Here is a 144,179-nt window from a genome sequence, read left to right as displayed (position 1 = left end):
CTTCTGTTCCAGTACCAGTGACTACAGCCAAATCTCAACTCAGCCTTTGTGTTCTAAACACACAGTCCATCTGTAACAAGTATGACGATTTTACTGATTTTGTTCTGCAAAAAGATCTGGACCTTGTTGCCGTTTCAGAAACATGGCTGAGACCAGACGACAACTTAACATGTCGTCAATGTACGCCTGCTGGCTACTACTTTCATCACATCCCAAGACCTCACAAGACTGGTGGAGGAGTTGCAATACTGTACAGATCTACTTTATCTGTCTCTGTGAAAAGTAATGACGTCCAGTACACAACTTTTGAATCTCTTCATGCTGAAGTTTCCGGAAACTCTAAATCTGTTCGACTTGTCATTGTATACAGACCTGAAAGGGATTCAAACGGCCAACATGTGACTTTCTCAAGTTTTCTAAGGGAGTTTGAGAATTTGATTTTGGAATATCTGCTTCATCCATCGGAAATCATTATCACCGGCGACTTTAACATTCATGTTGATGACGTCCACAACACCAATGCAAACCAGTTTAAGCATCTACTTCAAGCTTTTGGTCTTACCCAGCATATGAAGGAGCCAACTCATCGTCTCGGTCATTGCTTGGATCTTGTCATAACTCGTGAAATCTCCCCACCAATTGCCTCAAACTTTATTATTCTACCTGGATTATCTGACCATTATGCAGTCATGTGTAACTTGAGTCTGTGCAAGCCCAAAGTCCCAACCGTCACTATAAAGAGCCGACAATGGAAACATGTGAATTCTCCCGAAGTGTTCCACGACATAGGCACTCATTTAGCAAATCTAGAAGTTGATCATGACTGCTTGGATTCCTATGTCAGCCAATATGAGAGTACAGTCAGTGACATCTTGGATAAATACGCACCTTGGAAAACGAGATCAGTCAAGGTCCGAACTGAAGTCTCCTGGTTCAATGATGATATTCGTACAGCGAGAAAGATCTGTCGTCAACTGGAGCGGAAGTGGCGGAAAAATGGCAAATTGGCAACACAACGACAAGAATATCGCAACCAATGTAAAGTAGTTAGGAATTTGATCAACCAGGCAAAGATCATCCATTATTCATCTCAAGTACAAGAATCCTCAGGAGATCAAAAGAAGCTCTTCAAGATAATTGGTAAGTTGTTGCTCAAACCCAAAACCCCTGTCCTTCCATCCACCTACAATAACCAGGACTTAGCAAACGAGTTCCAGAAATTCTTTGTCACCAAGATTTCAGACATCCGCTCATCATTTTCATCAGTCCCTTACAACGTGCCGCAGACATTGCCACATCTTCAACCAGAGTGTAGACTATCTGTGTTTGAGCCTGCCACTGTTGCTGAGATTCAAAGGGTTATTATGAAATCTCCTTCAAAATCCTGTGAGCTGGATCCAGTATCAACATCCATGATAAAGCAAAACATTGATATATTTGTACCCTACATCACTAAGCTTGTAAACGAATCTCTCAGTTCCGGTTGTTTCCCAGATAGCCTCAAAGTTTCCTACATCAGGCCGCTCATCAAGAAACCAAACCTGGACAAGGAGATATTTAAAAACTACAGACCGGTTGCAAACTTAAAATATCTTGGAAAAGTCATCGAACGAGTAGTGTCATCACGTATTTCTGATCACATTCATACTTTCAACCTGTCCGACGTGTTCCAGTCAGCATACAAGCCTTTCCATGGGACCGAGGCTGCACTAGTCCGTGTGAGCAACGATATTCTCTCTTCTATGGACAATGGTAACCTTACAGCACTAGTCCTGCTAGACCTGAGTGCTGCTTTTGACACTGTTGATCATAACATCCTTCTCTCTCGGCTCCAGAATCACCTTGGCATAGAGGACACAGCCCTAGCATGGTGCAAATCGTATCTCCACAATAGAACTCAGCATGTATGTATTGGCACTGCGATATCCGACCCTGTTGTTTTGAACTACTCTGTGCCACAGGGGTCGGTACTCGGCCCGCAGTGGTTTACACTGTACACTTTACCGATTCGTGACATCATCCTCAAATTTAATCTGAATTACCATGTGTACGCAGACGACACTCAGCTATACATCACGTTTAAATCTTCTCAAGAAAACGCCAATGCATCTATTGCAAGACTTGAGAAATGCATCCAAGAGATTCGACGTTGGACACAACAAAACTTCCTGAAGTTAAATGATGATAAGACAGAGTTCCTTTTATTTGGGTCACGTCAACAGTTAACCAAGGTTTCAGTGCCATACATCTCCATCGGTGATGCTCGGATAGCTCCCTCGCTAAAAGCTCGGAACTTGGGGGTTATTTTTGATTCATCGATGACACTTCAGCCACACATCAACAATATTGTTCGTTTATCATCATATCACATCAGGAATATAGGTAAGATTCGCAAGTACTTGGATAAAAGTGCCACTGAAAAGGTCATTCACTCATTTGTTACTTCTCGTCTTGACAACGGCAATGCTCTTCTATACAGTCTACCTAACAACCAGATTTCCCGACTTCAACGGCTCCAAAATACTGCTGCCCGCATTGTGACACTGTCTAGAAAATCCTGTTCTATCACCCCCATTCTGAAACAACTACACTGGCTCCCTATCTCTCAACGAATCATCTTCAAGCTGATGCTCATTGTCCACAAAGCTCTAAATGGCAAGGCTCCCCACTATATTTCTGAACTGCTTCAAGTTTACACTCCATCAAGGAGTCTTCGATCAAGTTCCATGCTTCTCCTCATTGAACCCAAGTCTCGACACTCATGGGGTGACAGGTCTTTTTCTTCAGCCGCGCCACGCATCTGGAACTCTCTACCACTTAATCTTCGATCTTGTGTTTGTACCGCAAAATTCAAGTCTCTTCTCAAAACTTATCTTATGTCACAGGTTTTCAATGACTAATTTTGTTGTGTCTGTTTTTCTTTGTGTTTTGTTTTTGTTTTTGTTTTTGGTTTTACTGCGCCTTGAACACCCAGCAGGGTGGATATGTGCGCATTACAAGTCTTATTATTATTATTTATTATTAGGTGCGACTAGTCGAGTAGTAAAATTCACTAGTCACCCATTCGCAACATAATTAATATTGCCTTTGCGGCACATAGCGGCACAAATCTTGAGAATCTGTATTTTATCTCGACAAGTGTCCTAGTTAGGTTTGAGGTGCGACTAGTCGAGTCATGATGGGAACTTGCTTAATGAAAAAGATTCAGTGCTCTGCAGAAGCATTGAATTCTGCGCTTATGTCAAGCGAAATAGACTGCTTATAGCAGGGATTTCTTTTGTTTGTGTGCTTCCAAGCTCGCACATTATTTTCCAAGCTTGCACATCACAGCAAGCTTGCACATCACACTTCAAACATGTAAAGTCAAAAAAGATTGTTAGTACATAGGGGGAAATCTTGTGAAACTGGTCCAATTTGACTCTGCTTCACTGCGTAAGCAAAGAATTGACACATCAGAAGCGCGGACATTATCGCTTACATAAAGCATATTTCACAGCTTAGCAGGGATATTTTTGCTTGTGCGCGGGGAAACTTATCATATGTAATCTTTGCTTTGAACTAATTGCACAGATATTTCAGCGCCTGCACAGTAAGCGGAGAATGGTGGTTGTATAATAAATGGGCAGAGTTTGGTTGAAGCAGACAGAGCCATAAAACTGGGCCGTGTTCTATAGGGGAAATTATAGCTTGACATTTTTTACAGTTTTGGTCTCTGCGACGTACACACATACAAATACATAGTCAGTAACAGACATTACGGTGCAGAAATTGTGCAATTGAAATGTCTCATAAGAGCGCCCCCTATCGGCAGGAGTAGGAAAATAAAGGAGTATCCTACAAATCAATTATGTGTTTTTAAACACGTAAAATAATATCAAATGGAAGCTTTATAATTTATTTAGCCTAATTCCTATCATAAATATTAAAATTTTGTATTAATTAACCACGTGACCCTCAGTTGCATATTAATTAGGAAATCTTTGCAGCATCATATCTCAAGAACTTCACGGCCGACTTTTCAACTGTTTGTTGTTAAAGACTCCTTGGGGTTTGGAAATTAATTTAAAAAACTGTAACCTCAAGTTGACCTCTACTTCCGCGTCAACTTGAAGTGGGACAATATCTCAAGAACTATACAGCAGATTTTCAACTTCTTTTCAGTTATAAACTCCTCAAGCATAAAGAATTAACTTCGAAAAAACGTGACCTCAAATTGACCCCTACTTCCTGGTCAACCGGAAGTGGGACCATATCTCAACAACTATACAGGAGATTTTCAAACTCTTTTCAGTTATAAACTCCTTAAAAAAAAAAAAATATTAACTTTGAAAAACCGTGAAACCAAGTTGACCTCTACTTCCGGGTCAACCGGAAGTGGGACCATATCAAGAACTACACAACCGATTATCAAACTTTTCAGTCATAGACTCCTTGGGCATTCAAGATTAGTTTAAAACAACTTTGACCCAATGTTGACCTATACTTCCGGGTCAAACGGAAGTGGGCCCATATCTCAAAAAGTACAAAGCCAATGTTCAAACTTCAGTTATAGACTCTTAGGCAATAAATATTAGCTTTGCAAAACTGTGACCCCATGTTGACCTCTACTTCTTGGTCAACCGGAAGTGGGACTATATATCAAGATCTGCACAACCGATTTTTATTTTACTTTTTCAGTTATAGACTCCTTGGCATTGCAGATTAGTCTTTGGTAGCAGTGGGCCCATTTTGACCTTTACTTGCGGGTCAACCGGGAAGTGTGACCTAATATCAAGAGCTACAATACTTTTTTGAAACTTTTTTTTCAGTTATAGATTCCTTGGGCAATGAAGCAAATAATCCAAGCAAAACATCACGGAACAGCTTCGTGTTTGTTCACAAACACTTAATGTCTAGTTTTGTTTTGGTTTTTTTTTTTTTAATTTTAATTTTTTTTTATTGATACTTCTCCTTCTTCTCTACGTCCCTTGTCCGCTAACAGAAACATCTTCTCAAAGATCGTATGAACTTGATGACGCCATCCATTCTTGAGTTATGAAAATTCAAAGTTTATCATTTCAAAAAATCATAACTCTTGATCCACATGATGGACTCTTACAATCGATACACCATCGGAAAGGTCGTTAAAAGCTCAGTAAACGCCTCGCAGACATTACCCCATTTTGGTCTTGTGTTCTGGTTCAAGTCAGATTTTTTTTATATTTCCGTCAAAAATACACTTTTTGTTTTGACTACGACCATACGTTGATTACTATATGTTTTTTCTTTCTTTTCTATAAATAGCTTCGCTTAAAGCCTGTTTTCGAAAAACATTCCCCTTCCTGTTAGTTAGTCTCTTCTCCAGTCCTCATTATTCATAAGTTCCTATGTCCTCAACCACAAAAGCTATTTTGAAAATCTATACATCATGAAAGGGCTTTACGTATTTCACAAAAATGGGTATGTTGGTGACCATGTAGGCCAAAGCGATTGCTTGCTTTGATTGGTACTTTTTTTTATTGTGACTAGTAAAGTGTACATACTTGTGAAACAACCCCTTTCACACATCCGAACACTCTAAATTTCTAGTATACAAATATTGAGTTGCTCAGAGTGGAATGGGAGGAATATTATTATTGCAAGGTAAAATGTGGACTGTTCCATTTCACAAGGCGAAGCCACTCATCATTTCTTTTATAATTAGGGAATAACAGTGTCCATACCCGGTCTTCACTGCGTGGTAATGACCGGGTTGGTGGCTGGCGCCAGCCACCAACCAAGGTCATTACCACGCAGTGAAGACCGGGTACGAACACTGTTATTCCCATTAATAAATACCTTTTTTAGCGAATTAAACGGCTAAAATTTTCCAAATGTTGTGACTTTTCTCTCGGCGGTACTTCCAGACATGTTCAGGGGCCATATTTGAGCTTTTGATGGTTCCCATCTCTTTCGTGCGTTAATCACATTACTGATCTTTGAGACCAGTGACTCTTTGAAATAATGATCTGTTCAGCGCTTTCACTGGGGTCAAAGGAGGCAAATAATTGGACGATAGCTGTTCCTTGTGCATTAAAACGCGCGCATGAGCTCGGCGTCAGTGTATACGCGCACACATATTACACGTGCGCACTCAAAATTGATGCATTTTCAGCGCGCGGGCGTACGCGTAAGTGCGCGAAGTTGCAATTAAACTAACATGGATATAAATAAGCGTGCGATACAGTGCAACGCGCAAGGTTTACACAATGTATGCTGATTTAGTGGCCACTTATTACACAATGTATGCTGATTTAGTGCCCACTTATTCGCTATTTTTCAATAGCCGGTCTTTATACCACCGTTAACACTCCCACAAGTGACCGGGTTTTGACCAATCAGAGACTTGAAACCGTCCAAGGTATTAATTAATGTATTTTAAAAATATAACATTATGAAAAATCATATAGCGCCGCGTAGCGGCAACAATGCACAAATTTAATAGCAATCGGATCACAACCTTTTGCACAGGTGCTCCTTTGTTTTAGCAGCGGCGCAGCGGCGCTGTATTGCTCAAAATTATTGGGAACAAGGATGATCCTAACTGTTGAATGGGAAATGCTGTTCCCCATGGGCGAATAGGTCTTTTTGATCGCCGGTGCGGATGGGAGTAATAGTGAATGTCACGTGAAGTAAGTTCCACCAATCAAATGACAAGGATCTGTATGTCAGTTAATATATAATTTAGAATATTTTAGGGGTTTTGTGGGGGAAAAGTTTTTACATTTTCACCACTAGTCATGTGTAACGTTGCATTTATTTATATTTTGTTGGGTAAATATGATAGACTTTTCCCAAACCGACATAATTTAGCCTACAAGGTAAATGTCATTTGATATTTTATCCACTGAGGTTACATATCAAACTTGTGAAAGTTCGCTCACACACCGAAACTTTTATATTCAAAATGTGAGGTCTGTTTAATTTAAAGACAGTGGACACTATTGGTAATTGTCAAAGACTAGTCTTTACAGTTGGTGTATCTCAACATATGCATAAAATAACACAACTGTGAAAATTTGAGCTCAATCGGTCGTCGAAGTAGCGAGATAATAATGGTAGAAAAAACACCATTACCACACGAAGTTGTGTGCTTTTTTATGCTTGATTTCGAGACCTCAAATTCTAAACTTGAGGTCTCGAAATCAAATTCGTTGAAAGTAACTTCTTTCTCGAAAACTACGATACTTCAGAGGGAGCTGTTTCTCACAATGTTTTATAGTATCAACCTCTCCCATAATACTTTTAATCAAGAAAGTGTTTATGGTGATAATTATTTTGAGTAGTTACCAATAGTGTCCACTGCCTTTAAGGTTGCCGTGACGAACGTTCAATGAGTCAATAAATTCCGTCGATTAATCGATTCACCATTATTTAAAAAGTAAGGATAAATTGTTGTATTTACCCGTGATGTGTTTTATTTGATGATCACATTTAACGAGTGGTTATTAAAGGAACATTAGCATGTTTTTTTGCTAACAAAACAATTGCTGGCAGTGTAAGCACTCTATGTATTAATTATGTATTCACTAATTGTAATCCACCATACAAAAACTGACAAACCTGTAGAATTTGGAGAACGATCGGCCATCTGGGTCACGAGAAAATAGTGAAAAACCGATTACACGCATGATATCGATTAAAACATGAATTAAATGCTCAACGAGCGATAAACTCTAAACGGATTAGTTTTATTAATTTTCTCAACAATAATATCATTTCAGAAAGATTGTTTTTTTCTACTATGATCATCATTAGACCGTATAAGTTTTATGTAAAATCTGTGATCTTACGAGTTTTTTTTCTTACCAACTAATAATAATAATGTTCCTTTAAGTATGAATGTTAAACACATCACACCACGTTTGTTGTTTAGTACTATTGGCTTATTCTGAATAAACATCTTCGAATAAGTTACAAATTATATTTTGTTAATCATCAGATAGAATATCCAGTGCTGAATAACCACGAGATTATTATCTATACAGACACAATCTGTAGACATTGATTGTCGTCCTGAAAAATTTGAGAATGATAAACTCGTAATTTATATTCGTATTGTTAACTTGATTCAAGTCCCGTTCTCGTGCGAGGGGTTCCAAAGCATATCCGCCGTCCCGCGGCGCGGCATTAGGTTAGAAAGTTTTCTGTTGGCGATGGGACTGAAAATAAAAGGACTCTCATGGGACTGGGACTTAAGTCAAGTCTACCGTATTGTGTGATTGACCAACTCATGAATCGACTTATTCTTCTAGACATGTGTTTTTGGTGCATCCCAACATTAACAACTGATTAAATTTATCCTTGTAGTTTTTTAGACAACGAAGTTGTTTCCGATTGCCTTAACGGCTTCGAGAGTCTCGATGGCACTGTCCTTGATGAATCTAGCGGGAATAAGGAAGCCGTAACTACCAGTATCTCGAAGCTCTGGAGCGAAGGAGTATGGAATACCAGCTACGCCATAAGCCCAGTCAGCACTCGATCCTGCTGCCTCATCTGGAAAAACATACACAACTTTTTATTTATTCAAGTTCGTCACAAACAATGCTTAAAGTGGCTCTCGGTATGGGAGGAGGGGGGGCTACAAGAAGGAGAGCTGAATGTAGGAATTTATGTTCCTCTTAAAACAGTCTAGATTGTGGGATGGAGGGAAACATGCACCAGGCAAGGAGTTCCAAAGAGATGCAGTATTTCAGATGTTGGAATGGCTTGTTGTTGTATGTACATCTCAGCAAATATTTGTACTTCACCAGGTAATAAAATGTTTAGCTAAAGTCTGAATCTTTTTGTGGTCTCTTGTCAATTTTTGTTTATATTGAAACGACAGTTTTCTTAGGAGTGTGACTTAAAAGTGACGTAGTAACAGTTACATTGTCTAAAGGGACAACAAGTATATCATTAAAAGGAAAGGGGTGCCATTCTAGCTAGGACCTCTGGTCTTGATTGACCTGTTTCTGTATTAATCACCGGTGAGCCTGGCTTGGAAGGACTAGGGCAAGTCTACACATCAGGATCGTATAAGGCCCATTTCGAATCCACGGCTTCGTCTTTGGATTTGGCTTCATGCTCCGTTCTCTGGTCTGAAGCCCTGAACGCGTACGCAATACATGCTCAAAATGTCAAAACAGCCGCGGGGCCAAGCTAGCCTGAGCCGAATATGGAGCCGAAGCCGTGGTTTCGAAAAGGGCCTACGTTTTTTAATGTTTTCTGATACATTATCTCTTCTCTATATTAATTCGTGTTGCGGACGTTGCGATATCAGTGACTATGTTTAACACAATTAACGTATCCAATTAAGACTAGGACCCCATTATGTTCTCTACCGTCTACAATTGCATGTTAAAAGAACTTTGCAGAGTTGGTAAGAAAAAACTCTAAGATCACAGATTTACATAAAACCTTTTTACACGGTGTATTCTGATGATGATATTTATTAGAAACATCCCTTGAAATATTTCTGTCTGAAATGTCATATAAGTGGAGAAATAAATAAAACTAATTTCCCTATTTTTTTAATCGATGTCATGCAAATAGTGTAATCGGTTTTCGCTATTTTCTCGGGGCCCAGATGGCTGATCGATCTCAAGATTTTCGGGTTTGTAAGTTGTTGTATATGGTGGATTATACAAAGTGCTTACACTGCCAGCAACTGTTTTGTTAGCAGTAACCAATTTTGTAATGTCGTTACAATGGCCTCGCAGCAGTCTCTTTGTTTTCGTTTGATCAAGTTGGATAACATTACTACTTACATATAATATTAGCAATGCTGCCGGTGGTGTATTGTGTTCCATATACTGACGACAATGCTGCAACAGCCTTATCAGCAAGTGCTTTCTGCAAGACGAAAAACAAAACAATGGGAGACTTTCTGGGACGATAGAGGGCAGCAGACTTACCGGGTAAATCCATTGTTCTCAGAATTATGCGCATGTTCAGAACTACGTAAACAATGGAAATTTACCCGGTATGTCTGCTGCCACCTAGCGTTGGAAAGTCTCCTATTATCAACAAATGTCAAACGTTTATGTCTTGGGATCTTTCAACTTTTGTGGAATGTGAAAATGAACCAAGGGAGACTCCACTATGCGTGAGCAGCTTGTTTTAAGAAGTACTTGTTTTAAGTATCGATGTTTGGCATTACTTGAAAAACAGAATGATCTGCATCCTTCTCTGTGACAATTCAATGTAATTTGATGGGACATTTAGTTCCCACTGATGACATCCACAATGACAATACATACATTAGCAGCTCTATGAGTAGGCCCTGGTCTCGACAAGCGCTTCGTGCGTTGTGTAATGCTGCCGCATCTTATAAACGGGTGTCATTATTCAACAAAAAAACTTCAAAAACCTGTCTCGAAATACATGAGACGCTCTTTTAGACAAAGGTAAGTTATTATTATTGATAAAGAATGCAATAAATTTGGATATCTGTAAAAAATACGGATGTACAATTGTGTATAACAATAGTACTCTATTCTGATCAGAATGACCGTGTTCCGCCCCAATTCGACAATCGTCCAAACTGTAGTTTGGACTCGTCCCTACAACTTGAGTGTTAAAGTTGGGCGTCACAACTATAGTTGGGACGCCCCAATTTTGGTGTTAAAGTTGGGGCGTCCCAACCGTGTATGGTATATATAGCTCTTTGGACTGGTCCCAACTTTGGTGTTAAAAATTGGGTGCCCCAACTATAATTAGGACTGGTCCCAACTTGGGCGTTATAGTTGGGGCGTCCTATTAGAGTTGGAAAGTCCCAAGTATAGTTGGGATCGGTCCCAACTTGGGTATTAAAGTTGGGGCGTCCCAACTACGATTGACAAGTTGAGACGGAACGGCCGCTTATTGTGACAGATTGAGGAAATCGTATTTGGTCGATCAATCTTACCTGGTCACGGTAGTTAGCAGGAAGTCTCTTAGTGTAACCCCATGGGACCATCCAGTACTGACTGTAGCAATGGAAGTCAACAAACACCTGCACATTCCTCAATGTGAGAATGTAGTCAGTAACTGTCTTAACCTCGATCTCAGTATGTGCTGCTGTACCACAGTACGTATCGGAGCAGGGGAAGTTGCTGGCACCAGTCTCTGTAAAGTGGGGGAAACGGTTGATAATGTCAGAATTATCGGTCTGCACTGAGGCAATGTGTACATAACTTTATGTTGTTGTTATTCCCGGTGTTTAGTCAAAGCTACAGGCCCTAGGATCGAATTCACAAAGATAGTACAAACTCATTCTCAATTCAAAAATTAAGGCTTGTCCTCAGAAGCTGTCTCCTAACTCGAGATGAGACTAGCCTATGGTAACTCTTTTTGAAACCAACCCCGGACTGTGAAGGGACAACAGCGACCTCTATAGTTTTCAATGAATGAGGCTCAATATAACTGTGCCATCATGTTTCTAACAATACATGTATGGCATAAAGCCTGATCATCTGACGTCACACTTTGAGGCTCGTGAATAACGCCAGAGAGTGGATTCAGTTCCATCCGCCATGTTGAATCTTTAAACTGAAAGCCTAAAAAACATACTGATGGGGTTAAGCCACAGTTTTAAAAAAGGTTCACCTTTTATGGCCACGGTCTAGACTGTTAACTGTTGGTCTGTGAGAATCAGTGTGTTCTGTTCTGTTGGCACTTGGATTTAAAATGGCGGATGTAGCCTAAGCCACAGCCAATTTTCGTCGATTATACACCTTCGAATCTGTGGATTGATTTGTAAAGTCAAATGACTTACCGCACCAGTGGTGGTCCCAGTTTCGGTTGGGGTCAGTTCCAACACAGGCAGAGAGATATGTGGGTGATCTGGTTTTACGCCACATGCGATCCTAGGGGGAAAACATCATTATTGTCATTTAAAGACACTGGACACTATTGGTAATTGTCGAAGACCATTGTTCTCACTTGGTGTATCTGAACATATATGCACAAAATGACAAACCTGTGAAAATTTGAACTCAAATGGTCGTCGAAGTTGCGAGAATGGAAGACTTAAAAACACCCTTATCACACGAAGTTGTGTGCTTTCAGATTTCGGGACCTCAAAAAGTTCTGAGGTCTCGAAATCAAATTCTTGGAAAATTACTTCTTTCTCGAAAACTATGTTACTTCAGAGGAGCCGTTTCTCACAATGTTTTATACTATCAACAGCTCCCCATTACTTGTTTACCAAGTCAGTTTTTATGCTAACAATTATTTTGAGTTATTACCAATAGTGTAAAGTACCTTACAAAAGCTAAAAAGTAAGATGTTACATTTTCTCTGAACTTACCCCACTACATGTATAGTCGTATCCATCAAGGTCGAGCATGGGTAGGGTTAGGGTTAGGGTAGGGGTTAGGGAACGGTTAAGGGTTAGGGTTAGAGTTGGGGTAAGGGTTTGGGTTAGGATTTGGGTGAGGGTTATGATAAGGGTGACGGTTAGGGTCAGGATTTGGGTTATATTGCTCTAAACTTGCCCCACTCCATGTATACTCGTATCCATCAGTGTCGAGCATGGGTAGGGGTTATGGTTAGGTTTAGAGTTATGATAAGGGTTAGGGCTAGGATTAGGGTTAGGATTGGGGTTTAACTTCTCTGAACTTACCCCACTCCATGCGTATTCGTAACCATCAGGGTCGAGCATGGGCAAGGGTTAGGGTTAGGGTAGGGTAAGAAGTAGGGTAAGGGTTTTGGTAAGGGTTGGGGTAAGGGTTAGGGTAAGGGACCATGGATAAATTATGTCACGGGAACGACCGCGTCGCGACGCGTTCCTTTGCGTGACAAATCGAACAAAAGAAAAACTACGGAGTGGAACGCGTTCTCCTCAACCACCGGGTCTCGAGGAAGACCCACTGTATAACAAAGGAACAATGGTGTAGGCCGAAAACCACTGTGTAGTTATAATCGGCTTATCTGGGTAGATAAACCCAAGTTGTAGCCCTTTTCACACAATAAGTCAAAACACAACCGCAGATTAAAAAATAAAAAATACTACGTCTTTGCACGACCGCCATGCAAAATAATCCCCCAAAGTAAAACAAAGTCAATAGGAAAAACATCTTACAGTAAACAGTAAAACTATACTCTTTTTTGTACATCCAAGGTGTCCAAAATGTTTCATGTTTGAACAATGAAGCCAACACGTTATGAAGTTTTTCTTAAACACGCTTAATATTTCCCAAGGAACTGCTGAAAATTCACCACGTTGCCCAAGGTACCAGCGACGGCACCAATGTTGTATGAGTTTAGCTCGGGCACCAACGCTGGTTAGTATTGCAATTTTCGGACACCAGATTCTCCCGAAAGTCTTAATCTCAAGGCGGTTGAAACTAATTTCGTAAGCTGTTGCGCAATTTTTCCAACGGAGGGCGGCTCTCCCGCTATCACATTGTTTAGGAAAGCCCTCTAGCGATCAATGTTTCTTGCATTATAGTTTGTTGCACGCAAAATAACAAGACTACTAGGCCTGAATATTGAAAACACTGTGTGTGAGTGTGTAGCTAGATGGAGTGTTTGTGTACTACGATGTAATTGTGCGTTGTGTTTTGTGTGATTGCGAGCCGGTCAGCATGATTTTGCGGTACCTTTTTGAACGAATCTTGTAAGTGTAATCATCTCTGTAAACACGGGTCCTAATGTAACAATTAGATGTAGATCTAAATAAGTTGGCGATGATTTCAAATTTAAAAATAATAGTCACCACTTCAACTTGTTATGGCAGTAGCATATTGTTGTATTAGCTTTGGCAAACTTGAGGGTTGGCTGTACATGGACATCTCCAACCCATTGTCTGGTGTATACCTGAGCTAGACCGCAAACACTAATCCTTCACCCCTTCGTGGCTTACTTGCAAGCTGCCTTGTCCATGTAATCTGAACAACAAAAGGCACCAACAATAGAGTTCGATAATGAGGGACCTTAAAAATCAGTGAAGCGCTTAATCCATCTTGGGACGGGCGCGTGACAATTTTGGGACGGACTCGTTCTAGAACGAGTCTGACCGCGGGCGGCCGCGTTCTTAATTTATCCATGGTCCCTAAGGGTTAGGGTAAGGGTTAGGGTAAGGGTTAGGGTAAGGGTTAGGGTTAGGGTTAGGGTAAGGGTTAGGGTAAGGGTTAGGGTAAGGGTTAGGGTAAGGGTTAGGGTAAGGGTTAGGGTAAGGGTTAGGGTATTACCCTAACCCTTACCCTAAGGGTTCGAGTTATGATAAGGGTTAGGGTTAGGATTAGGGTGAGGGTTAGGGTTAGGATTTGGGTTATATTTCTCTGAACTTACTCCGCTCCATGTGTACTCGTAACCATCAGGGTCGAGCATGGGGAAGGGTTAGGGTAAGGGTTAGTCTTATGATAAGGGTTAGGGCTAGGATTAGGGTGAAAGTTAGGGTTAGGATTGGGGTTATATTTCTCTGAACTTACTCCGCTCCATGTGTACTCGTAACCATCAGGGTCGAGCATGGGTACGGGTTAGGGTTAGGGTAGGGTTAGGGTTAGGGTAGGGTTAGGGTAAGGGTTAGGGTTAGGGTTAGGGTTAGGGTTAGGGTTAGGGTTAGGGTTAGGGTTAGGGTTAGGATTGGGGTTATATTTCTCTGAACTTACTCCACTCCATGTGTACTCGTAACCATCAGGGTCGAGCATGGGGAAGGGTTAGGGTAAGGGTTAGTCTTATGATAAGGGTTAGGGCTATGATACGGGTGAGGGTTAGGGTTAGGATTGGGGTTATATTTCTCTGAACTTACTCCGCTCCATGTGTACTCGTAACCATCAGGGTCGAGCATGGGGAAGGGTTAGGGTTAGGGTAGGGTTAGAAGTGGGGTAAGGCTTTTGGTAAGGGTTGGGTATAAGGGTTAGGGGAAGGGTTGGAGTTATGATAAGGGTTAGGATTATATTTCTCTGAACTTACTCCGCTCCATGTGTACTCGTAACCGTCAGGGTTGAACATGGGTAGGATGTACCAATCGATCTGGTCTAAGAGGGTTGTTATGGTAGAATCACTGCCGTAACCCTGAACCATCTGCAGAAAGCATCACAAATAAAATATATCAGTCAGACTGGGTTTGAAAAGGAAAACATCATGCTCCTATTTGTTAATTAGAATTTAATATCAGCAACTGGCGTACAGACATTTCATTTGGGGGAGTGGGACAAGACCGAACTATTCATGTTGTGCACTCTGTTCAACCTCATGTGCAGGGTAGTAGGGTTTGGGCAAAGAGGAGGGGCGCTCCCATCCGCTATCCACTCTAGTTACGCCACTCTTGTACAATCTTAATGCAAACAGAGCCATTATAATAATATAATATAATAATATCGAAGTCTTATATAGCTCACGTATCTACCAAACAAGGTACTCAAGGCGCTGAGTTTATACAACTTTCAGAAAGATAGGTAATTGCAGTGATGAATTTTGAGAACCAATTATTTAGCACCTTATAAGGGTTTACAAGGTGCTACGGCGCATACAGCAGCCACAGCCAGGAACACCGGGGCGAACCCCTTCTCTTTTTCGAAAAGTGAACTGGGTTCTTTTACATGCGTTACACAACACATGGGACCAACATCTTCACGTCCCATCCGAAGGACGAAGCAATGGTTAAGTGTCTTGCTTAAGGACACAGGTGTCACGGCTGGGGATTCGAACCCACACTCTGCTGATCATTATGACCATTGTGGCTGGTGAAAGCCACTGTATGTGGATAGGCAAACAGAACCTATTTTGACATGGGAGCAATGTTGTTGGTGAACGCCATTCACAGGAGTGTGCAGACAGAACTTACCATGTTCCACTTACAGGGGTGGGCAAACAGAACTTACCATGTTGACCATGGCGAGCATTGTGGCTGGTGAAAGCCATTCACGGGAGTGCACGCCACTCTCCAACCAGATAATGGGCTTATTGAAGCCACTTTTACCGATCTACAATAATTCGGGGGAAAAAACATAAAACCACAATTTAGGAAATACTTCTAATGGAAAAGACCATGGATGATATTTTGAAAGTGTGGTGACGGTTTGCTGATTCGGATTTTTAAGAGATGCGATGTTCAGGCAAATTCACACCCTAAGAAGAACTATCTACTTAATGAGTTATACATTTCACCGAAACTGTACTCATATTCATTTCGGTCCATCCCGAGTAATATGCCTGTAATTTGTTCACAGAACTCGGGAAAGTACTGGAGTATACAGTGCTAGTAAAGCACATCGGTGTATATGGGTAAAACCATTGATCTCCATTGTCAGTATATGGAGATCAATGGGTAAAAGCAAAATAAATATGCTTCATCCCGAACCTCGCTACCATAGACCTTTTCGCAAACACCATTGCGCAAGCGCAGACTGTTGAATGAGGTGCATTGTGGGATATATATGGATCAAATTTGGATACCAGCAAGACCACAATGCACCTAATTCCAAGCTTTACGCGCGCGCCCCGGTATTTGCGAAAAGGTCTATGCCGGGCAGCGCGCTCTGCGTGCGTCTCTAACCCCTGGGAGGGAAACTGCTATCCGTGTTTTTGATTGGCTATCATAACCGCGCAAAATTTGAAACGCCGTGCGTCTTCAAAAAGCTCTATACGCCGAAACGCGTGCGTATAAAGATGTACGTATTCATCACGCAACACTGAACGCCAAGGTAAGTTTATGACTTTTATTACACACAGTGCATCCAGCCCGTGCGCGACTAACGCCCAACACAGAACAGATCAACCACAGGTAGGACTAATTGTAATATCCCATATATTTGAATATTTTGAAGTCACACTTCCATGAGTGCGTTTTGGCGACCCCAACCAGAAACATTGGTTATCGGTTGAGCGTTTTCGTGTGTTCAGTTGAGCGCGTTGACGATTATGTTCAGACCAACCGGTAACCGACTTGTTGAGTTGGTTGGGCTTTGGTTGGGGTCGCCAAAACGCACCCCAGGGGTTATGATCGAGCAAGGCATGCTGGGAAAAAATGGCGCGGGGAGATCGATCGAGGTTGACTTTATCCCATATGAAATTGTACTTGTAACACATTTAAAGACAAATTACGGTATAAATAAAATATTAAAAAAATTCTCCACGGAGAAACAAAGAAAATGTCTACATACGCTGCATGCGACGGCTAATGTCTGGCTGATGCAGACGCGTATAGCTATGAGTCACAAAGTTTGTTGTTTACACGCAATTTACTATCAATTGAATGGGAGACTTTCAGAACGCTTGGTGGCAGCAAACTTACCAGGTAAAATCCATTGTTCTAAGTAATGTGCGCACGCTCAGAACTACGTAAACAATGAAAATTTACCGGGTAAGTCTGCTGCAAACTAGCGTTTCAAAGTCTCCCATTGTGATATGTTTGCAACTGAAATGAATTTTATACTCGATCTTATAATTATCTATATTTTGAGTAATTTGACAACATTCTTGGGTGCTCCACTATACAGAAGGCCATTGTCTCCTCTCGGATCATCACCCCATCCATACACATTTATATAATATCAGACTCAACAGTGTATACCTCGGTTTGGTCTATTTGGTTTTATTACAAATATTCTGCCTTTTCATTGGTTAAGAGCGTGTCACATGATATGTCTTAGTTTTACTAGAAACGGCGGCCGTGTGATAGTACATCGATTGCCATGTGATAGTCTGACGACTATCACACGGCGTGCAGTAGTCTTTTTACCTACCTTGAGCCCAATCAGTTGTGCATCTGTGTATCTGCAACGCCCGTGCGAACGTTACGTGTACGATGATGATAAATAGTATGTTGGTGTGTTATAAAACAAATATTGACTGCTTTTACTCGTGCTATGGTTAAAACTCCGACTCCCTCGGTGATCCCCGGACCGTTCCATTGAATGACTTCTGACCTCTGTTCAATTTTCCCTCGGCTAGGCCTCGGGAAAATAGAACGCTTCGTTTCAAAGACAGACAGACAGACAGACAGACAGACAGGCAGGCAGACAGACAGACAGACAGACAGACAAACAATCAAACAAACAAACTTTTTACCTTGAGGAGCTTAATTTGTCTTCCCTCGTATGATGTCCCGAGAAGCTCTTCAGTAACAATGTTGCTGTACTGGCTGGCAATGTCGCTAACCCATTGGTTGATCTGAAATAAAACATATAAAATAAATAGTTAATGGCCTGACGTTTCGACTCAAGCAGGATCTCTCTCGAAGGCTACATGACAACACAACAAACATGAAAGGGTAACTAAGTTAAACATAAGCAGGGAAGTGTAAATACATGAACAGATGTAAAGCGGGAGAGAGAGTCAGAAAGTACAGAAAAGCAACGGGTACACAAATGAATGTAAGCAAAACCAATTGGAATTAAAGATAGACCACTGGTTCACTGACGTTCCAAATGGTCTCAATCTATAGGTTTAAGTTTTATACCATGTGTCATTGAAAACTTAAAAGAGGACAATGACCCGCATTGATCCACGCCCAGCCACGCTGGGAATCGTACCCCGTTCTCGCACAATTTTTTTTTTATTTTCTGGATGTATTTTAGTGTATGTATGTTTAAATAAGTAAGTTTATGTGCATTGCTTTGTTTTTGAATCTTTCATTGTCAACTCCGATGCATTGTTTTAACAAACCAGAAGTTATAATATTCACTTATCTACGCCCAGCCACGAAATTGAACCTCGGTTTTTGCTCAAACCGAACTTGAGTCAAATTGTTTCCTGCCCTTGGGAGGTTTCAGGTCCACGTCCTCCTTACCTCATCGTAAGTGTGATAACTGTCATAATCAAATGCAGCAGAAGTCGACACTTCTGATCTCTGCTTCTGTTCTTCGATCAGTTGCTCGACATTGTCGATGAAAACCTCAGCCTCGATACCGTGCTCACTAAGAACTGATAAAGTCTCGGTCTGGAAGTTAGGTCCAACCATGAAGTCGATTGGTTTACCGGCGTGACGTGGTTCAGCCCAAAAGTCAAGCTACAGAGATATATACCAACACACTGTTACTAAAGTTAAAGGAACATATTACCAACACACTGTTACTAAAAATACAGGAACAAAACCAACAAGTGTTCTACTATTACTATAGTTTAAGAAACATAACAAACACTTACGCTGACTTACGTATTATACTTTTTTACTAAACCTAAAGGAACAAAACCCACTCTTATACTAGTACTTAGGCTAAGGAAACATTTCACTGTCACTTAAGCTGAAGAAACATTTCCACTTTTATAAAATAAAACATGATAAAGCCTATAGACCATTATCACGGTGCAGCCACCTTGAATTTCTCCCATTGATATCAATGTTACCAAACCGAGGATGGAAGAACAAAAAAGTCTGGTTCCTAATTGCAAGATGAGATCGTACTCCCTGCGAAAGCGATCTGAACTTTGACGTCACACATGGCTGTTTTCGAACGAGTGTTCGCAAGGGTGGAGCACATTTCAACTGATGAGAATTACAAGAGTCGGTAAACATTAAGATGTGCAAGTTAAACCTTTTAAGTTCAAAAGTTTTGAAATAAGAACATTTCGTGACGTCACTGTGACGTATTTCCTACCTTGCCTTCAAGCAGAGTCTTAAGGAATCCCATGGTACGGACCTCGTCATCGTCACGTGGGTTTACACGAAACACTTTGAAGCTGTATAGGAACAAATGAAACACGTCATCGGCCGCCACTTTGTTACCATTCTATCGTAATCAATGAAAACTAAAGTGAGGCGAACATGGATATAATTGGTCTCTATATTTATATACTAAAATGTGTATTGAAGGAATTGAAGCTGTGGTACACTTATTTTGTCAGGAAACATGAACAATATCGTCCTCATCGGAAATTTCAAAATCCCAAACACTCTTAAAGTTTAGAACTTGTACCTATTATATAGAAGTTTTAGTTCAATTCTGTTCGTTATTAAGTATAGCATTACTGAATTTACTCAATTTAGACAATCTTTAAGCATACAAGTTGAGTTATTTAACCACCTTTTTTACAATTTCCAATTGAATACTCACACGGAAGCAATATTCAATGAGGTACGGTTTTGTAAGTAAGCTTTCGTTCCTATCCAACGCTAATTCAACACGAAAAGCAAAGACTAATTCAAAAATTCTAAAATAAGTCGAGCACAAATGCCCACCAGTGCCAAAATCCATTTCCCGCCCGCCCCACTGCAAACACGCAAACCTTAGCTTCATCACGTACGGCCACTACCATGCTTAAAGGAACACGTTGCATTGGATCGGTCGAGTTGGTCTTTGAAAAGCGTATGTAACCGTTTGTTATAAAATGAATATGATTAGAAAGATATTTTAAAAGTAGACTATAATGATCCACACAAGTATCACTCGAAATTGCGTGGTTTTCCTTTTACCTCGTTGACAAACACGGTCGGCCATTTATTTCTTTTATTTATTTTTGACTCCCATAAATGGCCGACCGTGTTAGTTCGCAAAGTAAAAGGAAAACCACGCACTTTCGAGGCAAATGTGTGTGGATCATTGTATTCTACTTTAAAAAAAAACTTTCTAGCCATATGCATTTTATAACAGAGGGTTACAAATGTTTTTCAAAGACCAACTCGACCGATCCAAGACAACGTGTTCCTTTAATTTGTAGCGCATTTTATCCCTTCCAGTTAAAATACGAAAATTCTTTTGTTAGCACGTAGCTAGGAGTTTTTTGTCCAGCGGTTCCTGAAGGCATAAGAGACTGTTTGGTTTGTCTGAGAGGCTAAATACTTATAGATTTGGGAGGCGGGTATAATTCTACCCACATTTCTGGAAGGTTTTTCTTTGTGTGAAATCTGATTTCGGCAAAACTTGGATATGTGGTGAATAGAAACAAACCCCGGGGGACACCGGCTTGTTTTCACAACGGGAGAGGTTGGTCGACTGACAAAAAATACTCCCCCCCCCCTTCGGCTTTTTGCTAAATGAATTGAGCTCGAATCTTACGAAGGACCGTCAACATTATAGATTATTTATTCTAGGCTTACCTCAAATGATCCTTTCCTAATCTGAACTAATAAGTGCTGCTTTTGCATTTATTTTCAGTTGTATTCACAAAAAGTATTGGGCTATGTTAACATGTTATTTTTAAATTATTGACAACTGGTACACGTTTGTTAAAGTCATCTGGAAGTGGTATTTTTTCAAAATAAAGCTTTTGTTACTAATATATGTGTTTTGATGAGTGATTTGTGAATAAACAGTTAACTAAGGTTTAAAAAAATCAGTTCTTATGTTATTTACAAATTTAAGAGTAGACCCCGACCCGAGAGGGCGCTGTTCGTGACGTCAATCGAGACAGACTTTGCAAAGTACATGTACGGACCAAGTCGTGAGTTTGTACGATTCAAAACAAAAAAAAATTGTTTTTTCCGGCAATGCCGACCAGGTGTATTGCTGCTGAATGCAGAAAAACACTTTTTGAAATGTACCTCACGACTTGGACGTACATGTACTTTGCACGTGTGGTTTCTATACGCATTGCAGGCAAAGTCTGCCTCGATTGACGTCACAAAAGGGGTAGGCGGAGTCAGCCCCCCAAACAACTTTATATATGTTTTAAACATATAAATCGTGACAAACAATTACCCAAAAAATTGTTTTATTGTTCGTAAGCATATACTCTTATGTTTGAAAGAAAAAAATTCTATTTCCAAGTGACTTTAATATTTTTAAGGAAACACTCGCCAAAATTCTCAATTAAATACACCTCTGGTAACAGTCAAAGACCAGTTATCACTTGGTGAACCCCATGCATGAAGCAACAAATCTGTGAAAAATTTGACTCAATTGGTCATCGAAGGTGTAAGAAGCATAACAAAAGATCTCAGACCTGAAGTCTGTACAAAGTAAGTCTTTATGCTAACAAATATTGTGAGTACTTACAAATAGCGCCCAGTGCCTTTAATATAATATCAATTGAAAGTTGTTTTTTAGAACAGAAAATACAGTTAAACATTAATTTGCGGATTTTTTGTTCAATGTAGGCAGATCGATAATAATGGTCTGACCCAACATTGTTCATTTTCAAAGTAAATAATCAGTTCTTTGATACTAGATCAATGACTCGTTAGCCAAGAAAACAAAAACAAAAACCAAGTCGATATCAGTAAACATTCAAAATAACTCGAGAGTGTTTTCGTCTCGCTACTTGTTCTTTGTTTTCACCAAAGTACAATCATAGAACAGGGGAAAAGCTGCAATGTAGACTTACCCATCGTAATTAATTGTCCCGAGGCAAACCCCGAGTGATGCCAGCAACACAGCCACCTTAAACAAACCCATCATTACCTCAAAATCTCACACACACACACTGCACTCCAACAACAAAACATGTTTCTTATATAACCCCAAATTAAGCGGATTACAATTAATACCAGCCTGATTTGAGAAAAAAAAACAATTGTATCTGTGATTAGAGGATTATGATTCTAATCAGAAGTATACGCTGTCAACTTTGGACTTAAATTAAATCTAATTTCATTTCATATTTCAATCACCTCACAAAGGTTTTTTTTTTCTCGCTTAAAATGATCAGTATCATCTTAAAATATGTAAATTTGTTTATAAAAAGCCCCGACAGGAATATTATTTATTTATCGACCTCGATTGAGACCCCATGGTATACACCACTCTCTTCAGTCTACCAATAAGGAGATAAAAGATCATCATTTTCGGCCATCCCTTTTGTTTTTGGACACTGCACACCATGTGGTGTATTCAAACATTATGCATAGAAAAACAAACCTGTGAAAATTTGGACTCAACTGGTCATCGAAGTCGTAAGAGAATAACGTTAGAAAATCACCCTTGTTGCACAAATGTTTGTACTTTCAAAGGCCTAATAAAAGGCATCAGGCATGAAGTCTTTTATTATTGGGTGAGCATATACCTCTTTCTCAAAAACAACGTCACGTCAGAGAGGGAGCCGTTTCTCACAATGTTTTATACTATCGACAGCTCTGCCAATGCTTGTTACCAAGTAAGGTTTTATGTTAAAAATTATTTCGAGTAATAACTAATAAGGTGCAGTGTCTTTACTTATTCTGTTGAAGACTTTTGAAGACGTTATCGATATTAGGACGCACATCCACTTCTTCTTTACTCTTGTTTTGTTTACGTATTTTCTACATACGTCACAGACTCAAACATAAGAATAAGCTGGTAATTATTCAAATCTGTTTAACGTTAAGTAACTTAGCAGATGTTAGATTCACAATGTATGATCATGGAAATTACGGCTCGTTTTTGTTTAAATAGTTATCCGACGAACTGCATTAAAGACCCTAGACACTAGTGTTAATTACTCAAAATAATTACGAGCATACAACCTTACTCGGTAACGAGAAATGGGGGAGAGGTTGATAGCATAAAACATTGTGCGAAACGGCTCCCTCTGAAGTAACGTAGTTTTCGAGAAAGAAATAATTTTCCACGAATTTGATTTGGAGACCTCAGAATTAGATTTTGGGTGTCTACAATACATTGTCTGGCACTCACTGTTTGGGTGTCTACAATACCTTGCCTGGCACTCATAGTTTGGGTGTCTACAGTACATTGTCTGGCACTCATTGTTTGGGTGTCTACAGTACATTGTCTTGCACTCATTGTTTGGGTGTCTACAGTACATTGTCTTGCACTCATTGTTTGGGTATCTACAATACCTTGTCTGGCACTCACTGCTTGGGTGTCTACAATACATTGTCTGGCACTCATTGTTTGGGTGTCTACAATACCTTGTCTGGAACTCATTGTTTGGGTGTCTACAGTACATTGTCTTGCACTCATTGTTTGGGTGTCTACAATACATTGTCTGGCACTCATTGTTTGGGTGTCTACAATACCTTGTCTGGAACTCATTGTTTGGGTGTCTACAGTACATTGTCTGGCACTCATAGTTTGGGTGTCTACAGTACATTGTCTGGCACTCATTGTTTGGGTGTCTACAATACATTGTCTGGCACTCATTGTTTGGGCGTGTACAATACATTGTCTGGCACTCATTGTTTGGGTGTCTACAATACATTGTCTGGCACTCATTGTTTGGGTGTGTACAATACATTGTCTGGCACTCATTGTTTGGGTGTCTACAATACATTGTCTGGCACTCATAGTTTGGGTGTCTACAATACATTGTCTGGCACTCATTGTTTGGGTGTCTACAATACATTGTCTGGCATTCATTGTTTGGGTGTCTACAATACCTTGTCTGGCACTCACTGTGTGGGTGTCTACAATACCTTGTCTGGCACTCATAGTTTGGGTGTCTACAGTACATTGTCTGGCACTCATTGTTTGGGTGTCTACAATACCTTGTCTGGAACTCATTGTTTGGGTGTCTACAATACATTGTCTGGCACTCATTGTTTGGGTGTCTACAATACATTGTCTGGCACTCATTGTTTGGGTGTCTACAATACATTGTCTGGCACTCATAGTTTGGGTGTCTACAATACATTGTCTGGCACTCATTGTTTGGGTGTCTACAATACATTGTCTGGCACTCATAGTTTGGGTGTCTACAATACATTGTCTGGCACTCATTGTTTGGGTGTCTACAATACATTGTCTGGCACTCATTGTTTGGGTGTCTACAATACCTTGTCTGGCAATCACTGTTTGGGTGTCTACAATACATTGTCTGGCACTCACTGTGTGGGTGTCTACAATACATTGTCTGGCACTCATTGTTTGGGTGCCTACAATGCATTGTCTTGCACTCATTGTTTGGGTATCTACAATACATTGTCTTGCACTCATTGTTTGGGTATCTACAATACATTGTCTGGCACTCACTGTTTGGGTGTCTACAATACATTGTCTGGCACTCACTGTTTGGGTGTCTACAATACATTGTCTTGCACTCATTGTTTGGGTGTCTACAATACATTGTCTTACAGTGATTGTTTGGGTGACAAAAACTCCAATAATTGGACTCAAAGAAACCATTTTACTTGTCTGATTGGTATTTCAGGATTTGATATAATTGTTTATTTGCACATAATTTAAAACTTAATTTATGTCCTAAAAATTTTAATAAGTTAAATGTAACTTTATAAATTTAATTGATTTGCGAATGACAATACTCAATATATACACACAATAACCATTTGTTTGGTTTTTTTTTAAAAGAAGAAAACAATTACACATTATTTAAAACTACAAATTTGCATATCATTGCTAACAAAGACACAGGAGAACTAAAACCAAACCATATCAACAACATAGATCTAAGTTTGCATCATAAATTGTTTAATTTCCATAGATGGATGATTGCCCAGCAGTGTTTCAAATGGTTCCTTTCAAATCGTGGTTAACAAAAAATCTCTTGATCGAACCTGTATACCCAGTGTCCTGAAATAAGGGAATAAAATAGTAGCGACTCGTTCTTTCACGGCCGTTTAGAACCGGCAGGGTCTTGCCGTGTGATAAAGGCCCGAGCCGAAGGCATTCATAAATGCCTTATTGGTTAAAAGGCGTAATAATGTAAGAAACTCTGTAAAACTCATCTGTTTCTTTTGCTTAAGGTACATGTACAACGTCTATTTCCGACAGTTTCCGGCTCCGTTCGTGCGCATGCGCGTATAGTCTTGGTGCAACACGTTCTTGTTTTCTTTTCACACACAGCGCGGCCAACTCACCGACAGTACCCGCATCGCCCGTAACAAGAAACGTCTTGCACCAAGACTAGCGTGGAGTATCCGCTCACAACCGGTTATAAACACTGGTAATAATTAAAGGTTTAAACACCCCCACGTGACGCGCTCGCCACCAAAAGGAATAGCGAAACTGTCTGAGGTATTTATGAATGCAAGATAAAGTATAAGAAAAACACGACCAACCGAATAACATGTTTTTATCAAACATTGCATAAACACTTATATGTCTGCTACTCTCACAGGGTTTGTTTTGAACTAATGTGTTTCTTCAAAATACAACGGTTTGGTTAATAATACCAGCCCCTTTAATTATTGTAGCAATCCTTTGATAGCAAACCCCGTTCTAGAATGGCAATTTAACTTTTTAACGAGGTCCATTTTATAATCTATAATCATAATATTAAACGAAGCATCTCTAATTGCACCCATACTTTGAAAGTAATCGTAAATGCATGTAAAGAGACCATTGCTGAGCCGTTTGATGCACGTATGTTTTAAAGAGAATAACAGTTCCATTCTGTGATTACACAAGGGTGTCATTAGTGTGTATTTGGAAACCAACCATTATACCATCAGAATGCACCATTTCAAACATTATCAAACCTGAAGCACATTTAAATGGATTTACAGCTTAAAGTTTGGACTCCGAGAATTCGATGGCTCGGTACAAGGCCCACTTCCAGAGAGCTGTTTAAGCACAAAACGTAGCAAGGCCCAGCAACATTATGCTTACCAAATTAAGGTTACCAGCCAAAAATACCGTGTCATATATACAATGTGTGATTGGTGTTCTGATTGTTTCTGCTAAGCAGGAAATTGTTTGGCATAATTTTCTTCTGAAGCAGCTCTATGGAACTGGGCCCTCATATTATGTTTTTTTTCTTTCTTGCATGACAATCTTTTTAATTACAGACATCGGACGGTATTTTGTTAGAACGGCCATGAGTTTGTCTGAAGTAATGACGTCACGTTTGCGTCATCAAAATCAACTGTTTTACTGATTCTTGGTTGTGTAAACTGTTATAGACTTACTTGTATAAAGCCTGTTTTCTTCTGATACTAGAATTGCGAACGTCGGTCAAAGCAATCTGTCAACAACGTTAACTAAAATAAATTAAACTTGTCTGTTTTTCTTATTCCACTTCTCGAAATCATACCATCAGTTGAAGTATTTACGATCTTACACTAGATTATGGATTATTATTATTAGTGAACGTAATTTCACCTAGCATGAATCTTAAATCAAAAATCCATATACAAATACCAGTACTATCTAGGGGTTATTTTAAATTGACATTATGGAATACATGTTGCAACCCTACTGTACTCTACTTGATGAAATGCAATAATTACTCGAGTTGTAAGCTCTCTACGTAAACCATCAGCGTAATTGCTTAAACTCCCCCGAGTTATCCCGGTGGCTTCACGAACAGCTTATGTGGACTAGGCCATTCCCAATCCAGAGGGGAATATTCAATGTGTATTATGTTAATTTCAAATGTATATCCTCTTGGTCATTATTTGTTTTCAGCAAATAGCCTGCAAAAACCTGTGTGACCGGGCCTGTGTGACCGGGCCTGTGTGACCGGGCCTTTAGACAGAGTAAGTTTTTTGTAAGTCTGTGATCTTCACGACTTTATTTCTTCTTACCAATTCGGTATAGTTCCTTTAAACATACATCGTCTGTTTTGCCTGTTCCCTTCGGACCAACATGTCTTGAGTATTTCTAATTTAGTCAATCGAAAGTGAAATAAACTTAAAACACATATCGTCAGAACTACTGTGTTAACAGCTGACTTAGATGACACTGGTATTTCTAATAAAGCCGGTAATAAAGTTCGTGATGAAGCAAAGAATAAAAAATGTCATGCGCACAGAAAGTCCTGCTGATTAATAAACAGATGACCAGCCAAAAACTACTGTAGTGTTTGTTATTTGTGACTGGTCCCCTGTCATTTGAACTAAAAAAATATTTTTAAACTGGGGCCTTTCTTGTGATGACGTTATGGGAATTATGTCGTTTACTTTACCGAGATAAATGTGTATAACGAAACAGTTGTCATAATTATTTATCATTATTATGATCATTATTTATTACCTGGTTGTCAAGGGGCATGGTCACGTTGCCTTTACTAAAAAAAATAGCAAGTTTTTCTTTGTTAGTTTACCTTTTCAATAATTTCACCATTTTTAAGTAATAGTTATTTTAATTAAACCTTTATTTTATTTGATTGTTATAATTTAAATGTTATCCATAAAATGATCTAATTAAAAACTCGATGTTAATTACTACAATTGAATTATGCAAATATCAATTGAAAGACTGCTGGAAAAGTTCACAATTTTAAATACCACAAACTAAAATTTCAGCCTCAATATATGCATAGCATTTTCCTCGGTATCTTAAGATTATGCATCCAAGTATGATTAACGATACATATTTTAAAGTTCAGCAGTAGAACTACTTTTAACATGTATCGAATACTCTAAAGGTGCTCACGTTTTCGGTCAGCAAAATTCCCAGCTATACAAAGTATTTGAATTTGAATATAAAACTAATACTCAGCATGCTGAAGCATTGATGATAGATTGACAAATGTTTGGGAACAACCTCTCTTCCCAAATATTTCACACAATACAAACGAGGACACCAAACCTGTTGTAGTAGCTGCTGACATATTATTGTTTAAGTTTATGCTTAAGTTTCAGTAAGTATTGTTTAAAGCTTTGTATGGTGTGGATTAGGAAAAAACTATAAATAAATAATAAACCTGCAAATACAACCATGTAGAAATCTCTCTTTTGTGGAAGTGTTGGCTCTGAGCCGCTTAGTGTTGGCTCTGAGCCGCTTTGGTATCGACGCTTCGAACACCATACTCTGCTTGTCTTCAAGAAAAAATGTTTATGGAAACAAGAGTTAACTTCACTTATCACTTTTCTTTAAAGTCCAAAAACAAGCGAAATGTGATGCTTACATGATACCGTCTAAAGCCACTGATTGACACATGGGCTCTGACGGTCCGTGACTACAAGGTTGGTCCGTGTTCTTCGGTGATTTGACATTCAGGTACCACCCCACGTTTAGAACTAATCTTGATTTACGTCATCATGAAACTGATTTCAACGAATGTTGACATGCAAGACGTAGGCCATGCAAGAATGCCAACACATTTGTGGCACTGGGAACCAACAGTACAAGCAATGGAGGAATATTTATGACTATAATTTCAAAATGAACACACTTGGGAGTGGTATCAGCTTGTGTAAATGGAAAACTAAACTGTGGATCCCCGAAACTGTCGATATTAATATTTCCTTGCTCGTAAAATATTAAAAGAAAGATTGTCTCTTTTGTATTGGAGCAGACTGATGAAGTAGATCTGTGGCACTGGGAACTAACAGTTAGTAAGCAATCGATAAATATTTATGGCTATAGTTTCAAAATGAACACACTTGGGAGTGATGTGCAAGTAGAAAATGAAACTATTTAGCTCTGGAAACTGACAACTTTAATGAGTAAGATCATCTCTTTTGTATTGACGTATTGGAGAAGTAGGAATAGTAAACTTGCGGGTACAACCATGTGTAAATCTCTTTTGAGTGAGTGTTGGCTCTGAAAAGAGCCGGTTTGGTCTCGACGTTTCGAACAGTATACTCTGCTCGTCTTCAGGAGAAGGTCGAGGAAGTGAATTGTGACTGCAAGACATGTTTTGGTGGCGGGTTTTTGATCATAGAATCTTGAGAATATTAACCAGCCATTTGGTCAAGACTTAAAGTCATTCATTCAGATGGAATGTAATATTACGCAGCTGTAACATGGAATGGAAGAAATGTAAGACATAGTGATTTATTTGTAATGGAATGCTTTACAACTCTAGGAAATTGTACCCATTGAGGACCATGTGTTTAGTAGGATATCCGTTCCCTTTATGTTGCCCCCCAAAAAATATTGTGTTAAGGAAACGTTACGTACAGTATCAGATAGACAGATAGTGGTAAAAACCCTGGGATAAATTTGGTACCAAATAAGGTTGACATCATTCTTTGACTACAAATTAACACAAAATTAATACCATTTACATTTTCAGCAATTTTTGACGATTCAGAATTTATCTCTAGATTTTGTGAACTAAAGATAAAAAGAATCGTTGTCAAGTTTTTTCTATCACACACAATGAAATGTCTTAAAGAAAGTAATACGATAACCAAGCATTGTTACAACATCTTCGCATCTACTGGAAGTACTGTTTGAGAATAAGATGTCAACTCAGCGAGAAGCAATAGACGTAGAGCGAGAGAACAGGGGGTAAACCTGTGTTGCTCCAATACATGTAGCAATGAATGCGCAACTCTTTGTAGAACAAAGCACAAAACGGCTTCGCGTAGGTCCTGAATACCATCAATCGAAACGTTTGTTCCAATGGTAAGCATTTAATGTTGAATCAAAGCTTTACACACGCTACACACGGACGATATGTGTTGAATTGGAATACTTCTTGCAGTGTTAACATGGACTATGTACGACCACACCATAGCTTCCTGACACCACAACTAATCACTGTGTGTATTAAACCTTCCATTGGTGTAGCCTGAACATCTGACGTCACACTTCCAGACTCGTGAATTACGCCAGAGAGTGGCCTACAGCTTAGGTAAATCCCCGTCCATCTTCACCTTTCACCAACATTCATGCAGACAACCGCAAGTGCATTTGCCAAACGTCACCTCGGACCGACCAATCAAATCACAGATATAGAAAGCTCACGTCACTGCACGTTTATCCAATGCAATGATTGTATCCATACAAAACAATGGTTCTCAAGTACCTGTATTTGTTATCCTTGCGGATAAAGACAGGTTACCAGTCTACCATTGGTGCAGCTATATAGTTTGCTGTGCTGCAGTTGTTCTATACTGAGGCTTGGCGGGAAAGTTTGACACGGTTTCCATTCGTATCCAGTAGTGTCGCTGCAATAGTTAAACAACGCTGTCAAACCTTATCGTCACATCGGCACTCACTGCCGACTTACCATCATAAATATTGTTTTTATTCCACTGTTTATTAAATATTGTAAGAATATGTAAACATCACAATAGTGTGTTCCTCTCAGAGCTGTATTCTTGGGTCGTAATCCTTAGGAAGCCCAGTGCAGTTCCTGAGTTTAAGGGCCATGGAAACTGTCTTCAAAGATAGATCAACCATCTCTTTCATCTCCTCCGTATAAGGGTCGAAGGTAGAAGGAAGTTTTGGCTTGCCCGACCTCTTGAACTTTCCCAAGGGGCTGCTCAAGACACAAAGAAGTCTTTCTTCATCAACTGGGACTTTGAGAAACTTCACAATCCTTTTTAGATTATCGTAAAGGTTTGTTTGTAAGTCTTCGTAGTAAACCACGTGAACTCTTTTGCTGTACTGGATGAAATTCACGGCAGTGTTGGCCCAAGTTCTTGATTTTCCAGTTACAAAAGCTGTCCATTCTGCGGGGTAAATGCAATAGAATATAATTGAAAAAAAATTCCTTAATTCTTAAGAATATCAATAGTTTGATATATGAGAGGATTGCGTGTGAAGGAAACAAAATGGCAGACTTATAGCGCCTAACAGTAAACACACTCGAAATTTGCGTACGCTGTTGTATAATAGACGGTCGAATTAAAAACCAATACGAAATAGAAAAAAAACATGCGACCTTTTTCGTTTTAACAGCTGGCATTCTGCGTTCAAATAGGCGACAAATATTGACCCTTTTCAAAGTGGTTGGAAATTAACACACCTAGTGCTCAAATTGTTACCTGACTGACGTATTTCACACGTAAACGTTTAACGTCATCGGAGGCGTCAAATGAGACGGGTATAAAGACCTTTGTGGATTGCACTCACACTGATAAAATCAATACCAGACTATAGAAATTGTGTTTCGTATTATATCTACTGAAAGCAATGGATGCTCAGTCTTGAGTGAAGACGTCACTGGCGTCACAAGACGTCACTGGCGTTCAGACGTTCCTTTCATTGAAAACATTTTAACAGGAAGACACAATGACATCATACATATTCATTGCCATCGATCTGCCTTTGGACCTCACCTGTTCCCTTTGTGTACTGAGCTTCCGGTGCAAAGCCAACATGGCCGCCGAACTTCCGGTTGTGTTCTGAGATAATGGCTTTGTAGGGATTCCTAATGATGAGAACGGCAGCTTCGAACTGTCTGACGTGTTTCTCATCGAAGCGATGTGTTTTCACTCCTATCGTATTCCCCTTTGTCCATTTCTCCCGCTCCCCCATGAACCCTGAAGTGCAAACAGTCACAAAAAAATATATATATATATATGCGATAAATATTGATCATTGGCTGACTTTCCAGGGGTTGGACATGAAGTTGAGCGATAGTACATGCACGAGGTTGACACAAAATCCATTTTAAATGCAGGATAAAGCAGCATTCGCGTCACGTGAAAACTTATGGAGTGACAATCATGATTCCAACAATGGTTAATGGAACACAATACCTTGGATCGGTCGAGTTGGTCTTTGAAAAGCGTTTGTAACCGTTTGTTATACAATGCATATGGTAAGAAAGATGTTTTAATAGTAGAATACAATGATCCACACAAACTTGCCTCGAAATTGCGTGGTTTTCCTTTTACATTGCGAACTAACACGGTCAATATCTTTCGCATCATATGCATTTCATAACAAACGGTTACAAACGTTTTTTTAAAGAGGCAACGTGTTCTATTAAGAACATACATGTTTTCCCCATCTCTGTCAAATGTAGAGGTTCTCTTCAATATTCAACAGTATTGCGGCCCTTGCAAACGCACTTGTTACATGTTATCTCGAATAACCAACATTAGTTATGAAAATAACAAGAACATGTTCTTCAAATACATACAGAATATCATAATAATTCTGAACAACTTCTGAAAATCTCTGATAATGTTAAATGAATTCGTTTCTTCATTTTATTATACAGCGAAACTTCACTCAGCACAACGTCTTGGTTAGTTTCAAACACCTTCGTCATTCTCATTTCCTTTGATGATTATCAAATCCAACTTTGAAAGATAATGAGGGGAGACACAAATAGTATCCGGTGAATCATGACGTTCACACAAGCACCATTTGTCGACTAGTGACTGATATTAACTGGTACTCATGCCAATTTAAGTACCACGCAATAGCGACACTTTAGTCTACTTGGTCCTTGTGCGAACTAAGCCATGTCGAGAGTCAATACCCACCTTGTTTAAATAGAACACCGTCATTATAAAAGCTACCCGTGTAGATACCAGTTGCCCTCTCTATAAGATAACGCACCCAAGTATTACCGGAACCAGGGAAACTTGATACTGCTACCAATGGCATGGTACCCTCAGGTTTCAGAGTAATAGTGCCATTGCAACGTGTATCTGGAATGAGAAAAGAGATTGGGACCAGTGCCAATTAATATCTAATAGCATCATGGTACCATCGTAATTCAGAGTGAGACTACAGTATTGAAAGTGATACTACAGTATTGAAAATGAGGCTACAGTATTGAAAGTGAGGCTACAGTATTGAAAGTGAGACTACAGTATTGAAAGTGAGGCTACAGTATTGAAAGTGAGGTTACAGTATTGAAAGTGAGGCTACAGTATTGAAAGTGAGGCTACAGTATTGACAGTGAGACCACAGTATTGAAAGTGAGGCTACAGTATTGAAAGTGAGGCTACAGTATTGAAAGTGAGGCTACAGTATTGAAAGTGAGGCTACAGTATTGAAAGTGAGACTACAGCATTGAAAGTGAGGCTACAGTATTGAAAGTGAGACTACAGTATTGAAAGTGAGGCTACAGTATTGAAAGTGAGGCTACAGTATTGAAAGTGAGACTACAGTATTGAAAGTGAGGCTACAGTATTGAAAGTGAGGCTACAGTATTGAAAGTGAGGCTACAGTATTGAAAGTGAGACTACAGTATTGAAAGTGAGGCTACAGTATTGAAAGTGAGACTACAGTAGTGAAAGTGAGGCTATAGTATTGAAAGTGAGGCTACAGTATTGAAAGTGAGACTACAGTATTGAAAGTGAGGCTACAGTATTGAAAGTGAGACTACAGTATTGAAAGTGAGGCTACAGTATTGAAAGTGATGCTACAGTATTGAAAGTGAGGCTACAGTATTGAAAGTGAGACTACAGTATTGATACGGTATCCAGCTTGGTAGCATTTTCGATAAAGTATCGGTAAGTGTCAATTTAAGGTAATATTGCTTACTTCAGACGTAAACATAATTATGTACCGAATATGCCAATTAAAACCCTTAAGTGCGTGGCAAGCAAAACTATCAAAACTATTCAAATTGTTAATATTTCCAACCACACCAACCAACGTTTAACTAAAACAGGTGGTGACTTTTTTACAAGCACAGGTCTCGATCTGCTTGAGTCCTTTAATTATCCAGTAATTGATTTATTTCCCTAATCAGCTAAGGTCTTAAAGGCGCGTGGCGCGGGAACACTCAATGACCTTATCCCGACGAGCAAAAGAGTTGACATTAAACCACACCTTCATCACATTTCTTTTTTAAAGTCACCTGGAAATATAATTTTTTTTCTTTCAAACATAAGAGTATATGCTTACGAACAATAAAACCATTTTTTTAGTAATTGTTTGTCACGATTTATATGTTTAAAAAATATATAAAGTTGTTTGGGGGGCTGACTCAGCCTACCCTTTTTGTGACGTCAATCGAGGCAGACTTTGCCTGCAATGCGTATAGTAAACACACGTGCAAAGTACATGTACGTCCAAGTCGTGAGTTAGTACGTTTCAAAAAGTGTTTTTCTGCATTCAGCAGCAATTTACCTAGTCGGCATTGCCGGAAAAAACGTATTACAGGCAAAGTCTGCCTCGATTGACGTCACGAACAGCGCCCACTCGGGTCGGGGTCTACTCTTAAATTTGTAAATAACATAAGAACTGATTTTTTTAAACCTTAGTTAACTGTTTATTCACATTCCACTCATCAAAACACATATATTAGTGGCAAAAGCTTTATTTTGAGAATACCACTTCCAGGTGACTTTAAGATCCTGTACAAAAGAAACCTCTGATCTGAACCCACAACCCTATTAGATTATGTGGAATGGACCATTATAGGATATCAATGAATTTGAAATTACTTAATCAGTGATTATGTGGTAGGATATATTGCACCTTCGGCCAGGTACAAGGTATTAAACGACTGCTTAAACGTCACCGAACGTTTTGTTTGAAGCTTTGCATGGTGTGGATAATTAGGAAGAAACTATAAATAAACAGTAAACTTGCGGGTACAACCATGTGTAAATCTCTTAGGGTGAGTTTTGGCTGAGAAAAGAGCCGATGGGGTCTCGACGCTTCGAACAGTATTCTCCGCTCGTCTACTCTTTCTCATGACTCTTTCTCATGTATACTCTTTCCACTGAAGACGAGCAGTGTATACTGTTAGAATCGTCGAGACCAGACCGGCTCTTTTCAGAGCCAACACTCCTACTAGGAGATGTACACATGGTTGTATAGTACCCGCAAGTTTACTATTTATTTAGTTTCTTCCTAAATGTTAAAATAAGTTGTCTATTTTGCATTACCTTCTGCCGCTGTTTGGTACAATGACATCGCACCGTCTCCTCCGCAATAATACTTGACATCACCTCTACATGGAGTGTTACAATCACCCAATGGTAGCACTTTCTGCATACGGTATTCAGGACTGAAGGCTCCACAGTGACACTCTGTTCCTGATCCTAACGCGGCCAGAGGAAACTTCTAGGAGAGACAAAGAAGAAGAAGAAGAAGAAGATTCGGATAAAGGGGATCGCATTGTCTAGTAACATCCAACCTTTCAATATCAACTTTAGCACAAAACACAATTATAGGCCTACGCGTTTATATGAGTTCGGGAATAAAGGGCAGAGAGCATGGTGGGGCGCCCTAAAGCTAGCAGCTAGCCTGCACACTGTTGAATAGACCTTCTCGCAAAAAAAAAAAACACCAAACAAACAAACAAACAAACAAAAAACATTGCGCAAGCGCCAACTGTTGAATGGGGTGCATGCTGGTCTAGCTAGCAATCAAACTTATCCCTAATTAGACCAGCATGCACCTCAGTCAAAGCAAAACGCGCGCACCCGAGTATTTCCGATAAGGCCTCTGGACGCTTTTAAAGCCATTGGACCCTTTCGGTTCAGAAAAAAAAAAAAAGTTCACAGATTTACAAATAACTTACAGGGTTTACAGAAGGCAATGGTGAAAGACTTCTCTTGAAATATTATTTCATGAAATGCTTTACTTTTTGAGAAAACAGCAAAACAATAATTCTCGTTAACGAGAATTACGGATTTATTTTAAACACATGTCATGACACGGCGAAACGCGCGGAAACAAGGGTGGGTTTTTCCGTTGTTTTCTCCCGACTCCGATGACCGATTGAGCCTAAATTTTCACAGGTTTGTTATTTGATATAGAAGTTGTGGTACACAAAGTGTGGGCCTTGGACAGCACTGTTTACTGAAAGGGTCCAATGGCTTTAAGGCACACCATCATACACCATGCCATTCATCAACTAAGACCTAAATCAGTCCCGTTATGGCGGTTTCAACTTTCCGCCGTGTTCAGTTTTCCGAATTACCAAATACGGTTACATAATACGTCATGCGACGCCTGCGCACAGCAAGCGAAAGAAGTCAATTGTTATATGCTTTACTGAGTCCCGGAGAACTGAACACGGCAGCACCGGGGGGGGGGGGGGGGGCGTACAACCTTATATAAAATGCCCCAGTAGTACGAGAATGAATTTCAAGAGGATGTCAGGGACGAGCCAGACGTATCGGACCACTGCATTCAGCGTCTGGAACTAAAAGCAAACTAGCCTATTTCATTTCAACACTCCATACTGGAGAGTTGTTGTAAACGCGTTTAGAATAAGGCTACAAATTTATTATATTTAATTGATATCTGGAAAGTGGAATGAATACAATAATAGTCAAGCATAATTAATACATTGTAATGCAACGATCATTGTAAATAAAGCCATTTTGTTAATTCATTTTTTTTACCAGCTGTGTGCCTGACCTCTTATCACCTTTTCCACTCGTGTTTTTGGTCTTTAAAAATGATACCATTTCTCTTTATAAGAGTATCGTGTTTTCCAGAGAGTAACCCTCTGCACTCCCCCCCCCCTGTTTCACATGGAAATTCAGAGATCATACCGACAATACAAGAGTCCACAAACTGAACTAGTAAACACCGATTAACTATTTTTAACTAATTAATTAAATTTAATGATAACGCTTCCCTATCTAAAATCCATCCAAAAGAAGTATACTCATTTAAGAAAAACAACCATTAAATTGTACCGGATTGTTATTAACTCCACAGATAACTCATAAGCCGATTGTCTCAGACTTAAAATTAATAGGTTACTTCCATGACTTTAATAAGGGGATAAACGTGAACTTTAAATCCTCGATCTGATCACCAATCGGCTTATCTGATTGATACATCCTCTTTCATTGCACAGGGATGTGAATTAAAGAGACAAGAAATAACCCCGGCTAATAATTCCGCCAGTCTGCATCAATATTTGATCCAGCCTCACTCCCGCGGGATTTAAGAAACCGGGACGTTGTTTACTCAGCCCTTGAAAGTAGAGGTTTCCGTCGAGGGACGTATTTCTAGAGTTGTCCCAGTCTTAAGACTACCGGTGAGAAGTTGCATGATTAAAAAGCAAGGATCAAAAGATTCCCGGTAGGTTTGAAGCCCCGAGATTTGATGGAATGATGGACAAAAAGGAAAGGACATTTCATAAGAAATCTGGAAGCTTCTGAAAGGATGTTATCTCGTCTGAGTACTGCGGCTTTCTCTATTCATCAATTGATGGTGTGCCTAATGGGATGGAGCATTCTTTTACATCATCAACAAAGTACACCACGCTTAAAGATTCAAAATGAATCTAGTCCCAAAGTAACTGATGTAATTTAATTTACTCATCATTCACAAAGAGTTGAGCATTGAAGATTTTAGGGTCAACTTCCTAGCCGAGGTCGTAATCAAGAATTAAGATGAAAATGGGATTTGAAAGTGTTCATTGGAACAATTGCGAAATGCTATTAACAATGGATTCTATCATTTGAGTTTGTTTACATCACTGGCATTTATTAATGTACGAGTTACTGATCAATTTCTCTATTGAGTTTCTACATGGGACTTTCAATCAGAATGAAAATAAACTGCAATACCGATTGTCATAAATTATACATGCCGTCGAGTTGAAAGCATTTCTCCACCTTTCAATGCATTTATTTATTTATTTAGGGGTAGAAGGTCAATGTCTCGAGAGGAAAACGACGCGAAAGACTTAAAATGAGACATGCATTTAAAATTAATTAAATTTGATAACCAATAAGCACTCTGGTTATACTAGGCAGATAGAACGAGCGAAAATTGGTATTGGAAATATTATTTAAACTTGTTTAAAATGTGTGTTTATCATTTGATAAGGGAATAATAGGGTTGCTACTATAGTTCTTTTACGGTCGTTTAAAACAGGCATGGTCGATTGCCGTGTGATATAAAGGCGTGAAGGCCGAGGGCGAGGGCCTTTATCACACGGCAATTCGACCATGCAAGGTTTCAAAACGACCGTGAAAGAACTAGTAGCTACCCTAGGCCTATCATTCCCATTCATAAATACCTTTTGGTTAAAAGGCGCAATAAAGAAACTCTGTAAAACTTATCAGTTTACGAGTGCTTGAGCTCTGTATGTTTCCACCTCCATGTATCCCTATATATAGGACTCTTTCTCTGTACACAGGAACAGAGTCCTAACTATTGAGGCCCGTTTCTGGGGCGGAAAAATTTCACAGCTTCATAACTTAAACCTTACCTGCAACAAGCCACTAATTTCAACAGATTCACATTCCATGGCGGCATACATTTTCTGCGGTGGGTTTTGGTCCTCATATTTTCCTCACAAATCCGTAATTTTTGTGAAATAGTGCAGCTTCCAACGTTAAAAAATGCCCGTTTCGATCGTTTTCTCACAGTGTTGTCTGTTGTCGTGCGTACGCGTATACATTCGCGTGCAAGACGCACGATGCAAGCTTAGACGCATGAATTCTTGGTCACCGTATCTTGACTGCACAGCGTTAACAACACAATTGAAAATTTGCGCGTCGTGCGTCTTGCGTACACACGGCAGACTGTGAGAGTACGAACAAAAATAGGAATTCCTTAACGTTGGGAGCTGCATTATTTCATGAAAATGACGAATTTGTGAAGAATATAGGACGATCAAAACCCACCGCAGAAAAACATATGCTGCCATGGAATGTGAAACTGTTGAAATCTTTTTTCTCGTAATTATCGATCAAGAAATTTTGCCAAAATCTCATGTTTTTTAAAAACTTCCTTATTTTCTACCGTCGATGGCGTGCGGCAAATATAATACTTTCACGTCATTTTTGTGAGGGATGTAACTTTGTTATCCATGTTGCAACAAAGTGGTTGTACAAAACGGAGCTTCCGACAACGTGTGTGAATCTTGTTGGCGAGTCTTTTTAAAAAGCTCCCGAAACGACATTTAAAGTGATTGATGCTTGTCCAATAGTTAGAACCTGCTTAGTGAACTCATTTCCCCATTTGAGTTGAACGCATAGATTTTAGTAACACTACACCTTACAACCCTCAAGTCACACGTTTTAATTGTAAATCCTTTAAAACTTTAATTACCTTTTCCGAACATGTAGCGATGCATGACGTAATGGTCATTTTGTCATCAAAGGTGACGAAACCATCCGGGAATATGGACTGTTTCCACGGCGTGATGGGCCGCGGAAGACAAGCTCTGAAATCATCCGCTAGTCCGGTGTCTAATGCTGCAACTTGCTGGGCTGTTATCAAAAACAGATGAAAGACATAACGAACAATTTATAATTTGAAGGTAAAACAAAAATGAAAGAGAGAGAGAGACAGATAAAGATTTTCGTTTAATTTGAATTACAAGATAGACATTGATGGACAAGACTGTCATGATGGTTGCAGCGCCCTCTGTTGTTTAAACACTTAACAAAACAAGTGCATTCTTAGCATCAACATCATGTAACATTGCTTTATTGATTACTAAATGAGCAACCATGATAGTTACCATATATGACAGGAAGCATTAATTAAACTGACGGTACAATGAAGCGCATGTTGCTGCTCAAGTTCATTGCGTTTTGGCGGTCGAAACCAATAATTGTTTAGGTCATAACCAATGGCCACTTTTATAATAATATAAACAATTGGTTACGACCCCGAAACAACCCAAGTTTGAATTCAACCAGAATGTATGGTGTATGAGCAGAACCATATCCTAGCTAGAGTGAAGTAATGAATAGTCTGTTTTACTAGCCTAAGCGTCGGCTTTGCAAGCCTAAGTCATAAGAGTGGTCGGCTTTACAAGCCTAAGCACTAGCTAGGATGAAGTGAAGGAATAGGAGGGTGTCGGCTTTACAAGCCTAAGCGTCGGCTTTGCAAGCCTAAGTCATAGGAGTGGTCGGCTTTACAAGCCTAAGCGTCGGCTTTGCAAGCCTAAGTCTAAGGAAGGATTCGGCTGGGTGAAGTGAAGGAATAGGAGGGAGTCGGCTTTACAAGCCTAAGCGTCGGCTTTGCAAGCCTAAGTCATAGGAGTGGTCGGCTTTACAAGCCTAAGCACTAGCTAGGATGAAGTGAAGGAATAGGAGGGTGTCGGCTTTACAAGCCTAAGCGTCGGCTTTGCAAGCCTAAGTCATAGGAGTGGTCGGCTTTATAAGCCTAAGCACTAACTAGGATGAAGTGAAGGAATAGGAGGGTGTCGGCTTTACAAGCCTAAGCGTCGGCCTTGCAAGCCTAAGTCTAAGGAAGGATTCGGCTGGGTGAAGTGAAGGAATAGGAGGGAGTCGGCTTTACAAGCCTAAGCGTCGGCTTTGCAAGCCAAATCACTAACTGGGTGAAGTGGGGAGGGGTCCCCTTTCATATCCCATTTGACAGTCACGTGACAATAGTTCATGGTCTCTGATATATTGATGCATATTTAAGGTTGAAACTGTCAGAGAGTACATAGCAGCCTGCCCCTACAGCAACCAGAAAGTGATTTATGCGTCGTTCCTCTATTTATTGGGAGTCAAATGTGGCATACGGAACATTCTCATTGAATTAATGAGGGAGCTGTGCTTGAAACGAGACCAGGCAATTGATTTTGAGGTTATGTGCCCATGTGTCCTCATTGTTTTATTACTTATTTATTAATACAAAATTTTAACCACCAACAACAACAACAACAACATGAATATTCTAACATGAGCCTATATCACTGCCGAATTGCTTTACAAAAGTATTTTACAAATTTCAAGAAGTAATTTTATTACGTGTATATCTCATCGCACGGTATTCAATTCTTCTGTCACACATAACGCTGAAAGAAAGTCGGAGCTGAATACATCGTTAGCGAACAATTGCATTGAATTCGCTGCATTCTGCTATTCATCGTCAACATGAAACGACCATAAAATGATTGTTGTTTGTTTAGAATTTATTCAAATCAAGGTCAGGCTGAAATTTGATGAAAAAAGGTCTGGCCCTTTCCGTATGATAAGAATCTATATTCGTTATTGATAGTGCACCCAGGAGACATGTTAAAGATGGCGACGGCATAGTTTGAGTCTATGAGATATTTCCTGTGCATCTTGGTAGCGAATCAATACACGCCTGAAGGGAATTACGGCTGGGTCTCATTCAGCGTCATTTCAATGTTTTTAGTTATTTATTCGATCTATCCCTGCCATTGATTTTGTAATCATAGAGGCATTTTGCAGCGGAAGTTAGCCGTGTTGGATGACAGCACGGACCATACAGCAATACATGCAAATTCACGCTAGAAATCATCCTGTCGCAGCTCACTGGCTTTAAACGTGAATATAAATAGGTCATGTTTATATATGACTACTTTTTATACTGATATGGTAAATAAGGCACCACTGTGGTCATGTTTGGAAAGTTGCTGCTTCTAGTATAATAAGCTTCCTCTCTTTAAACCAATAATAATTTGCAGTACTGAAGCTTCTATCCAATGTAATTATATTTGAATCAAGATAAGGCACCGCAAAGCTGATGTTCCTGTTAACTTTCGTCTGACCTAAGCCATGATGTTATCACGTAGTCTTGTGACATTGTTTCTGAATCTGTGAGCAACTCATGATGTTTCCTTATCTCACACCTTCCAACCAGTGGGATGGGGCTCATGTTTGAATCCGTTTGATCCGGGAACCATCAATCAAGGAACCGGAACTAACCAGTCTAATCCAATCAAGGGTACAATCTTTGATCCGGATCCAACTCGATCTCGTAAAAATTCTAATTAGTAGATTTCAAAAGTGAAGGGGCCATTATCTGCTCGTTAATTAACAACACGATGTAACTATCGCCATTAAGAGCAAGCTAGACAGTGCAGTGACTTCCAACTTAACTACTATATTGTGAGGTAACAAAGAAACACATGGACAAAGGGCCAATTTACTCAAGGTCGCCTAGAGGTGAAAAATCAACATTAGTTATTTAATGGCAATACTAAAAATTACTCAAATGAAAGTGGTTTGATAATAATTGATGAACGAGTGGGCGGATCTTGTTAGCCCCGCCCCATCTACTGTCCTTCGCTAGTCTAATTGTATGGACAATATTGGTTTGCTTGGAACATGAAGAAAGGGTGACTTTGGGCCAGTTATTTCACTGTCATTTAACACTACATTATTTCCACACAGCTACTTAGACTCGGGCTGGATTGGGACGGGGGGGTCCCAGTTTTTAGATTAGATGTCTAGTATGGACCATGTGACCTTTGTTTACAATAATGTGCTTTTCTACCAGGCAAGCAGGAAGTCAAGGCTTTGTCTTTTTTTTTAATACGTGGTGTCACAGGTTACATTGTCTATACTCCATCCATCAAGGAAACTATTGCAGATAAATATTATTACTATACCTCATGCATATTCATGACCGAGAGTCGAGTTCTTACTGGTCCATTCATCATACGCCTCTCTTAATACTTATGCATGACGTCATTTCTTACCCAAGATGAGGCTATGGGCGCACTTCCCCCATCACACTTGCAGTGGCTGCGCCCATCGCCTCGTTTCGAGTAAGCATTGTGACGTACCTCATGCATAAAATAATATTAAGAGAGGCGTATCACATGCAAGGTGCCATTTTTGCTATTTACCAAGCGCGCACGCGCGCACGCGAGTATTAACGCACAAGGTAAATGCGCATAACAAGTAAAATAGCGCCCGGGTAGCCCAGCGCTATTTTCTACTTGTCATGCGCATTATCATTGTGCGACTGGTCAACCCGGGCGCAACCTCGCTACCATGGGCAGCGCGCCGTATCACCCGCTAGCTCTGCGTACGTCTGAACATAGATAACGAATAGAATAACTAGATCGGCCGCACGTACATACGCGGGTTCTGGCATGGGGGCCGCCATTGCCTATCTCCCGTTAGTCTGGTTCCCAGACCCAAAAATCTCCGACTAGGCTCTGTCGAATTTAGGGTCCGGTATCACCCAAAATCACGTGACCAAAAAGGAGGAATTCCTCCTCTTTCGAAGTTATCCGAAATGTTCCGAACGTGTTGTCGTCAACATTCGGACAGTATCGTTGATGTTCGGTACGGACTCGTTGTTATTCCAGTGATTGGAAATGCAGGCGTTGTGCGTAAATAAAGCGTTTGCAAAGCGATGCGACAAGTTCAAAATATATAAACCTGGGAAATCGCTCCGGGATCTGGTAAGTTTTTGTCCTTTTTCTTCAAAAATGTTTTTTTAAAGGTGTTTTGACTTGAGTGTTCATTAGACATTGATTGATGATTAAGTTTCATGATTTTTAAAAAGTGGTAAAAATGGGGCAAAATCTGGTGACTAGCTGTCGAAATTATACGTGTTGAACCAGATTGTCATATTGACGATCAAAATAATCTCGTAACCCTCCGGCCTGGCGGCCGTTGGGAGGAGGGTTACGTTATCGCAACTAGTAGTACGTGCAGACATGGTTTCCCTGGAGATGACCCCGACCCTGACAAGTTGCGTCATGCTCTATTTTTAACCGTGGGTGATACCTGACCTAAGATTTTTAACAAGAGACTAGACGTCAAGGAATCTTTGGTCAGGGAACCAGACTAATCTCCCGTGTACATTTTCTGTGCGTTGCCGTCAGCACGTGACTTTTTGCCGTCAGCACGTGACATTTAGCGCGTCAAAGGCCTATCTCCCGTATTCATTTTTGCGTGTCGCCTTTCGGACGTGAAGTTTTTACCATGGCGAACATGGCGAACACAAACTTTTTCTCACAGGCAATGGCGCGTATGTACGCGCGGCCAGTTTAGTTATTTTAATTATATATCTATACGCCTTTCTTAATATTTATGCATGACGTCAAAATTCTTACCCAAAATGAGGCTATGGGCGCACGTCCCCCATCACTTGTAGTGGCTGCGCCCATGGCCTCATTTTGAGTTAGCATTGTGACGTACCTCATGCATAAATATTAAGAGAGGCGTATACGCAAGACTTGTCTGGCGCCCTGACTTCTCACGATCGACAAGCGGAGAATCATGAACACGCACGAACATCGCTCTAGCGACATCCAACAGAACAAATTTATCGTGGTGCATTTTATTTTACAGTCGTAATTTTCCCTTGCTCCAAACAACTGAATATGTACGAAATACAGTAAAATAAATATAATATACACATAATGAATGTTTATGAGTGCAATGGTGCGAATATGTTCATGAGTTGAAAGATGGAATGTTCTATTCAACGAGGCGGAGCCGAGTTGAATGGAACATTCCAGCTTTCAACGAATGAACATATTCGCACCATTGCACGAATGAAAAACATTCATTATTTGTTTTATATAACATCCAAGTAGAACTTTGTCATTTTGATTGAAAGAAACAACTTTCAAAACAAACAATTTCAACTGTAGAAGCCGAATGCTAGTAATTTTACTATGCCTTCTTGCAGTAACACCTGCTGCGTTACCAAAGACACGCGCACGCAGTGATGTTTTTACTCAGCTTTTTCGTTCCATCCGAAAAGTACCATTGCACGCTGGCAGCGTGCCAGCGTGCAATGGTACTTTTCGGATGGAACGAAAAAGCACGGCGAGTGACTCAGCGTGCAATGGTACTTTTATTTGCTATCACGTGACGGACAATCCTCCAATCAAATGGCAAGGATCTGCTTGGGTGTTATATAACATGGTTTATTCCGGATGATTAGTCGATGTAAGCTCCCCCCTCGGTATTGGCTCGGGGAGCTAATATGGACTAGTCACCCTCAAACCATGTTATATTTGTATAGTACGTCACTGCACTGTTTCCTGGTACTTTGACATAAAAGCATCGTTCAAATTCATGGCCTTACCTCAAGGCGTTCCTCATTTATGACTAGAGTTGACTGGCGACGCATTAAAGACCAGACTACATCATGAATCATTCCGTACAATAGACGCATCCTCGCATCGTTAAATGAGCTTTTTAAATTGAACAATCCAGACGAGGTTTTTATTTAAGTTAAATGCCATTAGTGTACAAGGGTTCAATGACGAGTGCTGTGTTCTTGGTAGTCGACTTTAAAGAGGCTGCATTTGGTCATGACTGTTGGTGATTAAGATTGGTTTAAAGGGTAGCATGGGGCTCGTCTTTGTTTGAAGGGGAACATGGGGCTCGTCTTGGTTTGAAGGGGAACATGAGGCTCGTCTTGGTTTGAAGGGGAGCATGGGGCTCGTCTTGGTTTGAAGGGGAGCATGGGGCTCGTATTGGTTTGAAGGGGAACATGGGGCTCGTCTTGGTTTGAAGGGGAACATGGGGCTCGTCTTGGTTTGAAGGGGAACATGGGGCTCGTCTTGGTTTGAAGGGGAACATGGGGCTCGTCTTGGTTTGAAGGGAAACATGGGCTCGTCTTGGTTTGAAGGGAAACATGGGCTCGTCTTGGTTTGAAGGGGAGCATGGGGCTCGTATTGGTTTGAAGGGGAACATGGGGCTCGTCTTGGTTTGAAGGGGAACATGGAGCTCGTCTTGGTTTGAAGGGGAACATGGGGCTCGTCTTGGTTTGAAGGGGAGTATGGGGCTCGTCTTGGTTTGAAGGGGAGCATGGGGCTCGTCTTGATTTGAAGGGGAACATGGGCTCGTCTTGGTTTGAAGGGGAGCATGGGGCTTGTCTTGGTTTAAAGGGGAGCATGGGGCTCGTCTTGGTTTGAAGGGGAGCATGGGCTCGTCTTGGTTTGAAGGGGAGCATGGGGCTCGTCTTGGTTTGAAGGGAAACATGGGGCTCGTCTTGGTTTGAAGGGGAACATGGGGCTCGTCTTGGTTTGAGGGGGAACATGGGGCTCGTCTTGGTTTGAAGGGGAACATGGGGCTCGTCTTGGTTTGAAGGGTAGCATGGGGCTCGTCTTGGTTTGAAGGGGAGCATGGGCCTCCTCTTGGTTTGAAGGGGGAGCATGGGGCTCGTCTTGGTTTGAAGGGGAGCATGGGCTCGTCTTAGTTTGAAGGTGAACATTGGCTCGTCTTTGTTTGAAGGGGAGCATGGGGCTCGTCTTGGTTTGAAGGGTAGCATGGGGCTCGTCTTGGTTTGAAGGGGAGCATGGGGCTCGTCTTGGTTTGAAGGGGAGCATGGGCTCGTCTTGGTTTGAAGGGGAAAATGGGGCTCGTCTTGGTTTGAAGGGGAGCATGGGCTCGTCTTGGTTTGAAGGGGAACATGGGGCTCGTCTTGGTTTGAAGGGGAGCATGGGGCTCGTCTTGGTTTGAAGGGGAGCATGGGGCTCGTCTTGGTTTGAAGGGGAGCATGGGCTCTTCTTGGTTTGAAGGGGAGCACGGGGCTCGTCTTGGTTTGAAGGGGAACATAGGGCTCGTCTTGGTTTGAAGGGGAACATGGGCTCGTCTTGGTTTAAAGGGGAACATGGGACTCGTCTTGTCGCGATGGTTAATCAGGTCGACAACAAAATGAACAATACTAGGATCTCCATGGAACAGCCAAACCAATAATTTACCGAGTCTCAAATTATTGCAATGTTTCCCTTGTGGTGTATTATATGATAAATATATATAGGCCTAAATAATGGCCTGACGTTTCAAGCCCAGTAAAATCTATCTGGGAGGCTGAATGGGTTTGAGGTTAGTGACTTTGCCTCTATAGAGGTATCAAAAGTGATATCCGTAATCAGAGCCTTTTACTGTTTTGCTATCGTTTTGCTACCATCGTCGACATAATAAATATGACATTGTACATAAATAGCGGCTTTGGCTAGGACTAGATCTGCCTAAAGCTAAAACAATAAGCCACACCCATAGCCGTATATAGTGTCTAATATCTACAGAATCTAATGATTTCTATAAATCTAATACAGAGAATCCAGAAAGCAAGCTCAATCTAGCTCTATGGTTTTAGCTTGGTTTACATGACGTGAATAGAGATGGCTAATCCAGATGGTATTCTAGCATTGGCCTCGAGGCGACACGCTTCAAACATAGCAGTTTAATATAATAATGATCATCCAGTAAGTATGATGTCAATTATTGAGCAAATATTGCAAAGGTTGGACCCAAAAATAATGGCTCACACAAAATCACGCAATCATTTTGGTTTTACCGATATTCACCGACGTGTGTTAGCACAGAATATTTAGTACTTTCCCAAACTCTGTGGAAAACATCATAGGCATATTACTCGGGTGGGATTTGAACCCCTGACCCTTGCCATTCAAGCAGTGTCTTACCAACTAGACCACCGAGATTGCCCGGTAGCTCGAAGCAGTTCGAATCATGTATGTTAGCAGCAGGTATCGCAACGATTTAAGGTATTAGAATATAACAATTTTGATACGAATTGTATCAGAAATCTGATAACTTGAAAAGAGAAGCATTTTCTTGATGGTTACTTTCTCATTTTGAAGTAACTTGTTTCAAAAGATCAAAAGAGTTTAGTTCTAAACAGTTCTATAATGAAGATTCGAACGGTATATTGATTACATCAACTATACTGTAGGCAATAAGCTAGTTTGATATGGTGGACGCATTCATGTGACACGATTGGGTTTGAGTAAATTTGTCTGTAGTCACCCAAACCAAACAGTGCACTCCTATAGTGGCCACCATACTACAAAAGGCCAATGGACAGTCCGTAGTGTAGTCATGACATGCACCTTTAAGATGCATGGCTGAAGCCACACCCGACTGAAGATCTCTATTGCGGAAGTAATGATGATTCATTATCAGTGACAAAGCAGAACAGACAATTTCATAAGATTCGAATTTAGACACGGAAGACTGTGAAGTTGGTGGTTTGAATTACACTCCTTCCTCAATTTTAAATTAGGTTAAAACAAAGTTTCTGAGAAACAATATTCTTATAAACAAGTCAACGCACACAGTAGGTGGGTCCAATCGTCACTGGTTGTAGATACTGGTGTTTCGCACAACGTAGTGAACACATTAAATTAATAGTTGTTATTAGCAAAATTGTTGTTGCAAAAGATAGTTCATGGTCTGTCAAAGACTACATTTATACTATAGCTACTCTCAGTTGATAAGCAGTTTGCACAACATTTTCTCAGAGTATTTATATAATAACTGTAATGGGGACTCGTATAAATATGCCATGTCACAAAGTGAAAATTACTGGCGCACAAATGATCCCTTTTAAAACAAAACAGAGAAGACACACCAACGTGCAGAAGGTGATACATCTTATTGAAAGAGATGGGTTTTGAGTTCATTCTTGAATGTCGTGAGGGAGGAAGCCATATTTCTCAGTTGGGGAGGGACAGGCACGACCGAGAGAAAGATCGGTTTCCCTATAAAGTGAAAACTAGGAGAAAGAATTTGTAATTTCGATTGTAGTTGGTAGTTAATACGCATTACTAAAAATAGCAAATAAACCTCTTTGTAAGGGTCTCGTTGTATAGAGCCTAGGGACCCATCATTACCATTATTCAATATTAATAAGATCTATTCAAGCTTCTGCATGGGTCTGTGACATTTTGCTCTTAATTAAAAATCGATCAAAGACAACAGAGGTAAAGAGTACAGACCCATTGGTCTCCGTAGGAAGCCATGTTGCCACTATCATACACAGGCTCCATGTTCATAGAAACAATGTCTCGTGTTTTCCACTGAACACAATCTGCAATTATGTAGAATGTTGTTTTATGAAAGGAGATATTTATATGTAGGTTCTAATCTTGATACCCTACATGATTTCAACAGAAGAATGGAATAGATTAAATTAACCAGTAGCTGATTTGAAAACGGACGTTTCATTTCAGTTCCATTCAAATGTATTGTCTCTTTACGAAATGTGACTTTTTGTAAACAAACATATAACGTCAAAAGAATGCCACAAACATTTTTTTTAAATAATATTATATTCCAGACTGAACTGATTGGTGCAACTCCACTCACGTCAAATAATATATTTTAATATTTCTGGAGCCGAATATAGCAGCCTTGTGTCATGGTTCAGCCTGTATCTCGCCCGCAGAGAAACGCCAGCGAGTCAGCAGTGAATCGCTAGACCATTAACCCGTCTTCTAAGCACGTCCGCATCGGAGACAAGAATTAAGAACAGGAGAAGACAAGAAATCAGTGGAGACGATCAGAATGGTGAATGACGATGATAATGACCGGGGTGATCGAAGCTTGTGTGTGACCAGCGACACGTGACCTGTTTGCCACGGTGCGTGAGTAGGATTCTAAAAAACAAGTAATGCACCATGTGTCTGTATAGGAATGATTTAAAAGCTTTGGACACCTTTGATAAAGACAAATATTCTCATTTGGTGTATCCCAACATGTGCAGAAAACAACAAATCAGTAAAAACATTTGAGCTTAATTGGTGATCGAATTTGCTACAGAACAATGAAAGAAAAACACAGTTGGTGCATTACTTTGTGTGCTTTCAGATAAATAAATAAAAGGCTTCAGCTGAGCTGATATCTCAAGTTAGAAATTACCTCTTTCTCAAAAACTACGTCACTTCAAAGGGAGCCGTTTATCACTGATAGTAAAAACATTGAATGTTTTACACTATCAACAGGTCTCCATTGCTCGTTACTAAGTAAGTAGTTAAGCTAACAATTATAAAGTCCATTGCCTTTAATGCTATCATGTGCAACTTGGTTACCCTGAACACGATGCTGGGAGCTACCAAGCGCGCAATGACCCTCATTCATAAGACGGTACTCCTCACTGAAATTAATTCAGTACAAGACGTGTCTGTAATCTTCAAAGGATATATTCATGTTCCTGTAACTAGCTCTCATTTTTCATGCTTAAAATTCCACGGCCCCGTAATATAAAGGACTTAGGCTTTTACGCGTGATTCTGATGACGCAAACATGTACGCAGTTCGCGATAAAGAAGAACTCTTCTCCAATAAAACGAGTGCTGGTAGAATTCAGGGATATAACAAGCCGTAGAGCACGTTTACATTGAAGCCATTAGTCTAGTTCATAACAAGAATCGCATGCAACCTTAAATAGGTAAACGTCTTTGTATAGTGGAAGAAAAAAAAATCATGGAAGAGAATTCACACATTCTTTAGATCGTGATGATGGACTTTTACTAAAGCCACCAACAGTATCCATGGAACTGTACTCATGAGAGATTTTAAATAAGAAACTACAACAGCTTTATAACTTGTAAATCTTATATGGATATTAGAACTTGTTATAATCTTAAGAAGAAACTATAAATAAATAGTAAACTTGCGGGTACAACCATGTGTAAATCTCTTTTGGGGGGAGTGTTGGCTGAGAAAAGAGCCAGTGTGGTCTCGACGTTTCGACCAGTATACTCTGCTCGTCTTCAGGGACGCCACTTAATGCCCAAGCAGTGTATAGCAACTACGTCGCTTTTCCATAAAGCAGCCGCTCTCATTATATCACAAGCCCCAACGTAAAACCTTTTCCCAAAGGCACTGGACATGTTTGGTAAATATACATATGCATCAGATAACAAATCTGTGAAAATTTGGGCTCAATTATTGGTCATCGAAGTTGCACGAGAATTATAAAAGAACAAAACACCCGGCTTGTTGAAAGATTAGTGTGCTTTCATTAGAGGCATATATAAAAAGTTGTATTATTTTAGTGAGAAATAACCTCTTTCTAAGAAAACATTAAGAGGGAGTCGTTTCTCACAATGTTTTAAAGTATCAGCAGCTCTCCATTACTCGATACCAAGTAAGTTTTTACGTTAAACAATTATTTCGAGTGATGTTTAATAGTATCCAGTGCCTTTAATAGTTTACATCTTAAGCTAAATAAAGAAAACAAGCCAAGTTGAGCACAGTTTTCCAGACAGACGTCAAGCACTGATCCCTCTGCGTCAGCCAAGCATATAGTCTCTTCTTTTCATAGCTTCCCATTCTGTTGTCCCTAAACAGAGCTCCCATTTTGTCAGTTATTAAATTATAATGCAAACAGCCACCTGCCGTTGAGGTCATGTTTTATGCGGCCAGAGCAAAGGGACATCATTTTAATGACATTGCTGGCTAGTTCCCAAGACAAGAACACAAGGACATGCATATAGAGACACGGGTGATAGCACTATCTCTGCTGAAGTATTAATTATTCACTGAAACTAAATGTAACGCCCTCTGGGGCCACGGGTTGCAAACGGCTAACCCTTGAAAGGGGCAGAAAGTCACGTGCTCTTCCAATTAAAAACAGGGAAGGCTACTCATGTAGTCTACGCCAAACTGTGGGGGATTTCATGTTATATTCAAGACAAACCTGACGTAGCTAATTTACTCTTTCTATGGTGAACTATTTTATATCTATTTTATTTTTAAGTAAATTTTGTTGCTCAGAAACATAAATTACCCGCCAAAATGGCAAGTAGGCCAACTGGACGATACTATAAATAACACACCCAGGCCAAGGGTAGCGAGGCATGTTCTCATCGGTAAAGGCACCCGTTGAGGTTTTAAGGGCACAGGCAACGACAATGGGGCATGAAGGCAGACCTTCACACTTCATAAACCCGTTTGAGTAAACTCGGTGACGGGAATTTGGATGGTTGGCTATCTACTGACCGATGGAGATGGTTGAGTGTCAATTAGTGACTGGCTGGTTATGTAAAACTACTAACATGGTGAAAGAAACATTTACCGTCTTTCAACCTCGCATCCGACATCAAGGTAAACCCAATATCTTTTTGCAAAACCGGCGAAATGGCATGAAGCTTCGTCGATTCCTACTTGTTTCTTTCTTCAAAGTAAACCAGCACAGGACCCCTTCTTATCTCGACATCATTGGTATGAACCATGACCGTATTATGCTAAACACATGGATACCTCCTTAAAATGACACACCGCCGTAGCATTAAGTGTCTTCTTCAGTAGTGTGCGACGTATGCTATCGATTTGGTGCAATATATCAGCGTCGCATACTCTCAAATCCTCATAGACACATTCTATATCATAATGTATTCATAAGTAGATAGCAAAATCATTAAATACACATTACTATAATACATACATTATTATAATCATATACATTATACCTACAATGCATTATGGTCCGGCAATCCACCCTTTCATTCTGACCATCTTTTGTCCTCACCGCTTTACTTCTATTCGTTCCCAACCACCAATTGTATATAAGTTAGTAACTTTGATTGGCTATAGTTTTCCCGCTTTTTCTGGATGCATTCCCTTACCCATAGCCCCTGTTTTTTGTTCTGTTTTTTCTTCTTTTTAATGAGTATGCATTTTGTCTGTGAGTGGGTTTTGGAAGTTTGCATGGTGGAAGTACGATATGGAAAGGTTTGCGGTAACACGGTAATGACTATCTCTATTGAGTTGGGGTAGTTCTGAAAAGAACCGATGGTTTCAACACATGGTGTTACTGCAAACCTTTCTATTTTTGTTTGCAATTGTTTATGCCTATCTGAATAAGGTCCGGTTTTGATCCAAAGCTATAAGGACATCTATACCCTACTCATTTGATATAGCTGTGTGTATATACAAACATAATTTTATCAAATGAAATCGTCTTTTATCACAATTCACAGTGCCGGATACATTTCTGTAGAGCTATTATACAATAAATTCAGAATAATAGCTAATCAAACTTTGGCATATCTCTATTCTGGACAGACTGTTTCGTACCCAAAAGGCTCTCATCAGAAGAATGACGAATGGCGATGACTTCTGCTAATGAGTGCCTTATTGTAAGAAACTGTCTGCCCTGAAAAGAGATATGCCAAAGTTTGATTAGCTCTTATTCTTGCTTTAAAGCTGTACAGCTTAATTTATTCACCACCACATACTAGTATCTGCATTAACATATTCATTATCCTTGTAAAGCATTCATGGGCATGAACACAATAATAAGCAGTACTCATCCCTATCACCATTGACTACGTCATTCCAAAAACATGAGAAAACTTACTCGATTTGACTTTGTGATACCGGGGTATATTGTCTTTGCAGATCAGCTATTCATTACGGTCAACGAGAGCAACTCTTTGAGGGATTATTAGCATCAGTAATTCCATTGTAGATGGGGCTTTTAATAATACCAGCATATTATCTTGGTAGTTAAACAAAGTGATGCAAAACGTATAATAAAAAAGTGAACAAACAATAAAATGTGTTTAATAAAAAAAAAAACAGGTGCTCCTATGTTATGCACGGTCACCTACTGAAAAATAAATAATAAATGCACGTTTTCCAGGTCGTTTTATAAATGGGAACCGGTTCCGCATGTTATAAGAACGACTCTTACGTTTAGTTGAATAATGCTTTAAATATTGACATGCCTCGAAGTAATTGAATTGTATGGTTAAATGTATGGTTTTTGCCGAAATGGATCGGGAGAGTGTAAACTAATCACAAAATTGAGAAACAGTTTGATAAATGTGCCACAAACCAACGCTTCAACTGACTTTTAAATGAAATTGAAACTCGTCTGTTAAAGCCATTATACACTTTCGGTAAACAGTATTGTCCAAGTCCCACTCTTCGTGTATCACAACTAATATATAAAATAACAAACCTGTGAAAATTTAGGCTCAATCGGTCATCAAAGTCGGGAGAAAATAACGGGAAAACCCACTCTTGTTTCCGCGCGTTTCGCCGTGTCATGACAAGTGTTTAAAATAAATCCGTAATTCTCGCTATCGAGAATTGATATTGTTTTAATGTTTTCTCAAAAAGTAAAGCATTTCAAGGAACAATATTTCAAGGGAAGTCTTTCACCATTACCTTCTGTAAACCCTGTAAATTATTTGTAAATCTGTGAACTTTTTTTTTCCTGTACCGAAAGTGTATAATGGCTTTAATGACTACAGTGAACTTAATCTTTTAAAGTTCATAACGGAAATGTTTCATTCATCACACGTGTCGAATAAAGCAAGTGCCCATGCTGATGCCATTTACCTATCACCGGTGCACCTGCAACGAACTAAACCTTGCGAAATCTGGTAACCAGACCCCACACAGCAACAGACAGACGCAATTAGTCAGTTTATAAGCCACTACACGTTTGGGACCTCCAATAATACAGTACATATCAGATGTCTTTTCATTTTTTGTTCGCTGGAAGCGGACGTGTGAGTTCGCGAAGTGGCACGCTCGTTCGCACCTAATGGAAGGCGTGAATACCTATTGAGTTTAATCCCATGTGGATATCATCTTCATTCATATGGTGTGACGTGGTTTTCACAGTCAGGTAGAACGATGAAAGGACGAGTTAACCATTGGTTAACTCGCCATTCGGTAACTCTCTGGCGAGTTCCGTCTGTTTAATAACGCTCCTATGAACTTTATTGAATTACACTGTGCTCATTAAAGCTGAAAACTTAAATCAAAACCGCTTGAATTCCCTGGGGATGATGCAGTTATGATGAGATGGCTCTATTTTAATATCAGATGGGCCTGCTGGATTTATCAAGAGGGGAAAACCCAAAGGTTCTACAAAATGAAGCCGGTTAAAAACTAAAGATTAAAAACAAGAAGATTCAAAAATCTATTTTTAAATTCAGATCTCCATGGTGGATCTAGGACAAAGATCACAAAATGAATCTTCAATCTTCAACGGTGGAATCCTTATTCAGCTATATATAGCTTTACTAGGATGATGCAGAGTGACAACACAGGCAAATTGCGTAAAAAAATAAAAGGTGAAGTAAAGGTGGCCACAAGACAAAAAGACTGACAACAATAGACGATAAACTTAGAATGCGTATAAAGATTGAAAAAAGGAGGTTTAAAAATCTTCTTTAATATCAGATGGACGTGCTGGACATAGGAAAAGCCCAAAGGTTCCACAAACTGAACTCATATGGCGGGGAAAAACCTAACGAAATCAAAATAAGATAATGCAGAAATCCAACCAATGTCTTCCCTCATAAGACAACAGGCCTAACTTTAAGGAGTTGGAAGTCCAATGAATTTATTTAAGTGTCCGGCAGAGCTGAGGAGTTGAAAACACCCAAGACCTTGAAACCACATCTCCAAGCTGCTCCTTGAGGAAATACACAAAGTCTTAAAAGATTAGAGACATGTCCGTTATTGATGAAACCTTATCCCTCACTGACTTCGCATGACAGTCTTAAAGTATTGAATACCACTGCAGTTTGCAAGAAGAGAATTTTCAAACCGGATGGTTATAAAAAAAAACTTCTTAAAACCCTGAAGAACTTCTTTGAAACGTGTACTCGTGAATGCGATTATTCCGGTTTAATTTATCCTGCATCGCAAGATCAAATTAATCGCGTTTTGTATCGATATTTATAGAGAAAAAAACAAGCAGAGTGGTGTATAAACATTTCTATAAAAAAATACGAACATTTAGAGAAATCAGTCGTTGAAGATATATTTTCAGAAGCCACCTACTCTGTTACAACTCAACTAAACTCAGCCAAATAGGATGCCCGTGCCTCCTAACTGGACAACAAACAAAGCTGACCTTCGGAGTTAAAGGTCTTTGTCCCTTAAATTTAACTTCACGAAATGTACTTTCTGCCGTCCCAGACTCCGACATGAACTCTATTTCCTTCGCATACAGACTTGATTAATACGTCTCTGACTAGATTTCCTTACTATATTATTCCTTGCACTTCCTCGATCAATACTACACGTGTGTGCCAAAGAGCTTTGCAAAAACACTGCGTCAAAACTACGTCATGGTAACAAACTGCCTCATATTTCACACGAAACACTTACTTAAAATATTCACTCTATCATGTAATTCGCCAAAATGTCGAAGTAAAAACAAACTCGACAGTGATTGTTTGTTCAAAGTTCATCAAACTGAAAACACAAACGTATACAAAAGGACTTTAACAAAGCCTACGTAGCATCAAAAGTCAACAACTTGGTACTTCACTTCCTTTCTCATTTACTTTTTAGCTTCTTGTGACTACACACAATACGTCTAGGACCCAAGGGGGTATCAGATCCTACACACTGCAATGTAACGTTATCCAATAACGCGTGCTAGCTCTCTTTCCCTACCATCGAGTGTTTGTTCTGAAAGGGTGTTTAATTCACTGACCTATATCCATTTCTGTTTTAGCAGGTTGTACAAACCAAGAAAAGATAACACCATCCTCAATTTGTCATCTTATGTTTCATCTAGCCTTACCATAAGCAGCTGGTTGCACAAATCGTATACGTGTTCACCATCTTGGTCGTGTTCCCTGACGTACACAAGTGGAATTATTGCGAGAATTATCCGCCAGACAAAAGGAGCCACTCTGCTAAGTGCCCCCTGCCCTGGATTTGCTTACAGATAACTTACTAACAGCTTCGTAGTCATTGAAAACAAACCATTGGTTAATTGCTAACAGATAAATGTTACTAAAATCCTGAATATAATTATTTTGTTTTTCTCAAAAGTGGTTTACCGTTGTGCCCACTGTCTAATAAGCTTGTAAGTGTCAAACTGTTCAACCCTTATTAATGTTTGATCAAAATATAGGTCAATGAAATCCATGTATGCTTTAACCCTAGTCACACGACAGCAATTTAGCAAGGGTTCCTTGCTTAATCTTAGCATGGTTGCGAACCGTGTGAAAGGACAACAAGGTTTGTACTGTCGTACTGTCCATAAAAGACAGCACTTAAGGTTTCACTAGGGACCTGAGTCGAGACAATGTTGTGTGTGAAAAGGGCTTACGACATACGGGTATGAAGAATCTATAAAAATAAAAATAAATGCGGCACCTTACGTATATTGCATGGTATAAACTGATATTACATTAACTCAAATCCTTTAGCTACACACACACATCTAGTTTTCCCTGCTCTAAGGGGGTTTCTGTATCGCCAGACTCGAACGGAATATTATTTGACCCTGAAGCAACTCGACGCCCAGAGAGTACCGTTCAGAATGGCTTAAATCCCCCATCGTCGCTAACAACAAACTGCTAGACCTAAATAGTGGAGGATCATCGGAGAGAATGCTACAACATTCAAAAGCGATGATTTAAAAAGGCGTTTGACACTATTGGTAATTACTCAAAATAATTGTAAGCATAAAATGTACTTAACAAGCAATGGCGAGCTGTTGATAGTATAAAACATTGTGAGAAACGGCTCCCTCTGAAGTAAAGAAGTTTTTGAGAAAGAGGCAATTTCTCACTCAAATATTAAACTACTTCAGCTGATGAAGCATTTTATTATGCGTCTACAAGCACATAGTAACGAACAAAGGTGTTTTTCTTTCATTATTATCTTGCAAGTTCAATGACCAATTTAACCGAACTTTTACAGATTTGTTATTTTATGCATTACGCTGGGATACACAAAGTGAGAAAACTTGTCTTTCACAATTATATCAATTTCAGCTCGCCATTGACAATTAAACAACATGTGCCCCTTTAACTGTATTTAACAATACGTTAGAATTATTGCGTTTAGTGTCAAGAGACTAAAATACAACATATTGTCGGTCGAAAAATATGATTTTATTTGATGTATAATTTAAAAAGTTCCCTAAGCTAGAAGATGTGTTAGTGTATACTTGCATGGCCCTATCCGCCAGTGATTACTTCAGTTGGATGTGGCATGAGTAAGATTTGTCCAAATAGTGCAGTGAGTGATGAAGTACAGTAATCCAAGTTGTTATAGGGTGCTATGTCATCCGTCAATGTCGTAATCACAGGGTAAACAATGTTACCTTTGTGGAGTATTCTTCTGTATCATTTGTTCATGCACAGTTTCACATAGACTTTGTGCACAAATATCCTCGTGGACTTTCCCTTTAGACTTCCCCAGATTGGTTCCTTTTGATTTCTCTTTTTGTTTTGTCCCGGGTCCCATAAAGGTATCCGATAAGAGCACATTCAACCACATGGTTACGAGCCCCTATAAATTTAATGTTCTTATCTGGTTATGTGAAATGACAAATTATTATTTGAGTTGTTAATGTCTATTTTGCACATTTGTTATTGGAGAAGAAAGCTCAACGAGCCAGCCAGACTTCGAAAACTGTCTACGCGTGCCTTTGAAAAACTTTGAAAATAATTTATGACCGAATTTTTCAAAATGGCGGCTTGATGTTTCTTAGCCGCCATGTGTTCTTCCGGTTTTCCCTTAAGGGTAAATACAATATTAGCTCATTCGATTCAATATATACAGTTTGTTTGTACACCTGCGTCCATATCATGTGGTTCTGTGCTAATCAATACCATAGTCTACATGAGAGAAATATAGAACTATATTTGGGGGTTTCTTCATGAATGTCCATCAAAAATGACGCGGGAATCTCGTCCAAAGTAATTGAACGTGTACCTCGTGCTTTATGTATTGCATGGCTCTGACAGTGACTTCAAGTGCATGTTAAAAATAATCATGATGCGTTGTTTGATACTTCCGCAGTTTCAGCATATACATTTCTAAGCTATAATTATACTTCTAACTAATTTAGAAGTATTATTGTACGTGTCGCGTCGACCCCAAAACTTAAGCAACTTTTCCATAAGTTTTTTGAAGCAGATTCAATACATGAGTAATGAGGCTCCGACAAGACTTTGGCACCGATACTTTTACGATGCAAAATATTTAAGATCTGATGGTTGTGTTATGAATGCATATGCTAACAGTGTACGTAACTCAATGACATTATTCGTATTACATCCACACGATATCACGGCTCCGTACATCAGGCGCTTTCATAGAACATAAAATATTGCTAAACAAATATCTGCTGAGGTCAATAAAGAGACAGTCCCAAGCATATGTAAAATGGTACTTTTGCTTGTAACCTTATTCTGGTTATATAAATAGTACTGTGCTAACTCGCTACTTGTTGTTCAGTGTCTGGTGTCTAGCCTACCGTGCGCATGTTAACTTCAGTAAAACACTAATTGATTGATGTTCAGAGAATAAGAGCCAATCTAAGAATAAGATCGAAGGAAAGTAACTAAACAAAAGACTTGTATCTTTAGTTACTCGAGTGAGATGGATGTAGTTTATCCTGAGCGAGGCTCCTGAGGGGATTTTGAGAACCGGAATGTGAGAGGATCTTTCCCAAAGCGACGCCGTGTCTACGCTTCATATCACCCGTGCCAAACTCAGCGTGTGATGGTCAGATACGGATCTGTGAATTCTAGGGTTGAGTAGATTTATCGGTGAATCATAACTTTAGAATTCACGTTTTGTACTTCTTATAAACTTGGACTGAATTCAAAGTAGAGTGCCCAGGCATTAAGGATCTACATTCATCTCTCTACCTCATCTCTTTTCTGACGTCACGAAACTTTGGTTGTGATATGATGATTATCGTGCACTCATGGCTGTTTTTAATGTACTCCGCGGCAAGACAGTATTCTAAAGAACAAGCTCTACCTGGCAAGTAGACACATACACATGTGTAACCACAAACAAATAAACATATTAAAACTTCACCATGCAGTGCTTCAAACCCCATAATGTTGTCAAGTTGTCAATGTTGTCACTATATGCGAGCCTTTGAATAACCCTTTTGGGGATCTGTTAAAGATTAATTGATTGGATGCCGAGTGGGTTGGGTCAATTCGCAAGAAGCAGGGTTTTTAATGCCAATATATTTATGGCTGTTTTTCAAAGCTCTCTTCCAAGTACCAATGTCAGTCCCATGTTACCATCGCTTTAAGCAGATGCAAAGCGATATCGGCAGAAACACCTTCCGATAATCAGGTCACCGGGAACAGAATCCCACATCGTGACAGAAACATCGACTTGCCGCAATGCAGGAGTGTATAATGTGAAAAAGAAATACATCGAGTTTCTGCCCAAACCGTCAACTGTCGCCTGCCGCAACTTTTGACCGTCCTCTACACTAAAACCTGATTATCACTTTCCCAGCTTAGGTCTGCCTCACACCCAATCTCTAAATTGAGTTTAATGTAGTGACAGGTCAAGCTTGGTGTTCTGAAATCGAGTTTATAGAGAAATAGCTCTAGAATTCAGTGTTCTTTTCATTCGCCTGCTATCCACTTCGCGTATTGCACTCAACATGCAGATATCAAACTAGATTCGCTGACGCATTTCGCTATACTGCTCGTCCTAATTAAGTTTCGGTTTATTTTCCCCGTTTATTTAAAGGTGTTCTGAATACATTGTGAAATAATGGCCTGTTTATAAATTCAGAGTTTTTCAAGGATTTTCATTTGGTTTGCTCCTTGACGATAATGACAATTATTTATATGCATATTTCACAGTTGAAATCGATAGCAACTATTGTGGAACTTTTAAATATTGTTCAATTTTAAACCAATGGAAGTCATAGTTACTCGCAACGAACCAGCAACTAATAGATGCTCCCGTTTTTTATACAATTTGTGTCAATGGTTCTGCACATCGCCTCATCTCACTCATGACCAACACGTATAACGCCAAAGTAGTTTATTATTCACAGACACACGCTACCACAAGCCAGGACGGACTTCCAACCTATACATTCACCTATATGATCCATGAGCATTTTACCCTCTCCGAAAAACCAAAACTCTATCTGAAACTTAGTTTTTCCATGAAGTATTTGGTTAATAATACCACAACACCTTTTTGGAATACAATGGAGAATCGTCGTACATCTCTTGACAAAAAGCGGATCATTACAAAGAATATTATTGCCATCGAGAACAACATTGGAGCAATGATACGCTCTAAACACTTCCGGGTTAAACCGGGTTTCGCGAACCTGACCCATTTTGGGGTCAGATGATCTGGAATCCTCATCCAAATTATCCACAAATGGGTCGACAATGTCGCAAAATCCAAGTTCAATTCTTAAACAAACATCACAAGATCAAATTGAGAATACAGACGTGCAATAAATTGAAGAACCAAGATTCCACAGGTCAAACAGACCACCGCATTTTCAATAACGTAAATCCCAGTTGAATCCAGCTGAATCCACCATTGGACATCAACATGACAAATATCTATAATGCATTTGATGTTTAGTCAGCAAATAGCCCCTCCCATTATACAAATATTCAACGTTCGATGAAGTCAACATCGAATCGCCGATTATAGCATAAAAGCTTTCCAGTACCTTGATGCTAAGGTGTTCATGTGGTAAAAGCTAAAGCATTAGAGCTACCTGTGAAGCATTAGAGCTGCATGTTACGCTATGCCCCAACAGGTAACTGTCGAGGCTCGAAACCTTACACGTTGTCATGCAGTTCACCGTCATTGGCTGTCAAGCAGTGAAATGAGGTATCTCAACAAAAGATCATTCTCATTTACGTTTATCCGAAATTAACGAGATCGAAAAGAATAATTTTTGCTGATGCTTCCTTACTTATAGATCTGATATTGTTATAAGACGCTGCTTGAGCTGATTTTACATGGTTGCGTGTTTAAACTGTGACAAACATGCTTTATAATATCAATTAATCAGCAATCAATTAATCACAATTCAATAAATATACCAATCAATATTAGTCAATATATCAACCAATCACATAATCAATCAATTACCACAGCCTTGTATTTCAGGTGTGTATAGCTAAAACAAATTTTCCCTATTCACACAGCCTGTTTTATGGGCTCTTTCTTGTTATGATCTATTATGCGATTATTAAAGGGCACAGTATCAATGACGGTCTATGACGGTCTTTATCAGTGGTTTCCACTCACCTTGCTGCCCACCAGTAGCATGATGTCCGTTTTCTACTAGTATTTGATACATTGATAAGTATGGTGCGCCCCCACACGTTGATGTTGTGTTGCCTGCACATGTTGCATTACATAGGTTGTCTCTTACTGGTTGGTTATGGTAGATACGTTTACCGCAGTAACATTCGCTATGAAACTCCAAACCAGCGTAGTAACTTCCCCTTTTAGAGAATAAGGAATAAATAAAAACAAGATTGCAGGATTTTCAAACACAATTTCGATAGGTTTAAAAGGTTGGGTACTTTTTGAAGGACACAAAACACAACGTCTATAGATTTACATTAAAATTACACAGTTTGAAGAATGTAGGTTAGAAAGCTTAACTGAAAATATAACTTGCTGTAGCGATGTTGTTTTTGAGATATGAGTAAAACAATGTCATGAAAATAATTTTCGTCTTAAGAGATGATGAGCATTATGGTAACATGTACAACGCATTTTACCGGTGTTTGTTCCAATTTAATATGTTAAATACTTCAACGGTTATTGAACACCAAGTAATAAACCACAAGGAAAACTGACTTGGTAAATTTCAGTAAATTGATGAAAAAAACAATTTGAACAGAGTTGGATTTGAACCTGTGGACCCCAGATCTCGTGTGCTAAATACCCCTAATGTTGGCGGTCTACATATTCTGTCAATATCTGTGTTCAACTAAAACACAAACCACAGTTTAAAAGAAATAAACAACATGATAATGACAAATGACAATAAACATGTTGAAATATAATATAAATACAGAGTATTTTTAGTAAACAAGAAAAGATCTTTTAAATTAAGTGAACATTGTAGGAGTGGTTTTGAAACAAAAATAAACAAATTAAATACACAACCCGCACGAACCCATCAAAACTGGAACATACACTATAACAACTCCTTTTTATAGCTCCATGCCAAACACAAAAATACGAATAAGGGAACCAGTCTCAATCAATGCACATTAATTTTGTATATTGTTTAGTTGGTAACCTAACCTATATGCAAGCAAAAAGTAGTACTGAGTATACAGTACTAACACGCATCGGTAAAACCAAAATTAATATTCTTTTTCCCCGATGCAAATTGTCATCTATCAACAAATTAATAGTTAATCGCCTGATTTTTCTACCCTAGCAGAATCTTTCTCGAAGGCTAAAAATGTTATTTGTACTAGGCAAGACAAATCTTTGATTAGAATATCCTGGCATTAGATTCGTCGACAGTAAGGAGACATCCATTGTTTAGCAACAATTCGAGTCTTTTCATTTCATGTTCAAGAAATTTATTTCCAATCCAACCGACAGTCTAAATAACCATAACAAAGAACAGTAGGGGGTAATTGGGAATGTGGGAATAACCAGAAAAGCCAAAGCTTGTGGTAAACAAGCACTAAAGCATGCACAGACAAAAAAAAACAATGGACTAACATGGACATTTTAATGTACATGTTAGTCCATTTTGTATTTTTTAAACACGTATAGTGAGAGTAGTGTAAATACTCTCAGAATATATTCTCTGAATAATAATGTATAAATACTTCCATTGATTGATAATCTAAACTGTTTAATAATTTCCACAATTGGCAACCATGAACAGATCACAGACCGTGAAGCTACAAATTTTTGTTAATAAAGCGAGATAACAATCTAATGCAGTTGGGTGTTTTCAAAGTGGATTTTAGCTGAAATCTGAAATAAATCGACATTATTGATGATAATAAGGGATACTGATCTAGTCGTCTCTATTATATATATTGTAATGAGATACATTTGAAGATAGAAACATATCAGATCGCCAGAGGGTGGAATATCGTCCAGTACCGCATAAAGAACTCAATGTCTCTTTGTGGATTTATCTTTCTGGCAGGAATATCTCGGCCTATACGAACTAAAAACACCTTGTCACACCCTAATACTCAGCAAGATATGTGGATGATAATAATTATATCAATTACAGTGGCACTAAACCTGACTGTATTTATGGGTTGTAAAGACATTAATGATATGCATTGTACGCGGGAATATAGGGCTTCACTGAGTTATTCATATGGACAGCCAGGTAAGCTGTTCGTGAGATCTCACGGGATTTCAATAATTCACGTAAACAAGTCGTTGACCACAGTGAATGCAATGCGTTTTGGATTCTCATGCATTATATGGTGTCTCGTTCTGAACGGTGATCTGCGACCTGGCTCTATCACGAAGGTCACAGTGACGTCATCATATAATGCCCACCATTCATCCAATGCAATAAATATGGGTTCACGTAACTATGGTTACCAGAGACGTCTCTTTGAAATCCAATCCTTGAAAATGAAGTTAATTTTAGCAATAAACAAACAGATGAGATGTTATATTATATTTATTATAATCAGACTGTGTCTGAAAGTGCGTTGCAGTAACGTTTGACCATGGTCATCTACATGACGCTTATTGCCAAAGACGTTGATTTAGAAATAGATTGGTGTTTCTCGTTCAATTCGGATCGTACAATACGAAGATTAATATATCACTACAATAGTACAATTACGGCTTAATTTAATGGCAAGATGGTGATGTTCGTATAGCCTATTATAGTCAAGCAATATGTTGCTACTTTTGGTTGAAACGAAATGAATTTGCACTAAATATGTAATAATACCTTAACAACAACAGAAAATGACTGGGTAAGTTAACCATTAAGTTTTGATGACGTCAAAGTAAACCATTTTGACGAATGGGAAACAATTGTGTCTCTCCACAACTGTCGGAAATACAAGACCTAGTGTAGCACTTCAGCAATGCAGTAAACAAAACGTAACGTACATGGGTCCGTTTAATTTTGGGGTGAACAAAGACAGATTGACGATAAAGGAGTTTGAATTTGCAACTGTGACATGCAGGCGCTCTACCAACTTAAATATCTAGCCATAAGATGGCGGCTTACCAATGGGAGACTTTGAAACGATAGGTGGCAGCAGATTTGTTTAACTGTTTTACGTACATGATTTTCTGAGCATGCTCATAAGAGAACATATTACCTTGTAAGTCTGCTGCCACCAAGTGTCACAAAGTCCCCAGTTAATTTATCAATGTAGGGCGTAAACAGTACACCGTGAGGTATGTCGTCAGTATAGTCATTTCGTATGGCAGCATAATGGGGAAGGAATATTCTGATTATAAGCAAACGCACCTTTTACTGCAGTGTCGAACACACAAAGCAACTGTCATGCGCCTTAGGTCAGTTAAGAATCCTTCCCGAAGCGCCCTCAACGTTCTCTCTGTCTCATCACGGTAGCAACCTAAATATAGTACTGTCAAGAAAACAAAGAGAATTAATAACATAAAATAACATGAAACCAAATAACAGAACCCGATGAAACAAACACTGATATTTTACAGTTTGGTTTGTAAGTTTTTCAGTCCAGGAACATGTCATACCTGTATATTATAGGATATTGTATACAGTTGGATACAAAATGCCGCAAATTTTCAAAGAAATTATTATGATTTGTATATTAAAGATAATTACTGTACTTTACAGCAAATCTAGCTTCACTGAGTGATGGATATGTGCGCGGTATATTCAACCATAAGAAGCCATTGATTATACTGCAGCTAATAATTTGTTTCAGATAACCTCATCGCCCCATCAAAAAAAAACTCAAAAAAACAACTGAGATGTTTACCCCAACCTTCGTACATACACATGTACATACACAAATATTTTGTATAGGGCCTACCGCCAATTCATTAAAATGGACATCATACATGACGTAATGTATACCTCACGAGTGATATTCAGTTGAATACAATATAATGAAATCGTGAATATTATTACAAATCCATCAAACTTGGTGTTACGATATTTATTTTATACATGTCTCTTATTTGTTATCAAAGTTAGGGATTCTCATTTTATTATATTTATCCACAACAATTGTTTTTATAGATAAAACAAAATATATAAAATTCTATGCCAATTAAGGTTTAGAACGTAGCAAACTTTTTGTGTAATACTGAAAGTCACCTTCGCATTCCTTCAAGACACTTTATCCCGAACCTATCAATTGGAAATAAGTGTCATTTCTCTGCATTAAAAATGTACACGGTAATATATATTTGTTTTTTTCGACAACCATTAATTTATCCATAATGATCATGGCATACATTGTTCCTGTATATAGGATGGCTGGGGTATTAAACGATGGGTGTATACACGTGAACATGACAACATCAACCCGTGACATTGGTTTGATGCACGTTCTAGTTGTATATAGCCAACACCTTCCGTCGCTCAATACAGCCCTCGGCAACATCCAGAATATCTCAAAAGGTGACAACTTCTACTTGGTTTTCCCGATATTTTCCTAGCACTCCTGTCGGATTCGTTGATTATCGGTGTACTTAAAGTGTAGTGTAGCAATTGGAAAACCCAACGCTTGTGTTAAAGGCAGTGGACACTATTGGCAGTTACTCAAAATAATTGTTATCATAAAAACTTACTTGGTAACGAGCGAAGAGGAGCTGTTAACAATTTAAACATTGTGAGAAACAGCTCCCTCTGAAGTAGTGTTTGAGAAAGAGGTAATTTCTCACACAAGTAACAAAATACTTCAGCTGAGGTCTTTTGTGACGCGTTTGAAAGCACATATGTTTTTTTTTTCTTTTTTTTTTCTTCTTTCATTTTTTTCTTGCAGCTTTGAGTACCTATTAATTAAAAAATTTACCAGGTTCTTTAGTTGATGAATATGTTGGGATATACCAAGCAAGTGAGAAGACTGGTCGTTGACAATTACCAAACGTGTCCAGTGCCTGTACACACTTCACAGAGAAGAGAGTTTGTAAACACAGTTGTAGAGACAATATGGTCCTTGACCAATAAGAGTATTGGAAATAACAGATGGTGAGACCAATTGAATGTACTTCGTCAGTACTTGAGAACTTTGAATGGACAGCTTTGCGACCATAATTGTAAAAAATGTGCATACATGTTTTCATTAGAAAAACAGAATTGCACATGGTCGTAACACTATATCGATGCAATGTCTAAAACATCTACTAAAATGTTATGAAGTATATACCATGGTCGTTTATTAATAATCATATGAAAAATTTCGGTTGAACTTCAAGAAAAATAAAGTACAACTCGGCATAAACACAACCGACTTGGGTGAACAATGTTCATCCGTCACTGAACATCATAGAACATTGTGGCCCTAAATACAGTTATACGGTTGTTTTTGTTGCTGTTGTTGTTGGCTATTTGTCTACGCCACTTTCCAGCTTCATTATTTGTTTAAAACAAGATGATTATGACATAAATCAAACTTTTAGCTTCATCGAAGGATGCCCCGCCTAGATACAATCCGAGAAACACTAAGGCACACTGCGGCCATTTGTTAAAATCGCGTTCGCTGTTTTCGATTACAATAATTTTGTTGTTGTAATATTCATAAAATCATCATGGGTCATAATATCAATGGTTAGACTATGTCTGATTCTGTTAAGATAGTTCCATTACGATGCTAAGTTTGATGGATGGCATTTGTGTCGTCTTCAACGTTAAGATATCATAAAGTACTATGAATGCAGTCACTGTAGAGGGGCCGTCACAGTTCAATCTCATACACAGCTTTCAACTTTAATGATTTCAAGACTGGTTCGAGATTTACGGATCAATGAACAGCAGAATGAAAGTGTCAAGAAATGTTTAGGGCCTACACGTATTTTTATGTTGACATACTTAAAAATCAGGGAATAATAATGAGTTGTTGCAAACTGCTTACCAACCAAAATAACCTATGGTATAAATGCAACAAATATAGGATGGCCTGACGTTTTGAGCTTATAGCGGAGTCTTTGTCGAAGGCTATCGTAATTGTAATTTTTTAAGCAGTGAGGTGGAATAACATGACTAGAGAGGAGGGAGTCAGACAGCACAGACACAAAGCAAGGGGTAAACAATGAATATATGGACTGACAAAGAGGGGGGAGGGGTTCAAGGAAGGGGCTGGTTTGACCATTATTGTGGAAACACAAAGGACAATATCAAGGGTGCTTGGAAGAGGGAGGAATGGTATTTAATTAAGCAATCTACAAGAAACTTGAAACCCTGTCCACTTTCTCTATGGTTTGTCAAAGACAAGAGCAATTCAATCAAAACTAATTTTCGAGAATGATTCTTGTTGACATCATAATGTATTGAACCTTTTAGACTGGGAAACCTGATCGTAGAACGTCAAGCATCTTTTGTGTTTGCAGGAAGTAATTTTTAGCAAAGGTTGCTCAGTTGGCATTGCAGTATAACATTGATTTGCATATAATTCAATCAGAAACAACAAATAAAATAACATTTACCTTTTTACTGACCTATTGACGTCACTGAATTAAATCAACAGTGTGTCTCGGTATTAATTAATATGGTTCCAAAATGTCTCTTAATAAATCAACCCAGACGATTTGAACTCTTTGATTAATTAGATTAAAGTAAGCCTATCTCATGTGCGACTGGCTGAAGGATTATGATTGCAGCTGACATCTGCGAGAACGAAGAAGTGTCCAGGAAGTTAAAGGAAATTATAAGAATATCAGTTTGTACGTATGAGCTTCTTGTTTAACTTTTGAGATATCATCATAAAACGTATAGGGAAAGGGCAGTCAGCTGTGGTAAAACAATCACTTACGCTTTTAAACACAATAATATTACCCTAGAACAGAATAGGTCAAGAAAATGAAAATCTCCAGTTGAAATAGATTTTAATTTCCCTTTAAAGTGTAATAAAGGTAGGCGCTTTAAATAAAAAGTCGTATCGCGATGCCCTTTGCAAAATTTGAAAAGTTCCCAAGTCTCTGATGCAATCGCTCCCGGTGTACGGCAGCTATGGCTCTTTTCGAAACCACGGATTTGGCTTTTGGTTCGGCTTCAGGCTCCGTTCTCTCGTCTGAAGCCCTGAACGCGTACGCAAGGCACGGGTAATAATGTCAAAACAACCGCGGGGCCAAGCGAGCCAGAGCCGAATCTGGAGCGATACATTACCATGCTATCTCTACATCTTGACGTGTGTTTCACGGCGGAAATCTGCGCCTGCTGGAACGTCAATATTATTCGACTTAAAATATATCTGCAAAACGTGTTCGTCAGCTAGTACCTAGAGAGCTTTCGCATCTCATTTTAATTTTATGTAACCGATTTGATAAACAATATGTAACTGTTTACCGGAGGGAAACGTTGCTCTGAAATAATTAAGCGACAAATCAGTATATACTTTTACCAGGTCAATAAATCATTGGAAATGAAATTGCCGTCAAGAACACTCCGCGGAAATTGCTGTTATCAATCTGTTACGGACTTTAATCACCGGCAAGGCCAAATTTCATTGCTCTGCTGCTGACCGTTAGCAAAGAATCGGAACTTACGGAAGAGTACAATAATTTGTGCTTGCTTCAAGCGTATTTCACGAGTTGGCGGGAATTTTGGCTTCTGCGCATACCTTATAGTTATACACCACGTTACAAGGCAATCTACGCTCACACAGCCAACGCAGACATTCGGCGCCTGCAAAAAAAAACCCGGAGACTTGATCGTAAGCGCAGAATTCGGCGGTAAGCAGAGCCATGAAATTGGGCCCAAGACCCAATTTCATGGCGCTTACGGAAGCAGTGTATTATGTGCTTAATACGGCAAGCGTGTTTCACGGATTTGGCTTCTGCCCGTGTGTAACGTTACATAGGCATTCTACGCAGAAATTCGCCGCTTGCACGTAAGCGAAATTCCAACGGTAAGCATAGCCATGATATCGGGCCCTGGTGAGCTGCGGTAATTACAACACGCACACCGTAATGTCGGAGTACGGAAAAGCTCAACCGCTGGTTGGGACACACGTAATGGGAACAGTTGAGTGGAGTCGACTCGTATGAAATGCAAATGGTTCTGATGATGGGTTTTGAGAGATCAGGCAATAAAGTGGAATTGCCCTGGATTGCCTCTGTGCTAATGTATCATTTAAGGTTATCGCAACTCGTTTAGCAGCGTTTACACTGAACACTTAACTGGCCTGGCTATTATACAAATAATATTGACTGCTTCGAGTGCTATGGTTAAAACTATGACTCCCGAGGTGATCCCCGGAGCGTTCTATTTTCCCAAGGCGAAGCCGAGGGAAAATAGAACGCTCCGGGGATTACCAAGGGAGTCATAGTTTTTAACCATTGCACGAGTAAAAGCAGTCAATATTTGTTTTATAACACCCCAAACATTTCTAAATACTGTATTATTATTATTAAGTTACAGACCTGAATGCTACAATCCACGGACGACGCGAATACAGATTGCAAACACTTCTACTTACTGTGTTGCATGTAGTGTCGTGCAATCCGAAATGGTTACAGACTATTAATTTATCATCCTCGTACACGCAATGGACGTCTGGGTACTGCACGCCGTGTGCTAGTCTGTCGGACTAGCGCACGGCGCCGTGTGCTAGTCTTCGGACTAGCGCATGGCAAACCGACGCACTATCACACGGCCGTCGTCTAGCGAAACTAAGACATGTCATGTGACGCGCTCTAAACCAATGAGCAGGCAGAATACTTGCAAGGGGTGTTATAATCCAACCTATCTACTGCTTGTTTGAGTAGAGATTGGCAAAATGTTATATATGTCCCAATATCACTAAGTTATTAATTTTTCGAATCCATTATAGTCTTTTGCATTCACTATACAGACTGGATGCGTGCAAATCACCAATAAAGGTTACTAGTGAAAAATTCGTCAATGGCTGAAAATTACTTCAGCTATAATGTTACATCTGCTTGGCGTAAATATTTAGCCGTGCCTTCTTTAACCGTATTCATATAGGCATATAGGCCTCCATTTCTCTGAATATATTCAAGTACTCAAGTAGCATTAAAGGCAATGGACACTTTTAGTAATTACTCAAAATAATTATTAGCATAAAACCTTTCTTGGTGTTGAGTAATGGGGAGAGGTTGGTGGTATGTGAAGGTTGGTGAAGGCAATGTACACTATTAGTAATTACTCAAAATAATTATTAGCATAAAACCTTTCTGGGGAGAGGTTGGTGGTATAAAACATTGTGAGAAACGGCACCCGCTGAAGTGCCATAGTTTTGGAGAAAGAAGTAAGTTTCAATGAATTTGATTTCGAGACCTCAAGTTTAGAACTTGAGGTCTCGAAATCAACCATCTAAAACGCACACAACTTCGTGTGACAAGGGTGTTTTCTTCTTTCATTATTATCTCACAACTTTGATGACCGATTGAGCTCAAATTTTCACAGGTTTGTTATTTTATGCATATGTTGAGATACACCAACTGTTAAGGCTAGTTTTGACAATAACCAATAGTGTCCACTGCCTTTAAACTACGCATTTTACTACCTCGAGGGTTCAGAGATAGTGAAAGTAATTTGGATATGACTCTCAATCCAATTAAATAATGAGTTTTTGAAAATGTCCATTAAAAAATGCAGCAATTGGAGGAGGAGAACTCGTGATGCCAAGAAGAGGACATCATTTTAATGAATGAGCACGGCAGCATTGCTAAACTTGCCAACAATTACCAGCATGTTAATTTATATTTCCCTGCGAATGGGTTAGGAACTACCTGCCAAATTCCATGTGGTACATTGATGGACAGGTCTCCTGCTATCCTGCTTATTTTGCAAAAAAAACTGTGTTGCATGTAGTGTCGTGCAATCCGAAATGGTTACAGACTATTAATTTATCATCCTCGTACACGCAATGGACGTCTGGGTACTGCACGCCGTGTGCTAGTCTGTCGGACTAGCGCACGGCGCCGTGTGCTAGTCTTCGGACTAGCGCATGGCAAACCGACGCACTATCACACGGCCGTCGTCTAGCGAAACTAAGACATGTCATGTGACGCGCTCTAAACCAATGAGCAGGCAGAATACTTGCAAGGGGTGTTATAATCCAACCTATCTACTGCTTGTTTGAGTAGAGATTGGCAAAATGTTATATATGTCCCAATATCACCAAGTTATTAATTTTTCGAATCCATTATAGTCTTTTGCATTCACTATACAGACTGGATGCGTGCAAATCACCAATAAAGGTTACTAGTGAAAAATTCGTCAATGGCTGAAAATTACTTCAGCTATAATGTTACATCTGCTTGGCGTAAATATTTAGCCGTGCCTTCTTTAACCGTATTCATATAGGCATATAGGCCTCCATTTCTCTGAATATATTCAAGTACTCAAGTAGCATTAAAGGCAATGGACACTTTTAGTAATTACTCAAAATAATTATTAGCATAAAACCTTTCTTGGTGTTGAGTAATGGGGAGAGGTTGGTGGTATGTGAAGGTTGGTGAAGGCAATGTACACTATTAGTAATTACTCAAAATAATTATTAGCATAAAACCTTTCTGGGGAGAGGTTGGTGGTATAAAACATTGTGAGAAACGGCACCCGCTGAAGTGCCATAGTTTTGGAGAAAGAAGTAAGTTTCAATGAATTTGATTTCGAGACCTCAAGTTTAGAACTTGAGGTCTCGAAATCAACCATCTAAAACGCACACAACTTCGTGTGACAAGGGTGTTTTCTTCTTTCATTATTATCTCACAACTTTGATGACCGATTGAGCTCAAATTTTCACAGGTTTGTTATTTTATGCATATGTTGAGATACACCAACTGTTAAGGCTAGTTTTGACAATAACCAATAGTGTCCACTGCCTTTAAACTACGCATTTTACTACCTCGAGGGTTCAGAGATAGTGAAAGTAATTTGGATATGACTCTCAATCCAATTAAATAATGAGTTTTTGAAAATGTCCATTAAAAAATGCAGCAATTGGAGGAGGAGAACTCGTGATGCCAAGAAGAGGACATCATTTTAATGAATGAGCACGGCAGCATTGCTAAACTTGCCAACAATTACCAGCATGTTAATTTATATTTCCCTGCGAATGGGTTAGGAACTACCTGCCAAATTCCATGTGGTACATTGATGGACAGGTCTCCTGCTATCCTGCTTATTTTGCAAATAAGCTGACACCTACACTTGTGTTTGCAAATAGCCAAACTTCAATGAGTAATTCCTTTACATTTCTAAATTTCCCTTTTTAAAGTGCCCAATTTCACACTATTTCCCTTTTCCAACAACCCAATTTGAAACTATATCATTTTTAAGTTGGCAAAAGTTTCGCACTATTTTCTTTTCAAATCCAAGCACTGGCGATATTGCTTTCCCACCAGGAACCAATTTATTATTTTGGTGTCTAGGTAATGATCCAAACAAATTATCCATTAACCTATTAGCTTGATCCATTTATACAAGGTAAATATAAACCATTTCCTTTTTCAAAAATATAGCCCAATTTAAAACTGATCCTTTTCAAATAGCCCAATTTCAAGCTATGTCCTTTTCAATTAGCCCAATTTCAAGCTATGTCCTTTTCAATTAGCCCAATTTCAACGAAACAAAATTCACTACCAGTGAGTAACAAAAGCCTCACAGAGCAATAATTATTAGTGTTTATATGTTGAAAATAATCATGCTCAGAAACCACTACTGCAGGTTGTTTATGTGAATTTATTGCTCTATTTTTAAAACATTGTCTGCCCAATCCTGAAATGAAACATTTGTGGAGCTATAAACTTGAAAACGGAGGCGATCATACATAAACACGTCAAGTAAAATAAACTTGCAAAATGTGAATTATGTATCATCAGCAAGACATTTGAATAAAAAGCCCTGACGATTCCTCCTATTCGGATATGATTAATGGTTTAGATTTGTATCCCCATCCCATCAAGATAAAGCAGGGATTAATTAAGACCCGATAATGAGCCCTTGTGGACGACACGATGCACGCTATATAGTAGCATTACTTTGGCATGGTTGAGCGATATGCACGGATACAACGCTTGACTGGACAACTCGCCCTGCTACCACACGAGCCGAGGCCTTGTGTCTGTTCAACAGACGATAATTACACAGAAATTATTTTCATCAGGAATTTGACGCGCCACTGGGTTTCCTCCCATCATGCTAGGAAGGAACTCGGAAACAATCAGACAAAATGAAAGCTGTTCAAATGGTTCTGGTAAAAAAATACGCGGGAAGTTCTATCTCAAAGGCAGCCATTTTTAGTCTCTAACCGAAATTGCCAACTCATGTGGAAGTCTGTGAAGATGGGATCTGATTAATTCTAAGGTTGCGACTGGTTTTTCTAAACTCAAAACCCTAGGGTGAATTACTACTGAAAGGTTAATGGAACAGATTTTTGATGTCTGAATAATTTAAGTGCCTTGCGATTAACGAGACATTGGTGTGTTTTATGCGTTCATTTGTATCAGCTTTTTAAAGAGTGTAACCCCATGAAGCTCAGCTGATCATTATAGGCCTCCACATAATGTTAAAAAATACATTACAGATGAGATAATGATGGAGACCAGACTCGGTAGAAAGGAACATAAAAGTTTAATAAAAAACAGCCGGCCAGTTACACACGAGATCAACATGAAAACGGATGGTGTTAAAGTTTCCGCACTATTCTAGCTTTCTTTCTCTATTATTCTCTGAAACTATCTGTGCCTATCTGATAACCTCTGAAGGACACAGACTCCATCCGGTCAAAGGTGCTCATCATTGTTAGACCCCATCCGGCCAAAGGTGCTCATAAAGGCCGTGCCCGAATTGATTCCTTCTTATATTTTGGCTATGGCTGAAACGCCGAAAACGCCTATTCTTCATCATTATCGCTGCAGCCAACGGCTTGTTAGCCGCAGCCGAAGTCGCTTGAATCATACTCAACTTGAGACTCTATCAGGTCAAAGGTTATCAATATATTCATTGGTCCCTCCATGAATTTGCTGCTGAAGTTATGTAGGCTTCATGCATTTACAATGATCATGTTTGCGGCGCGGGATTAAAGATAACGCCAATTTAAAACGCAGTGCTGTATAATTTGAAGCAGCTCATCTCCGGAGATTTAATTCTACCAAGGAAATCGATCGAGGAGTAATTTTCTGGAATGATTTGAGGAAGACCGGACGAAGGCTGGGCTGGCTGTGTACAATTACCACCGCAGGTGAGCATGGTGGGGACAGAGACTGCTAGAAACTGTCACACCACCACGAAGAAGGAAAACCTCTGCCTTTCTGGTGAAATGATCTGCTGCTTGCTACAAAACAAAGTTTCACGCCTATGCTGAAAGGATTTAGGCCAACAGTGAAAAACGGAAAAGCAGATGGCTGCTTTATTATAAAAATCCCGCAAACAGCCCGTTTGTCTGCTGTTTGATGGAAAAGCAAATACAGCACGTGGGGGAGGCCCAATACGTGCAACATGGGTGATGATTGCTTTTCGTTGCTTTAATGTTAATGAAAATGCATGGCTTGTTGTTGTTGTAGTTTTTATGCAATTCCTAAATGAACTGTCTGGGCGTGGAAAAGCATGTTTACCAATGTTGCAAAATCCAGATTTTAAAAACCTTGTTGTGGTTTCAATGTGATACAGATGTGTATCACTCAGTAAACAGATACGATGTCTTTAAAATTCGAATTTATCTCATTAACATCTTAACTTGCTTCTTGGATTGACTTGAAGTTGTTGAAGACGATGCTAAGACATTAATCTAAGTCTTCATTTATTCCGACCCTAGGATTGCAAGTCTTGAGATCCTTGATGAAACTGGCCCGGGGGTATCTGACTAATTTGAGGATTTACTCTTCCTGTTTCCAGAAGACTTATAGAAAGATGAGATGAGATGAGAAAAGGGTGATGCTGGCTAAAATGATGTCCACAGGTAGATCTCATAATAGCCGTCTTTCACACGAGAGCCATCTAGCAAGGGTCCCTTGCTAAATTTTTAACATAGTAATTTTGTATACATCTTTACAAAAAATACCTTACTGTTCCATCTCTCGAGTAAAATCTTGTCAATTGCTACATTTTACAACCATGCTGAATAAATGATGCAAGGAACCACTGTTAAATTACTGTCGTGTGAATGGCACTTTTAAATAAAGACATGGTTTTTCTCTGGAGATATAAGGTGACCGTTCACGTTGGTTTGACTGTCACAACGGTGCATGTTTAATCAATATAAGGGTACGACGTACGTAATTTAGCAATTTTACCCTTGCAGCAATGTGTATTAGCACTGTATACTCTCACGAGTTCAGAGGACAAATTGACAGCCAAATCACTCGGGTTGGATTTGAAACCACAACATTTGCATTGCTAGAGCATAAGGCTCACTACTTGGTAAGACATCTGCTCAAGGCCGTGGGTTCGAATCCCACCTAAGTGACTTGCCTGTTGATTCGTTTTCTTCACAGGACTCTGGAAAGGCGAGTATATACATTGTCCAATACATATCAGTGAAGAGTAACATCAGGTTATACTCTTTATCTCCGATGCATGTTATTAAAACATTTGTAATGTTGAAACAATACCGTTGTTTTGCTTCTTTGTAATCAACTTGTATAAGCAAGGATTGCGAACTATGGACGAGTAATTGTTTACTATACAATCTATGAATCAAGATAAAGTATCAATAATAATGAGCCATCTGCAATCATTGATACTCATCATTGATGTCGCTTTCTCAAAGCTCTTGCAGTGAAGATTACAGTTATTAATGGTCATGTACTACACACACAGATGCTACGGTAATTGCAAATGTAATAGATATAGTTGGATGAAGATCAGATTTTCATTTTCATTATCTGACCCACTATCTAGAGCAGACATTTCTTGTTGTATGACGCTTCGTGTTTATATAGACCAGGGGTTGATTTCACAAAGAGTTAGGACTCACTCATCTTATCTCGAGTTATGACGAGTAACTCGTCCTAACTTAGGATTAATCTTAAGGTCTGCATGCTACAGTGCAGGGTTGAGACTCGTCCTAAGTCCTAAGATATGTCTTAAATTAGGAAGAGTTTTGTGATATCGACGGCAGGGCCCAATTTAATAGAGCTGCTTAAGCACAAAAAGCAGCTAAGCACGACAAAATTATGCTTACCGAAACAAGATTACAAGCCAAACTACTAAGTCACGTACCATTTGTGATTGGTATTCCGTTCATTTCTGTCAAGCAATATTTTTGCTTAAGCAGCTCTATGAAACTGAGCCTAAGAGACAGCACTGATAATAAGGAATATTGTTCAATGTTTTATTCATTTGGGGTCATTACCAGACACAATGTACTCAAAGACTAAATCGATTTGTTTAAACTGGAAACATTTCTTCATGTGTAGCTAACAATAATGATAATCGTTAAACCACACCCCTGTAAAGAGACCAGATGGTTTCCAGCCCAATTAGTCTCATTTTTAATCAACATACATTGAACCAATTCTAAAGGCCACTCGAGAACAAATACTGATATACAAACTCCCCTTTCACATAGCCCAGTTTGGCCATCTTGGACTCATCGTACAACGTCAACAATTTATTGACATTTCACGAAGCGTTCTATTGATATAATAAATGAAATAAAAATGAGGACGGCTAAATTAAATGTTTACTTTATTCTTGTTTCTAAAAACAAAAGATCAGCCTGGCAGTCGATATAGATGATTGGACGTTATGGGTGCACACACGACTAATTAAAATGTTATCCTACCGTATGTTTCAGGTTTTTACACAGTTCTTTGTGTGCGTTGTGGTCAGTGGTACAACCATATTATATGCTTTTACATAGCTTACGCAAGAAAGAGTTATATTTTGTTGTCTATACTAGTGTGGTGTGCTGTTGTTGGGCTTTTTTGTATATTTTTTTAGTGGTACTTCACAACAATTTTAAAATTACACCAAAACATGTCGAGTACAGAAACAATAGCAAAATTTACAAGAAAAAAAATACATGTGGAAAAAAATCACTGAACAGAAAAATAATAGACCTAGAAACGAGACACAATAGACAGAATAATGTCTAGTGTCTTTAAAATGATAAGCTCATCCAACAGAAGGCATCGAGTTAATGTCTATATCATTGGTTTAAATGTTACTTTTGATATTGATACAACATAAGTATTCCTTTTAGTTACTAGAATTCGTGAATAACAGCTTAAGCCAGAAGCCGTAACTGAAGCCATAGACGGTCATTAGTCTCAATAAAAGACCATGTAGGCACAATAAGACTAACTAATTGAGCTTGGAGCAGTAGCTAATTGCTGATGAGGTTTCCACGACGACTGGAAATAATAATATTTTGTTCGGGAGTCGTGCAGACAATTCTCTTCAGAACCTGACCTTTCAAACCCTTTGTCTGTATTTTCCGAGAAAATTTGGACAACAAAACCAAACTAATACGATAGAGCTTTCTAATTTGAGTTTATCAAATGCAGTGTTTAAAACTAATTTTAAAATTAGTTCACAAGAGTTTTGCAATGATCCTTTTTGTCAAATTTGAGCAAGTTTGTCCGGTTCCTTGTTTTAATATTGCGTGTCATTATGAATATACACACATCACCAACGCCTTTTTGTTCGTCAAAATTGCCATTGTTGTTTTGTATGTCAACATTGCCACTGTCGTTGTGCTTTTCAATTGGAAATATTGTTTCTTCTAAATCGATTAGAAAAAGGGAATCCTTAAAAAAAAATTAGGAACAATTTTTAGGATGGCAATGTTGCTTCCCGGCCTCGTTTCGGTGACTCAATTGCACGAACATGGGTAAAATGGTTGCACCATGATCAAGTGCGGCGCGTTCATGTATGAGGTGACTTTTCCAACAAACCTTTGACGCAAAATAAAAAGGTTCAAATCATTTGTCCGTGAGAGTAAGACACATTATCTCGATTCAAATGCATAAAATGATCAATACAAATAGATGCATTAGTTTCTACACAATGTCTCGATTTAAATGCATACTTTTATAAATCCAAATATATGCATTAGTTTCAATACAAAGTCTTCATTCAAATGCATAGACCTAATACTATTCAATCTAAATAAATACATTTTTGGTTTCTACACAGAGTGAAGTCTCCCAGCAGCTGCAAATGGATTGGTCTTTGTCTGCCAATCAACGGATATCGATGCTGCTCTGGAGTCCCTCAGTGTATTAATTAAAGGCTATTTCATTCGGCGTACACTGAGGCGGTTGTTTGAGGGTCGTTCTGCCCCGTTTTACGGCGGGCTACCTTCCTTCATACATCATACATCACAGGCTAACCAGACACGGCCTTAATTAGTCATGTATTAAACTACATTAAACTTTGAAGAGATAATTAGCTGGGTGGTAATGAGTGTGGCCTTGTGGTGCTAATTAGCAGCACGCAGAGAACAATTTGTTATGATGGGAGTAATAATAGTGTTGTATTATTTGAATCATAATGTATTCAGTACTATTAATGGACTATGATACATCATGGGGCAAAGAACGCAGTCTTTTTGAGGTAAGGTAGATGAGTGCAATTAGTTTGGGTATATAAAGACAATTTACCCAAACCAGTCATAGTCTTGTGTCCACATACATCAAAATGGCTTATGGAAACATGCATGCATGAAACAACAATTAGCATTCGGAGAGAAGCGGCACCAGACTGGTAGTTATATTACAGCATTACCAGCAATAAACTTTAGTTGCAGGTATACTTACTCGCATTGAATCAAAATAAGGTACAGCTACATTTTTTTTAAAATTAAACATAATGAAGCTTCAGAGCAACTTTCAATCATGATATTTCCTCTTATAATTGACTCGTCATTAGTAATAATAACAATTACAAAATGTACCGCAGATCAAAGTACTAATTAAGTTAACTTTTTAAACGCATTAGTACGTCACACAGCTAAGTGTTCCCATATAAACTGCTGTCTGAAAAAAGGGGAAAGATAGTTTTATTGGCCCAAAGTGTTTAGAGTAAAAAATGTGTAATTTATTCCGTAATATGATATTCACTTTGTTTTTTTTCGTTGGTAACTATAATGTTGCATTTCCCTTTAAAGACGTTTTAAGTTGAGATACATCATGAAGTCATTTGTGTTACTTCATGTTATGTAATGCCAGCCTTGTGCGAGCTGGTATCCTTAAGAATGGTGCAACAAATGGGGGCTTCTGTGTACTATCATATTTTATCGTCTCTATGTTGTAATATTTATAATTTTATATTCTATACTTTTAAATATATGTATTCAATTTTTGTTGGTGGGATCCGGGAGGTTACATCGCTTTTGATTACATTTTTTTTTTCTTTTTTTCTTTTTTTCTTTACCCTGGACGGCCCCTTCCAACACAGATTTTTGTCCGAAGATTTAAAATAAAATTTAAAAAAAGAACCAATGTGTTCAAAGTGAGGTTTAAAGGGGGTTAAATTTTGTTCACCCTATTTTGTATGACCTTTGAGAATCATCAATGTAGAAAAGGAACAAAGAAGTTTGAAACATTTCTTTAAAACGAGAATTGCGTTATTGTGACGTGATGGCAAAGGCTATATCAGGACAATTACTACAAGTTCAACGTTGACTTGACTTCATTCCATAACCAAGTCCTATCCATTTTCTTTCCTTTTACCGACTCCCTCATATTAAACGCTATATGGCGTCACAATTTATCTTTTGCGTGCAGTGGCATCATTAACGGCAGTGTACACGTTTGGTTAAAGACCAGTGTTCTTAATACTTGGTGTATCCCAACATAATATGCATGAAATAACAAACCTGTGAAAATTGGGGCTCGAATTGGTCATCGAAGTTGCGAGAAAATGATGAATTGAGAAAAAACACCCTTGTGGACGAATTTGTGTGATTTCAGATGTAAATAAAATACTAGTCTTTTAATATTTTAGTGAGAAATTACCTCTTTCTCAAAAACTACGTTACTTCAGAGGGAGTCGTTTCCCACAATGTTTTATTCTATCAACAGCTCTCCAAGTCAACTTTTAAGTTAATATTTGTTTTGAGTAATTACAAAACGTGCACCTTCTCTTAAATGTGTTAATTAACCAACAAATACAAGAACAATTTGCAAAGGTTTCAAAAGAATCCAGTATGGTCGCACGTCCTTTTATTTGCAACAAGTGAACAAAAAGCTATTCAAAGTCTGATAAATAACCGCTTTGTGCTTCAACGACATCGGATTGATTTACTATAAGAATTTGGCCCTTGGTTCAAGGCAATTTCTCGTCTTAATTTATTTTACGTAAAAGAACCTTAGGGAGGTTTACGGTAAAACCATGTGGATATCTTTTGTTATAGTAGCGTTGAGTCATGAAAACATTGCTCCGTGATTTTCACCTTTTTTGCTCTTCTTCGGGTAAATTAAACTCCATAAATCTTCATTCCCAGTGAATAGATATTTATATGTTATTATGGCCAAAACTTGATACACAAAAGTTATCCAACCCTTTAACTAAAACCGAGTCTCGAGGTAGAATTGTCTTTACATATTTGCATCGGAATCAGATATCATTTATAATATCCTTTAAAGACACAGGACACTAGTGGTAAAGTCGTCTCACTTGATCTATCTCATTATATGCATAAAATAACAAACCTGTGAAAATTTGAGCTCAATTGGTCGTCGAAGTTGCGAGATAATAATGAAAGAAAAAACACCCTTGTAACACGAAGTTGGGTGCTTTCAGATGCTTGATTTCGAATTCTAAACTCTTAAACAAATTCGTGGAAAATTACTGCTTTCTTGAAAACTACGTCACTTCAGAGGGAGCCGTTTCTCAGAATGTTTTATACTATCAACCTCGCCCAATGTACTTTTTAGTTGGTTAATGTACTTTTTTCTAACAGAAATTATAGTGTTCACGGATTTACATTGAGCTTGCAGGGTTTGGGGATGGGGATGGTGGGGGGCTTCCCTTGGAATGTTGCTTGCTGGTGTGCTGTGGTTTTTGGGGGATGGGTGGGGCAATGTCGCAGAGTTAATTTTCGTCTCAGGTTTGGCGTGTAGGGTCGTATTGGCCAGTTATGGGATGTTTTGGTATAATATCATGGCTGGTTGATGGGTTTTTGCATGCTAAAATAATGTTCATGTCACTGAGATGAAATATGTGTTGTGGCTTGTTTTGCTCATTTCTCATTTGCTGCAGTTCCTCGGTAAGTGGTATTTCGGGGGAGGCTTTCTACTGTCATTGTCTTCGGGCCCTGTAGGTTTGTTGTGAATCTGTGGACATTTTGAAAAAGTACCTTGTGTATATCGTTTGTGTTAATGCTTTTTACTTGCCATCTTTTGTTTAAATTTTTACTGCAATTTTAGAATGTTTAATGTATAGTATATAGTGTTTTTTTTTTATGAGCTAGGTCTGGGAGAGCACATCTTTTTTGATGACAGTTTTTGGACTTTTGCCCTTCCCTGGACGGCCTGTGCTTGTTTTATTGTTTTGCTTTTTTTGTCCGAAGAATTAAAATAAATAAATAAATAAAATAAATTACTCGTTACCAATTGAGGTTTTATGCTGATAATTATTTTGAGTAATTACCAATAGTGTCTACTGCCTTTAAAACCTATTATATATGAATATTTGTTTACCACTTTGCCTCCATACATCCTGTGGTATAAAACCTAGATCGAGAGAAGCACTGGAATTGAACAACCCACGGTCATGTCTGATTTGTCGAAACGTAAGGACTCATTATACCCTTAGTCATTGTTCACACACACTGCTAATTATTGTTTACTCTTTCGTGGGTAGAGTATAACCGGAGGACGTTTATTAAGACGTTGTTTCTCTTGGTTTAAATAATGGATTTTAATGAAAACAACAATCAGAGATAAAAGGAAGTTGATGTGATGTGGCCGGCAAGGTCGTTACGGTTCGCTGAGCAAAAAGGAAATGCAGTATTTATACATCGATGGCTTGATAGCAAAATACAACCCTAATGTCAAATTAAATCCTTCAATTAATCAAATATTTAAGTAAAATTTACCTAAAAACTATCTCTATATTTAATATTTAGACATTTTTATTATGAGAGATGTTCTCCTAGGCTTGCTTTTATGAAAGCTTTATAATTGCTTTTTTGTTTTAGTAAATATTTAGACAATTTTATCATAAAAGTTTTTTTCCTAAAGGCTTGTTTTTATGAAAGTGTATTGCTTTTTTTTTTAGTCATACTTGTGTGAAGGCCTGCTTGTGTGATAGGACAGGACTTGTTTTTCCTGATCATTAAGTGTTGAATTATAGCATAGAGTAAAGTTTAAGATACCACAAGCTTCCGGTATCGGTCCATTGTCGGGTTTTTTATAGACTCAATCAATCGATGACATTAAATAACACTCAGCTGTCAAAAATTGTAGTTAAGATGATGACCGACACCAAGTTGTTCATTAATTTGTGTCGATCCTTCAGGCAGGCGAAACTGATATGTTTTTCCATCTTGTTTTTAGGCTAATTCTGTAATTAAGAACTGAATGTCTAATGATGACAAAACAAACTGTTTGTGTTGCTGCCAACTTGCGATCTATACGTGCTTACTCAAGGTGATCTCGATTACCATCATAGGTAACACTGTTCGCCCCAAACAAGGCTATATCAGCCACTATTGGTATGGGGCTACATGAAGAACAATTAGTCAATGTGAATATAACTCAGGGGAGCTGAAGGTATAGGGATTTGATATTCCTCTTAAAACAGTCTAGATAGGATGGAGGGAAACATGCACCAGGGAAGGAGTTTCAAAGAGATACAGTACGTGGAATAACGCTGTTGGAATGGGATCACTCTGTATTAGAAACAAAGACTGCTTCTATGTCATAAGCAGCATGATACCATGAATTCTGAAAACTCGTCAATTCTCGTCTTCAAGGTAGTGGACACTATTGGTAATTGTCAAAGACTAGCCTCCACAGTTGGTGTATCACATCATATGCATAATATAACAAACCTGTGAAAATTTGAGCTCAATTGGTCATCGAAGTTGCGAGATATTAATGAAAGAAAAAACACCCTTATCACGCGAAGTTGTGTGCGTTTAGATGGTTGATTTCGAGACCTCAAATTATAAATCTGAGGTCTCGAAATCAAATTCGTGAAAAATTACTTCTTTCTCGAAAACTATGGCCCTTCAGAGGATGCCGTTTCTCACAACGTTTGTTACCATCAACCTCTCCCCATTACTCATTACCGAGTAAGGTTTCATGCTAATAATTATTTTGAGTAATTACCAATAGTGTCCACTGCCTTTAACTATCTAAATTCTCTTCTTTTGAGATTTTCATTTTAATAGCTTCGACGACACTGCAAAACGAGGGTGTTGAGAAAACGGACACCATGGGTGATGTTACATAATTATGATACCCAAGGGAGAATACCAATATTAACATCAAAGGGTGTTAAAATAACACCACAATTTTTGCATTGGAAACCAAGCTGCAAAGGCACAATTATGGCAACCAAATCTGACCAAGTTTCCCTCCTTGAATACTTTTATAAAATCCCGAGACAGACGTTTTGATCTTAAATTTTAAAACGTTCACATTCGCTGCAAAAACTGGGTATAAAAAAATGACACCATGGGTGTCCCACAAGAGATGTTCATATGATGTTAAAATATTTAACACCAGTTGACACAAATGTAAGTGTTTTTGCAGAATTGAGTGTTATTTAACGCCCTAGTTTTTACAGTGTAGATTTAAATACTTGAGCGATTAATGAAAAGAAACGATTATTCCTGATCAATGAAACTACAATGGAGTTAGCTCAAGTTCTATTTCCTGTATTTTAACAAAGCAAGCTTAAAGTCCTAAACAGTGGTTTCTACACTACAGCCAACGGACTTTGGAATGGTTTACCATTATTCGCCATGCTGTCTCACGCAAACAATGAAGTATTTGCTGTTTTAGTTTAGTTTTTACTAGTTTGATGTGTGAAGTGCTTTATGACCTTGGTGGAAGAGCTTGTAAACATGTACATGCCTTTATGGTATTCTGTACTCCACTTATAAACACGTTTCACGAAACAGGAGGTAGGGTGTCATTGATGTGCCATTGAAAGCACTGTGGAAAGACGTCCGATGCAAAACCTGAAGGAAAAATCGCTATAAACTTTAAGTGATTATTTTTGATCGGGAACACTAAAATGAACATTTCTGACGTCGGTTTCATTTCATTCATTTATTAACTCTGGTTGTGAAGGCAAAGGATTCACAGAAAAGGGAACTTACTGGCCAAGAACCACTGTACAATGAAAGAAGTCACGGACGGGAATTTTAATTTAAGATGTGGGTGGGAAACCTCAGGCAACTATTCCCTGCGATATAACCCACGCAATCAAGTAGTAATTTAAAACCCAATCCACATAGTGGTCCTTTAGGGATTTGAACTGAGGTCATATAAAACTAAAGGTGGAAGGTGAGGAAAGATACGCCAACAACCCCGACTAGAAAAACTACTTCTATTTCAAATAGAAAAAGCTTAGGTTTAAAGTGTAATCAAGCGAGCTTTCTTAAATTGTATATTCTGGGTGAAACTTTTGATGATTGTGATTGTATTATTCAACTGAAGTATATATCATGTTAAATTAATCTGAATTCCAAAATTTCATAAAGAACTCCACAGTATTTCACCTGTCGTCATTACGGTTTCCAGATTCATTAAAGACACCGGACACTTTGTGTAATTGTCAAAGACCAGTCTTCCCACTTCGTGTATCTCAACATATGCATAAAATAGCAATCCTGTGAAAATTTTAGCTCGATTGGTCGTCGAAGTTGCGAGATAATAATGAAAGAAAAACCACCTTTGTCACACGAAGTTGTGTGCTTTCAGATGATTGATTTCAAGACCTCAAGATATAATTCTGAGGTCTCGTAATCAAAATCGTGGAAAATTACTTCTTTCTCGAAAACTACGTTACCTCGGAGGGAGCCGTTTCTCACAGTGTTTTAACCCTTTAGTCCCTGCACCGCCCGAGTTTGCTGAAAACCAATTTCTCAAGATTCTTGCAGTAAATTACTGGAATCGTAGTTCGCATTTTAAAAGATAGCCATGTCCTAATATGTATGCCCAATTTTTTACCCTTTCGGTAATATTTGTATAAAAGTACAAGTTCTCAAGGGAACAATAAATGCCTCTCGTTAAACGGCTACGGTAATTTTTATGGCGAATATTTTTGTGCACGGATGAAGTGGACACAATAGCTTTTCAAGGCTTTTATCTGGCTCAATGCTCATACTGATTAAATGCGAAGGCGTTAATTTTCGACAATATCATCATAAGAACAATTTCCTGTTTACTAATGAGCGGTTTTTTTTCGTAAGAGCTAAATTATTTCATCATCATTAGCTTCGACAAGTCAACTGTGAAGGGAGAATTAATAAGATCTATAACAACTAGATATATTAACAAATGCGTAGACCTACTAATGACTATCGAGTTTTCTTTTGATGTTCCTTTTTTTCTACAAACACAAGCTAGCGAGGTTCCCTCGTACCGCATAGAGGCGGCTGGGCCGTACAGTGGCTAAATGGTTATACTCTACCAACAGCTCCATTAAAAACTTACCAAGTTTTTATGTTAAAAGCTATTTTGAGTAATAACCAATAGTGTCCACTGCCTTTAAGTAATTGTCAAAGACCAGTATTCTGAAAGACCATTAAATAACATATGTTAAAAGTTGAACTCAATTGGTCATCAAAGTTTCAATGAAATAATTAAAGAAAACATCTTTTAAAAGACTTTAGTCCCGAAGCCGTTTAATATTTTAGTACAAAACTACTTCTTTCTCAAACACTATACTTTAACTTCAGAGGGAGCCGTTTCTCACAATGTTGTATACTATCAACAGCTATCCATTGCTCGCTACCAAGTAAGTTTGTATGCTAATAATTATTTTGAGTAATTACCAATAGTGTCCAGTGCCTTTAAGTAATGTATCAGCCAGGGAATGGAGAAACAGACTCACAGACAGGGGGAAAACTGTCCTGAATGAACTGACCATTGCCCCCAGCGACACCCCCCCCCCCCTTTCCAATAGACACCTCGTCTACGCACACAATTCCTCTTTCGCTCGAAGCGTATCTAACAGAATGTCATCGAGTTAATAACTCGTCGTCTGATAGAACTGTTGTCTACTTTTAGAGACATAATTGTCATCATTTATTCTGAACAAAACTGCAGCGAGAATGATAAGGAATTGAAAGGGTTTCTTTACGTGGCATCCAAATCAAATTAGGCTAAATATTTTGGGTATATCATCAACATATCAAATTTCGATTTCTGAACCTTTATCACTGACCAATACAACTGATTGTGGTAATGATGATGTTTTTCAAAAAGAAAACGTTTTTCAAAAAAGGTATGTTCTCGTCCAAAGGCATGGTGTTCTAGATTCATACACACTCTTTCCCAATGTTGCTACTTTCTAGTTTAAAAAAAAATGGTGAAAAATGATTCTTTTGTTAATTGTCTGTACTAAGGTGTGTGCATTAGGCTAACAGCACAAACTTTTAGTAAAAATAATTTACAAAAGAAATGTCTGTCACCTTCTTTTTTTAAGCCTTTATGCGATGACGTCACAAAGCTATATCTGATAACGACGGCACATATCAGACTAAGGTCAGTTTTATACCCATGTGACAAATGTTATTGACAAAACTCATGAGAACCAACAGTTCTTTTCAGAAGGCACCCCAAACTAATTTAGAGATAGTCATTGGTGTTTCCGCAAACCTTTCCATAAAACTCATGGACACAAACTATTTCCCGTTAAAATACAAATTGCAATTATAGAAGAACGATTTTCCACCAATGTATTCACGTCACCAAAATGTTTGTAGTCATCATAACATGCAGCACATATCCCCCTTTAAAGGGCTTCATTCCTTTGCCTATGAGGGTTATGGACATAATAGTGACTCGACAGGTTGGCTCCGTGGATTTTCCCTCCCTTTCACCTCTGTGGACCACGGTTCGAATTTCACCTCAAACCGGAGCTTTGTATGTTGATTGGGTTTTCAGTCCCTAAAATGCTGGGGGTTTCCCCATTTTGGATGTCCTCCTACGTCTCAATCAGAACTTCTCTCATGTAATTTGTGTTGCTGTTTATGTGTGTAATAATTGAATACATATATAACAACGGTTGTCTAAACATAAAAAAAGGTCATATTGAGTGGCAAGGTGTGCCTTACCTTCATACATAATTTGGCCACGTCTATAGACAGGACACATTAAAACTGTTTTAAAAAAAGACATAAATATTACCAAAAATGATGAGCAAAACACACATTTTTAATACTTCTACTTATTGATCTCTTACCTCGTATCCCTGATATAAGTTGCGTCTTATGTTGACTGTAGTTGACTAACCCACGACCCTGATGTAAATCTCTCTCTTGACGAACAACCGAAGTGTCTTGGTTTCCTCCATCTCCCCGAACCGCCTTTCCTTGAGAAATATCCCCGAGCAATGCATCTTTTTTAAGTCTGGATTGATGGAGCGATGTGCTCTGAGTGGATTTCACCGGCTCCAGATGTAAAGTCCGCCCGGGGGTCTCCTGAGCTTGGTCGCCCCCTTGCCGAATCTCACCTAGGAGACCCAGGTTGGAGAAATGGTTGAATAGAAGAATATACCCAGGGAACACCAAGCAGACGAGTACCGTGAGCTTAAAGAGGGTACTGTCCCTGTGTCTTAGATGGCATGGGAGAAGGCGAGCAAGCCAGCCCCCTGCTTTGTGTCTACGTTTGCTTCGCATTGTAACTTCGTCTTCACTCAGATGTACTTTCTCACGTCACAGCTCATCTGTACAGAGTATGGAGAAAAATGGAGCCTGTATAAAGTACCATTGCGAAAACTGCATTGGTTTTTAACCAAATAAATACATACAGAAAGGTATAACAGCAAAATGAGTCTATGTCAAACTATTGTACTATAGAATCACATGAAGCAAGGTTAGTATTATTACACGGATATAGCATATCCGATGTACGCACTACCTGACATGCCATCCTGTTTAACGGTGACCTACTATGTGTTTAAACCAAATAAACACAAGGGAAAATAGTACCAGTATATTCGCACCTCTATATCCTTCGAAAGCTGCAGTAGTCTTGAACTGATGGTACGACTGGTACAAAGACTAGCCTTAAAATGAAGGCTGATACATCAGTGATGTGGGCTGGGGGTTGATGTCACGCACACTAAGTAGACGACACCGATTCACAGATTGCAGGCTTTCTTTATTGAAGGTCTGTCAAACCACATCCATTAGAAGCATCAATCACATCCACACGCACAGTGGCTGTACGTACCATACCGCATCAATTGTAATATGCTCCTTACATGTTGTGCATATCAACGATGCATTACATCGCACGAGATGCTAGTCACTACATCATTTCCACATGCGTTCTCCATTCATCTTATCGTATCTGCGAGAGACGAAGCATTTAAGCTTCTTTCAGACGATCGAGCCCCACGCTTTCCTAATTATTCACGACATTGTGTACATTTTTCGGGGCATTGTTTACACACAGCGGACCACATTGATCAGCTGGCGAGTGTTGCCATTACACGACGGGATCTCTAGTATGTAATGCACCGTAGCATTAGCTTCCTAGCTCACTGTGTGTACATTTGCCTACTGTCAACGACGGCTCTCGCCAAGTGTAGAGCGCCATGCTCATCTTAATAATAGAAAAGGTATTAATAATCGTCTTGCAATATTTGAGACCTTCGTCTATTGGGCTCTCTCTGGAGAGAGAATAGACTGTGAGGATGCTAGTGACTCAAATCGCGCCCTCTGTTGGCGATATGGCATAGTGGATGTTTGCTGTTCAGTGGTTTTATTGTGTTGATTTTCTGTACCTTTTATTTTGTTTTAACGATTATATTTTTATTAAACAAATCAACAAATAATTTTGAATTTAAGTTGCGTGCTATTTGTTCGATATTTAATGCGAAAATCTGTTTTAAGGTAAATAAATGATGGCGCTGTCCAATTCACTGACATTTTGAGACTGTTGACTTGATACCATAGGTTTGCGAAACAAAAATGTTTGCAAGGTGTATGGGTGGGGCCCATGTCAGTTTAAATATATCTCTGTCAGTTGGGTTGACCGCAGAGTGTGTGGTGGGTGGATATATTTGGGGTAACCGAGGAAGCCGTTCTGACGGTTGCGTCATTGGTTTGTGTGGGTTGGGGTGAGACCGTGGGGATATTTTTTTCAGATCCCCTTTATAAGTATAGCAATAACATGTTTTCGTGCCTCAATTTCGTGCACTCTTCAGTTGCGGTGTGGGTGATTCAGATTGAATCTATAGGTCTCCAATCTCAAAAGAGAAAGAAAGGTTATGGGTTGTGTTTGCCGTTAGGTTCAGGGTGAAGGTTGTGTTGTTCGCACTTGCGTGAGAAAGCGGTTGGCTTTTCTATTGGATTGTGAGTGGTGAGCTCCTTTAACCAATTTACGTTTTGCCATTGTAAGAGAGGGTATAGAAAGTGAATTTTATTAATAAAAATAAAACTGGATTGGATTAATTATAGTATAAGGAAATGCCTTACTATATTATTAACACAAGTATTGTATTGTAAGTCTCTCTTAGGAAGGTGCGTTGGTCCTGAAAAGGACCGGTTGGTTTGGTTTAAAGTTGGAGCTCAGTTGCGTTGTTCAAGCTTTCTCTTCGTCCCCTTGGTCGGGTGTTGTTTAGGACGGGTGAAGAAGCCGAAAAGGTGGTTCGCTGTCCTTAACTCTGGTTCTTCGAAGTGTTCTTGGATCCGCTGTCTTGCCTCCTTCTTCGCTGTTTCGAGTCTTGTCACCGTGTCTTGTTCCAAAGTCTTGTACTCCTCGAGAGCTAGTTGAGCGAAAGCTAGTGAAGTCGTCTTACCCAATCTTTCCCAGGAATCCTTGAAGGATTGCTGGTAGGATAGAAATAAAACTGAAGGATCATTGGAGGGAGGTTGACGTCATGAAACAGTGAGTACAAAGTCATGATTTTCAGCTTAGTATTAATTGTAAAATATTTCTTAAAAGAATTGTACAACACTAATTTATAACTCTTAACAAATCTTTTTATTATTGCATTGCAAAAGGAGGTTTTAACTTTTTATTTTTCTTGATATAACATGGAACACTCATAGTCAAAACCAAGGGTTGTAAAAAAAAAAAAAAAGGCTAATAATATCGGGTACTTGGGCACTATGCTGTACTGCCCCCCCCCTACCTCTTTGTGGATTCTCATTGCTCATTCATCTGTGATGAATTGTTTTAGTTCTCATTTTTTCAGGTCATGAAGCAATAAACTCCAACAATAAACGCAGTTTCCTCGTTAGTGTACAGCCTGTATTGACGGATTCTTCATATCCTGAAGTTCTATACATCTCATGCTACAAAGATGCATTGAGTGGATGGAAAGACAAAGCTCATAAGAAAGGGCTTCAAGCTCAAATTCAAATTGTGTCGTGCGGTACTCATTCATTTGAAGGAACATTACAAGAAAAAAAATTCGTCTAAGATCACAGATTTACATAAAACTTACATGGTCTGATGATGATGGTATAGTGAAACATCCCTTGAAATATTTTTGTCTGAAATGTCATATTGATGAAAACCTTTACAAGTTTGTCAGTTTATGTATAATATAGAGTGGATTTAAAGTGCTTTCACTGCCAGCATTTTTGTAATCGTCCTTTCATAATGGGGAAGAAAAAATATTGTTTGGAGAGGAATTTAAAACAAAGTTATCGAATATCAACATAGATTGATAAGGGAAATTATGAACAGTTAAAATGTCAAATTCATTGCCTTTCTTTTGACTAAAAATGTCGTCGAAATTCAGGAATGATATAAAAGATTCCCTGAGCGAAAAATAAACAGAGCCATTTAACACCATAAAATTATACACGTGATGTTTTTAAATGTTGACAGCCAATATTCGCACTGGAAAGGTGTCGAACAGCGCGAACGGCATTTTACATAAGGTTTAGAAACTATTGCAATTTTTCAACTTTCAAAAGGGCTGTAATCTATTGGAAATTTTAATTCATCGTAACAATGAGTTTGCCCTTGTAGCCCAACTTAATGATAACCCAAACTGATATCCAATTCGCGATGCAATAAAACCCGTAACTTATTACTGTTTTGTTAAACCGGACTATTGCGTGTTGACTAAAAAACCAAAAGTGAAAATATTGGAGAAATAATTTCATAAACCTTCAAACTAATTTGAATCCCGAGCTATGTCCTTAAGAAATTTTCTTTTTCCTTTTTTGTTTTGTTTACAGAAACGGATTTAAAACGGAATTAATCATTTATATCTTGATAAGTCCACAACAATGACGAAATACGAGAGTAGACTAGCATGGAGGATTAATCCAGTAAGTTTGTGTTTTTCTTTCGGGCATCAATTAATTCACCTCTATGGAGTGCAGGTGATTTTCCAGGTGGTTTAAGAGTAGGTCAGGCAAGAAGCGAAACTAGCTGGCAGGTGTTTTTTAAAGGCACTGGACACATTTTGGTATTTTGTCATAAAACAGTTTTCTCACTTCCCCCATGCATAAAATAACAAATCTATGAAGTTTGGCTTATTCAATTGGTCATCGAATTTGCAAGAGAATAATGCGTAAAAACACAACTGTTGCATTACTCTGTAGAGGCTTCAGCTGAAGTATTTTTTATTTGAGTGAGAAATTACCTCTTTCTCAAAAACTACGTTACTTCAGAGGCTGCCTTTTCTCACAATGTATTATGATATCACCAGCTCCCCGCTCTTTATTAAGTTGCTATGCTAATAATATTATTCTAAAAATTATTGTTTAGAGTAATTTTGGCCAATAGTGTCTATAGTGCATGCCTTGAAAGACATCACTCATTCCTAACCATTCAGTTTAAAGTACTTCGTGAGGCCCATTATTCGCAATGTCACCTTGTTTCTAAAAAATATTTTTCCTGTCAGGATTTGCAGCCGTTGCCACCTGGAACGTCTGCTCATTCATTAAGAGACCGGTCTGCACTCCTGGTGTCAACATTCAAACCCTTTTCAAAACCACGGCTTTGCCTCCAATTTCGGCCCAGGCTAGCCTGGTCCCGTGGTAGTTTTTGCATTGCGTGTGCTTTGTGTACGTGACCCGTGCTCAGGGCTTTTTAGACTAAAGAAAGCACTGCAATTTACATGGGTGCACTCACGCAGCATTCATAGAGACTGGAATTCTCGTTTAATACAATTAATGTCTTCAGCTTTGTACTTTCCCATGAAAAAAAATGTTTTGCAAAGAACAAAAACATCATCAACTACAACAACAGCATGCAAAAGCAAAAGCAAATGCAAAACAAATCCGAAAGCAAAAAAAGTGCAAAGACAAAACAAACATATTAACAAAACATGAAATCGCACTTTTATTTTGTTTGCACATGCCATAAAAATTATTACATGAAATTTAAAATCACATGCCTTATAAAATAATTGTTTTTCAAAAAACATCTATTTTGTAATTTTGAAGAACTAATACAAAGTAATAGTGAACGCGTTCCAAGTTTTCAAGAACGCTATTAATTTATTTTTGATTTTGTACCGATAATTGTTTCTTGTCAAGAGAGGGCGCACTTTATTGATCTAAAAAATAAATAGTGTGTTGCGAAAAAGAAGGAACATGTGCGAATCCAGTTTGAGATTTTGTTGTGAGCAATAAATGCTAGTTACGTTACAAAAATGAGTCGACTTATCGTGAAAAACCTTCCCTCAGAGGTAAGCCGAGGTTTAACAGTTTTTTAATGATCTTTCATGTTGTAACGCTGTGAAAATCATAGAGTTTGTGTTGGTATTTTTGCCTTACCCTTGCCTTCTTGTTAATGTCAGATGTTGGGTGACAAGTTCCACCTGCCTGCTGACTTAACTCGCTGCACCTATTACGTGATAATTAATAGTTGTCAAGTTTGTTCATCTCTTTCTTTTCTGTGGTAATAAGATCGTTGCAGCCTGAGTTTCTAACTTTCTAGAATACATGTAAGCCATGGTTTGCTCACATTGACTGTGGGCTTGACTGAGTGAGCCAATCTTTTCATTTGTTTGATTTTTGAGCCATTTGTTGTAAACAGACAGCAGAGGATCAAGCCGGCATTCTTGGCTCAAACCTACCTCCTTGCTCAAATTGAACAAGTTTTTAGGGGTTGTTGTTCTAAAGCCCCCTCAACCCCCACAACCCACGACCCTTCAAAGCGTGTCCCACTTGCGAATTCATAAACAGCCTAGGCTAGTAAGATTAAGTAAGAATTCAGTTCCCGATAATGGGCAACCCCGATAATATTTTGTGCCAACACCAACTTCCGAAAAGAAATGGTTGCATATTTTCCCCAGGACAATGAGGCCACTTGGCATGAAACGGGAGTATTTACTCCGCTCCCGCACGTCTAAGCACACCAATCCTGCTCTCTCATTGGCCGTACAAGCGGTACGAGCAGTAGGCCCTTTGTGGCCGGGGGTGTGCGGGAGACAACGACCCCAAAATGGTAAACAAGTGTTGGCCATTTGGTTGGTCAGGTCTCTAACCTCGACCTACGCATAGAGCAAGTAGTACACATGACGGGAGCCCGTAATCGTACTCGGGCTCTAAACGCAGGTTCCCAGTTGGCATATAATCTTTGTTCAGGCTCGGGTCTGCCAAGAGATACGCGTGGTAATTGCGCGTTTTTTTTTCTGTCCATCAATATTGTTGCCATAGGTCCTGATCTCAGCCAATCACGCGCAGTTTGCTTCGTGCTTACCTTGTGTGTATGGTGTGTCTCGTACGCTGTGTGGTGGATATGTGCGGATTGGAGGATGGCAATGTATGAAGTGTAGTCGACGTCATGATACAAAATTGTGTGCGTGATTGGCTGAGATTGTGTAGGGCCACTGATTTTCCGCGATCGCGGAAAACGGACGGAATTCGCGGAATCCGCCCTTTGAAACGGAAAACGGGATTTCAGAAAATTTGATTTTTTTTTTCTTTTTTTTTCTTGACGCCAAAACTATTGAAATTGCATTCTTTATTAAGATTCTTTTTGTTAAACTAAAAAGGCATCAGAAATCAGACCATTAAAAAGTACGAGATCGTAACCGTGGATCATTCTGTTCTACTTCACACCATCCTCAATGTTTACACACATGATGTACACACGTTGTTAACATGGTTAAGCGAAGGGCATTATTCGCGGCACGTTTTAAAAATTTTTTGTTCACCCAAATTGCATTTTCTCCCTCTCTTTTACCAACAATAATACACAAACTAGCTTACCTATGATCTATAAGAACACATACAATGTTTTTTCATCTCGGAAAGGTCTAAAATAAAACCGTAAACTGTCAACATTCTGTCGCCAAAGCGAAAACAAAATGGCTGACATTTTGTTTGTGGATGGAGAATGGTCACGTCCATAGACTTGTTCCCAAGTCTTTGATCATGCTGAAACAGCGCCCTCTTGTGGGTACACTCCTGTCATTAGCCTACAATGTGGCTGATGCAGAGAATCAACTGCAGTTTTAGACTTGGAATCAAGTCTATCACATCATGTGCATTGATACTGCAGTCACAGTGCAACCTTTTTAGAACAGCAGTATACAAAATAATCCACAATTATAAAAAAAAGTATTTTTTTGAAATTTGTCAGTTCAAATGAACATTTTACGAAGTCAACAGTGCAACTTATCTCAAATTGATTTTTATAAGTGTGTCCCTGGGTATTAAACAACCTTTTATCTAATTAAAAAAACATGAAACGGAATTTTTTGTGCCTGAAACGGAATTCATGTTTTTGCCAAACGGAATTTGCACTTTTCTGAAACGGAAAATCAGTGGCCCTAATTGTGAACAGTGGCAATTTCGGTGTACAGAAAAAAAATTGCACAAAGGTCTAGGGGGTCGAGTGGGTTTAAGAATAACCCTTTTTTTTTCAGTGATGCAAGATCCCCCACCTGATCCCAGCCCTGACAATGTAGGGCAATTGTCTCGTGGAACTTAGATTAGACTTTGTTGTGATTTTTTTTTCTCAAGACATTTTACAGTGTAGTGTGTACGCCTTCATGTTTGCAACCTAAATGGATATTGTTTATCTTTTCTAAATTGTTGCAGATAAAAGAGGAAAAGGTTCGAAATATTTTTGCTGCCCATGGAGAATTGACAGATCTGAAAATGAAGTATACCGCAGCTGGAGTCTTCCGAAAGTTTGCTTTTGTTGGATTCAGAGCAAAGGAAAGTGCCAAGAAAGCCATCGAGCATTTGAATAAAACATTCATTGATTCTTCCAAAATACAGGTAGGTAAAAATATGTGTTGCTTGTAACAGTAAGAATGGAGGCTCCTTTGCTCAAAAAACAGTTACAGAACAAAGAGAAGTCCTTGATAAGCGGGATCCACAAACATGCGTGAGTGTGTCAGTGTGACTTGCAGTTGGCATCAAGGACTTAAACTAAATGGGTATGGACATTTTACACATGGTTGAAATTTTTTGTTCAATTTTCTTTACAAAACCAACAGGGAAATTATTATAAAAGAAAATATGGGAACAAAAATTGGTCCTTGATTCGCTGGGTCAACGAACATGTGGATGTTCAGTTACATGTCATTTTGTCTTGATTTATTTCTCATTCTGTTTTGATCTTTATCAGGTGGAGCTTGCCAAGAACCTTGGGGATGACAGTCTTGATAGACCATGGAGTAAATACTCTGAACAAAGTTCTGCTTTTCAGAATAAGCAAGCTAGGAAGAAAGAGAAGGAAGCGTCGGTCAATGAAGAGAATATTCAGGTGAGGATGTAGTCTTGGGTTGCTATAGTGATAACGCTCTCTGTTTTTTATAGTAAGATTTGACCTCAATAAGCCATTTTGAGATGTGGCAGACACAATGCTACAACACTATTAGGTTTGGGTAAATTTGTGTGTACACTCACAAACCAAACAGTGCACTCCAATCCAGCAGCAGGCCTGATACTTCACGGAGGCAACGAAGGCGATTGCCTCCGTGTCCCCTGGTCATTGCCTTGGTGCCCTTGAAATGCTCCAGTACAAATTTGCAATTTCATCATAGGGTGCCCTTTACCAAGAAGAAAATGCCTTGGTGCCCTTGCCCTTTCAAAAAAGAAGCATACAGCCCTGCAGCAGCCATACCTCAAAAATGCTCATGGTTATTTAAGATATTGTGTTCGGAGCCCCTTCTCTTAATTCCATTCGTGGTCAGGTTTTGAGTGCCATATCCTCTTCCAGTAACCAATGTATACATGTATTTACAGTGTTTTGTTTTATTTTATTTGGTATTGTTTACATCGATTTTTTTTTTTTTCCCTTGTCTTTTTATCGTTTATTCTGTTTATAATTTAATGTAGGCTTTTGCTTTTAAAATTTATTTTAAATATATTTTCACATTTCTGTTCCCTATTTTATTTTACTTAATCTTCAATGTATGCTTTAATTTTCTTTCCTAAGATGATTCTACCTTAATTGTTAACTTTGTACATATAGGCTATATGAATATTTCTTATTGTTTTATTTGGTATCCTTTCCTGTAATTGGCGGCTCGTCCGCTGTTGGTTTGGTCAATAAATATAAAGATCTTGTTTTCTTTGCATTTTCTTGATAACAGTTCTTAACCTCACAGCTCAATTCTAATTAGATCTTCAATATTACAGTATAATTCTTTTTTTCATATTCAGCACATTTCTTTTAGCAGACTAACAAGGGTACACACATCATTGGTTACTCTCTGAATCACTTCTTAAAGATGAGATTCCTTTTACCTGTCAGGCATTTTCCTCTTATCCTCAAATCTTATGTTGTTTCAAGTCTGGCACACATCATTGGTTACTCTCTGAATCACTTCTTAAAGATGAGATTCCTGTTACCTGTCAGGCATTTTCCTCTTATCCTCAGATCTTATGTCTGGTGTACATGAGAAAGACTAAATGCTCTTAAAGGTTAGATTTTATTTTATTTTTTTTTACAGGGAAAAGATTCTCAAAAGCCAAAACAGAAAAAGGAAAAAGTTGATCCACTGCAAAAGGTAAGACACTATTTGCCATAGGCTTTTTTTTACTTTCAATAAATTTCAATTCACTTTATTATCCACAATGGGAAAGTCATTTCGGCCTTTTATACAACAAGTTTACAAAAATTACATAAAATTATTATCTACCATAAAACAGACAAAACCACTTTTGAAAAGGTGGGGATGGTGAAAGTTAATTATTTACATGTTTATTTGTTTATAAATATAATTTGTTTTTATTTTTGTATAAATATCTTTTAATCAAAAACTAAACTGAACAATATCTTTGATTGCAGCTGGAAGAGGACCCTGGTTTTCAAGAGTTCCAAGAAGTTCACCAAATACGCAGCAAGAAACCACTCTGGAGCAATGATGCAAAAATAGCTGAACCCCTCTCTGAGGGTCATAAGTCAAAGGTCAAAGGAGGAAAGAGGAAAATGGGTTTGGATGACTCTGTGGAAGGTGATTGTAGTCTTGTTTTATTTTTTTGTTTTAAAAGAAATAATAACAACTAGTTCTTATATAGCACCGGATAGTTCAAAATGTCATTTTAAAACACTCATAGGTCTATCTAAAGTCAGTATTTTAGAATTATGCTTAAAGGCACTAGACACCATTGTTAACTACTCAAAATAATTTTTAGCACAAAAGCTTACCTGGTATCGAGCAAAGGAGAGCTGTTGTTAGTATAAAACATTGTGAGAAGCCGCTCCCTTTGAAGTACCGTATTTTCCTGCGGATTAGACGCGTCTTATCTGACTTTTTAGACCCCAAAAACATTGATGCGTCTTATATTTCGGTGCGCCTTGTCTGCTGACGATTGATTTTTTTTTATGATCACTGCGTGAAATAAAAATTACCTTCATGTCCAGTTCAAATCAACGAACCTTTGTGTGAAGAATCCTTACTCAATAATGCGGTCAAACAAGGCTATTCAGACACTGAGACCGTTTTTTTGTTCGAACAATGCCGCAATCCCACAGACGGTCCAATTATTCCAACAATGCTGCAACGTGTTTATTCCCCATGACCGTGCTTTCATTCCATTAATGACGCAATGCGTCTAGCTTTCGGTCCAACAGACGTCGGCGGTGTACAAAAGTTTTTCTGTGTGCCCGGGTATTCGTTCCGAAAACGTTTGACAGTCAATAACTTCATACAAACGCATTCACCCAACCGCTGTTGTGTAGTAAACTTTGAGGGTTTTTACTGTGTACTGTAGAGAACAACGATCTCTGAAGTGTGCTTTAGGCTGAACGTATTTTAAAAGGATAGGGTAATAATTTATTTTTGTATTTGCCTCTTTTTAGACCTTTGTGATAGATAAGTGCTGTTGGAACTTAACTGTCATCTTACGTAGGACAAGAGTTTTATATTATTGTTACAATAAACATTCAAATCGTATTAATATTAGTAACATAGTTTTTGGGGAAGAGGTAATTTCTCATTCAATGATAAAAGACGCCATTTATGAAGCAGATGAAAGCACAGTACACGCCTGTCCAATTTGTTCTTTCCAGAGTTCTATGGAAAATAAAATCACAGGAATACTACTCGGGTGGGATTTAAACCCACGACCATTGTCAATCTATTGTTGTGTTGTTTGATGTCAGAAAAAAGTAGACTCATCTAAGTTGTTATTTTTACCAAATCATTATTGACTGCAGAGTCTGAAGACGAGTCATCATCTGATGAAGATGAAGAGATGCCATCAGAAGAAGAAGAAGATGATAAGACGGAGGAAGATGTAACCAACAAAGATGCAAATAAATCTGGCGTCTCAGACATGGATGTGAGTATGAAGTAAAATCAGCTGTCTCTGAAGACAATCAGTGCATACTTATTCGAAAAAGCCAGTTCTTTTCATAACCATCTCAACTAATACAAGATATATTTTTTTTGTACATGGTGTTTACCACAAACCTGTCTAGATTGTGGACATAGCCAGTTTTGCCTTTATACCAAAGATCATTTTGTTTGTTAAGCCGTTTTCAGATAAAACTGTTAACAGATAAAACTATTTGATCTTCCCCCAGTATTTACAAAGTAAGATGGTGAAGAAAGCAGGTTCTAGTAAATCAGATAGCAAGAGAGATGGTGATACAGATAGTGACAGTGACAGTGACACTGACGCTGACAGTGACAGTGACAGTGACACTGATAGTGGGAAAGCGTCTAGTTCATCAGAGGAAGATGATGATGGAACAAGACAAAAGAAGCAAAAGGAAGAAACACAAGCAACAACTACACAAAAGGTATTTGACATTTTCCTTTACTAACTGTTGTTATTTAATGCATGTTTCAAGTTGTGCAAATAGAAATAAACCAAACAAACAAACAAACTTTGACTTGCTTAAAAGTTAATGTTCCATCCCAAATTGATAACATTCCTCACTAAAGTTGGTACCAATCCCAACTTGAGTGTTATGTTAGGACGGCCCAACTATAGCTGGGATTACTTGACAGTGATAGAGAAAATCACAATCCGCAGGCATCTAAAAAGTAATAACTTTCTAAGTAGGATTTGAAACTTTGCATGGTGGAAATAAGATATAGAAGAAATGGCAGTAACACCATGTAATAACTATCTCTAATGAGTAGGGGTGGTTCTGAAAAGAACCGTTGGATTAACTTGACGTTTCGATCAGTAAGACGATCAGAGCATACTGATCGAAACGTCGAGTTAATCCAACGGTTCTTTTCAGAACCACCCCAACTCATTAGAGATAGTCATTACATGGTGTTACCGCAAACTCTTCTATATAATAACTTTCTATATTCTCATTCTCTGGGGCGTGATTCACGGTAATTGGTATGACAAAACTTTCAATTGTTACTGAATCACATTCACACAGCTAAGTTTACCTTTACCACCAGCAGTCTGGTTTAGTCAACAGCAACTGGCCCCTGCACAGTGAAATATCTATGGATCCCAGCTGTAGTTGGGCTGTCCCAACTGTAGTTGGGCTGTCCCAGCTGTAGTTAGGCTGTCCCAACTGTAACTCTCAGAGATGTAGGTGTAGCTGTAGATGTAACACTCAAGCAGACACCAATCCTAGATACAGTTGGGCCATTCACTCAAGCAGGCACCAATCCTAGATGCAGTTGGGCCATTCACTCAAGCAGACACCAATCCTAGATACAGTTGGGCCATTCACTCAAGCAGGCACCAATCCTAGATACAGTTGGGCCATTCACTCAAGCAGACACCAATCCTAGATACAGTTGGGCCATTCACTCAAGCAGGCACCAATCCTAGATACAGTTGGGCCATTCACTCAAGCAGACACCAATCCTAGATACAGTTGGGCCATTCACTCAAGCAGACACCAATCCTAGATACAGTTGGGCCATTCACTCAAGCAGGCACCAATCCTAGATACAGTTGGGCCATTCACTCAAGCAGACACCAATCCTAGATACAGTTGGGCCATTCACTCAAGCAGACACCAATCCTAGATACAGTTGGGCCATTCACTCAAGCAGGCACCAATCCTAGATGCAGTTGGGCCATTCACTCAAGCAGGCACCAATCCTAGATACAGTTGGGCCATTCACTCAAGCAGACACCAATCCTAGATACAGTTGGGCCATTCACTCAAGCAGACACCAATCCTAGATACAGTTGGGCCATTCAAACCAGTTTGGTGCGGGGACAATGTTCATCGAATATTCGCACTGAGCTGGTTAAGTTTTATACTGTGAAGAGAGCTGTGAGTGATTCAAAGGTTACTTGAAGTTACTTGAATTAAAGGAACTCGTTGCCTTGGATCGGTCGAGATGGTCTTTGAAAAGCGTTTGTAACCGTTTGTTATAAAATGCATATGATTAGAGAGATATTTTATAATGAGTAGAATATAATGATCCACACAAGTATCACTCGAAATTACGTGGTTTTCCTTTTACCTCGTAGACTAACACGGTCAGCCATTTATGGGAGTCAATTTTTTGACTCCCATAAATGGCAGACCGTGTTAGTTCGCAAAGTAAAAGGAAAACCATGCAATTTAGAGGCACATTTGTGTGGATCAGTGTCCAATGGCTTTAAAAGTTATCTATTTTATTGTGTTATAGTCACTACTAAAACAAACATTCAATAATGTCCCTTAGTTTCATATCCCTTTGTCTTTTAATCACTCTGATTTTTTCCGAAGTTGACTTAATTTCTGGAATGTATTTTTTTTCTAAACAGACTAAAGTGATGAAAGCGATAAGGAAAGAAGACAAGTTTGAGAGAGGGCAGTTTGTTCTTAAGATGAGAGGAGTTCCATTCAGTGTCAAAGAGGTAAAACTTCCTACGGCTGTCAGCATCCTTTTCAGGATCCTTAGGATATTCAAGATCCTTAGGATATTATTATACTAATAATAATAATAGTCAATATTTATATACCGCTTTATACACCTGATGGGCGTCTCAAAGCGCTGAAACATACAGTATTTACTGCAGGATCCTTAGGATATTCAGGATGCTTCTTAGAATTTGTTAAAAGACCGTGCAAGTCTTGCACGTATGCAAAGATTTATGTGACTACTTAGAATCAAGATTAATGGGTTCGGATACCATTTTTACTGGTAAATACCCAATTTTATATTTTCGTTGAAACCTTTCAAAGGAAATTGCAAACTTGTTTAACTTAAAAATTTGTTGGTCGTAAATAGAGGAAATTCTTCCAGTGGTGGTTGGGGAATCCTGAGAGCTGGGCGGGTTTTCTGGCACTGATCACTGTGGGCCGATTCCCGCCAGTCAAGCAGGTAGGGACTGAAAACCCAATCCACATGCAAGGCTCCAGGTCTTAGGTTGATTTTCTAACCGGGCTACACAGAGATGAAAGGTAGAACAAGAAACAACTGAGCCAATTTATTGCCCCACTAACTTTGATGATTTGTTTTTTCATCTTGTTTCAGAAAGACATCAATAAGTTTTTCTCACCGATACCAATCAAAGCCATCCGAATTCCTCTGAATGAAAAGAAACAAAGAACAGGTTGGTTGTAATTATGCAAATGTTATGCAGATTTATGCAGATTATTTGCTGATCATAGGTATGGTTTATATGTTAATATTCAGAAACCAATTGTAGTTTTCTATGTACTGTTTATTTCTCACAACTGTTTTTTTTTCAACAAGAGTTTGGAATAAACGAATTAACAAATTGAAAAAAAAAGTTTGGAATTAAATAAGATTGTTCTTTACATGAAGTACTACCAAGAATGTTGGTGATAAATTTGAGACAACAATTTTTCCATTTAAATTTCTTTTTAAAGTGTGAAAATTCTTTTGTTGAATGAAAATAAGTGTTTTGTTTTTCTTATTTATCTATAAGTTTACATTTGTTGAATTTCAGGTATGGTTTTTGTGGAGTTATCCTCTGAGATGGATATTACAAAAGCATTGAAGAAGAACAAAAACTACATGGGTAAGAAGAATATAGTTAGCTTGGCTTTGAAAAATTTACATCGATATCCATTTTCCCCAAATCCCCCAAAACAAGGAGCATTCCTGTGTTGGGACCCATGATTCGGGGTGCATGGTAAACATATGAAAATGAAATATGCAGTTTGAATCGGGGATGTCAGGTTGGCGTAGTTGCACCTCTAGGACCCCTGTTCAAATCACAATGAGAGCACTGATTGTGTTCTCACCTCTAGGACCCCTGTTCAAATCACAATGAGAGCACTGATTGTGTTCTCACCTCTAGGACCTCTGTTCAAATCACAATGAGAGCACTGATTGTGTTCTCACCTCTAGGACCCCTGTTCAAATCACAATGAGAGCACTGATTGTGTAGTTGCACCTCTAGGACCCCTGTTCAAATCACAATGAGAGCACTGATTGTGTAGTTGCACCTCTAGGACCCCTGTTCAAATCACAATGAGAGCACTGATTGTGTTCTCACCTCTAGGACCCCTGTTCAAATCACAATGAGAGCACTGATTGTGTTCTCACCTCTAGGACCCCTGTTCAAATCACAATGAGAGCACTGATTGTGTTCTCACCTCTAGGACCCCTGTTCAAATCACAATGAGAGCACTGATTGTGTTCTCACCTCTAGGACCCCTGTTCAAATCACAATGAGAGCACTGATTGTGTTCTCACCTCTAGGACCCCTGTTCAAATCACAATGAGAGCACTGATTGTGTTCTCACCTCTAGGACCCCTGTTCAAATCACAATGAGAGCACTGATTGTGTTCTCACCTCTAAGACCCCTGTTCAAATCACAATGAGAGCACTGATTGTGTTCTCACCTCTAGGACCCCTGTTCAAATCACAATGAGAGCACTGATTGTGTTCTCACCTCTAGGACCCCTGTTCAAATCACAATGAGAGCACTGATTGTGTTCTCACCTCTAGGACCCCTGTTCAAATCACAATGAGAGCACTGATTGTGCTCTCTCACCTCTAGGACCCCTGTTCAAATCACAATGAGAGCACTGATTGTGCTCTCACCTCTAGGACCCCTGTTCAAATCACAATGAGAGCACTGATTGTGTTCTCACCTCTAGGACCCCTGTTCAAATCACAATGAGAGCACTGATTGTGCTCTCACCTCTAGGACCCCTGTTCAAATCACAATGAGAGCACTGATTGTGCTCTCACCTCTAGGACCCCTGTTCAAATCACAATGAGAGCACTGATTGTGTTCTCACCTCTAGGACCCCTGTTCAAATCACAATGAGAGCACTGATTGTGTTCTCACCTCTAGGACCCCTGTTCAAATCACAATGAGAGCACTGATTGTGTTCTCACCTCTAGGACCCCTGTTCAAATCACAATGAGAGCACTGATTGTGTTCTCACCTCTAGGACCCCTGTTCAAATCACAATGAGAGCACTGATTGTGTTCTCACCTCTAGGACCCCTGTTCAAATCACAATGAGAGCACTGATTGTGTTCTCACCTCTAGGACCCCTGTTCAAATCACAATGAGAGCACTGATTGTGTTCTCACCTCTAGGACCCCTGTTCAAATCACAATGAGAGCACTGATTGTGTTCTCACCTCTAGGACCCCTGTTCAAATCACAATGAGAGCACTGATTGTGTTCTCACCTCTAGGACCCCTGTTCAAATCACAATGAGAGCACTGATTGTGTTCTCACCTCTAGGACCCCTGTTCAAATCACAATGAGAGCACTGATTGTGTTCTCACCTCTAAGACCCCTGTTCAAATCACAATGAGAGCACTGATTGTGTTCTCACCTCTAGGACCCCTGTTCAAATCACAATGAGAGCACTGATTGTGTTCTCACCTCTAGGACCCCTGTTCAAATCACAATGAGAGCACTGATTGTGTTCTCACCTCTAGGACCCCTGTTCAAATCACAATGAGAGCACTGATTGTGTTCTCACCTCTAGGACCCCTGTTCAAATCACAATGAGAGCACTGATTGTGTTCTCACCTCTAGGACCCCTGTTCAAATCACAATGAGAGCACTGATTGTGTTCTCACCTCTAGGACCCCTGTTCAAATCACAATGAGAGCACTGATTGTGTTCTCACCTCTAGGACCCCTGTTCAAATCACAATGAGAGCACTGATTGTGTTCTCACCTCTAGGACCCCTGTTCAAATCACAATGAGAGCACTGATTGTGTTCTCACCTCTAGGACCCCTGTTCAAATCACAATGAGAGCACTGATTGTGCTCTCACCTCTAGGACCCCTGTTCAAATCACAATGAGAGCACTGATTGTGTAGTTGCACCTCTAGGACCCCTGTTCAAATCACAATGAGAGCACTGATTGTGTAGTTGCAACCTCTAGGACCCCTGTTCAAATCACAATGAGAGCACTGATTGTGGTAGTTGCACCTCTAGGACCCCTGTTCAAATCACAATGAGAGCACTGATTGTGCTCTCACCTCTAGGACCCCTGTTCAAATCACAATGAGAGCACTGATTGTGTTCTCACCTCTAGGACCCCTGTTCAAATCACAATGAGAGCACTGATTGTGTTCTCACCTCTAGGACCCCTGTTCAATCACAATGAGAGCACTGATTGTGTTCCACCTCTAAGACCCTGTTCAAATCACAATGAGAGCACTGATTGTGTTCTCACCTCTAAGACCCCTGTTCAAATCACAATGAGAGCACTGATTGTGCTCTCACCTCTAGACCCCTGTTCAAATCACAATGAGAGCACTGATTGTGTTCTCACCTCTAAGACCCCTGTTCAAATCACAATGAGAGCACTGATTGTGTTCTCACCTCTAAGACCCCTGTTCAAATCACAATGAGAGCACTGATTGTGTTCTCACCTCTAGGACCCCTGTTCAAATCACAATGAGAGCACTGATTGTGTTCTCACCTCTAGGACCCCTGTTCAAATCACAATGAGAGCACTGATTGTGTTCTCACCTCTAGGACCCCTGTTCAAATCACAATGAGAGCACTGATTGTGTTCTCACCTCTAGGACCCCTGTTCAAATCACAATGAGAGCACTGATTGTGTTCTCACCTCTAGGACCCCTGTTCAAATCACAATGAGAGCACTGATTGTGTTCTCACCTCTAGGACCCCTGTTCAAATCACAATGAGAGCACTGATTGTGCTCTCACCTCTAGGACCCCTGTTCAAATCACAATGAGAGCACTGATTGTGTTCTCACCTCTAGGACCCCTGTTCAAATCACAATGAGAGCACTGATTGTGTCTCACCTCTAGGACCCCTGTTCAAATCACAATGAGAGCACTGATTGTGCTCTCACCTCTAGGACCCCTGTTCAAATCACAATGAGAGCACTGATTGTGTTCTCACCTCTAGGACCCCTGTTCAAATCACAATGAGAGCACTGATTGTGTTCTCACCTCTAGGACCCCTGTTCAAATCACAATGAGAGCACTGATTGTGTTCTCACCTCTAGGACCCCTGTTCAAATCACAATGAGAGCACTGATTGTGTTCTCACCTCTAGGACCCCTGTTCAAATCACAATGAGAGCACTGATTGTGTTCTCACCTCTAGACCCCTGTTCAAATCACAATGAGAGCACTGATTGTGTTCTCACCTCTAAGGACCCCTGTTCAAATCACAATGAGAGCACTGATTGTGTTCTCACCTCTAGGACCCCTGTTCAAATCACAATGAGAGCACTGATTGTGTTCTCACCTCTAGGACCCCTGTTCAAATCACAATGAGAGCACTGATTGTGTTCTCACCTCTAGGACCCCTGTTCAAATCACAATGAGAGCACTGATTGTGTTCTCACCTCTAAGACCCCTGTTCAAATCACAATGAGAGCACTGATTGTGTTCTCACCTCTAGGACCCCTGTTCAAATCACAATGAGAGCACTGATTGTGTTCTCACCTCTAGGACCCCTGTTCAAATCACAATGAGAGCACTGATTGTGTTCTCACCTCTAGGACCCCTGTTCAAATCACAATGAGAGCACTGATTGTGTTCTCACCTCTAGGACCCCTGTTCAAATCACAATGAGAGCACTGATTGTGTTCTCACCTCTAGGACCCCTGTTCAAATCACAATGAGAGCACTGATTGTGTTCTCACCTCTAGGACCCCTGTTCAAATCACAATGAGAGCACTGATTGTGTTCTCACCTCTAGGACCCCTGTTCAAATCACAATGAGAGCACTGATTGTGTTCTCACCTCTAGGACCCCTGTTCAAATCACAATGAGAGCACTGATTGTGTTCTCACCTCTAGGACCCCTGTTCAAATCACAATGAGAGCACTGATTGTGTTCTCACCTCTAGGACCCCTGTTCAAATCACAATGAGAGCACTGATTGTGCTCTCACCTCTAGGACCCCTGTTCAAATCACAATGAGAGCACTGATTGTGTAGTTGCACCTCTAGGACCCCTGTTCAAATCACAATGAGAGCACTGATTGTGTAGTTGCACCTCTAGGACCCCTGTTCAAATCACAATGAGAGCACTGATTGTGTAGTTGCACCTCTAGGACCCCTGTTCAAATCACAATGAGAGCACTGATTGTGCTCTCACCTCTAGGACCCCTGTTCAAATCACAATGAGAGCACTGATTGTGTTCTCACCTCTAGGACCCCTGTTCAAATCACAATGAGAGCACTGATTGTGTTCTCACCTCTAGGACCCCTGTTCAAATCACAATGAGAGCACTGATTGTGTTCTCACCTCTAAGACCCCTGTTCAAATCACAATGAGAGCACTGATTGTGTTCTCACCTCTAGACCCCTGTTCAAATCACAATGAGAGCACTGATTGTGCTCTCACCTCTAGGACCCCTGTTCAAATCACAATGAGAGCACTGATTGTGTTCTCACCTCTAAGACCCCTGTTCAAATCACAATGAGAGCACTGATTGTGTTCTCACCTCTAAGACCCCTGTTCAAATCACAATGAGAGCACTGATTGTGTTCTCACCTCTAGGACCCCTGTTCAAATCACAATGAGAGCACTGATTGTGTTCTCACCTCTAGGACCCCCGTTCAAATCACAATGAGAGCACTGATTGTGTTCTCACCTCTAGGACCCCTGTTCAAATCACAATGAGAGCACTGATTGTGTTCTCACCTCTAGGACCCCTGTTCAAATCACAATGAGAGCACTGATTGTGTTCTCACCTCTAGGACCCCTGTTCAAATCACAATGAGAGCACTGATTGTGTTCTCACCTCTAGGACCCCTGTTCAAATCACAATGAGAGCACTGATTGTGCTCTCACCTCTAGGACCCCTGTTCAAATCACAATGAGAGCACTGATTGTGTAGTTGCACCTCTAGGACCCCTGTTCAAATCACAATGAGAGCACTGATTGTGTAGTTGCACCTCTAGGACCCCTGTTCAAATCACAATGAGAGCACTGATTGTGTAGTTGCACCTCTAGGACCCCTGTTCAAATCACAATGAGAGCACTGATTGTGCTCTCACCTCTAGGACCCCTGTTCAAATCACAATGAGAGCACTGATTGTGTTCTCACCTCTAGGACCCCTGTTCAAATCACAATGAGAGCACTGATTGTGTTCTCACCTCTAGGACCCCTGTTCAAATCACAATGAGAGCACTGATTGTGTTCTCACCTCTAAGACCCCTGTTCAAATCACAATGAGAGCACTGATTGTGTTCTCACCTCTAAGACCCCTGTTCAAATCACAATGAGAGCACTGATTGTGCTCTCACCTCTAGGACCCCTGTTCAAATCACAATGAGAGCACTGATTGTGTTCTCACCTCTAAGACCCCTGTTCAAATCACAATGAGAGCACTGATTGTGTTCTCACCTCTAAGACCCCTGTTCAAATCACAATGAGAGCACTGATTGTGTTCTCACCTCTAGGACCCCTGTTCAAATCACAATGAGAGCACTGATTGTGTTCTCACCTCTAGGACCCCTGTTCAAATCACAATGAGAGCACTGATTGTGTTCTCACCTCTAGGACCCCTGTTCAAATCACAATGAGAGCACTGATTGTGTTCTCACCTCTAGGACCCCTGTTCAAATCACAATGAGAGCACTGATTGTGTTCTCACCTCTAGGACCCCTGTTCAAATCACAATGAGAGCACTGATTGTGTTCTCACCAGGAGGTTCTTGGCTAGGGAGAGTTATGTTTGCTTTTTGTTTGGCTTGATAAGAAGAATTAATAAATATATCGTGTCAGTTCAAAATCATCTGATCTCGTTTTGCTAAAGCAGACGTTGCAAGAAAATGTCCGTGCAAAACTGTTTTCACTTAGTTTGTGTGTGCATCCGGGCTATTTTAAACAACATTTTGACAATTTCAAACTTGTGTGTAATGTAAGCGCTAATTAAGGAGATCAAACAACTTGGCACTGACACAAAAAATTAGAAACAAAATACTAGTTAAATGGAAGCTCAACTGTTCCCAGGCTAATTACAAACGTTTAGTTATTTCATGACTATAGTGTCTTTTTGTAACTTTGTAAATTAAAGATTCACTAGGTAGACCACATTGACATAAGATCTCACACTTTAGTCTTCATTAAAATCTTCAGTTACATTTGTTTAAAAAAAAAAACAATTTTTCTGTTTTTATCACAGGTAAACGCTACATTGAACTGTTTCGAGACAACTGGGTAAAGGAAGGAGAGCATGGTACCAGTGAGCGCGAGGCACCATGGGCCAAACAGGTAAGCACCAAACCACCACCAGTCAGGAAATTTAGCGTGATATTTATTGTATAATTGGTTTGCGGTAACACCATATTGTTAATTGCTTCCTGGATAAAATAATTATGTTCTTTTTAGAACTTGTCTTACATATTTATTGTTATTTGTATATGATGTATTTGATAATGGCATGTGCAATTTAGTTTTTTAACTGCAATACATGATTTAATAAACCATTTTTGAATTGAGTTCAATATATATTCTACTACAGTTGAGTAGAGTTTGTTTTAGAGTTGGCGAGACTTCTCAGTTCTAAATAGAACTATCCTGCTTTTTACTACTACCTGGGCAGAAGGTAGCAACAAATCAGCCGGGACTACTACTTTAGATTTAGTGTATCAATGGAACTCATTATCAACTAAATTAATTGGTCAACATTTCAAATAGCTTGCTCTAATAATTGTCAGGAGACTGATATTTATTATTGTAGGCATGTAATTTTAACTTTTTAGTGTAAAGAGTAATTTTTCAGATCCTTTTGTTGTATTTGGTATTTTTAATGGTTTCATTTAATATATGTGTAGGTAACAGCTGGTCTGGCCTAATTTTATAATTATTTGTTTTGGGATTTAATTGGGGAATATAGGCCTATAAGTTTTTGTTTTCTTGTTATGCTTTTCATTTTGCTGTTAAGCGCTTTGAGGAATGCCAATTCATATTGCGCTATATAAATACTGTTTTATTATTATAATTATTTTTATTGCATATGTGTTGTCCTTTATATGAGAAAGAAAGGGTGTAGCCCAGTATCCCTGCCACTAAACACTTTCAAAATATTTTAGTTATGAGATTTCCCATACAGGATTATGGCCTCCATATACTCGGAACATTCCAGGTGCCTTGTGCAGTGGTAGATACATGTATTCTAAATAACATCATTCATCCTTTTTGTTTTCATTTCAAATGTTCAGGCCGCTGAGCTAGCAGAAATAGATGAACCTATTGGAGAGGTGAGTGAATTATAACAAAATCGCCCTCGTATTGTCCCTTGCAGAACTGGGGGGGGGGGGGGGGGGGAAAAAATCACAGGCATATTACTTGTGTGGGATTCGAACTGACAACCTTTGCTGTTCTAGAGCAGTGACTAACCAGCTAGACTACACTAAGGGAATAATGATGCGATCTTAAACCTAAACCAGCATGGTTGTAGCTGTGCGCTGAAGGCGAGGTCCTTAATGACACTGCAAAGTTTTAAACAGCCGTTGAAAACTGAGTCGCCACCCATTTATTCTCATTCATAAATACATTTCTGTTAAAAACATCCCAAATCCTTTAAAAGTTGAGAGCAACTCTGACAGCTAACCTTGACTCTTATTCTCAGCTAATTGTGACTCTTCTGCTGAATTTTGTTTTAAGTAAATCCTCAGCTAGTTTCAAACTTGCAAGCTTACATTTCAAACTATTGCACTCAAGTTTTGAACTTGCATGAGCCAAATATTCAACCTACCATCTTAAATAAATTGGGCTGTGAAGTTTGCTCGATCCGTTTCAAATTGCAAGCTTACATTTCAAACTATTGCACTCAAGTTTTGAACTTGCATGAGCCAAATATTCAACCTACCATCTTAAATAAATTGGGCTGTGAAGTTCGCTTGATCCGGTGCAGTCATCTGATAGCAGCCCCTGTTGACCTCAGCTCCTCAGGCCACATTTTAACATAACCACATGATCTCCTCTCGGCCAATCAGAATGGGTGACTTGTCCAAGGTCTTGAGGAATAATGCGTTAAAAACAAAACGTTATCAATTCGCTGAAGATGAACTCCAGCACCATAAATGTTTTTATTCATCCACCTTCAGGATATTATAGGCAAACATTTATTTATATATCCATTGATCTTGAACACATTTCATCCTTCATGTAGTTGATATTTAAAGGAACATTACAGAATTAGTTTTTGCTAAAAAAAACAGTTCCTGGCAGTGTAAGCTCTTTATGTAACCCATCATTGGGTCTCAGAATTCATCACTGCAATAACCTATCTTTCTGAAAGTTTGTATATACTCAGCGCCTTGAGTACCTTGTTTGGTAGATACGTGCGCTATATAAGACTTCCATATTATTATTATTATCATCACATTTACATAAACTGACACACCTGTAGAAGTTTGAGATCAATCAGCTATCTGGGTCACGAGAAAATAGTGAAATCCCGATAACACATTTTGCATTGCATCGGTACCAAAATAAAAATGAATAAAACGCTCACTGCGATAAACTCCAAACGCAAAGTTAGATTAGTTATTTCTCATCAAATATGACATTTCAGACAGAAATATTTCAAGGGATGTTTTTAACTATCATCATCATTAGACCGTGTAAGTTTTATGTAAATCTGACTTGATCTTCACGATTTTTGTTCCTTTGTATCTGCAGACTGGAAGACTGTTTGTGAGAAACCTGCCGTACATTTGTCATGAAGATGAATTAGAACAGCTCTTCAGTAGATATGGTACATTCAATAGGAGACTTTCTGGGACGATAGGTGGCAGCAGACTTACCGTGTAAATCCATTGTTGTCAGAATTAGGAGCATGTTCTGAACTACGTAAACAATGGAAATTTAGCCGGTAAGTCTGCTGCCACCTAGCGTTGGAAAGTCTTCCATTATTTGTTGAGTTTCAGTAATCCCCCTCCTTCTTCAGATTCTGTGTCCATGAACGTAGATTTTGGCCTTTAGTGGCTGATTGGGAATCTGTAATCTCATTGCAGGATATAAAGCAGGTTTTTCTTCCAAATTGGTTTCCTTGTTATTAAATTTCTCCTTGGTGGAAAACATGCTGTGTGTAAGATGTTTTGTAAAGTACAGTATAAGGAATACAAACCACCCACATACATGTATGAAGCACCCACATACATGTATGAAGCACCCACATACATGTATGAAGCACCCACATACATGTATGAAGCACCCACATACATGTATGAAGCACCCACATACTTGTATGAAGCACCCACATACATGTATGAAGCACCCACATGCATGTATGAAGCACCCACATACATGTATGAAGCACCCACATGCATGTATGAAGCACCCACATGCATGTATGAAGCACCCACATGCATGTATGAAGCACCCACATGCATGTATGAAGCACCCACATGCATGTATGAAGCACCCACATGCATGTATGAAGCACCCACATGCATGTATGAAGCACCCACATGCATGAATGAAGCACCCACATGCATGTATGAAGCACCCACATGCATGTATGAAGCACCCACATGCATGTATGAAGCACCCACATGCATGTATGAAGCACCCACATGCATGTATGAAGCACCCACATGCATGTATGAAGCACCCACATGCATGTATGAAGCACCCACATGCATGTATGAAGCACCCACATGCATGTATGAAGCACCCACATGCATGTATGAAGCACCCACATGCATGTATGAAGCACCCACATGCATGTATGAAGCACCCACATGCATGTATGAAGCACCCACATGCATGTATGAAGCACCCACATGCATGTATGAAGCACCCACATGCATGTATGAAGCACCCACATGCATGTATGAAGCACCCACATGCATGTATGAAGCACCCACATGCATGTATGAAGCACCCACATGCATGTATGAAGCACCCACATGCATGTATGAAGCACCCACATGCATGTATGAAGCACCCACATGCATGTATGAAGCACCCACATGCATGTATGAAGCACCCACATGCATGTATGAAGCACCCACATGCATGTATGAAGCACCCACATGCATGTATGAAGCACCCACATGCATGTATGAAGCACCCACATGCATGTATGAAGCACCCACATGCATGTATGAAGCACCCACATGCATGTATGAAGCACCCACATGCATGTATGAAGCACCCACATGCATGTATGAAGCACCCACATGCATGTATGAAGCACCCACATGCATGTATGAAGCACCCACATGCATGTATGAAGCACCCACATGCATGTATGAAGCACCCACATGCATGTATGAAGCACCCACATGCATGTATGAAGCACCCACATGCATGTATGAAGCACCCACATACATGTATGAAGCACCCACATACACGTATGAAGCACCCACATAAGAGTTTGAAGCATCCAAACTGGGGCATGAATCTTACACTTATGGGTATAAAACCTAACCCTTTGTAAAGATTATGCAACCTTGTTGTGTTCTCTCCTCAATTACAGGGCCGCTAACTGAAGTCAATCTTCCAATAGACTCTCTGACCAAGAAGATTAAAGGTTTTGCGTTTATAACATTCATGATGCCTGAACATGCTGTTAAAGCATTCACAGAGCTGGACGGAACAACGTTTCAGGTAGCAAACCTCTATATATCTCACAATATTGCACCCAAGTTAATCTCCCATAGCTTATGGCTTAGAGGTGCCTGGAAGCTCAATGGTGACCTTATCGCTCTAAACTTAAACAGTCTATAATCAGACTTTTTTGTATACATCATTTTGAATGATAGATGGGGTGTTGTTGCCGAGCGGTCTAGGGGGTAGACTACAAATGGGCACCTGTGAGAGCTAAGGAGTTACCTGTGATGGTCTGGCAGCATGTCTTCTTGGTCGTTTATTGCCAATGAAACCAGATATAAACACCGGCCTGATGAGACATGTACACTCAGAACAGATTTTACTATGACTGGTTGGTTACAACATCTCAAGATGCGTCTTAAAGGAACGATGCTCATCTTAATAGATATTGGATTAGGGATAGAGAGTATTAATTTTGGTTATACCCTTACACCAATATGTGTTAGCACTGTTTACTCAGTACGTTCCCGAGTTCTGTGGAAAAAATCCCAGGCGTGTTACTTGGGTGGAATTCAAACCCACGACCTTTGCAATTCTAGAGCAGTGTCTTACCAATTAGTTCATCTTCTTATCCTTGTGTAGGGACGACTGCTTCATATTTTACCTGGAAAAGAAAAGAAAAGCCCAGAAGATGACGGAGAACAGAGAGAGGGATCTTCATTCAAGAATAAGAAGAAATCTAAAGATAAGGCTCGTAGTGGAAGGTATTGACTGAGACTACAATTTCTTGACAGTGTTTAAGAAATGATACTCTATATTGCTCTAGAGGGTTTTTTTTGACGCTGAGTTGTCAACCACCCGTTAGTTTCAGAACTGACATTACTCAAGAGAGATTAACACATGGTGCTACCACAAACCTGACCCAGTCTGTTGGAATTACTAGGTATCCAAAGTTAAACATGAGAAATGTTATACTCACTTTTTGTATCCACTTTGATGGTTTGCTTACATTCTAATGTTTGGAAACCCAACCAAACATGATGGTTTGCTTACATTCTAATGTTTGGAAACCCAACCAGACATGATGGTTTGCTTACATTCTAATGTTTGGAAACCCAACCAGACATGATGGTTTGGTTACATTCTAATGTTTGGAAACCCAACCAGACATGATGGTTTGCTTACATTCTAATGTTTGGAAACCCAACCAGACATGATGGTTTGCTGACATTCTAATGTTTGGAAACCCAACCAGACATGATGGTTTGCTGACATTTTAATGTTTGGAAACCCAACCAGACATGATGGTTTGCTTACATTCTAATGTTTGGAAACCCAACCAGACATGATGGTTTGCTTACATTCTAATGTTTGGAAACCCAACCAGACATGATGGTTTGCTGACATTCTAATGTTTGGAAACCCAACCAGACATGATGGTTTGCTGACATTTTAATGTTTGGAAACCCAACCAGACATGATGGTTTGCTTACATTCTAATGTTTGGAAACCCAACCAGACATGATGGTTTGCTTACATTCTAATGTTTGGAAACCCAACCAGACATGATGGTTTGCTTTCATTCTAATGTTTGGAAACCCAACCAGACATGATGGTTTGCTGACATTCTAATGTTAAAATGGGTCCTATAGAGACCAATGAAAGAGGAAAAGGCCAAATAATAGTTGGTTCTTTAGAGCACAAATATTCTAGTAGCTAGATGAAGGTATTTTACAACATTATTCCTGTTGGTTGGGCATACTTGGGAGTGTTCCTCAAACCTCAGCTCCCTGGGCAGCAAATACCTCAGCTCCCTGGGCAGCAAATACCTCAGCTCCCTGGGCAGCAAATACCTCAGCTCCCTGGGCAGCAAATACCTCAGCTCCCTGGGCAGCAAATACCTCAGCTCCCTGGGCAGCAAATACCTATAGCTGCTTCAATTCGCGCTCCCAAAACAAAACTAGAGATTTCTACTGAAAAATAATTGATGAATAATCACGAACAGCTGTGGAAAAAAGTAAAGTAGTACCATCTTGTTTTGCAGATTTTGATTTGCAGACAGTTAGAGATATAGCAAAAACATTCCTGCAGCAAACTCACCTTGTTATTCTTTGAGCGATTGTTAATGAAAGTCTCAGCAAGAATGGAACCTTAGAACCAAGAACTAATGGTTTATCTGCCCTTAAACAATGGAACCTTAGAACCAAGAACTAATGGTTTATCTGCCCTTAAACAACTAGAATACTAGAACCAAGAACTAATGGTTTATCTGCCCTTAAACAATGGAACCTTAGAACCAAGAACTAATGGTTTATCTGCCCTTAAACAACTAGAATACTAGAACCAAGAACTAATGGTTTATCTGCCCTTAAACAATGGAACCTTAGAACCAAGAACTAATGGTTTATCTGCCCTTAAACAATGGAACCTTAGAACCAAGAACTAATGGTTTATCTGCCCTTAAACAATGGAACCTTAGAACCAAGAACTAATGGTTTATCTGCCCTTAAACAATGGAACCTTAGAACCAAGAACTAATGGTTTATCTGCCCTTAAACAACTAGAATACTAGAACCAAGAACTAATGGTTTATCTGCCCTTAAACAATGGAACCTTAGAACCAAGAACTAATGGTTTATCTGCCCTTAAACAACTAGAATACTAGAACCAAGAACTAATGGTTTATCTGCCCTTAAACAATGGAACCTTAGAACCAAGAACTAATGGTTTATCTGCCCTTAAACAATGGAACCTTAGAACCAAGAACTAATGGTTTATCTGCCCTTAAACAATGGAACCTTAGAACCAAGAACTAATGGTTTATCTGCCCTTAAACAATGGAACCTTAGAACCAAGAACTAATGGTTTATCTGCCCTTAAACAATGGAACCTTAGAACCAAGAACTAATGGTTTATCTGCCCTTAAACAATGGAACCTTAGAACCAAGAACTAATGGTTTATCTGCCCTTAAACAATGGAACCTTAGAACCAAGAACTAATGGTTTATCTGCCCTTAAACAATGGAACCTTAGAACCAAGAACTAATGGTTTATCTGCCCTTAAACAATGGAACCTTAGAACCAAGAACTAATGGTTTATCTGCCCTTAAACAACTAGAATACTAGAACCAAGAACTAATGGTTTATCTGCCCTTAAACAACTAGAATACTAGAACCAAGAACTAATGGTTTATCTGCCCTTAAACAACTAGAATACTAGAACCAAGAACTAATGGTTTATCTGCCCTTAAACAACTAGAATACTAGAACCAAGAACTAATGGTTTATCTGCCCTTAAACAACTAGAATACTAGAACCAAGAACTAATGGTTTATCTGCCCTTAAACAACTAGAATACTAGAACCAAGAACTAATGGTTTATCTGCCCTTAAACAATGGAACCTTAGAACCAAGAACTAATGGTTTATCTGCCCATAAACAACTAGAATACTAGAACCAAGAACTAATGGTTTATCTGCCCTTAAACAATGGAACCTTAGAACCAAGAACTAATGGTTTATCTGCCCTTAAACAATGGAACCTTAGAACCAAGAACTAATGGTTTATCTGCCCTTAAACAATGGAACCTTAGAACCAAGAACTAATGGTTTATCTGCCCTTAAACAATGGAACCTTAGAACCAAGAACTAATGGTTTATCTGCCCTTAAACAACTAGAATACTAGAACCAAGAACTAATGGTTTATCTGCCCTTAAACAACTAGAATACTAGTTCCGTTAAGAAGTCTCCTCATTTATTATCTGTAGGTCTCACTTCCTGTCTTTCTTCATGTATTTGTTTGTTTAGTTCCCACAACTGGAATTCTCTTTTCATTGGTGCTGACGCTGTAGCAGAAGCCATTGCACAGAAATATCAAACAACTAAGAGTCAAGTTCTGGATGCGGTAAGTAGAAACGACAAATCCTTCAAGACTTATATCTCATCAGTTTTCTTTTAATTTTGTTCATGACGCTGGACCCCAGTGAGAGCAGGGCCCAATTTCATAGAGCTGTTTAAGCACAAAAAGTAGCCAAGCACAATAAAAGTCTACTTACTAGAATAAGTTTACCAGCGAAAATAGCATTCCACATGTACCAGTTGTCACTGGTGTCTAGCTTATTTTTGTTTAGCAGAAAATGTCTGGTTGATGTGGAAGGCTGCCAGAGGCGTGCTTAAATGCCTGCAGCCTGAATATGTTGTAACTGCATCCTTCGCAATTCAGCTTCTCAGCTGCAAGTAAGGATGACTAGTCTCTCAGATTATTATTATAATTATTGTCACTGGCAAGGTGACTTTATTGTATCACTGGAGTTTTCCAAGTTACAACACTGTTACACAAGGTACAACCCTCTCAGTCAATCAATCAATCAATCAATCAATCAATCAATCGTGACATTTATATGGTGCCATATTCAAACGATCGTTGCTCATGGCGCCATCAGTAAGCTGATGTCTTAAAATAAGGGAATAAAAGGGTAGCTACCTAGTTCTTTCACGGCCGTTTAAAACAGGCAGGGCCGAATTGCCGTGTGATAAAGGCCCGAGCGGGGAAGGCGAGGGCCTTTATCACACGGCAATTCGACCCTTCAAGGTTTTAAACGGCCTTGAAAGAACTAGTAGCTTAGCTTTTATCTCATTCATAAATACCTTTTTGGTTAAAAGGCATAATAAAGTAAGAAACTCTGTAAAACTTATCCGTTTCTGATGTGCTTGAGCTCTGTATGTTTCTACCTCCATGGTATATATGTACATGTTACATGTACATGTACGAAGTCCGTGTGTTGCGTGCCTATTTCCGACAGTTTCCGGTTCTATTCGTGTGCATGCGCGTATAGTCTTGGTGCGACACATTCTGGTTGATCGCCTTTATCGCATGGCCATGACCCTACAAGGTTTTAAACGGCTGTTTAAGAACGAGTCACTACTCTTGTATTCCCGTTCATAAATGCCCTTATGTTAAAAGCGACATAACTTAACATGTGTAGACAGTGTGACACTGTTTCATTTGCGAATTTTTTCGAAGTTTGCAAATTTTCAAAATCTTTGGTAAAAATGTTTCTGCGTGTCAGTCGGTGTGTATACACGCGTGTATCAACATTTCACGCACTGTTAACAATATCTATGCCAATTGCGTTCCGCGTAATTTAAATTGGCATACATTAGCTCGCGCGCCCAACACACAAAGCTTTTCAAATTTTCAAAATCTTTTGGCAAAATGTTTTGTGTGCGTCGAGTGGTGGTGGGAATACGCGCGTGTTCACACACATTACACAATAGGAATAGCAAAACTGTCTGAGGTATTTATGAATCATGTATTGTAGGTGATTTTCTGTTGTACATATATCCTAAATGATCACTTGTTTTGCATTCCTACATAACTAACTCAAAAGCCACATATGTATTTGTCATGTTTATTTAGGAGACAGGTCGTAGTTTAGCCGTTAGGATGGCTCTAGGAGAAACTCAGATTGTTGCCGAGACGAGACAATTCCTGCTGGATAATGGTGTAGCTTTGAACTCATTCAGTCAGGTATTCAACTTTTTGTTTTGTAGATCATCTGTCAATCTTGGAAATGAATTATGTCATGGATTCAGACCAGTTTGCAATTTCTGGAAAGCCCAACTCAGGGGCCATCTGGATATTTTAGACAGTATTATTCGATTAAAATGGAACAAAAGTTGACATCATCTTAAAGCTCTTTTAATTTGAAAATAGAATTAGCTGTTGCAAACTGCTTCCAGCCAAAACGACCTATGGTTTCAATGCAAATAAATGTTAATGTTGCCGTTTTTTTACCCTTGCAGAGTTTTTTTAAGGGCTCTCTTTAGCCTTTGAGAAAGTCTCTGGGAGTGTCGACACATGACGCCATCAACAATCTTTTGCTCTTCAAATTTGATATGATAACACTGACAAATTTATAAAACATTTGCAAGTTGATACTTCATAAAGGAAACTGTCTCCTTGCCGTGGTGATTGCCAAATAGTGAACCATAAAATAAAGACGTTCAGTGCATACTGATTGAAACGTTGAATTGTCAGCCAGCAGCTCTTTTCAGAACCAACACTATGCAAAAGAGATTTACACATGGTGCTACTGCAAACCTCATCTACCATGAAATACCAATATGACTTGCCCTCTCCCCTACTTGAATGAAGTATGATGCCTGTATGTTGGTGCACAAACTCAAAGAGTAACGTTTAGTGAGAAACGTTTGACTCACACTATTCATAATTGATCCTTTTCTGATATTTCTTTAGGCGTCTGGTGCTAGAAGTAAAACAGTGATGCTTGTGAAGAACCTTCCTGCTGCTACACAAGCCACTGAACTACAAGATTTATTTGTACCATTTGGGAGTTTAGGACGTGTGATATTACCTCCTGCTGGTGTGACGGCTATTATTGAGTTCATTGAACCTACTGAAGCAAGAAGTGCTTTCTTTCAACTCGCTTATACAAAGGTTTGTGTTCCCTCTTGTTTTTGGGGTTCGAAACCTGGCCTGGCTCGCCCTATTACTCAGATGGGGTTTGGACAGCATTTTAGAGCAGATGTCTTAACACCAGGGATGGGATTTCTCCTTAACCGCAAATCCATTTTTTAAAACCCCCTACCAAAAAAGAGAGAAGGAAAAAATCATTACTTATTATTTTTGTTTTAATTATATTTTATAACTAATTTTATAACTTTGAGCTAATAGTTTTTTTGTTTTTTTTTAAACAGCCTATCACATCCCTGTAACACTAGACCCATTAAGATTCCTTGTGATAACTGCCACTTAGAATTGTCTAATAAGCAGAGGGTAGATCTATTCAACATTGATATGTTATTGGGTACCAAGCACCTAGATGTTTTTCCCTCCATGCAATGTAAGAATCTCTCCTTATAATTGGACATTTTAATTATTTATTATTTCTATCATTTCAGTTTCATCATGTTCCTCTTTATCTTGAATGGGCTCCGATGAACGTCTTCAACGCAGCTGGCATAAAGGAATCTACAACGAATGACAAACCAAGTGACGAACCCAGTGACACACACAGTGACAAACACAGTGACACACAGGGTGAAAAACCAACACAGGAAGGGAAGAAACTAGATGCAGATCTACCAATGAAACAAAGTAAATATACACTGCTTGTATTTAAAGACACTGGACACTATTGGTAATTGTCAAAGACCAGTCTTCTCACTTGGTGTATCTCAACATATGCATCAAATAACAAACCTGTGAAAATTTGAGCTCGATCGGTCGTTGGAGTTGCGAGATAACTATGAAAGAAAAAACACCCTTGTCACACGAAGTTGTGTGCTTTCAGATGCTTGATTTCGAGACCTCAAGTTCTAAACTTGAGGTCTCGATATCAAATTCGTGGAAAATTACTTCTTTCTCAAAAACTACTCCACTTCAGAGGGAGCCGTTTCTCACAATGTTTTATACTACCAACCTCTCCCCATTACTTAATACCAAGTAAGGTTTTGTGCTAATCATTATTTTGAGTAATTACCAATAGTGTTCACTGCCTATAAGTAACAAGAGATCCACATCTCTCTAGGTTTTCATTAACTAGGGCAAATGTTCACTTAAGGAAAATCCTGTTAACATTTATTTTGTCTTTGTGATCATGTGATACGATTTTACCCTGCATAGTGTTGTATTTGTAACTTGGAGAATCATGGAAAACTGAAACTGTTTCTACAAATGAAGTGGTTTTTTTTGTGCTATTTTTGCTCATGTTTTTTATCCTGCATTTTAATGTTTTTCTTGACTGTACAGCGCTTTGAAAACAGTGTTAAAGCGCTTTATAAATGCATTTAAGTTACTCAAAACAAGTATTAACTTAAAAACTGACTTGGTAACGAGCATTGGAGAGCTGTTGAGAGTGTAAAACATTGTGGGAAACAACTCCCTCTGAAGTAACGTTTTTGAGAAAGAGGTAATTTTTCACTAAAATAATAAAAGACTTCTACATGTAGCTAGAAGTCTTTTATTCCTATCCGAAAGCACGCAAATTCGTCCAACAAGGGTGTTTTTGGATGGGATACACCAAGTGAGAAGACTAGTCTTTGACAATTCCCAAACGTGTACCTTTCCTTTAAGTTAAGTGTCTTAAAATCTTTAACTTGTCAAAATGTAATTTCAAGTAACTGTTTATTGTAATACAGGTAAGAGTAGTTTCAATTTATAGATTATCTTTAACAATTTTGGATTTTGAGCCAGGAATACCTAAATCTACTGACTGAGATTGATTTGACATGCTTTGCTTAAGTCCATGCATGATACCAGGGCCAAATTTCATGGCTCTGCTCAATGCCGAAATTCTGCGCTTATGATCACCATTCTCTGCTTTACTGTACAAGCGCTGAATATATGCGCTAGCTGTGTAAGCGAAGAATGCTTAGTAACAGGGAGAACGCACTCACACAAGCAAAAATTCCCTGCTAACCCGTGAATGTCAGCATAAGTGCGAATTTCGGGCTTTCATAAGCGTCGATTATTTGCTTCTGGTACACAGAGCCATGCAACCCAAACCCAGTGGGATAGAGATTTGAAGAATTTAAGGCTTTCATAAGCGTTGATTATTTGCTTCTGGTTTGCAGAGCCATGCAACCCAAACCCAGCGGGATAGAGATTTGGATTATTTGCTTCTGGTACACAGAGCCATGCAACCCAAACCCAGTGGGATAGAGATTTAAGCGTTGATTATTTGCTTCTGGTACACAGAGCCATGCAACCCAAACCCAGTGGGATAGAGATTTAAGCGTTGATTATTTGCTTCTGGTACGCAGAGCCATGCAACCCAAACCCAGTGGGATAGAGATTTGAAGAATTTAAGGCTTTCATAAGCGTTGATTATTTGCTTCTGGTACGCAGAGCCATGCAACCCAAACCCAGTGGGATAGAGATTTGAAGAATACGAGTGTTGAGCAACTTGAGGGCTTGTTTCTATGTTTTTATATTTACAATGTTTCTATGTTTTTATTTGTAGAGCTGGAAGACAATGATGAGGAGGAAACTGAATCAGAGACAACAATCTTTGTCAAGAATCTCAACTTTGACACAACGGAAGATTCACTGAAAAAGGTAGAAATTGTGTTCTTAGTATCTCAGGAAATGATGGAAGCTTTGATCTCTCTCTTAACTCATTTGTTATGGTATTTTGTCCCTGCCAGTTTCAGCAACATTGATTCAATTCCACTAACACACATTGAAATTGATGAATGTTGCCCTATCTACATGTACTGGAACTAGGTTTTTATAAAGCTATGATGCATTCAATATCGTTTCAATATCGTTTTCGTTCATACATGATTTTTGTTTCTCTCTTTCAGTTTTGTTTCAGTCATTCCATTTAATTTGTAGGCTTTTTTAATTAGCCGGGTGTTATGAAGGAATGTTTGTTGGAATTGGTTGGGGAAACCTATTTTATTTGTTTGAAGCAAGATGTAAGCAAAATGCAATTCATAACAACCCTGACTTGCAGGATTGGCCACACAGCCAATACAGAAAAATAATATTACAGCTTTTCAAAACAACCTGAGCAGCCAACCAAGAGATTCAAGACCATCACAATTGAGAAAGTTAGAATACTTTCAGGAAAGAAGAGGCTATTTTTTAAAAGTCGGCTAGGTTTGCACTGAATATATCTTCAACTCGTACTGTTCTTTACAAATTTTGCTGGTATGAGCATCAGTCAAAAACTAATTTTATGAAATGGTTATTTGGGCATGAAATAATTTGTATTGTTAATAGACTCTTTATACAAAGCCTTTTCTTGCACTTAACAGCTCTTTAAAGTTGGCACTCATGAGTCAAAAACATTTAAATGTGTCGTCATTCGCGGGTACAACTTTATGAGTTGGTTTATTTTAAGTTGTTGAATATTTTGATTGCAGCTGTTTTCACAATGTGGACATTTGAAAAATGTGACTGTATCTCGCAAGAAGGATCCTAAACATAAAGGTAATCAATATCTTCCTTTTCATCTTAGTCTGGTTGGTTGATCTTTAAGGATTACTCAATTGCTCAAGGCCATGTCTCAGGAGGCAATCTACAGGGAACCAGTTCCAGGCAATCACCAATAAGGAAATTCATTCACATTTCACATTTCAGGTTCCTCATTATTTTCTTTGGAATAGTGAGTTGCAGCTAGAAGAATCTCTCTTGTGCTTCCAAAGTGTTCATTGTGCGTGCAGTGCAGTTGGTTCCCTTCAAGTTGCCTGAATATTGGCTCTGTGTTACATGGAGTTGACAGTCAAAGTAATTGATCAAAGGTTTATTTATATTACTGTATGATCCTCAAAATGTTGAAGCCTTGAATAACAATTCTAAAAATAGATAAGTCATTTTAGGCATAGAAACATCGCAGCACGGAAACCAAGTCCACAATTCTGGAAAGTAAACAAGATGTTAGTTTTGCATTGGGAATAAATAACATTATTGTTGTTTTACCTTTTCACTGACGTGTATCAAGCACTGTATATACTCCGTACTTTTCTGAGTTCAGTGTAAAAAAATCAACAGGCAAATCACTCGGGTGAGTTTGGAACCATCAACCTTTGAATTGATAGAGCAGGTGTCTCACCACTAGACCACCGAGCTAGCCTGGTGGCTAGAACCAGTTCAAACCCCACGGGTTAGCAGCTGGTATTGCAACCTTTCAATTATTTTTGTGTTGCATCTGAAATTTCTTAATAAACAATATTTATATTTTGATGCATGTTGTTATTTTTCAGGATCGATGTTGTCCATGGGATATGGTTTTGTGGAATACAAGAAGAAGAAGTCAGCTCAGAAAGCATTGAAGGAATTACAACATTGTTATCTAGATGAACACAGTCTAGAACTCAAGCTCTCACATCGAGCAGCCATACAGTAAGTTCATTATATTGGTTCTATCTGGGCTAGAACTTGTTCTATTACAACATTGTTATCTAGATGAACACAGTCTAGAACTCAAGCTTTCACATCGAGCAGCCATACAGTAAGTTCATTATATTGGTTCTATCTGGGCTAGAACTTGTTCTATTACAATATTGTGATCTAGATGAACACAGTCTAGAACTCAAGCTTTCACATCGAGCAGCCATACAGTAAGTTCATTATATTGGTTCTATCTGGGCTAGAACTTGTTCTATTACAATATTGTTATCTAGATGAACACAGTCTAGAACTCAAGCTCTTACATCGAGCAGCCATACAGTAAGTTCATTATATTGGTTCTATCTGGGCTAGAGCTTGTTCTATTACAGCATTGTTATCTAGATGAACACAGTCTAGAACTCAAGCTCTTACATCGAGCAGCCATACAGTAAGTTCATTATATTGGTTCTATCTGGGCTAGAGCTTGTTCTATTACAACATTGTTATCTAGATGAACACAGTCTAGAACTCAAGCTCTTACATCGAGCAGCCATACAGTAAGTTCATTATAGCGGTTCTATCTGGGCTAGAACTTGTTCTATTACAACATTGTTATCTAGATGAACACAGTCTAGAACTCAAGCTCTTACATCGAGCAGCCATACAGTAAGTTCATTATAGCGGTTCTATCTGGGCTAGAACTTGTTCTATTACAACATTGTTATCTAGATGAACACAGTCTAGAACTCAAGCTCTTACATCGAGCAGCCATACAGTAAGTTCATTATATTGGTTCTATCTGGGCTAGAACTTGTTCTATTACAACATTGTTATCTAGATGAACACAGTCTAGAACTCAAGCTCTTACATCGAGCAGCCATACAGTAAGTTCATTATATTGGTTCTATCTGGGCTAGAACTTGTTCTATTACAACATTGTTATCTAGATGAACACAGTCTAGAACTCAAGCTCTTACATCGAGCAGCCATACAGTAAGTTCATTATAGCGGTTCTATCTGGGCTAGATCTTGTTCTATTACAGCATTGTTATCTAGATGAACACAGTCTAGAACTCAAGCTCTTACATCGAGCAGCCATACAGTAAGTTCATTATAGCGGTTCTATCTGGGCTAGAACTTGTTCTATTACAACATTGTTATCTAGATGAACACAGTCTAGAACTCAAGCTCTTACATCGAGCAGCCAAACAGTAAGTTCATTATATTGGTTGTATCTGGGCTAGAGCTTGTTCTATTACAACATTGTTATCTAGATGAACACAGTCTAGAACTCAAGCTCTTACATCGAGCAGCCATACAGTAAGTTCATTATAGCGGTTCTATCTGGGCTAGAACTTGTTCTATTACAACATTGTTATCTAGATGAACACAGTCTAGAACTCAAGCTTTCACATCGAGCAGCCATACAGTAAGTTCATTATATTGGTTCTATCTGGGCTAGAACTTGTTCTATTACAATATTGTGATCTAGATGAACACAGTCTAGAACTCAAGCTCTTACATCGAGCAGCCATACAGTAAGTTCATTATATTGGTTCTATCTGGGCTAGAGCTTGTTCTATTACAGCATTGTTATCTAGATGAACACAGTCTAGAACTCAAGCTCTTACATCGAGCAGCCATACAGTAAGTTCATTATATTGGTTCTATCTGGGCTAGAGCTTGTTCTATTACAACATTGTTATCTAGATGAACACAGTCTAGAACTCAAGCTCTTACATCGAGCAGCCATACAGTAAGTTCATTATAGCGGTTCTATCTGGGCTAGAACTTGTTCTATTACAACATTGTTATCTAGATGAACACAGTCTAGAACTCAAGCTCTTACATCGAGCAGCCATACAGTAAGTTCATTATAGCGGTTCTATCTGGGCTAGAACTTGTTCTATTACAACATTGTTATCTAGATGAACACAGTCTAGAACTCAAGCTCTTACATCGAGCAGCCATACAGTAAGTTCATTATATTGGTTCTATCTGGGCTAGAACTTGTTCTATTACAACATTGTTATCTAGATGAACACAGTCTAGAACTCAAGCTCTTACATCGAGCAGCCATACAGTAAGTTCATTATATTGGTTCTATCTGGACTAGAACTTGTTCTATTACAACATTGTTATCTAGATGAACACAGTCTAGAACTCAAGCTCTTACATCGAGCAGCCATACAGTAAGTTCATTATAGCGGTTCTATCTGGGCTAGATCTTGTTCTATTACAGCATTGTTATCTAGATGAACACAGTCTAGAACTCAAGCTCTTACATCGAGCAGCCATACAGTAAGTTCATTATAGCGGTTCTATCTGGGCTAGAACTTGTTCTATTACAACATTGTTATCTAGATGAACACAGTCTAGAACTCAAGCTCTTACATCGAGCAGCCATACAGTAAGTTCATTATAGCGGTTGTATCTGGGTTGTTTGACTTTGTTTGCTCCTTTGCCTTAACATTTTATTTGAATGGTCAGGTTGATGCAGTTTGCACCTCCTGGACTCCAATTTGATTCCCTCCAGGGGCACTATATAGATTTGGTTTTCAGTCCCTACCTGACTGCGCGGGTTTTCCCTGGAATATTTCTCTGGGGTTTTCCTCTTGCATCTAGAACTGAAACGTCCTTGTCTTCTCTCCATTGGTTGTTTGAGTAGTAATTAAGTTCCCTTTTCTAAGAATCCTTGGCTTCGCAACCAGAAGACGGTCCGAGCGCACTGACCGAACCACCAAGCAGTACAATCCGGCCTTTCTCAAAGCCCCCACTACTCACAAATGAGATTTTTACATGGTGTCACCGCAAACCTTACTAACTCAACAAGAATCAATAACTTAAAATGATATGAATAATTGTCAACTAGTCGCAGGGGGTAGAACATACAAAAGTGTCTGCATTATATGAAAACTGTTTATTTATATTTTCATAGAGATTTAGGAAAACAAATATTATCATTTCACCACTTTCTAACACCTGGGAGGTTCAGAGTTCAATCATGTTGGAAAATACCATGGCTTCATAAAGTACTCTTCCCAAATCCACCGGTTTACCAATCATACCATCTCCTTGTAACTGTATTCCATGGATTCTTGTTTCTCTTCAGGTCCAATAAAACATCTTCTAAGAAAGCAGGAAACTCAAATCAGAAGTCAAGTAAGATTCTCATCAGAAATATTCCATTTGAAGCTACAAAGCAAGAAGTACATGAATTATTTGGGTAAGTTGGTAAGAGCTAGGTTAAAGGAACAATACAGTCAATTTGGAAAGAAATTCACCATTCATTCATAGCTGTATAGTCATCACCTATAAACACTGCTAAGATTGTTGAGATTTTGAGGAAAAAACATTTGGGGAAAAGCTAAGATTCGGTCCTGTTTTATTGGCATGCAACCCTTCAGCTGAATAAAAGAAGAAACAGTGCACTAGAAAACAGTACACTGGAAAACAGTGCACTAGAAAACAGTGCACTAGAAAACAGTGCACTAGAAAACAGTGCACTAGAAAACAGTGCACTAGAAAACAGTGCACTAGAAAACAGTGCACTAGAAAACAGTACACTGGAAAACAGTGCACTAGAAAACAGTACACTGGAAAACAGTGCACTAGAAAACAGTGCACTAGAAAACAGTGCACTAGAAAACAGTACACTGGAAAACAGTGCACTAGAAAACAGTGCACTAGAAAACAGTACACTGGAAAACAGTGCACTAGAAAACAGTGCACTAGAAAACAGTGCACTAGAAAACAGTGCACTAGAAAACAGTGCATTAGAAAACAGTGCACTAGAAAACAGTGCACTAGAAAACAGTGCACTAGAAAACAGTACACTGGAAAACAGTGCACTAGAAAACAGTGCACTAGAAAACAGTGCACTAGAAAACAGTGCACTGGAAAACAGTGCACTAGAAAACAGTGCACTAGAAAACAGTGCATTAGAAAACAGTGCACTAGAAAACAGTGCACTAGAAAACAGTGCATTAGAAAACAGTGCACTAGAAAACAGTGCACTAGAAAACAGTGCACTAGAAAACAGTGCACTAGAAAACAGTGCACTAGAACACAGTACACTGGAAAACAGTGCACTAGAACACAGTGCACCAGTACTGGGCGGCTACATCACCAGCAGATTGTCTTTTATTGTCTGTTGCTGCGCGTGTGTAGAATGTTTATAATGTAATGTTGTTTTATTCACAATTGAATGCGTGTACATGCGTATGAAGACTAACAAATCTCTGCCTTGTGAAGGGATGCGAAGCGACCGGAACTATCCTGCCAGTTGTTCAAGGCTGGTATCCAGTGTTATTCCCATACCTTGAAATGTGACAACAGATGTTCAGGCTAACCGAACCCCTATTGAGTTTATTAAAATCCTGGTGTCACACACAAGGTGGCAGCTGACTTTCCTGAGAAATGCATCACTTTGAAAAACCCGAATACTGAGAATGACGTTAACTTCCCCTAAGCTTCTAATTGCCTTTGTATCTTTATAGAGTAACATTTACTTTAATAAGTGTGTGACTTGCCCAAATATAAAGAAAATAATTAGTTCCAATTTTACATTTGTCCTGAATATTTATCAATTTTTCAGTACCTTTGGTGAGATCAAATCGGTGAGACTTCCCAAGAAGATGACTGGTACGGGTTCACATCGAGGGTTTGGCTTCGTAGACTTCCTCAGTAAACAAGATTCAAAGGTACAAGAAATGCTGCGTTAGGTTTATTTGCAAAGGTTTGCTTTACCGTGCCACACTGCGTTTCCTGCAGACAAAGAGGGAATAGGGAATTCATGCTCCAAATCTCACCCGATTTCATAGAGCTGCTTAAGCACAAAAAGTAGCTAAGCACAATGTAATTATGCTAACCAGAACAAGGTTGCTCTCCAAAATACCAAGTCACATTAACAATGTGCGGTATCCTGCTTGTTGTTGCTTAGCAGAATATTGTTAAGCATCATTCTCTGCTTAAACAGCTCTATGACATTGGGCCCAGTGTTTATTTTGTAGTCCCGATTCCTGAACTTGATCCTTTTGTTTTACAAACCATTATTACAAGAGATCAATAGACTGTCGCCAAAGTTTATCATTATATTCAGCACCGTAGCGATTGTGTTCAAATGGCTGTATGGTTGGGAAATGGTTTTAAACATCTTAAACGTTTTCAGAACATTGAATGTAGTATCAGTATTTATGCTAAACTTTATTTATACTTTCTAGTTAAAAAAAGAGTTGAACAACCAGTTATTAATTTTTCTGACCAACAGAGGGCGTTTGATGCTCTGTGTCACAGCAGCCATCTGTACGGGCGTCGGCTCGTCTTAGAATGGGCAGAGACTGAGGAGACAGTGGAAGACCTCCGCAAAAAGACCGCAGAGAACTTCAGTGAAGGTACAATATGGAAAAGAATTTTAAATTGCGTCGGTCTAAAATGCAATACAATAAATGATATGCCATCCTGCCTTAATAAAAGGCAAAGTATACATGAACCTTTGTTTTTTTCCAACCATTTGATTGTTTCAATCCTCTATAAATGAAGATAATAACGATAAAACTGTGAAATAATCCGTATTGGAATACACAATCTGAGATATGTTTCCCGTAACCACATTACTTGAAAAGTGAAATGCTTTATACCTCTAACCAAGTAGGTTTCTTTGCCATTCATTTTCACAGCTTATTATTTTAAACATATACCTTCCCTTTAACAGGTGGCCCAAGAAAACGACTGAAGAAGTCTAAGCTGATTGAAGATCTTCAATTAGGGATGGGTAGCAGCTGATAGGTCCAGTAAACTTGGTAAGTCCGATATTCTACTAAGTCTTGTCACAAGAAATTTCATGATTTAAACATGTTGAAGACTGCAATTAATATGATCAGCATGCTCATAATATTTCCTTGTTTTATGACATGTGAATAATATATACAATGGATTGTGATAGATAATTGATAACGCTCTCCCATTCAGTGATGCTTCAACACTGTTGACTTGATATATACGCACAAAACTGTAAAAAAAATATTTCAAAATAAATATATTAACAGTCTTATGGGTAGGGTGGATATCTCGGTATTATGTTAATAATTGTGTCATGTTGACAGGGGTAGTTGAGGATCCTAAATAGGACCAGAGGAACCCATTGACAAAGGTGTCAATGAATGGATTTTTATGGGAGACCGCAAGGATATTTTTTTCAGATCCTCTATTTATAATAATAATTATAATAATTTATTCATTTATATTGCGCCCATTCCATAAAATGTACACAAGCGCATAACAAAATAATTATAAAAATATTAAAACTTTACAACAGGAAAATATACAGCAATCAAAACAAATGAAAATACAAGGACCTTACAAAACAATCCGAAGAAATTCTCTTTGTAGCTTTAACATGTTTTCATGCCTTCTTGGCAATCATCAGTCGCGTGTGGGTGATTCTATTAGAATCTGTGTGTCTCGTAAAATGTTTCTGTATTTCGCTTGGGTTCAGGTAGTTGAAATCATATTAACAGTTGATTGATCCTATTGCTAAGTCAACACATCATGTGCAGCCTCTTCAAGAATTCATGCTCAACGTCTGGTAGATGGTTTGGAAGCATAAAAACCTTCAATCCTTGATCTAGAGATAAACTGTGAGAATTTATCTCTGGATCCTCAGTCATCAATGAACAGGGTCAAATGTCATAAAGCTGTTAAGCAGAAAATACTGCTAAGCAAAATTATATGCTGAGCAAAAAATGGTCGGGACACCAGTCACAACAATGTAGACTTGATGGACTTTTGGCTGGGAACCGGTTTCTATTAAGCAATGTTTATCTGTGCTTAAAGCCATTGGACCCTTTCGGTAAGCAGTATTGTCCAAGGCCCACACTTCGTGTATCACAACTTCTATATCAAATAACAAACCTGTGAAAATTTAGGCTCAATCGATCATCGGAGTCGGGAGAAAATAACGGGAAAACCCATCCTCGTGTTCACGCATTTCGCCGTGTCATGACACGTGTTTAAAATAAATCCATAATTCTCGACAACGAGAATTGATATTGTTTTACTGTTTTCTCAAAAAGTAAAGCATTTCATGGAATAATATTTCATGAGATGTCTTTCACCACTACCTTCTGTAAACCCTGTAAGTTATTTGTAAATCTGTGAACTTTTTCTTTTTTTTCTGTACCGAAAGGGTCCAATGGCTTTAACCAGTTTTTGTGCTTTATGAAATTGGGCCCATGTTAGAACCATTGCTGTAAACACTAGGCTTTGTGTGTGGATGTATTTTATTGTGGAAGGGATTGAATTAGTGTTTTGTTGAAGTCTTGACCTGAATTTGAGTCCAAATCACATTCCTCTGAATGCATTTATGAAGACCTACTTCAGTCAAACAGTTGGCTCTTTATGCATCAGTGTATTTGGCATGTCATGTTAATTTGCAATACTGCCCTCTGTTGATGATTTGTGTCCATTGCACGACAAGTGAGTCTGGTCTGTTGTTGGTTCCATTTGGTGGATCCATGCAGTACATTGTGCAGTTATTGTGTATTATAAGCTGGTATTCATGTTCAACAATCAAATACCCATTAAGGACACCAGCCAAAAGGTCAAAGGTGAATCTGGTAACTAGGTGATGGTTTCAAGAGCAGTTATATTACATTATTCACGATTTAAGTGATAACATCAGTCAGTCTCAAGCTACTTATTTCCCTTATATGCTGCCCTCTATTGGGAGAGTTTACCACCAGAAAGATAAGGCAACATCTTTCTCTCTGTGTCTTTGATAAAGATAGCCTCTTAAGAAATCAATAGGGATGGGTGTCTTACGAATATTACACTAGTAGCTCCTGAAGGATGTTTACAGGATTGTGTTCACTTTCAATGGAATCTTCTGTAGATACTTAATGTGGTTTCTTGGTAAGAACAAATATGGTCGTAATAACTGATTCTAAATTTGTATGAGTTGGACGTTACCTTCATTTCTTATTTGATCTCACCTGATATGAACAACATGTCAATAATTGCAACTATCTTAAAGAGTTAGGTTTCCACATGAACTGTTTAGTTTGATATTATAGCAACTCTTTTTTTAAGAAGATGAAACTTTTTGTGAAGTGCTGGTAAAAATGTCATTAATGGAAATCAGATTTTATGAAACTAAGTCTAGTAGAAGTTTCGATGAATAAAAAAAAATGGCCGATGTGAGAAAAGGTAAATTAGAGATGGTAGGGATGACTGCAAACAAAATAATGTGAAAGCAGTGGTTAATGGGTTTTTTTTAAACACAAGAAACACTTGTTGAAGGTTTTACAGTAATTTTAGTTTTTTCGACATGTTTCTTGTAAATAAACTGATTCGCATGACTTAAGAAAAGCATTCATGTCATGTACAGTACACAACAAAAACCAGACCAAACAGTAAGGATGTCCAGTGAAATGTAACAGCCCCCTCTCTTGGCAGGATGTGATATTCACTTTCAGTTGATGGAAATTAACTTAAAAAAATTTAATCAGAGTAAGGAGAGTAAAGGTGACATCTGTAGATCAAGACTTTATCAATTTAGGTCAGATTCATTTGATTGTTTTCTTATAAAAGAATGTAAATTTTGATTTAATTTTAATTTTTTTGAGGGCACCTATGATGTATTTAATTTTGCTGACCGATTTAGTTGGTAAACAGAATAACAGAGCATCGACGGTAACAGTTTGAATGTTGGTACATTTTGGCCATTTTGGCCTGTTTCTGCAAACCAATATTTATGTGTTAAGCAACTACTGAAAGCTAAGCAGGTTTTTAGGTTTAAGTATGACCAGTATTTTGCATGCATGGTGTGTGTTGGAACACCCACGCACTCCGGCAGGTTGTCTTCTTGAAGACACAACACAGTAATGTCTGAGATTTGTATATATTTCAAAAGAAATTAAATGTCTATTAAATAATGTTGAAGGTATACCTTGTCCATGATTCTGTGAATGTTTGCCATTGCCTCTCTGTGTCCTAATCAATTGGATTCAGCGGAATAGTGAGCATTTTATTTGGAAAGGTGTATGGAAACCAGTTTGCAGAGAGTATGGAAGACAGTTTGGTGACTGGCATTTCGTTTTGGGTGATATGGAAGTTATAGTTTAGTTTGTGACTCGCTGGTTACCATTTTGGCAACTATTTCAAGAATGACTAGTAAGCCCAGCATGCAACCAACTCCGCTGTCATCATTAATGCCAAAGTAAAAAATCATAATAATTTATTGTTGGCAAAATCATGACTGAATTATAGTCTAGATGACTATGTCCTTGTTGATTTGGCGCTTTATTTAGCATTATAGCTCAAAATGGAAACATGAGGAATATTATTTTGGGGTGCCATTTCATCGTCCCCTACTCCCCTAAACGGTTTGTAACAAGATTCCTGAATGCATTTTGCCATTTGAAAGTGGTCTATTGTGAATGAGGTTTGTTAGATAAATGCCAAGGGGAGGAAGCTTGGATTAGTTCTTTTAGTAAGTGAGCTTCATTACCTTGACTCATTGACTGACTGTACTTTCTGAATTTAATTTATAAGCATAAAGTGTGGATTCTGAAGCTTGTCAAACTCGCATATCAGGAGTAGCCAAACCAACCAAACCCGTTTTATTGTTCCTTCACTTTAGCACACATTGAAGTCATGGACACTCACCTTTTACAATTGTTCTGGTTTTAAAGTAAAGCTTCAGTGATGTGGAAATGATTCCATGTAGGAATGTGTGTATTTAGATTCATTGTTTAGAAAGGTTGACTTCTATAATGTGTGGGGGCCGCTTTGTACTTTTATGTGGTTTGTGTGACCTACTTGTACTTGAACTTCTAAGTATGATCCAATACTTTATGCTGATAGAACCATTTGATGTGTCGAATGTGTTGATGAGTACATGTCAACTGCTCTCATTTTCTTTTTTTTGTTTTCATTGTTCACCAAAAGTGATGTTTATTTCAGTCGCTTTGTATTTTGGTTCTCATGCAGTAGCATAAAAAGAGGGGGTAGGGTAGTGTGCGCACCCCCCCCCCCCCCTCTTGCTCCCTCAAATGAGGTTTTACAAAAATGACAAATGAATGGTTTCATAAATTAAGGAGCCCTAAGTTACAATTGTACTCTCTGGGTCTGCCACTTTATTGTTGAGATATATTCTGTCATTGTCTGTAATCATCGGCTGTGAAGCACAGGACAACAAAGCAACATTCACCAAACACGTACATTGTTCACTAGACTGTCCCAATTACACCACTACCCTGGCTATCCACCCAAAGCTGTTCTACCTCACACCAAAGTACTTTCCAACCTCATCTGTGCCTTAACCCAAGCCACTTCCCACATCACCGGTACCTAACCCTTAACCTCTCCCCCACATTCTCTCAACCTCGCCCAACACCATATCCCCACATCACCTGTACCTAACCCCTAACCTCTCCCCCACATTCTCTCAACCTCGCCCAACACCATATCCCCACATCAACTGTACCTAACCCCTAACCTCTCCCCCACATTCTCCCAACCTCACCCCAAACCATTCCAAACAGTCCTCAATAACCATCTATCCTACTCCTTAAACCTCACCCCTAAATTCGCCTCTTGCGCACCCGGGTCCAAGAACCTCTCTATAATTCTAAGCGATACCATTGGTAGATAGTTGTATTGTTGACCAGATATTGTTTTACTCAAGTATCTATATTCCTCCCTCTGATGTATCTTCTTTGCCAAGAGACATCATGTCCGCTCCAACAGTGTCCTTGGCAAAATAATTACTTTCCCTCAAGCCGTGTAAAACCTACCTAAGACAGTCAATCCATGCAATGTTGTTTATGGTCGCTGACATCATCCTTAAAGGGACAGTCCCTTCCCTCTCTTAGTCTTAGCCTCGTCAGGAGTCAGTGGAGATTGAGAGAGGGGCTTGAATGTGTATTTGTCTCTGTCAGAGCCAGTCTGAGTCCAACCAGTTGTTCATTCCATTCAGACCTTCACATGTAGCTTTTCTCAAATGTACATAGTAAAAGGTTTTGGATTTGTTTTCAAATTTTTATTTTATTTATGTTATTAAGCATCCAAACAGCGTGAGCACTAATAACGGGATGGATACAAATATTTAACCGTATAAAACAGATAAAAAATTGTAATAATTGTGTCTGGAATTAATTTAATATTTGCAGGATATTCTTATCTTGTTTTGTGAGAGAAAAAAAATGTATCTGCCTCGATTCCATTGCCATCGTCCCAAACATTTCTTGTGGCCCAATTCCATTGCTATCGTCCCAAACATTTCTTGTGGCCCAATTCCATTGCTATCGTCCCAAACATTTCTTGTGGCCCAATTCCATTGCTATCGTCCCAAACATTTCTTGTGCCCCAATTCCATTGCTATCATCCCAAACATTTCTTGTGGCCCAATTCCATTGCTACCGTCCCAAACATTTCTTGTGCCCCAATTCCATTGCTATCGTCCCAAACATTTCTTGTGCCCCATTTCCATTGCTATCGTCCCAAACATCTCTTGTGGCCCAATTCCATTGCTATCGTCCCAAACATTTCTTGTGGCCCAATTCCATTGCTATCATCCCAAACATTTCTTGTGGCCCAATTCCATTGCTATCGTCCCAAACATTTCTTGTGGCCCAATTCCATTGCTACCGTCCCAAACATTTCTTGTGCCCCAATTCTATTGCTATCGTCCCAAACATTTCTTGTGCCCCAATTCCATTGCTATCGTCCCAAACATCTCTTGTGGCCCAATTCCATTGCTATCGTCCCAAACATTTCTTGTGCCCCGATTCCATTGCTATCGTCCCAAACATTTCTTGTGGCCCAATTCCATTGCTATCGTCCCAAACATTTCTTGTGGCCCCAATTCCATTGCTATCGTCCCAAACATTTCTTGTGGCCCAATTCCATTGCTATCATCCCAAGCATTTCTTGTGGCCAACATGATGTTTGAAATTAAATATAAAAATATGTACAGAATACATTAAAAATCTAGCTTCATACATGTACATGTAACTGTACTAACTTGTCTTAAAAACTTTTGTTCACATTTGTTTAAAACAGCAAAATTCATCACTCAAATCCCTACCCATCCAACCAAGGTTAAACAAATTTGTAGAAACATTTTTGGGTGAACTGGGACCACCACCCCTTTAAGCAGGAAGTCTGAGAGTATGTAAGATTATTCACTTTCACGGTTGCTCAAATCTCAGTCTTACTGTATGGGAAACCCAATCCTGCCTTGCTGGGAACCGGGGGTTGGCGACTCACCGGGAAGAAAGGTGCGACGTTGCGTGACACACACGCAAACGGCCACATAGACAAGGGGTGAGAAATTCAGAGAGATTGAAGAATGATAAAATAACAGAGTGTGGATATAAGAGTTTATGAATGGATGAAGGGCTGTACAGCCGAGGAGAGACTCGGGGGTAGATACAAAGCAGCCAGTAGGGCCTACTATCATTGAGCTGCTTAAGCGGCAAATATTGCTAAGCAAGTTTCTGCTAAGCAGAAATGAACTGGATACCAGTCAAAAATGGATTATGTGGCATGTTAATTTGGCTGGTAACCTTATTCTGGTAAGCATGTTTTCGTTGTGCTTAGCTACTTTTTGTGCTTAAGCAGCTCTATGAAATTGGGCCCAGATTCCTAATCAAACTGAAGGTTCATTACATTAGTGTATGGTCGATCAGTTTATATGCAGTTTAGATCTTCTGCTAAATTAAATGGTTCATCTATTATTGAGACAAAAGGCAATTAAAAAAATCAAATCGATTGATTAGAAATCAGTCGACTGAACAGCTGAATGCCCAAAAGAAACGTACATTTAAAATGTTGGAAATATCAAACTTGTATCAATTCATTGGTAATGGTAAAGAGCTTTAATTGGCAATCCTTAGTAGTTTCATGTCTTTGTTTTGCAGAACTGTTTTCATTTTAAACTTCATTTAAAAGAGTTTGCAAAATTAAATTCTACTTGTCATTTTTTATTTTAATTCTTGTGTTCATGTAGCTGTCGGAACATGTTTTTGACAAGATAAATTTCATAATCAGCATTACAATATTCCATTTCCAATGTCCTTGTCTTCTTATATTTCATTTTTTAGTAGTTTAATGTACTTCTTACGTCTGAGAAATGTTCCCTTTTTTGAAATCTTCATACATTAGACCTGTTTGTAATTTTCAAAAAGCAGGGATTGTGACATAATTATTTATCCATATTATTACTATTCCCTTGAACCTTTATATTTTTGGCAACTGCAGATATTATGCATATAGTTGTAGGTCATTCGTACACTTCACGAATATTACACAGGTCATTTTTTGTTCAATTACATAGTTCTGCCATCAACCCTGACCCACATAAAATAAATACAAAATGGAGTCAAAAATCTTTTCCCTGTCAGCCTCACTTTGGTCTAGAACTTATTTGAATGTGGAAAATAAAACAAGATGGCCACTCTCAAGATCTACTACAGAGTGCATTTTGACTCTGAAAGTTGAGTTTGAATTTTGTTTAATCCTTTTGAGGATTCTTAGCATAAGATTTGAAATCAAGTATCTCTCCACAGATGTGATGAGGATTAAATATCAAAGTGTTCAAATAACACTATAACCTCCACCCATTATATATCCATCACATTCTATCCCAACATGCACTTGGCTTGGGTGTTATATCACCGCAATCCCTCTAGTGATTGAATTTCCCTAACTGACGAGCTAGCCATCGGCAAGCAACGCAGCCGCCAAATTTAACCAACTGAAAATTACATTGGGTATCCGATTTCGCTTCTTGGTGTCCATGCTAGAATATGGGAGGAGGCTCTACTTTGTACATGAGTCTGACCTCCAGGCTATGGTAGCAGTTTGGATGGGGCAGGATGAGGCCATACACAGACTCTATGGAAGCAGTTTGGATGGGGCAGGATGAGGCCATACACAGACTTTATGTCATGAAAACCATACAAGATTCCCTTCAATCTATCAAAGTCGTCAGAGTAAAAATCGATTGTGTAAAAATAGTCTAGTTGAGCTTGGGGTGTTGGTTGTTAAGAACATACAGAGTTATTCTCTAGTGTTTCAGTCTGGATGTAGAGTAAAGTTTGGGTTTGTTTTAATATGGAAGGGTTATCATAAAAGTCCATCATTTAGTATGATGGCAAAACTTGTATCTTTTGAATCAAGATAAGGTACAGTATTGGTTATGTTGAGGACACTACTGCTTCTGGCATGTCACTCTTTGAGTGAACCTCAAATAAAGAGAACCAACCTATATGGTTTATTCTCATAAGACAACCTGATTTTCTCTGTTTTCTTGGTTGTGTGCGAAGTAAAACTTGAATTAATAACACTTTCCAAAAACTTATATTTAGAGTCACCTCGAAGTGGTATTTTGTCAAAACAAAGATTTTGTCACTAAAATATGTGTTTTGATGAGTGGAATATGAATAAACAATTAACTACGATTTAAAAAAATTAGTTTCCATGTTATTTACAAATTTGAAGAAGAAAAAAAAGCCCAACCTGAGAGGGCGCTGTTCGTGACGTCAATCGAGGCGCGATGAATCGCATGCAGTGCCAACACAAGATAGTGACGCTTGGCTCAAGCTCAAAACATGCCCTCAAAGTTGAAACAATACCTGATTTTTTTCACATTAGGCAAATTATGCTCCTTAAGGTTTGTTACATCTTTCAGACCCTCTTCGACTTCCCCACTAGCTGGAAAAATTGTTGGGATGGCGTCCTGCTTTAGAAAAGAACTTTTCTCTTCATGTCAAAATGTGTAGTGTATTCCGGATTCTCGGAGCACGACAGCTCGAAGTGTTTGCTGCACAGCACTGGAAAAGACGTCGGACCGGACCACTTTGCAAACTGACCCCATCGTTAGTTGTTTTGCTGCATCGAGCAGCAATACACCAGGTCGACATTGCCGGAAAAATGCAAGAAAAAAACTTTTTCGTAAGGTACAAACTCACGACTAGGACTTGAATGTACTTGCACGTACGTGTGTTCGATGTTCGATCGAGGCAAAGTCTGCCTCGATTGATGTCACAAAAGGGGGAGGCGGAGTCACCCCCACACAACTTTATTTATTTTTTTAAACATATAAATCGTTAAAAACAATTCACAATTTTTTTTTATATTGTTCAGAAACATAATCTAATGTTTGAAGAAAAACAAATTCTATTTCCAGGTGACTTTAATAATATCATTTGGTTAGCCAAATTCTACCTTGTACATGTAGTAGGGAATTACTGAGGTTAAGAATGTATAGACCGTATGCATTGAAGTCATCATGCTACCATCTTAGAGGTAAACTGATGACGAAACGATGGAAACGCGTAGATTTGTACACGCTGCGCACATGATTGGCCAATGAGCAACCTCCTTTTGACCTATAGGTGAGGGCGCCATACTCAAATGATGTCATATGCAAACGATCTGTTGTTTAAAATTTACATCATCTAACTCAAGAATAGTTTTTTTTACTTCTCAATCTCTGTGTGTGTTTACCCCATCAATTCCCTGCCAAGGAATATTTGTTGTCTGTGTACAGTAGTCAACCAATAAACATTCAGGAAATTTAACAATAGATATTTAAATTGCTTAAAATCCAAGTTTCATACCATAATTTTGTTTTTCAGTCTTTCCCCCAACCAATTAATCCCTCAACCTATTAAACCTCTTGAATCCTGAAATTGAAAAATTCCAAGTTGTGCCAAAGCCTCACAAACATCCCTCTTATCGCTAAATTGAATTCTCAATGAAATTCCCGTCTCCCTTTAAATTATCGACAACCTTCCGTCTCTCATCCGAAAACAATACTTTGAGCATCTCAAAAGCATTCAAGAGAAATGACCTTAATTTTGATGTAGTTAAATGAACGGATAAATGATGATATTTTGTCCGCCTCTTGATGTATAATCAAAGATGAGAATCGTCATTGGTAGAGAGCTGAGCTCTCCACATGAAGTCCCACTTGCTCGTCGACCTTGCTTGGCCACAAGCTGCAAAACAAGAGGGGGTGGGATTGCTTTTTTTAATGGGAAACTGTGATTGCCTAGAAGAACCAAAGCTGCCTTGAGGCCTCCCCATTTGAGAGTCTCTACATCCCTCCGCCTAATCTTCAGAGAGAAGAGGAGACATGAGACGGAGACAACGGGGTCCGATTCGCTTCTTAAAGATATTATCAATGCTGCATTACCAGATTTAGAGGGAGGATGGGCGGAAAAGTTTTGTAATTTGCTTGGGATTTCCCGCTGGGAATGTAATAGGGTGACTTAGGAGGCACTGCTTTACTCCGTCTTAACTCAAAATCATTGTCTTATAGGAAAAGAGGTCAGGTAGAAGCTGTAAACTTCAACAAAAGTGAAAGTTTCTGATTTGAAATTCTACGTTTAGTCTCATGCCTCAAAGGTGAATTCTTGAGTCAGGCAATTCTTCTGAACTTACCAAAAAAAGTACTTACAAAAACTGGTCGGATGTTTATTCTGTACAATTTGGAGTAGAATCTTTAAGTTACAGCCTCATCTAATTTCGAACCCCAGTCTTTTCTTGACTTTAGTCTTCAGGTTTAAATAAAAGATAATTAACCACACCTTGGCTAAAACAGTCATCTTTTGCACCCTTGCAAATTATTTATACCTCCATTTGTAACTTCATTTCCCTTACCGCACCCCCTTCCCCATCACACTTACTGGACCCCCTCCTACCCCCACTCCTATTGTCCAACTGGACCCCCATCTTCCATCCCCTTTACTGGACCCCCATCGCCCTCTTGCTGCCCCCACCACATTACTGGACTCATGCATTCCTCTCCTGATTCCCCATCACCCATACAATATCTCCCCCCCCCCCCATCACCCTGACTGGACCCCATTCCCCAAATTATGTACCAGTCCCTTACAGCCACACCCATCTTACATTTCTTTCACTTAGCATCTTGCATCTCAGCTTAAATCACCCTCCCCTCCAGCCCCCCCCCCTCCCTCCCTCCACGATTTACAACCATTAATTACATCCTTCCTTTGCTCAAGGCCGATTCAAATCCTTCTCCATGATTCCAAGACGAAGGGAGAACAACAAAAAACGAGTAGTTTCTACGTCCAGCGAATGTCATTTTCCACTTGAGGGGAAGCGATTTAGGGAGCAATTTTCTCCTTCCGAGGAAGACACTGGAAGCGTAATCAGACATGGGTGAAACCATGGCTTTCTATTTCTGTAGTTAGTGAGATTTATATAATTGTTTGATTAATTAACTATGGTTTAGATTCTGTGATTTGAGTAATGAATGGGAAGAAACTTGTGAACCATGAAGTTGAGTTTATCCATTGAGCAGATGAACTATCCAGTGTGCAGACCTTTTAGTCACAGTACATTCCTGTTTGTTACAATTTGTATAGTCATTGGGGGAAATTAGTTAACACCTTAGTGGGTATCATTTTTATTGCTTTTATTATCATGTATTCCACCTTAACATTACAAATACAAAACTACAAGGCAAAAGAACTAGAAAACCAAAGCACAAAACATCAAAACAAGAAACTTAGGCCTAACCCTAAAAATAAGTAGGAACAACAGTGATGACAATGAGGCAATTAGAGTATGTAGATATACAATTTGTTTGTGGAAATAAAAACCACTCATTGTCATCGAAAATCCCAAAGAAATGCAAGTGGTTGACCAATAAAAACAGACTTTCAAAATATTAAGAAAGTGAAACCTAAACCACCTTATACAAGAAGGTAAAAGCTGGAACAATATGTGTTAATACATGAAGCTATTAAATATGTGTTAATACAGTCATACATGAAGCTATATGTGTTAATACAGTCATACATGAAGCTATATGTGTTAATACAGCCATACATGAAGCTATATGTGTTAATACAGTCATACATGTACATGAAGCTATATGTGTTAATACAGTCATACATGAAGCTATTAAATATGTGTTAATACAGTCATACATGAAGCTATATGTGTTAATACAGTCATACATGAAGCTATTAAATATGTGTTAATACAGTCATACATGAAGCTATATGTGTTAATACAGTCATACATGAAGCTATTTAGGTAAAGCACAAGAGCTAAAAATGACTTAAAGGCAGTGGACACTACAGGTAATTACTGAAAATAATTATCTGCATAAAACCTCAATTGGTAACGAGTAATGGGGAGAGGTTGATAGTATAAAACATTGTGAGAAACGGCTCCCCTCTGAAGTGACGTAGTTTTCAAGAAAGCAGTAATTTTCCACGAATTTGATTTCGAGACCTCACAAGTTTAGAATTTGATGTCTCGAAAACAAGCATCTGAAAGCACACAACTTCGTGTTACAAGGGTGTTTTTTCTTTCTTAGTTATCTCGCAACTCCGATGACCATCGAGCTCAAATTTTCACAGGTGGTTATTTTATGCATATGATGAGATACACCGAGTGAGAAGACTGGTCTTTGACTATTACCAATAGCGTCCAGTGTCTTTAATCTATCGGAGCTTAAAGGTTTTTTGTCTCTTTTTTTTTACACTGACACCAATATTTAATAAGCACTCCACTCTCTGCTTTCCTAGACCTGTGGGATTAAAATCCTTCGATTTGAAATGAGTTGCTGTAAAAAATGTACATTTGGGTGGCAGTATTCATCTTTTTAAACAAGTGCATTATAAAGAATTGATACTTGCTTCAATTACTATTTCCATGTCTTAAAATCTGTCTTATTTGTGTAGATGATTTTTCATAACTTATCTTGACATTTTGCTGCCAAAATCCTTCAGAAAAGAACTGCTTACACAATTTTGTCTTGAATATTTTTAAGTTTTCTGGATGGTGCATGCGTCATCTAGCAGTGTGTCTAGGTTGTTAACCTTCTTGACACAGCTTGAGTCGTCTATTGTTTGGTTGTAATTACTACTCCGGGCCCTTGTAACAGGTCATCAGTGTCTGTAATAATGGAGGCAGAATAACACAATTATAATTACTCTATGAATGTCTGTCATTTCTCTTCATGTTCAAGGAATCAGGAACAAGAATTTATTAATTTAAAAAAAATGATATACAGCAAGTACTATAGCTATTGTCTAAAATTTGTTTTTGAAAGCAGTCTTGTGTCTTTAGTCGTAATGAGTTTTAATTTGGGCTCATTTTCCTAGAGCTCCACAAGCTACGTATGCAGTTATAATGACCGGAAATGGGTTACTAGCTAAGAGACTGTTTAAGGCTGATCCCCTG

The 144,179-nt window shown here is 38.9% G+C and overlaps 2 protein-coding genes across 4 annotated transcripts; one reads left to right on the top strand and one right to left on the bottom strand.

Annotated features, from left to right (window-relative positions):
- Positions 1-25,766: 25,766 nt before the first annotated feature.
- LOC117290354 (WSC domain-containing protein 2-like) lies at positions 25,767-89,387 on the bottom strand. Of its 3 annotated transcripts, none has more exons than XM_033771703.1 (9): positions 88,770-89,387; positions 88,022-88,504; positions 65,000-65,120; positions 61,810-62,009; positions 39,384-39,544; positions 35,243-35,420; positions 32,879-33,046; positions 31,721-31,924; positions 25,767-31,111 (listed from the first exon to the last, which is right to left on the bottom strand). In XM_033771703.1, exons 2-9 carry the CDS (start codon positions 88,455-88,457, stop codon positions 30,744-30,746), a joined length of 1,836 nt encoding a protein of 611 aa, XP_033627594.1. In that variant the 5' UTR covers positions 88,458-88,504; positions 88,770-89,387; the 3' UTR covers positions 25,767-30,743. The 3 variants fall into 3 exon arrangements, with proteins under 3 accessions (XP_033627594.1, XP_033627593.1, XP_033627595.1); XM_033771702.1 differs by having other exon boundaries at positions 88,784-89,387; XM_033771704.1 differs by lacking the exon at positions 88,770-89,387 and adding an exon at positions 88,696-88,759.
- A 3,951-nt stretch (positions 89,388-93,338) lies between these two features.
- On the top strand, positions 93,339-130,768 carry LOC117290499 (probable RNA-binding protein 19). Its single transcript, XM_033771918.1, has 26 exons — positions 93,339-93,442; positions 95,805-95,987; positions 96,340-96,477; positions 97,670-97,726; positions 98,008-98,173; positions 99,379-99,503; positions 99,748-99,966; positions 101,904-101,996; positions 102,617-102,695; positions 103,056-103,127; positions 109,704-109,792; positions 110,743-110,781; positions 112,208-112,283; positions 114,012-114,142; positions 114,728-114,849; positions 117,893-117,989; positions 119,505-119,615; positions 120,345-120,545; positions 121,010-121,205; positions 123,073-123,167; positions 123,980-124,046; positions 124,820-124,958; positions 128,059-128,172; positions 129,544-129,649; positions 130,216-130,339; positions 130,660-130,768. The coding sequence occupies exons 1-26, from the start codon at positions 93,407-93,409 to the stop codon at positions 130,728-130,730; spliced, it is 2,946 nt and encodes a 981-aa protein (XP_033627809.1). The 5' UTR covers positions 93,339-93,406; the 3' UTR covers positions 130,731-130,768.
- Positions 130,769-144,179: the final 13,411 nt, after the last annotated feature.

The sequence above is a fragment of the Asterias rubens genome, chromosome 5 (genome assembly GCF_902459465.1).
Source record: "Asterias rubens chromosome 5, eAstRub1.3, whole genome shotgun sequence".
NCBI classification, from domain to species: Eukaryota; Metazoa; Echinodermata; class Asteroidea; order Forcipulatida; family Asteriidae; genus Asterias; species Asterias rubens.
Note: the sequence above shows the minus strand (reverse complement) of the source record. Positions and strands in the feature narration are given on the sequence as shown.

What these genes read in the sequence shown, in the direction of transcription:
- LOC117290354 (XM_033771703.1), bottom strand. Translation starts at nt 88,457, where the DNA reads ATGCGAAGCAAACGTAGACACAAAGCAGGGGGCTGGCTTGCTCGCCTT. An exon ending in GTACCAAACAGCGGCAGAAG is followed by an intron (nt 33,047 to 35,242) that starts GTAATGCAAAAT and finishes TTCTCATTCCAG; the next exon opens with ATACACGTTGCAATGGCACT. An exon ending in TCAGTACACAAAGGGAACAG is followed by an intron (nt 31,112 to 31,720) that starts GTGAGGTCCAAA and finishes TTTACCCCGCAG; the next exon opens with AATGGACAGCTTTTGTAACT.
- LOC117290499 (XM_033771918.1), top strand. Translation starts at nt 93,407, where the DNA reads ATGAGTCGACTTATCGTGAAAAACCTTCCCTCAGAG. An exon ending in CTGGCGTCTCAGACATGGAT is followed by an intron (nt 99,504 to 99,747) that starts GTGAGTATGAAG and finishes ATCTTCCCCCAG; the next exon opens with TATTTACAAAGTAAGATGGT. An exon ending in CGGAAGATTCACTGAAAAAG is followed by an intron (nt 123,168 to 123,979) that starts GTAGAAATTGTG and finishes TTTTGATTGCAG; the next exon opens with CTGTTTTCACAATGTGGACA.